The sequence below is a fragment of the Salvia hispanica genome, chromosome 5, assembly GCF_029641045.1.
Source record: "Salvia hispanica isolate PSC_SH4W2 chromosome 5, Shi_PSC_v1, whole genome shotgun sequence".
NCBI classification, from domain to species: domain Eukaryota; kingdom Viridiplantae; phylum Streptophyta; class Magnoliopsida; order Lamiales; family Lamiaceae; genus Salvia; species Salvia hispanica.
In genome coordinates, this window is record NC_142696.1 from 29,579,121 (window position 1) to 29,723,299 (window position 144,179).

Below are 144,179 nucleotides of genomic sequence, written 5' to 3' on the forward strand. Positions count from 1 at the left end.
GCCATGAGCAAGCAACTTAAATCTTATACACAAGCCAAAATTGAGTGGTACTTTACCCTCACGAACTTCATCTCCATAATTGTATCAATCAAATAAATAAGTCATCAGAATATGCATAGGCAAATTACAATAACCATACAACTGAACCAACATATATACCTTAGATATGGACCATATGGTGGAACAGTGAACCTCCTCTTATCCTCAACACGCATACTTAATTTACAAAAATATCTGCCATTAAACGTCACCCTTTGACCTAAACATAGGTTTTAAAAAAATATATTGGAAATTGTTGAAATAGTTAGTGGAACGTGAGGTCCATTACCAAAAGTAGTATTCCCTCCGTCCCACAAGAGTATACACTTTTTGATTTTGGAAAACTTTTTCTTTCTTAGAGCATTCACAATAAGAGCCTATCTTTGGAGAGCCTATCTCTATTTTTTTCATGCCATGTTAGCAGGCCCATCCTAAAGTCTATCTCCCTGCAATGAGTGCCCATCTCAGAGCCTATCTCAGAGCCCATCTCATTTCCACATCATCACTATTTTATATTTTTCACTTTTAATTTAGTGTGAAATAAAATAATATAAAATAACTAGAAATAAAGACAACTCAATAAAAAACAAATTTCAGTAAAAAAATATCCTACATTTAAAAAAATTATGGAAAAAAACAAATAAAAATATTAATAAAAATATTGAAAACATTGTGACTAGAGAGAAGTAAAGTGAGATAAAATGAAATGGGATGAATGTGAATAATTAATGGAGAATAGAGCATATATATGGGATAAAAAATAAATAAAAACATAACAAAAAAAAGGATATCGGCTTAGCCGATCTATTGATCTTTGGGGAGGAGCCCATAAGAGTGGCCATCGGCCCTTGCTCCACAATGGGAGCCTTAGAGAGCCGATGGGGGGCCCAATAGATAGGCCCTTGCTATCGACCCCCATTGTCAATGCCCTAACGACGTGAGATCTATTTTCCACTAACAATATTTTAATTATTTTTTCTTTCTACCTCTCTCTTACTTTACAATTTTTGCATCAAAGTCTCGGGTCGAATGTGGTATGTGCAAAACCTCATTACCATATGCAAAACCTGATAATTATTGATGAATGACCAAACACGGCAAACTGGTTCCACCGCAAACAGTTCCCCACGCGAGGGTGCGCCAGTACCATTTTGTGAGTTCTTACAACAATTCCTTCGCCACACCCAATTACAGAAAGATCTAATCAAATATATTTGGTCGAGATTTGGCAAAGAGTAACCAATCTGCTATAACATTTTATAGCATAACTCTTCAGCAATGATGGTTGTCTTTCCACTTAAAGGAGAAAACTACTCATTTTGGTCACATTATAAGTGAGACGTATTCTTTTTTAGACCATCCCACTATAAATGAGATATATACATCTATGACAAAAAACAACACTCCATCTCCCTTTACTTTATCATCTGTCTTACTTTTTCTCTCTACTACTCTTAAAAACCGTGCCCAAAAAAGAATATTTTACATCTAATGAAATAGAGGGAGTACAAAAGATATTTTCATTGTAAAAAGACCTTCATGCCTACATTAGCTCCACTGTGTCAACTTCACAAATTTTAGTACTGGTACTCTCAAAGTCCGTGAAATAATGTCTTATTTTGCTATTTTGGGATGTCCTTAATTTAAAGTCTCATTTATTTTTTCCATTTTATATAAGAGAACCCACGTTCACCAATCTCATTACACACACATTTTATTACTCCCTCCGTCCTCGATTAAGAGTCACACTTTGACCGGACATAAGTTTTAAGAAATGTAAAGAGAAGTTGGTTGAAAAAGTTAGTGGAATGTGAGACCCATTTTTTTATATTGATTTTATAATGAAATGTGAGTGCATTGAGTTAGTGGAATGTGAGACCTACTTACTATTTACGGTAAAAATGAAGTGTGACTCTTAATTGGGGACGGACCGAAATTAAAAAGTGTGACTCTTAATCAGGGACGGAGGGAGTATAAAACTACTAATATTTAAAAGTGGGGTCCACTTTTCATTAATTTTTTTTTTCATATTTCTTCACAATGTCAAATAATTTCTTAAAACTTATGCGAAGTCAGAATGCGACTATAGTACTATATTTATAGCGAGGAGTTGTCAGATTTTGTGATAATTTTCAGAATAGTTATATACTACTATTAAATATTAGTAAAATAATAAAATTAGAGTAACCACAATAGGTTGCCGCGTGACGCCGCGGCGCAGCTGCGGCGGTCTATTGCAAGGCGGGGGCCGCTGCAGCGGGGAGGAACAGCAGCGAACACGGGTCCCCATGTGGCGGGGGTGGCGGAGAGCACGGCGGCGCCGCGGCAGCCTATTGCAAGCCGCGAGACCGCCGCGGCTGCAATTTCTGATCTTTTTTTTTTTAATTTATTTTTATAAATACAACCTATTCCTCATTTTTTACTTCACACATCCACACTATAATTAAAATATACTAACAATTGATAAAATAAGTGATTTGTAATTGTGGCATACCAAAACAAGTTTTTGTAGCTGTGCTGACTAGACGGATAAGTTTTCTATGGCTGTGACTTGGTTGGGCTGCCTTACTGGACACTCTTAACCAATAAAATTAATGGTGGACGTGAATGAAACATGAACGAATTAAAATATTGGAATGGAGGATTCAAACTATAATTTTTTTACTGAACCATATTGTAATTATATTCTCATAATATAGGTTACCTTCGACCATGCATCTACTTGTTTTATTTTTTTTGGTCTTTTTTTTTTCTCATTAGGTACTCCTGTAGAGTACTCTCTCCCAGAATAGGAGTTGAATTTTAGTGTGTACAAATTTAAGAAATACTACCCCCGTCCCACATTAAGTATTACATTTTGTCATTTCGGTCCGTCTCATAATAAGAGTCACATTTCACTTTTATCATAAATGGTAAATAGACCCCACATTACACCAACCAATTATACTCACATTTTATTATATAACTAATATATATAAGTGAGACTCATAATCCACTAACTTATTCAACCTACTTTCTTTACATTTCTTAAAACTCGCGCCCATACTAAATGTGACATTTAATGTGGGACGGAGGTAGTATAAAGAATAATGGATTGGAAAAGTTAGTGGGACGTGGAGTCCACTTTTTTATACTTCCTCCGTCTCACTTTAGGAGTCCCGGTTTACCATTTTTGGGTGTCTCACTTTAGGAGTCCCGGTTAGAATATTCCATAAATGGTATTAGGCCCCACATTCCACTAACTTTTTCTCACTCACATTTTATTATAAAACTAATATAAAAAAGTAGGACCCACTTTTCACTATCTTTTTTCACCAACTTTCGTTTACATTTCTTTAAAGCCGTGTCGAAATCAACCGGGACTCTAAAAGTGAGACTGAGGGAGTAATTGTTTTATACTCCCTCGGTCCCCGATTAAGAGTCACACTTTTCCATTTCAGCATGTCCCCAATTAAGAGTCACACTTCATTTTTACCATAAATAGTAAATAGGTCTCACATTCCACTAACTCAATTCACTCACATTTTATTATAAAACTAATATAAAAAAATGGGTCCCACATTCCACTGACTTTTTCAAACAACTTTTCTTTACACTTCTTAAAACTCGTGCCCGGTCAAAGTGTGACTCTTAATCGGGGACGGAGGAAGTAATAAAAATGTGAGTGAAGTGAGTTAGTGGGATGTGAGACCTACTTACCATTTATAGTAAAAAAGAAATGTGATTCTTATTGTGGGACAAACCGAAATGACAAGATGTAACTCTTATTATGGAACGGAGTGAGTATTATTTTATTTAGATTTCATTTTTTTCTTATGTGCTTTGGACTCCTCTACCAAATTGAGACTTTTTGGAGTGTGTTTTGGGCTTCTCTAGATAATTGTGACTTTTCTCTTGCTTGCAATTGATTAGAATCTTTACTCTTACAAAATACTCCCTCCGTCCACAAAAAATAGATCACTTTTGCCATTTTGGGACGTCTATAAAAAATAGATCACTTTCTAAAAATGCAAAGTTTATCTCTCATACTTTTCTCACTTTTTCTTCCCTCTCTCAATACTTTACCTACTTTTTCTCCATATCTCTCTTACTTTACCTACTTTTTCTCCTCATCTCTCTTACTTTACCAATTCTACATTAAAACCCGTGTCGAACAACAATAGATCTATTGTTTGTGGACGGATGGAGTAGATTTTTTATTTTTTTTATTTTTATCATTGAGGTTAATTAATTGACCAGTTCGATTTTAATCGAACCAATTTATCTATTAAATGACAAAATTAATACGCTAAACTAAAAACTAGTCCGGGTACCTTTTTAAAATTGGTTTGACAACTAACTAGACATGCCTTATTCTCGCGTAAAAAAACGCGGGAATAGATGTACAAGGTCTTCCAAGAGTGGAGGGCCGCAACTGACCCCACGGAGAAGAGGTTTCTTCACTCGATGCTCGAGAACATACAAGTGGATTTGGATGCCACGAGGGCACTGATGGGGGGGCACAGACGCGGGCTCAGATGCCACCGATGTGGAGGTCCCGGGTGGCAGCGGCGACGGCGATGAGGAGTAGAGAGAGGCGGGGCTCATGTGTGGAAGCCCGATTTTTTTTTATTATGTACTTTTTTTATCTATATATCTTTTTTTTATTTAAATTAAATGAATGCAGTTTTCCGTATATGTCTCGTAAATTTAATTCCGTAGTTTATCGTAAATTTCATTGCGTAAATGTAGTTGTTTTTGAATTATTTTTATTGCGGCCTGCCTGTGGCTGGCCTTAGGCTAGCCTATTTGAGTAAAATGATGATGTGGCAGGTGGAATTTTAGTGCTGATGACGTGGCAGGGAGAGAGAGTGGCTAGCCTGTGGCTGGCTTAAAGCCATTGGAGATGCTCTAAGGTTTACCGAACCAACGCTTAATACCGAAACCGTAACCGCCGGTTACAGTTCTGAACCGAAACCGTGAGAATTTATCCGAACCGAAATCATTGATCTTTGAACCGTGGTTCGGTCCAAGTTCAAATTTTTTTTAACCGAAACCGTGCCGGAACCGCCGGTTCCAAATCGGAATCGCAAAAAACTGCCGATAAACTGTGAAACTAAGCCGGAACCGCAAAAAATCAGCGGTTAGGAACCGAACCGAAACCGGCTATTTTTGAACCAGAACCGTTACCGCGAAACACCCTCGCAGTTCGGTTCCAGTTCAACAATATCCAAAACTGGAACCGACAGTTCCGAACCGTAACCGCCGGTTCCTGAACCGTGAGCACCTCTACAACTAACCAGGTTTATCAAATAACTGTAGTAACTGAATTTAAAAATTTAAAACTGCACTTAATGATTTTCATATGTCATTTCGATAATCCATAGACCTCATAAAATTCATATATTTTTTTTATGAATAAATAAATTAAATATCATCAAAATCAAACGTTTACATCATACACTCGGACATACCCGGAGGAAACAACATCAACTAGACACTACGTAGACTAAGCATACAGAGTAAACACAACAAGTCCATGGAAGAAACTAAGTCATCAAGGTTGATATTGAGTCCCAAAAGAGCAGTGTCTTGAGACACCCATTAAAACCCTAGGTGGGCGGGCCTCCTTAAAATCCTTGGGAATAAAATCCCATGGAAAAAAGCTTTCCAAGGGAAAGAAGAGTATCCTGATGAGTGACTCAAGACGTGCCATACCTCCACAGTCACCCGAAAAATCATACTCCCTCCGTCCCAAGATATTAGACCTTTATTCCTTTTTGGGGTGTCCCAACATATTTGACTAATTTTTATTTATGGTAAAAATTTATTTTACTACCAACTCCACTTACACCACTAAACAACATCTCCTAAATTCCAGTGCCCAAAAGAAAGGGCTCTAATATCTTGGGACGGAGGGAGTAACAAACATCATCTATCAGGGAGGTGAAGAACAACCTGATCATGAGAGAAACGCGAGTATAAGATGTTGTAGGCTGCTTCCTTGATCTGAAAGATCACACCACTTTGCCTTCATCTATTACAAGATTCTTTCTACCACTTACGTTCTAATAAATAGTCGTAGTCATGGACAGAGGCAGACACAAACGCAAAATTTTGACGCTGGGAGTCCAATGCATAGATAATAATTGTAGGGTATTTTTACGGCATAGCCGGAAATTGCGAGGGAGATGAGTAATGAGATAGAAATAATTAAACTAAAGATATGTATTTATTTTATATTATTAATTATGAATAAATTATGTAATAAGTAAATTAATGAAGTATAAAAGTTGAAATTATTTATTTATAAATAGTTGTAGAAAAATAAAAAAATATTTCACAATAAATATTTATATAGGTGAAATTTGAAATTGTTGGGGTTATGTGGGTCCCCAATACTATGTGTTTGTCCACTGATCGTAAATGACATGAATTTTAATATAAAATTAATAAAAATATAGAGAAAATAAATTATTAAAGTATAGTAATTGAAAAATGAGAAAAACTAAATAAATATAGACAAATTTTGGTGGAGGATCTAAAATAATAAATCAACAATATTTTTCGTGGATAGAGGTATTTATTTTCATTCTATCATCGGTGGTGTGAAACAAGATCATGTATTTTTCTTCTTCTACCAAGTCCCTACACATTCTGTTCAATCATTCTTCTTCTATATATTTTTTTCAAAAAAAATATTAGTATATTTAAATTGACGACAACGTTGTACTCGATCGGTATAGTCCCCAAAAATTCGCACGATTCATTTTGCACACAATGAGAAAGTTCTTATTATAATCACAATATATATATATAGGGATATATATATAGGGGTGTATTCAGATTAATGTGTAAAAATCTGTTAAAAGGGAAAACTAATCTCATCCCTTGATTAGGTGTGATCTGATGGTTGATATGGATGCCACTACGTGGAATTTAAAAATTAATAAAATAATCAAAAAGGGTAAAAATGGTAAAGCACAATTGTACATGATTTCGGTACATGATGTTGTTATATTTGTACATTATGTTCTATTAGTACATGATGTTGATGTATGAAAATTGTATTCTAATGTACAATTCTCAAGCTTTAATGTACAACATACCCATGATAATGTACCAGGGTATGAATTCGCGGATGGAAGCTATACTATATAGCATCCACAAATTCACAAATCCATACCCCGTCGGAGAGTGATGTACGAAATACCAGTGATAATGCACGATATAACCATGATAATGTACGATATAAACATGATAATGTACCGGGGTATGAATTCGCGGATGGAAGCTATACTATATAGCATCCACAAATTCACAAATCCATACCCCGTCGGAGAGTGATGTACGAAATACCAGTGATAATGCACGATATAACCATGATAATGTACGATATAAACATGATAATGTACTGGGGTATGAATTCGCGGATGGAAGCTATACTATATAGCATCCACAAATTCACAAATCCATACCCCGTCGGAGAGTGATGTACGAAATACCCGTGATAATGCACGATATACCGATGATAATGTACGATACACTCATGATAATGTACCGGGGTATGAATTCGCGGATGGAAGCTATACTATATAGCATCCACAAATTCACAAATCCATACCCCGTCGGAAAGTGATGTACGAAATACCCGTGATAATGCACGATATACCGATGATAATGTACGATATACTTATGATAATGTACCGGGGTATGAATTCGCGGATGGAAGCTATACTATATAGCATCCACAAATTCACAAATCCATACCCCGTCGGAGAGTGATGTACGAAATACCCGTGATAATGCACGATGTACCTATGATAATGTACGATACACCCATGATAATGTAGCATCGCATTACACATCAGACCCAAAGTTAACATCATTCACCAAGGGTTTAGTAGTCCATGGGGGTAGGGTGTAGTACCATCATATTAACATAAGTTCACTAACCGATGGAAGTTAGATCCAGTCCCCTAGGGTTAACTCATCCATAGGGCTAGGGTATAGTATCTACAAGATTACCTTAATGAACGTTGTGTTACTGAGTCAGTACTACACCCTAACCTCATGGATTACTAAACCCCTGGGGAATGGATATAACTTTCGTCAATTAGTAAAAAAATTATAATCTACATTACGTAGAAGGGGTATATACATTAAAACACATTAATGTACATTATTAACACATTAATGTACACATTAAGTTAATGTACTAATCTATATAAATGATGTAACAGTAATATACCCAAATTGCCCTTAATGTACGAAACTGGTATAATAATGTACGGCGATTCTTTAAATCAAAGCCATTAGATTAATAGATCCAAGGGTTTATATTAGTTTTATGTTTTATACTAGGGGGTGATAAGGAGGGTAATGCACCCCTATATATATATATATATGTAGTGGTGGACGCAGGATTTTGTAGTTGGGGGATCCAATTTTTTTATAATAATTGTAAGGTATTATTTGATGTAGTCGTAGTCGAAAGTTGCGATATTATTATGATGCGATGGAAATTAGTAATGAGATAGATTTAATTAGATGATATAGAAACTAGATATGTGTATATAATACTTAATATTAATTATGAATAAATTTTGAAATAAGTTAAGTAATGAAGTCTATATAGCATGAAAATTTTTATGTATAATAGTTGTAGAAAAATAAAAAAATAAACATCACAAAAAAAATACTAGCTATTTTTTTTTTTTTTTTTGAATGGATTAATTGGTGAAGTACATAAAATATGATTTTTTTGTGTATAATTGATGTAAGAAATATTAAAAAACATCAGAAAAATAGTAAAAATACAAGTAAAAGCCAAGTTGAGCTTGATGGGACTCGAACACAGGCTGAGAAAACGCTAGGCAAGGCACTTACCACCTGTGCTAAGTCACCATATTCTACTTAATGAATATAAAGTATATAGTAATATGTGAAATTGTTGGGGGTTCCATGGGTCCCCAACACCCCATATAGGTCCGCCACTGTATATATGTATGCTTGTGTGTTATTTAAGCTCTAAATCACAAAATCTCATATATTAATCTCACAATTTCTTAATATAAAAAAATCAAAGATGTAAGCGATTAAAAATTTTAAAAGGAAAGAGACATTCATTGATGACGAGTGATGCCTAACTAGTAAAGTAGGTATTCTTGATCTAACATTGACTAATACTTCTTCCGTCTATTAACAAGACCATCTTTAAGGGTACACTAAAATCTAAAATAAGATAGGTATTTAGCTTCAATAGTACTCAAAAATCAATCCTATTTTAGGTTTTTTAGAAAAAAAAATACCTATCTTTAAATTTACAATAAACTAAAACCTAAATTTTTTTCAAATTTTGAGAATAAAAAAGGCATAATATAGAGAATATTCTTTTAAGTTTGATTTTAATATAAATGGTTGAAGTAAAATCAATATTTAGTATGAGATTTACACTAAAATGAGTTTGAGTTTAGTGGAATGATTGGAGATGTTCTAATGTCTCACTTTAAGTTTTAATAGAAAAATAAAGTATAAATGATAAGGAAATACATTAAAATTTAAATGAATAAGTTAATAGAACGTAGATTCCATAATAAAAATAAAATTAGAATGGTGGATCAATATGGAATATTTTGATGGTGGAGTATTTTTTTTAGCGGGCACAAATTTTTGTAACTAGTAAAATAAAATAAAAATGAAAGAAATCATTCGGTGGTATGTCAATTCCGTAATAAATGAAAAGACGATAAAGTAAAGGGTAAAATTAATTGGAGTGTAGAGATGGTGAGCTTATGAGCACCTTAACATAGGAAGTTTTCAATAATAGAGTCAAAGTTTAATGCGTTGGAGCAAGAAAGCATATGATTATCACCATCAATTTTCCACTTTCTTATATGAAAAAAGATGATATTTCTATTTTGCTTGCTCCCTATTTGATTGGCTTACTATTATTACTATTAAGTTCCAACGTCTACATATGGATTATTTCCCTCCTAACATTAACTACTTGATGCAACTAACATACTACCATCTGTAATTTAAGTAATCTAAATAAATGCCATTCACATTAATTGGTGTGAACTCATATTAATACGGAGTGCCAATCTCCTAATTTAAAAGTTATTCAATGAAAACTTAATTTAATTTAATTTTCTTATTTGTTATGTTGTGAAAATCTGCATCATTTATATTAGGATGTGCGCAGTGAGTAATTAAACTTAATTAATAATTATATCTTCATTTCATACTAAGTTAACTTAATATATAAAGGAACAAATTTTGTTGATTTGGTTAATGATAGTTGGTCTTACAACACATTACATATACTAGCCAACTGTGGCATTGTATATACCCATATCACCAAATCTATTGAATTTATGATTCCCAAGATTTGAAATAGATGGAGAAAGTGTTGGTCCCAAATTTCCTTTTATGTATCACCATCAGCAATGCTGTTAATACTTAATATGATAGTATTCAGTTTTAAAAATAATTTCCATTTTAGGATGTCTATTTTAGAATTCAATAACTTTTTTCTTTATATCTCTGATCTTACTTTAACATTTGTATATTAAAACTCATGTCTTTTGAAAAGTTCATATTTTTAATAGACTAAAAAAGTATAATATTACTACTACTTCATAAAATAAGTTCACAAAATAAGAGAAAGTCCATTAATACTATTATAAATTAACAAGCAAGTTCCATGCAAATGTTACATTACATCCCCATCCCATGAATTGTAAACATGGCTCTCAAAATCATCTCCCTCTTCTTTTCTACTTTCCTCAATCATTTCAAAACCCCTACAAAGAAAAATCCCCAAGAATTCATCTCAACATCACAAACCGAGTTTAAAGAATTCCGGTTTCTAGGGCAGAGATCCGACCTCGAAAACCAGGTGTTGATCTTCGACGTCGAAAAAGCCCTACTGAAATCCCCTTCGCACTTCCCTTACTTCATGCTTGTAGCGTTTGAAGCGGGCGGCCCGATTAGGTCACTCCTCCTCCTCCTTCTCTACCCTTTGATTAGGGTTTGTGCCCGCGCTTTCGCCTTCAAGGCCATGGTAATGATCTGCTTTTTCGGGCTTAAGACCGATAGATTTAAAGAGGGGAAGGCCGTCCTCCCCAAGTTCTTCCTAGCAGACGTGGGGGACGAGAGCTTTCGTGCCATACGAAGGGCGAAGACGACGGTTGCAGTGAGCAGTTTGCCTCAAGTCATGGTGGAGAGCTTCTTGATGGATTATCTAGAAGTGGATTTTGTTGTTGGAAGAGATCTCAAACTCTTTCATGGCTATTTTTTGGGATTTATGGAAGAAAGAAAGGTGCCTTTTTTAGATGGTGTGATCACTCCCAATGCCATTGGAGTTTGTAGCTCCAACCAACCTTTCCAAAATAAATTGTTTTCCACTTGCAAGGTGCAAATCTAGCTAGCTACTACTTTTTTTTATACTACCTCCGTTCACTAAATGTAGACTAAGTTGTAAATAACACGGGTTTAATTTAATGCATAATTGGAGAGAAAAGGGAAAAAGTGGTAGAAATAGTTTAAGTGAATTGTGTGGTCCACGTTATTAGTATTTAAATAATTTAAAATTTTTATATTTAGAAATTGGTCTAATTTTGGTAGACGCCCTAAAATTGTAAAACTAGTCTCGTTTTTGTGGACAAGGTAGTAATTCTTTCTTTCATGTTACTCAAATATTATGGATGTTTTTATTTTGTAATTTAATTTGAAGTTGGAATAATTGTAGGAGATTTACTTAGTGAGCGATGAAGATAGGAGAAATTGGCGCCAACTTGCAAGACATTCATACCCTAAACCGCTCATCCTTCACGACGGAAGGCTGGCTTTCCGGCCGACGTTTGTGGCCGCGCTTCTCATGTTCGTGTGGCTCCCGTTTGGTCTCGCCCTCGCCCTCGCTAGAGCAATCATCTTCTTCACAGCGCCGCCCAAAATCGCGCTGACGCTATTTCGCTTCTTCGGAATTCATCTTAGGGTTTGTAAGTCGAAGGCGTTCTCCAAATTGGCCGCCAAAAGAAATCCCCTTGATAAGGGCATATTATATGTTTGCAATCACAAGACCTTGTTTGACCCAGTCTTCATTTACTACGGCCTCGGGACCCCGTTGACCGCGGTCACCTATGGTCTAAGTAGGGTCTCGGAGGCCGTGTCGGTCATTGAGACGGTCCGGCTGACGAGGAACCGGGTCCGGGATGCTGAATTGATGTGTAGGGTGCTAGGCCAGGGTGGCGACCTCGTGGTGTGCCCTGAGGGGACTACGTGTAGGGAGCCGTATCTGTTGAGATTTAGCCCTTTGTTCGCTGAGGTAAGCGAGGAGATATTCCCGGTTGCGGTGGAGTGCTGCGTCAGCATGTTCTATGGGACGACAGCTGGCGGGTCGAAGTGGATGGACCCGGTGTTCTTCCTCATGAACCCGCGGGTGAGGTATGGGGTCCGGTTTCTAGATGTGGTGCGTGGAGGCGTTGGTGGTGATGGAGATTCGAGATTTGTGGTGGCAAATTTGGTGCAAAATGAGATTGCTAAGGCGTTAGGATTTACTTGCACTAAGCTCACAAGGAAAGATAAGTACTTTATGTTGGCAGGAAATGATGGGAACTATTTCTGACTTTATGAATTGAATTTATTAGTACAACTTTGGAATATTGCACGTTTTTTATATATTTTTTTTAATTTATTGTTGTAGATTGTTTATATTAATCGGATCAATGTGCTTTTTAGATGAGATACGTGAGTTTAGGAAAACACTAGTATATTTGGCGTGAATTTAGAGGATGGGTGACGAATTCATCCAATCCAATGAAATCTTGACGATGTAATTTGATTCCAAATATTTACTACCTCATCTTCAAAAAATAGAAACTTTTAAAATGTCACAGATTTTAATGCATAATTTATAAAATAAGAAAAAAGAAATAGGAAAGGAAGAGAGAGAGAAAAAAATGATAAAGTAAGAGATATGAAGAGAAAAAATAGTAGTAGTGTAAGTGAATTTGTAGGGTCTACTACCTAAAATAAAATGTTTAAGCGACGGTCCAAAATGAAAATGGTAGCTTCTAATTTTAAGTATCATTTCAGAATAAGTTAGCTTTTCAACGGTTATAAATTGTGAGAAGTGATAATCAATAAAAATATAGATACCACCACCAGCGATTAGGTTTCAATTATGGGGATGAAAATAATGAATTTTAGCTGAAAATGGGTTTTGTACCTGTAATTTCAGCAACATTTCGGGACATTTTTCCATCAAGCGATTTCGAAAATTGATCAAATGCTGACGTAATAGGTCAAGAATAGTTACAGAAAAATTAGCTACCTTGTTAAAATAATGTACTCTATGTTATATTTGGTCGAAAAGATTGGAGAGATTAAGCATTAATTCACCTTTTTGTTTTAGGTATTCATTTATCTTCTCCCCACGAATTGAATGCATTAACCCTAAAAAGAGCAAGATTCCTAACTCCAGTAGTGAGCATCAGAAGTTCATAAAATACAAGTGCCATAAACACTTGCAATTGAAAAAATTTTGATTAAAGTTGTTTTACCAACCAAAAATATCCTTTGATTAGTTTATGATGATGTTATCTGGTTGAGCTTGAGCTCAAACGAGTGTGCGAAGTGAGAGAGGTGAATTGGTTGGGGGTCGACCGACCTACTGAAGCAGAAGATGCGAAAAAATAAACGAATAAAAGAGGTGGCATCTGATAATTTACAAATACATACCGATCGATAGAGGTGAAACTGGCCGTAATAAAATTCTACAAAACAATCGAACTTTTTCTCGACGGATTCCTAAGAACAAAATTGGATCTACTCAGTCTGCTGCCACAAATTTCTTCTCCTCGTAATATTTCTTCTCACTTGCTTCTTTCTTTGCATTTCGTTTCTGTGGCCAACATAAACCGCACATTACTCATAAACCAAGTCCAGAAATGAATCTCCAACATGGGACAGAAAACGTTACTATGTTAGAGAAAAATACCAAATAAATCTCATGGTTGGCAATGATTCTCTCTGCTATCGAAGTGGTAGTGATGTTTTTCGGGCTCTCTAGCGTTCGGAAAATCCCCATAGATTTTGGAACCGCGTATGGATCATGTTTTCGCTGTATAAAATAATAGCCATATTTAGCACCGTGCTTTCGACATATAGCTGTAGCTCAAATTCACCACAATTGAAGAAATGATTCAACTCACGTTCGAGAAAGGGTTCTTCTCAGCTACTGTCCCGTGTACCACCAAAGATATGTTGAATGTGGTCATCTATAACATGCCATATATTAGGAAATATAACAAGATACAAATATTCATCCAAAACCAGTACAAAATTCATCAATATGCAGAAACAACTTACCACATCTTTTGTGACTTCCCAAGGCGCACCAATAATGACCTCATCGACATAACGGCAGGCCAACACACTAAGGCTGCGTTCGTGGAGAGTCATCAGCGGGTAACGACAGCCACGGAGTTCACTGCAGCAAATGAAATGATGAGCATGAATAACGGCGAGGCTAAAACATGTCAATTTATTCAGAGTAGAGTTGCAAGAGTTACGCAGAGCAAATGATCCATACCTCACAGTCTGGTCGGGATAAACACCAACAAGAAGGAAATCACCAAGTGCCCTGGCACTCTTTAGAATCTGTTAACCGAAAAGCAAAAGCAAACGCAAAAGGAAAATCTGAGTCTAGTGATGAACAGAAGGGAAGTATTTTTTCTATTTTTAACATTGTAATTTCCTACTTGCACTTTCCAAAATTTGCTTTTCCTTACTAAAAATCGAGACCAAAAACACTGTACCCTAAACAGGTAAATATACGAATTGAATGAATCACTTTAGAAGCAAATAATTCTGAATTCTTTCAGTTGTCTTCAGAAGCAAGTATGTAATTTATATTAACACAATGTATACATATAGTTGAAAAAATGATCTGAGAACTAAAGCTTCAAGCTTCAAGAATACCTCCACGTGTCCAGCATGGAAAAGATCAAAAGCACCATCGATGTACACAACGCGGGAATTTGGTCCAGGACCCTGAAATTAAATTTACCAGCAAATCCTTCAGAGCCAAAACAGGGAAGAATCTATGATCAAATTTCCTGTTTGAAGAAAACACCACAGTTTAACCACTCTGTTATCGGCATTTGCTACTAAGTAACTGAATTGTGATTATCTGATAATGCTATAGTACAATTAGAAACTCAGGTTCTTTTAGTGTTACTCTATTTGTAAAAAATCTGGTCTTAAAATAAACAAAAAAGGAGGCCATAAAGAAGGATACTAAATTTCATTCATTGCTATGGTTTTTTAAGAAACAAGTTGGCATCAAATTGCCCTATACTTTGCAGTTCCTTGAGCCACATGCCAAATTGAGAGCAGAGCACACAATATTCTGGAAATTTGGTTGCGAAAACTTATATATTCGATTATAGACAGGATATGGTCTCTATATTCTAGTTACAGTTCCTTGTAGGACTATTAGAGCATTATAAAATTTATAAATATGCAATTTTGCAAATTTAAACAACAACCATGTTTCATAGGTCGCCCATATTATTAGAGAACAGACTTTAAGTTAAAGATCTATATTTGACATTCAGGTTCGGCAAGATAATATAAGCAAAAGAGCGGAAAGATACCTTGCCATTTGAAAACTGCACAATTCTTCTTGAAGTAGGGAGGAAACTTGAAACCTGGACACCCTTTGCTTGAACTTTGTTAGTAGCGCTGCTGTTTATATTTTCACTTTCATCCGATTGAGATGATTCTAAGCATAGTTTGCCGACATTAGCTTCTTTCACCCACGAAAGTATCCTTCCTAAATACATATCACTACCAGAATTAAAATTGTAATATAGTCATCAAATCTTAGAGTGTCGGGGAATAGCTCTTTGTTTAATACAATCCAGGGATAAAAGGCTAATAAGTTGAGACAATTAAACAAATCAGAGTAGATTGTACATATAAATATTAAATCAAATTAATCATAAACTCGTAAAAATATCATGTTGTTCATAGTTGGACGAGTAAATCATTAAAATCATGAAACATTAGAGATGTAAACAATATTTGAGTTCTTTGGAAAATTATAATAATGGACCTATTAAATCAATAAAGGATTTCTTCATACAACAGCAAGTAAGCATTGTTTAACCAAAAAAAATGAACTTTGAACACGAGGAATACAGTACCTACAATATCCGTACTGGATACACCTTCTGTACGTTTGATCTGCTTGTAGCGACCAGCTTTCTTAGCTAGAGCATAGGCATCAGTTCCATCAGGAAGAAGACAAGGATCATCACCATGTATTATATAATCAATTTTATGATCCTTAAAAAGTCGGTGCATAAATTCTTCTGTAATCTCATAGGGAGCATTAGGAATTACTTCATCCACCCACTTTAATCCACTAACAAGTGCAAGTCTGAGATATAAGAAAATCAGGCATTTAATCATATAAAAAATCTATAGATGCATGATAGTATAGGAATTGACAACATGCTGATAGAATCTTTAAAAACCAAACTGGCGAAATAAACTGAACAAACTGAATCGATCAATAATGCAGATTATTGTGTGAGTTGATCTCAGGACATAGATATAAGAGGAAGATTAAATGTAGACTTTGAGCTAGCAGATACATTTGACATTACTTTTGGGCTGAAATTTGATGCTCAAGATCGACACAAGACCAGGAATGAAAATATTGAGTATTTAATAAAGTATTTCAAGTAGAAACTATTCAACTACATAACCCAAAAAACGGATAAACAAGCTTGTCCTATGTGGTAAACAAAGAAACAAAAAGGCCAATCACTAGGCTTAGGAAAGTGGATTTTCCACAGCATATATAATTCAAGACAAAACGTATAAAAAATTAAAGCTAAGCTGTGGTGACAAATAATGGTAGATTCATAATTTAAGTTGAATAATGAACTTAAAGAGTAGAAAGCGTACTCTGTTGTAAAAATCAAGAGTGAAATGAATGTATTGCAAATACAAACCTCTCTTCCATAGACAAAACGGGAGGCCCTTTATTGGCTATGATCTCTTCATCGCTGACAACTCCAACAACTAATTCATCTCCCAGTACCTTAGCTTGTCTCAGTGCGTTGGCATGACCGTAGTGCATAAGATCAAAACATCCATCCATATATACACGAACATGTTTCTTAGCGGATTTTTTCTTGTGGAAAACCCTCAAGTCAGGAAAAAGGTGAGGCATGGGTGGGACACCAATCATACCGAAGTAACTCGTTGAGAAACTGAGCAGCGCACAAGTGATCATAATACCACCAAAGAGATGGGGATAGAAACAAACCCCATCTTTTATCCAACTGCTGCTCTCAAATTCCATCTGCCTTCTCTTGCTTTGGTCCTTTGCAACTCAATACAAGAGGAGACACAAACCTTGAACAAAATTACACCAAATGTGAGTATACATACAAGTATACAAATTGCAAAAATTCCATTTCTTTTAAATCATATCAGAGTTTTGATTAGATGTTCAATCACTCAAACTGAAAATGATTTGTTCTCACAATGACCATATCCAAAATCATATCTTTAAATCAAAATACAACAAAAAAAGAAGACATGCAGTGAAGAAAGCAAAGTAGATCAACAGCAAAATTGCTAAGGAAAACATGGAATCAGAACCTGCCAAAATCAAACAATTCAAAATAATTTGGAACCAACAAATCCAATCAGAACAATTAATACTCCAATTTGAAGAATAAACAAGATCTGCAGCACCAAAGCTGAATCTTCACGAAGATACTTCATTCAAATCAAAGCAGCAGCCACATCCAAATGTAACCCCTCAATGAATACAAACTTAACAACAATGTAATCACAAGCAATGTTAAAAAGATTAGACACTCAAATAAAATCGAACCAGAGAGCAGCAGAGAGAAAGGGTTGGTGAGAACTTCGAGAAATTAGAGAAGTGTGTACGATGACACACATACACAAAAATGTGAGTGTCAAATGGAAAGGAGAAAATGAAATTACTCGTTGTTAGATTGCAATACATGTGGTGGGAAATAATAAAAAATGCATTTCCATAATGTAAATTGCACAAAAAAGTTAAGGACCATGGCAGAAATCAAGATTCAGAAACAAATGGGGGTGTCCTGTCAGTGGAGAATCTTCACCTTTTTCTTGGTTGGTGCCTCCCGTGTCACCAATTTTTCTTGCTTTGGTGGGAGATTTACCAATGACAACCTTTGTACTAAGAAATATGGTAAAAAGATTGGATCTTTGGCTTCGAGAAAGAATACAATAGAAGGTTTACATGTGATTTAATTAAATTTTTTGAATTTCTATGGCCACCACAGAAGAATTTGAAGTTTTGAACTGATTCAGATTCGGTCAAGAGAATAATTTCGTTTCTCATGGAGCATTCACTATGGTGTAATGTGAGCCCTCTCATTCCTAGGGCTGGGAAAAAAATATAGAAATATCGAAATACCGGCCTTATCGTACCGAAAAAATATTGAAAATACTGAATTTTTGGTATACCGTGACTTTTGGTACGGTATGATACCTTACCGAAAGATTCTGGTAAGGTAACAGTATGAATTTTCAAATACCGCGGTATACCGCTGCACACCGAAATTCGGTATATACCGTAAACTAAGGTATATACCACAAAAATATATAAAATATATTTTATATATTTTAAAATTATAAAATTTATTGTGAAATATATATGTAATTATGAATAAATTATATTTAATTTATTTTTAAAATTATAAAATATAAATAATATTTTAAAACTCTAATTTTCTATTTTAATTGATGTTGAAAGTCAGGTATACCGCAAAAGTAAGGTATACCGAACTTCGGTACGGTATATCGAAAATGAGGTACGGTATCGGTATGAAAATTCTTCATGCCGAACATAAGGTATACCGAAGTTCGGCATACCGAAAACTTTGGTAAGGTAAAGGTATGAATTTTTCGCATACTGTATTTACGGTAAGGTATACGGTATGGTGGTTTCGGTAAGGTATACCTTACCTACCCACCCCTAGTCATTACCTCTAATTTAATTCATTGGTGTGTATCAAATATTAAAAAATTAAAATATAATAAGTTGTATATACAAAATAGGGGGAGTAATCAATTGCTAACTAATTAACAATCCCAAACTAAGACTAAATCTTAGCCATTAGATTAGAAGTTCTAGTGGTTGAAATAATGCCACATGTATTATATTTTTTTAATTAAGAAAATTAATAAATAAAATTAGAGGGTATTAATGTCAATTCCTTCTCATTAAAATCATCTTAAAATTTTAAATTTACGTAACTCTCTCTATTTAAATTTTTTTCCGCAAAAAATATATCAAATTAAAGATAATTTTATAAGGATTCCAACGAGATCGCAATTGCATATGTTACGACGACGTTCGGATGATGAAATTTGATATTTTTTATTTTAGTTTTCGTAAATGTTGATAACCAGATTTTCATTAACAAATAAATCAAAAAATCTCAATAAAACCATGTAAAAATCTCAATAAATATGTGTTGAGATTTTCTTGTACTAGTGTTGATATTCCTATGTCATATTGTTGATATTTGTAATACACTATGTTGATATAAAAAATATTCACGAAAATTATCATATGATAACATAATGACGATATTACCCTTTATTGATATTTTGTCTACTATTTATTGAGATTCGTAAGATTTAATCTCATCCACTCATTTAAAATCTAAGGGTGGAGATTTGGTCTTGATTTTGGATTAAGGTGCTATAAGCATTAGAATATGACCCTACAAAATAGAATACAAAAAAAATTAAAATTACAAATCAGGAGGGTTCGGCGGTCGGCGCGCAATAGGCGCCATCCCAACGCCGTCCCTCCGCCGTGCTATCGGCACTTTCTCTCTCCTTAGGAGGGCTCCGCTATTGCAATGGGAGCCTTCCCGACCGCCTTCCCGGAAGGCGATGGAAAGATCTCCCATAGTGAATGCTCTTAGAACAAGTTTCCAGAAGTTCCTTTTTAAAGTCATTGGGAAACAGGAAAAGGGTTCATTATATCAGTAATATTCAATCACAATATTGTCAGACTGAGATGTGGGGGGCCCTTAGAGTTAGGGTTTCAACTTTTTTTTTATGATAAAACAGTTTTAAATTATTAAAAATATACACGTGGCTATCATTGACTTGGTGTATTAATATAATAAAGATATGATGTATTTGATTCATTAATCATTCTTAGTCACTTATATCTATAGTCATTTATCATATAGGCCATGTTTGGTTGCCAGGATTCTGTCTGGAAAAGTAATTTGATTTTTTAAATTTTAAATTCTTGTGTTTGTTTTGATTTTTAATCAAACTGAGAAAGTAATCAGAATTCGAAAACAAGAAAAGTTAGTACAACTACACACCACAACCGCAACAAGAAGCACAAAATAGATCCACAACGGAAGCAACACAACGCCTATAAATTATACTTCTCCCTAAGTTTAGAAATCATTCTCTGAAAACAATCAAAGTAATTCTCAAACTATGGAGGACGAAATTGTTAAGATGACTAGGCGATAGGCGGAGGTTGACCTCAATGACAATCTATGCGATTTTTATTGGAATATATAAGATATATGTTAGAGGAGTAATTTAGTTTGGAGGAAATATTAGAGAGGAGAATAGATGGAATATTTGGGAAATAGTTTAGAAGAGGTAATGTGGAGAAAAAATTCCCTAGTCCATGTATACCATGTGACAATCTTATTTGGTATGCGTCACTAATAATATCTTGCCAAATGGAAATGCATAGCATACATGGTAAAATGATTAAATGGCATAATCAGCGGTGGATCCAGGTGGGGTCGGGCGGGGTCGGCCGATGTTTGGCCCTCCTTCTTCGAGCACGCTCTTCATCCTCTTTAAAGCGTGTGTGTATCGTTGCGAGCTGCTTAAATTGGGCAATCTACCTGATCAGACCAGCCTATTTCTGCTTGTTTACCTGCAAAAATGTGGGTTAGTGGATCTGGTAAAAGCTCAAGCTGATCATGTTGAGTGGCTCCGATTCGAGTGAGAATAAGGGAATAGCTGACTGGAGGGCGATCGAACAAAAACCTTAACCCACTAATACTACTAATTAACTAGTATAGGGAAGTAAGGATCGATCCCACAGAGATGAGGCATTGTGACATTTTGTGTGATACGGCTTGGGGCTTGGCTGCTGCCACGCTTCACTTTGGAGGTGAGTTAAGTTATCTACTGGTTTGGAAAGGAGAAGACTAACTAAACTGAACAACTAAACTACATAACTGATCAACTCAACTAAACATTACTATAAAAAGACAAACAGAATAAACGGGGTTGTCAGGCCCTGCTAAAAGGTACGGAAAGTAAAACAACTTTAATAGAATCGTCTTCCTCAACAGATCAACGTAAAGAAAACAGAGCAGCGACAGATCTGAAAAGCTGAAGAAGACGAAACAAAAGAAAACACATAAAACTTAAAATTACTTCTAAGATCTAAACTATGACAACGTAAAAACACTATCTACGACACTCACATGCAGAAGCGAAAAGAAAACACTTAGATCTAAAAGGAAAGCGACGAATCAAACAACAAATATTAAATCTAATCTAAGACTCAACACAAAACACAAAAGCGAAAACAGATCTAAAACATTAAAACAGAAAACAAGAGCATAACAAAGAAACGAAAATAGAAACTTGGATTAAACTAAAACAGAAACAAGGAAAGAGTCAATTACATGAAAATAAAACAGGAACTACACTAGGAAAGCAGTAAATTATTTCATCACCCCTTCTCGGAGTGGAATTACAGACTGAAAATGGAAATGTTCCAGAAAACAGCAATAGAAATCAGCTAACTACCAGCTATCTAGACAGAACCAAGTGTGTGCGATGAATTGAAAAGCGAGGAATTGAAGAGAACTTTGATTTCAGCCCTAGAAGAAAGCTAGAAATCCTATATACTCTAAAGAGAACCTCCCTAAACTACTAAGCATGACATGAAATGTAGGGGAACTCCCCTCTCTTAGTAGGCTCATTTATATAGGGAGGCGTAGGGCTCTGATCCTTAGGGTACCACCGCCCTGAAATGACGCTTCTGCCCTTCACACTCTAGAGTGGAGTTGTGAAATCTTCTCTTCAGCGCAGGGTCTGGCTGGTTCCAGTTGATGATTGACTTGATCAGCTCGTTTGCCGCTTCTTTTTTCCTCTTTTCCTCAACTTTTGCTTTCGCCTTCTGAAATGGTGTGATCTTCGGTTTCTGGTGAAATCTACACACACCTGGCTCAAAAAGGGTCGTTAGTTCGCTGATTTACGTGCAGTTTTACTATAAAACACATGCATGAAACGGGTCTCATCAGCCGACCCCACCACCTGCATGCCCCGCAGTGCCATCGGAAAGCTACTTTCTTCGGCCTCCGACCCTACGGCGTTCACGTCTCCGCCCCCACCTCACATCCTCACGCCGTGTGAGTGTGAGATGATGAGGAGACTGAGCAGAGAGAAAAGGAAGGAAGTGAGGCAGCCGGATGCCGGCATCGCAGGGGAGACTGTTGTCGAGAACGAAAGAGTTGGAGGGGAAGAGTCCTTCTGCGGTTTTTGTTTTCAAAGAGAAAGAGGAATCGAATTGGAGATGTCATTATTGATTTCTCATCCCTATGTTAACGTGAACTAGAATAAACTGGCATCAATAAATATATATGCCCACGACTAAATTTAAAATATTAAATATCTTAAATATGTTATCTAATTGTAAAATATGCTTTGAAATTTCTTTCTTTATTTGCATTAATTCTTAGAAGTCCATTAAAAATGTATTTTCATCTTAAAATATCAATTAATGTTAAATAGTAGTAGTACAGTATATCAAAATCAACTTATCTTAGTTAAACACGTACTTTTATAAGTAAATATTTCTTAATTTCTTCAAATTTAGTTTTATAATTTAAATTTTCAATCTTATTATTCATATTCAATTTTTTAAATCTTTAAAAATTTGGTATGTTACAAAAAAGTTATGCTATGTCCCACCATAAGCGACTCGTATTATTTTTAGTACGTCCCAACCCAAGGATGTAAACTTTTTTTTGTCAAAATACGTACTCCATAACATAATTGTTCGCTCTTACGTTATTATTTATTTGCACCTTTGTTTTATCTAACCTCCTATTTTATTATTTCTTCACTTAACTCCGTAAACGTCTTTTTCTTAAATTATGTAGCGTCTCACTTATGACGGGCCAAAGAAGGTGGAGTATGTTGTTTTTAGAATATCGATACTCGCATGAATTATTTATATTAAAATATATATTTATAGAAAATAATTAATTTAAATAATTATTTTACATAAACATTTACTATCTTGTTCGACCCCACGATATTTTGTTCCTGGATCCGCCATTGGAGTAAAAATTTGGTGGTCAATCCTCACCAAGGTGTCAATCCTATTTGATATGCCCTACTAATAGAGATTTGACAAGTGGAAAATATATATAGTCATGTTTCCAACTAGATATATAAACAATGGAAACATTAAATTATATGGAAAGTTTCTTCAAATTCTATGTATAATAAATACACTATATATGAAAGAGATATTTTTTATTCTATTTATTTATATAATTATTCATCATCACAATTATTGTCAAATCAATTAATACGTAAATATACAAAAATGGTAACTTTATATTAGAACATTATTTGTTGTATTTTAATATGAAACCATGGTGATATTTCATGTATTAACTATTATCAATTAACTTTGATAAGATTATATTTTTCACTTGGGGATCACTATCACTTTTATTATAGTAGTTTTAGTTTTTTATAATTTTAAATTTAAATGTTATTTATGGAAGTTTTGTTTGTGGAACTTTTTGATGGTATACTGAAAAGGATAAAATATACTAGTATTAGTTTTTTAGATCATCTTATTGTTATTTAACTATTTATACCAGTACATTTTTATCCTTTTCAATATAAAATCAAAAAGTTTCATAAACAAAAATTCCATAAATAACATTTAAATTTAAAATAATAAAAAACTAAATCTACTATAATAAAAGTGATAGTGATCCCCAATTAAAAAATTTAATCTTATCAAGTTAATTGATAATAGTTAATACATGAAATATCACCATGGTTTCATAATAAAACGAATAATGTTATAAACTAAAGTTACCATTTTAGTATATTTACATATAAATTGACTTGACAATAATTGTGATGATGATTAATTATTTAAATAAATAGAATAATGAATATCTCTTTCATATGTAGTGGAGTATTTATTATACATGGAATTTGAAGAAACTTTCCATATAATTTAATGTTTCCGTTGTTTATATATCTAGTTGGAAATATGACCATATGTATTTTCCACTTGTCAAATCTCTATTAGTAGGGCATACCAAATAGGATTGACACCTTGGTGAGGATTGACTATTAAATTTTTACTCCGCCATTGGGCATAATAAGATATTTTAAGGAAATTTTTGTAGTTTCCATAAATAATATATAGTACTAGTTATACACACACAATACACTTCAATTATTAATCGTTCATTTTAATTATAAAAGTCATTGTTTACTGCCATTGAGATATGCTAAGCACTTTTATTTTATTATGCTTTTTTTTTCTTTTTTCTTTTACTTGAGTATATATTTACTCATTTTTTTGGAAGCATAAATATTTGGAAAGAAAAAGACATTCTCATGTAATGTATAATGGAAACTATCCCTAGTAATATTACAATTTTTTTTAACAAGAACACGAATGATTTTCATAATGCACCACCAATTTATTAATCGATACTGCTATTCTTTTATATAGATATATAAAATATAAATTTTATTTATTTATTTCATGAAAATATTTATCTTTTTTATTGATGTATATATAAACTAAAATATGTTAGCATTGCACGCAATAAATTTAATATATGAATGACTATACAACATATTCTATTTTTTCATTTTATCATTACATATAACACATAAAAGGATTATATGTTAAGTTGAAATATTGATTAAGATAGTTAATAATGATAAATTGATCTGATGGATTTTATACAATAGACAACAGGGAAGTGATCAATTGCTAACTTATCCCTTAGTTGCTAACTACAACTAATTTAAGACCATAAGAGTTTAGAAATCTTGTGGTCTACAATTTGCCATGTGTAATTTCATTTTTCATTTCTTAATATTAAAAAGATAATAGCAATTATCAAATTTAGGGTTTAGAAATATAATGTCAATACAGTGTATGAAATACATCAACACGAAGACATAATAATGTCAATACAATTTCATATTGACATTTTACAAGCGTACTATTGACATATTATGTAAGGTGTATTGACATAAATCTGTTCGTCAAAAATACGAAAATTCAAAAAAAAAATTTAAATTTTTTTCAAATTTTGACGTCGGAACATATGCATGTAGTATATCGTTGGAATCCTTATAAAATTATCTTTAATTTGATATATGTTATATGAATTTAAAGTTTTGGGATTTCTTTTAAAAGTTAGTTATAACTAACTTGACATTAATACCCCTATTGATTTTTATTGGAATTAATCCTATAGCCTTATTGACGTTTTTTTTTTATCATATTGACATTTTGTGGTTGATGATCTAGGCCTTTAATTTGAATATCTAATGGCTATTATTGAGTTGTAGTTAGCAATTAAGCATTGAGTTAGCAATATAACACTCCCCATAGACAACATATGAATAAAATTGAATATGAATTTAAAGAAATCAAAATACTACTAAGTATTCAAATTAAGGATTACAATCTTATTTTATGTTAAAATAAGATTATCTTAATAAAGAAAAATCAACTATAAATCTACGAAGATAAAACTTTAGTAGACAAATATGTCGTCTTTAATTTATAGTTACTTAACTGTAAAAATAATTATAAAATAATGAAGATAAAAATTACACATATATAAAGATATAATCAATAAATTATAAATTTAGTCAAGTAAAAAAAAGACCAAATTTGATACAAATGATTATAGAAAATTCTAGAAAATTATGTGATAAAGTATAAAATAAATAAATACTCCCTCCGTCCCCCATTAAGAGTCACACTTTTCCATTTCGGTCCATCCCCAATTAAGAGTCACACTTAATTTATACCATAAATAATAAGTAGGTCTCACATTCCACTAACTCAATTCACTCACATTTTATTATAAAACCAATATAAAAAAATGGGTCCCACATTCCACTAACTTTTTCAACCAACTTTTCTTTACATTTCTTAAAACTCATGCCCGGTCAAAGAGTAACTCCTAATAGGGGACGGAGGGAGTATGTACTTAAGTAAAAAAAACAAAAGAATAAAAAGCATAATAAAAAAAAGAGTGTGCTTAGAATTAAAGGGTGACTTTTATAATTAAAGTGAACGATTAATATTTAATAATTGAAGGGTATTGTGTGTGTATGGTTGTACATATTATATATTGGAACTATAAAAATTTCCTTATATCATCATATTATGTCATTATAATCATTTTTCCATGTATGCTATGCATTTCCATTTGGCAATATATTATTAGAGAGGCATACTAAATAAGATTGTCATGTGGTATACATGGACTAGGGAATTTTTTCTCGGTAATGTGTGGAAACAAAGAAACTCTCTATTTCAAACTTCTTCAACTTATGGAAAATGATACAACTATGCCATATTTATAGACATCCATTTCATATTCTAGAATTCTCTACTAGATTTTTTAATATTTTATATCTAGATTTATCTCCATAAAAATCTAGATATTTTAATATTCTAGAGAATTCTGCTAAACTATCAAGATATTCTCCTATTTAATTCTAGAGATTTCTATAATATCCAGATATTTGCATCATATCTAGATAATTCTATTACAAAAATCAAGTTTATTTATTTTAATTCAACAATTTCTCGTCAATTTCGTCCATCTCTATAAGTTCAGAAGAAGAGGTTGTTAATTACACAAGCATCTCGTGTGCAGTTCTGAAGGCGGCGGCGCCAGCCGTGGATCTAGGCGCTAGCAGTGGTGGATCTAGACGAGGTGATCGTTGCTGGCGCTAGCAGTGGTGGATCTAGACGAGGTGAGGTTGGGGGTTGAGTAAAAAAAAAGGGAGCTACAATGAAGAGTCTGACTCTTCTTGCCCTATGCAGATAAGGAGAATTTGATACGAATACCCCATTGGTCACAGCGAGGGACGTGTTAGGTTTGGTATACTGAAAAGCATGTTTCGAGCAAGTTTCGCTCGAATAGAATCTTGCTTGTATACGTAAAACTCTATAATCCACTTTTAACCCGATTCAGTATTATTCGAGCAGTTTCGCACGAATAGAATCAGTAAATTATTACATTGTGTTTGCTTGTGCATTTATAAGATGTTTTATAAACATTTAAATGTATAAGAAGCAAACAAAGTCTAAGTCTTTTACTTAGTAGACTGGTTGTGGGCGTCGTCCACTTTAAGGTAACACAATCGGTTCTATGCAATGCTTTGCAAAATAAAAAGAAGAATTTCACAACCCAGATAGGCTTAGACTACCTATCGTGAAAGGTTGCAATGTCAGTCCGATTATTTCTAAGCCTTACTGAAATAAGATGACATTGGTGTGGTATAGCACTGAATGGATCTAACAGCAAGACGTGTCTTTATGCTATCTACTGAAAGACTAGGTCTTGATAAATAACTATTTCTTAATCTACATACGTTAGCATTGAGCATACGGCATTGATTATGCACTACTTTGACTTATCAAATGGTGCGGGTTTTTCGCAACCCAATAATCTTGATATATTGGGTGGTGGTGATTAATATCTAGCGATGCTAGGATTTCTATTATGTTTAATCGTGCGCGAGGTAAGTCTCGTTTGATAATGTCCTCAAGAGGAGCTCGAACAAGGTTTTATTATTCGGAAAACTGGCCAGTTGGAGTTTATTACTCTATGAATAATAAATAAGTGTTTCTTGCTAAGTCCACTCTTGGAATAAATAAGATGTTAATTAATTAAGTCCATAGCTGACATTAATTAATTAATGGACATTTATATCTTAAGCGCGGGAAATAAATAATATAAATAATGGAAACCCGGATTACTTGTAATTTCGGATTTGGATTGGGAGTGCAATATTACTTCTGTAGTGGCTGCTCGTAATATTCCAATATAAGCTTGTGTTAAATTGTGGGTTCAATTTAATTAGTAAAAAGCTAATTGGGGGAACCCATATCCAAAACCTTCTATAGATCCCTGACTGGGCCCAATATGAACTTAATATAAATAGGAGAATAAAGGAGAGACAGAATCACAATTAATTAGTAGTAGAAATTTTCGTCCCCCTCTGTTTTAAGAGGAGCTCGAAAATTCTCTCAGCTCTCCTCCGTGAGATTTTTCTGTCTTCTTTATTCGAGTCCTAGTATTTTGTTAAGATCACCCCACCCTGATATCGAGATACAGTCCGGGAACAAGACAAAAGATCTGTGGTCTAGTATTGAAGATAATCGTGGAGAAAGCGCGAGCAATCGTCGATTCTTTGGAGAATCAAATCGGTAACTCTAAACCGTAGAAATCATGTTTAGGATTTATATTTTCTAAGCATGAATTATTTGCGTTCTAGCATGCAATTATCTGTTTAACATGTGAATTGATTAATCGCATAATCGGTCAAATAGATCTGTATCTGATTTATTTGTTTTGTACAAGTCTTCCGTTGTGCAAGGGGAACCAAACCCCATCAGGACGAGGATACACATGGTGAGGAGGTGAGGCAGCCAGAGAGCGTGCCAGAGTCTGCAGAAGAACCAAATGATCGAGGGAACAGGGGAGCGGAGAGGACCAGGTCATTGAGACCAATAGATAAATTGAAGCCACCAAGTAAATTCAAGAAATAAAGCAGCGACAGTTTGTATTTTTATTTTTGTTCTTTTATTTGGTGTTTATTTATTTTGAACCTTTATTTAAATCATTGTTGAGTCGAGCAAACATCTATAAGCCCCGTTCGGATTTTCTTTGTGGTTCTTTCCCGAATGCTTAGGTTAAGTTGAACCACCCTAGGGTCCTTAGTATTATAAATAGGGTATTTCATTTACAATATTTTTATAAATGAAATATTTTCCCTAAATCTACTTGAGCAAGAAGCGTGAATTTACTTTCTCTCTTTGCTGTCCACGGAACACGTACGAAAAACAGCAAGAATTTGTGCACTTTTCTTTGAGCACGTCGAAGGATTGAGCATCATAATCAGCGAGGCGATTGCTCATCAGATACGTTGCGAAGAACAGTCATAACATCTGGTGCTTTCATCCCGTATTCATGACATCAATGAATCATGGTCCGTCAACATCGGAAATGCCGACGAGAGGAGCAACACAATCACTGAATTTGGGTAAAGCGGCAACAAACCCAATTACTTTGGGGTTTGAGAAATTGAATGTTCGTTTTGATCATCTGGATCGTCGAGTGGAAAGTTTGGAGAGACCACCTGCTATCCACAACGAGGGTTTTAATTCGGAGTATGACGACGCCGACCAGGAATGGGAGGATTATTGACGTTCTGATCGTCGAGAAATTTGGCGATAACCGCTCTTCTAATATGAGGGGTCGTGGTAGTGCACAAAATAATCGTGGAGGTTGCGGAAATCACTTCGGCGAGGGTGGTTATCAGATTTATGGAAACCGCTTTGGCGAGAGTGGTTATTTGACTCGTGTAAACCTTCAGCAGCAACGTGACAACAGGGAATTACGGCGGAATCGTCGCCGGAATAACTGGGGATCCCTATCTGTATACGCAGGACACTTGGGAGGACGATGATCAGTACGACCATCGTGCTCCAACATTTTGGGACCCTCCCCAGCGTCGAGGTCGCTACAATCGCTAGCCACACGTTCATCTGACGGGGGTGAAGATGGATGCTCCGCATTTTGACAGATCTGATGCGGCGAATTGGATTTCGCGAGTGCAGTATTATTTTGACCATATGATGATTCCGGAAACAGACCGTTTACATTATGTGGTGATGTTGTTCGACCCGCCGGCCTCGGAATGGATTTTAATTATCGAGCAAACAATGGTTTTGTCACTTGGTAGGAATTTTTGGAAGATGTACGACACCGCTTCGATCCACAGAGCTTCAGAAATTATACGGGATTGATTGCTAAATTGATGCAGACAACCATGGTGGCAGAGTACCACGCTACTTTCGAGAGATACCTCAATCGTGTTGACAATTTGTCGGAATATGCCTTGATTCCGATTTTTATACAACATCCAGCTTCCTTGGCGGATGCAATGGCTTTGGCGCTGCGTTTGGCGGAAACTCGGGAGGATCGCCACCACCAATCATCATCTTTTTCACGTAAACAATGGTCTGGAAGAGACACTCGATTCACAGTAGCAGCGCGCTGCCAGGGCCGACTCCCACCTCGGGATTTCCTGCCTCGACAGGGGAGATGATCAATCGAGATCCGGACCGTGCCCGCATACAACCAATCCGGGTTTCCAATGCTGAAAAGTCGGAGAGGTCCCGTCCTGGGCTGTGTTGGCATTGTCCGGAAAAGTGGGTACCAGGACAGAGCTGCAAATTGAAAGATCACTGCAGGCTATAGATGGTAGGGGGAGTTCAAAACCTTTCATTGTGTAGGGTGTTGTAGGGACGACTGCTGTCCGGGTCTTGATAGACACGGGAGCCACGTTGGATTTTCTTCATCCCCGTATCGCAGAACGATTACAGCTGGAGCACACCCCTATTCGACCGTTCCGGATGTTGGTGGGTAGCGGCGCCTCTCAACTTTGCACTCACATATCCCGTGCAACGAAACTGACAATGCAGGGTACATTATTTTTGGTGGATCTCCACATCCTCGCACACCATGGGCCGGACGTTATTCTTGGAATGAAATGGCAGGAGTCGTTGGGGGAAAATCTCGGCTGATTTTGTGGAGAAAACGTTGGAATTCATAAAGGGAGGACAATCGGTATTTTTACGAGGTATAATTCCAAGCCCCAAACGAATCTCGTTTCATTCTTTATCCCTCTTGACTGCACAGCCAGCCTAACATGAATTTTACGAAATCGTGCGGATTGCTAATGCCGATGACGAGCGACCAGAGGCAGGTGATCCGCAGGCTGAGTTTCCGAGTGATCTGCCGGACGTGATATTGGGGGTTTTGAAGGAAAACAGCTCAGTTTTTGATCAGCCCCGTAGCATGCCATCCAAGAGACCATTTGATCATCGGATTCATCTCTTGCCCAACACGAAACCAGTTAATGTGAGACCTTATCGATATCCATATTTTCAGAAGGCATAAATTGAGAAACAGGTATTCGAAATGTTGGAGCAGGGCATTATTCAACACAGCCATAGCCCATTCTCTTCTCCGGTTTTGTTAATTCATAAAAAGGATGGCACCTTCAGGTTTTGTATTGATTACCGCGCTCTGAATAAAGCAACAGTACCAGATCATTTCCCTATACCCACCGCCGATGAATTAGGCAAGGCCAAATTTTTTACTAAGCTGGATCTTCGCTCGGGATATCACCAAATCCGGATGAACGAGATAGACATATTTAAGACGGCATTCTGAACTCATGACAGCCATTTCGAGTTTCTAGTGATGCCGTTCGGTCTTACGAACGCGTCGTCTACTTTCCAAGCGGCTATGAATACCATTTTCCAACCATTCCTCCGCCGATGCGTGATTGTATTTTTTGATGATATTCTGGCTTAGAGCCCCACGCTCGAGTCGCACGGGGAGCATCTGGCCGCGGTATTGGGTTTACTCCGTTCACACAAATTCTTTGTAAAACTCTCCAAGTGCTCTTTTTGTAGCACATCAGTGGAATATCTGGGTCACCTCATTTCTGAAGGACATCTCAAGGCCGACCCCGCTAAATTGGAGGCGATGACAACTTGGCCCACTCCGAGGAAAGTGAAACAGTTACGGGGTTTCTTGGGTCTGACGGGATATTACCGCCGTTTTGTGCAGCACTACGCTATGATTGTGGTTCCTCTAACAAATTTATTGAAGAAGGATGTTTTCTGTGGTCTCAGGAGGCTGATTCGGCCTTTGCAGAGTTGAAGAAGGCAATGACGTCGGGGCCGGTATTACGCCTGCCAGATTTCAGCTTACCTTTTTGTGTGGAAACGGATGCATCAGATGTAGGAATTGGCGCTGTCCTAATGCAGAAGGATCATCCTATTGCGTTTTTTAGTAAGAAACCGGGTCCCTGTCGGAAAGTCGCTTCAACATACCATAAGGAATTATATGCAATTGTCGAGGTTGTCCAGAAGTGGCGCCAATACCTATTGGATCGTGAATTTATTATTCAGAGTGATCACAAAAGCCTCAAAGAATTATTATAGCAAGTGGTGCAGAAACCGGACCAACAATTGTATGTTCGGAAACTGATGGTTTACAAGTTCTCTATTGAGTACAAGCGAGGAATTGCAAATAAGGCGGCAGATGCGCTGTCTCGCCAGCACGAATTAGACGGCGATCTGGTCATGGGCGCGACGCCTGGTACTGTGACAGAGGAGGACTCGGCTGATGTAGGGGCTGCCGAGGTGGAGCATGCATTTTTCACAGTGGCGAAGTCGGTACCGAAAGTGATGCAGGTTCTGTGAGAAGAAGCAGCAACATTACATGATTTGGTGTAATTGGGGAGTCAGATTCGGGCAGGTTCAGCCCCTTCACGTCTTACGTGGGCTGATGGTCTGATTTATTATAATAGGCGGGTGCTGGTAAGCCCCAATTTCGCTACGAAGCGAGCTTTATTAGAGGAGCGTCACTGCTCTCCATTGGCGGGTCACCCGGGCCACGAGAGAACCTTTCGCTTGCTAGCTGTAGGTTTCTTTTGGCCAACGATGTGCAAGGATGTAAAGGCTTTTGTCGACGAGTGTATTGTGTGCCAATCGACAAAGTATTCCACAAGGAAACCAGATGGGTTGCTGCAACCATTACCGATTCCGTCGCAGGTTTGGGAGGATGTATCCATGGACTTCATCACCGGGTTGCTTCAATCTCGCGGGTACACCACAATTATGGTGGTTGTTGATAGGCTATCTAATTATGCTCATTTTGCGCCCTTACCTACGAATTCAACACTCTCCGCTCAATTATTTGTTAATACGGTAGTCCGCCACCATGGTTTTTCGAAGACATTGGTGTCGGATCGTGATTCGGTGTTCTTGAATGCAACGTGGGAGGAGATGATGCGACTGAGTGGTACCAAATTATAATTCTCGACAGCATACCACCCACAATCGGATGGTCAAACAAAGGTGGGAGGAGATGATGCGACTGAGTGGTACCAAATTACAATTCTCGACAGCATACCACCCACAATCGGATGGTCAAACAGAGGTGGGAGAAGATGATGCGACTGAGTGGTACCAAATTACAATTCTCGACAGCATACCACCCACAATCGGATGGTCAAACAGAGGTGCGCAACAGGGCCTGGAACAATATTTGTGGGCCTTTACCGCTGATAAGCCGTCGAAATGGGTAAATTTTTTACCATGGACAGAGCTCGCCTTAAATTGTTTTCATCATTCCGGCTTAGGGACGTCGCCTTATCGGGCGTTATATGGCAGAGAACCACCATCATTGGTGGCAGCTCCACCATCAGCCATGACACCTGAATGTAGCAGACCTGATCCGCCAGCGAGGAGAGCTGCTCGTCACGCTGCGTCGGAATCTCCAGTCCTCACAGCAGCATATGGTCGCGGGGGCAAACCGCCATAGGCGCCACGTCGAGTTCGAAGTAGGTGATCTGGTGTGGCTGAAACTTCAGCCCTATCGTCAACATTCGGTTGCAAAACCTCTCTCTGTGAAGTTGTCACGACGATATTATGGGCCTTTCGAAGTTCTTGAGAGGGTGGGACCAGTAGCATACAAGCTTCGGTTGCCGGAGGGTAGTAGAATCCACAATGTATTCCATGTGAGCCTCTTGCGTGAGTTTGTGGCAGGTACGGGGGATGTTGATGGTGTTAAGCTTCCAGCAGATTTTGTGGGGGATCGTCCGGTGGTGAGACTAGTGGCAATTCTAAACGAGAAGGTGATTTGGCGCGAAGGCAAGCCTGAGAAACAAGTGCTCGTGAGGTGGAGTGATGAAGAGGATGCACCAACCTGGGAGCCGTTGGATGTAATCGCGGGTCGCTTTCCAGATATTCACCTTGTTAACAGCGGGAGGTTGATACGAATACCCCAGTGGTCACAACGAGGGACGAGGATACACATGATGAGGAGGTGAAGGAGCCAGAGAGCGTGCCAGAGTCTGCAGAAGAACCAAAGGATCGAGGGAACAGGGGAGCGGAGAAGACCAGGTCATTGAGACCAAGAGATAAACTGAAGCCACCAAGTAAATTCTATAAATAAAGCAGCGACGGTTTGTATTTTTATTTTTGTTCTTCTTTTTGGTGTTTATTTATTTTGAACCTTTTATTTAAATTAATGTTGAGTCGGGCAAACATCTATAAGCCCCGTTCGGGTTTTCTTTGTGGTTCTTTCCCAAATGCTTAGGTTAAGTCGGTATTTTACAACATTTTTATGAATGAAATATTTTCCCTAAATCTACTTGAGCAAGAAGCGTGAATTTACTTTCTCTCTTTGCTGTCCACGGAACACGTCCGAAAAACAACAAGAATTTGTGCACTTTTCTTTGAGCACGTCGAAGGATTGAGCATCATAATCAGCGAGGCAATTGCTCATCAGATACGATGCGAAGAACGATCGTAACAGAATTGCGTAGTGATTTTACGATTTCACTATTTTGTTTAGAAATGGTATTAATTATTTGATTTGCATTTGGAATTAAATTCTATGTTTTTCATTAGTGTTGCTTAGAGACAGTTTCATTTGGAACAACAACAGCAAGTTAGCCTTACTACAGATAGAACTTATGGCTCTGGTTCCACTTTGTTGGAATATATAAACTAAGAAACTCTCTATTTCAAACTTCTTCAACTTATGGAAAATGGTACATGCATTCGTTTCATATTCTAGAATTCTCTACTAATTCTTTAATATTTTATATCTAGAAAAGTCTAAATATTTTACTGTATTCAAGGGAATTCTACTAAAATATCTAGATATTTCTATCTAAATGATTCATTACAAAAAGGACCTGACCAACCCAAATATCGTGTTACTGAAATAGAGCCTTTTTTGGAATGAGGAAATGCACCAGTTTGTTCCCTAAGCTTTGATGGGTTTGCAAGAATCTTGATTTTTCTTTGTATTTTAAACCACTTTAATCTTCTGACTTGTCTTCAATTTGAACCATATATCTCATCTCTGACGTCATTCAGGAAATGGTAGATTTTCTCATTTTGAAATGGCACATCTAGCCAACAAAAGTTTATGTAGAAGATGAATTACACTGCTCTACCTGAGCATATTGAATAGGCATTTGCCTTGCCAGCAGCATGGAACTACTTCATTTTGCTTGTGGTTTTCCAATTTGTCTTTACTGCTACTAATCTGCATTTTACTTTGGATTCTTCATACTAATTCAGTACACAATTTTGTTCTCGTGAGATATTTTGAATATGTTCGTGTGAACTACACATTTTGTTGCATAATGCTTGCTTCGCTCCGGTTATTTAACATATTACTGAATGAATAAACGAACACTTGTATACATACGTGCAGCAGGGGATCATCATAACCTCCGAGCGCAAGGATTGGTTCTAGTGATCAAAGACAACAGGAATGCATGAGTAGTTCAGTTATAGTATCATATAATGGAGCACTCTGGTGGAAATCCATTTGGGAAGCGTTTAGAATCGGTGCAATAGTTGTAGATCATGTAGTTCTTTTGCACCCATTTTATTCTTTCTATCCCAGGATTGTCCAGTGATTGTGAAAACCACGAATTGGCAGATGAGTTATTGGAGCAGGAGCCGGAAGGGCTCGTGCAAGCCAGTGCGTTGAAGTGTTTGTAGGAGGCTGTGAAAGGGGCTTGTGTCCAGTCAGTTTTGACGAGCCCCCCTCTCGTTGCCCAGTCTTCCGCGTCCCAGAGGCTTGAGAAGATCCACATTGGCTGGTTTTCGGGGTAAGGTATCCCTTTCGTTTCATGGTTCTTGAATTGTCTGATGGGGGTTCCATCTACTGAGAATCTGCACATTGAAACACCACTTGAGTTTCAGTATGTAATACTACTTCCGTCCAAAAAATTAGACAAAGTTATAAATGGCACGGGTTTTAATGCACAACTGGTAAGTAAGAGAGAGAGTGAAAATATGGTGGAAGTAATGTTAGTGGACTGTGGGGTCCACATTTAGAATGAGGTGTAAGGTTGGTATTGGTTTAAAACTTTCTATTTCTAAAATTAGTCTAATTTTGGTGGAAGCCAAATATAATAAAATTGGTCTATTTTTTTTGGAGGATCGCGAAGAAATTACATGATGCCGAGAGGATTCCACAAGATGGAGTAGGTGTGGAAGTCCGTTGTGGGATCGAACCAGAGGTAGAACTGCTGCTCTCTGTTACCTTCCCCTTGTGCGAATACGTTTGTGTGCAGGATGTAAGGCTCCCCGGTGAGGTTGCCAAGGAATTCGAAGTCAATTTCGTCGTGGTTAGGCCCCAAGGAAGATAACTGAAAGAGAAAGAGAAAGAGATGATGAGTAAGCATCCGGATGGATGTGTATATGTTCACTTGAGAAAGAGTGTATACTAACGTAGTAGGTCGTGACCGTGCCAGCAGAGTTACCGGCAACGAGCTTTATCTGCATGTCTACCTTACCGAACATGTATTGGTTTTTGGATCTAAATCCCGAACCGGAAGCCCTGTCCAAGGAGAGGGTAAGAAGCTTCCCATCATCGAGTATTTTTCCCCGGCCTTCACCCCAGATGATGTCGAAATCCTGGTTGAAATTGCGGCCAGCGAGAGCTGGCCCGGAAAAGGCTGCTACCAACAGCAGAAGCACATGGAACATCTTCATCTCAGGTAAATCAACTTCAAAAACTATCTAATTGTGCTTTGAATTCTATCAAAAAAGTTGGTGGTGTGTGCATGAGATGAGAGTGAAGAATGGGTTTAAATAGGGGTTTTAAGTGAAATAAATAAGCATGAGGATATGAGTTGGTGGGAAAGGGATAGGTATATGACAAGGTAGAGCCAGCTAAGGTAATGACATGAGAGTAATCAATTCAACATGCATGCAACCAGATTTTATAGTTTTTTCTCTTTTTTATCTAAGAAATTGTTATTAGTTTTATCTTTCAAGGAAAGATTGGGGCTTATTCTATTCTCACAACTGTCTGCTGATGACTGATTTGTTTCTGGACTTTAAAAAACAGAGGTTTTAAGCAGGTTGAGGCAACAATGGTTAAGCAGACGCGTCGAAGAAAACGAGATGGACTTGACACGATGACAAAGTACGTGCGAACTCTAACAATTACGAGTTTGAATCATGCGCCTAATATCACGAAACTTTTCAAAAATCTATTTTTTCTCATGAACTTTGAACCTGACATATAATATCACGAATTTAATAGTTGTTGAATTTTTTCCACCAGTGACAAAATCCGGCTACATTTAATTTGTTATTACATCACCTAAGATATGGTTATTACCACTGAAAAATGATACCGACGTGATTAAAATATCCCTGGTGGGAAAAATTCAATAACTATTTAAGTTCGTGATATAGTTAAAAGATTTCGTAATATTAGGCACCAATATCCGTAGTAAAAAACGTGTGAATTTTAATCTTTGCTGATATTATCATGTTTGAGACAATTTCCATTTCTTGATACTTGACGAATTTTTATTTTTTTTGGGGCCATATTTCTAGATTTATTCTTATTTGATTAGGTCTGTTAGTTAATTGTGCTGTTTTTTAGGCTTAATCAGTGTAGATTAGGGGTGACAAATCGTGCGTGTCGGGTCGTTATCGTGTCGACACGATAACGACACGAACACGATAACAACAAACACGAACACGACCCGTTAAGAAAACCTCAAACACGAACACGAATACGACCCGCTACCCTCAGACACGAACACGACACGAACACGACACGAAGTCAATAACGACACGAACCGTTTCCGGTCAACACGACACGAACCCATTAATGACACGAAAATAAGTATTGAAAAATGAAAATAATAAGAATAATAATATTAAAATATTATGTGTTAATAAGAATAATAATATTAAAATATTATGTGTTAACGGATAACACGAACACGACACGAACACGCATTGTTAACGGATAACACGAACCCGACACGAACACGACACGAACATGATACGAAATTTTCGTGTCCTTAATGGGTCGACCCGATAAGGACACGAACACGATAAGCTCTGACCCAAACACATTAATTTCGTGCCGGTTCGTGTCGTGTTATCGTGTCGTGTCAAAAATTGCCAGCCCTAGTGTAGATAGCCGGGATGAACTTAGATGTGACAAAACAAATATACTAGACAAAATTTGATGCTTGTTATATATAGAACAGGTGATACTCCTTATTTTTCTTTCTAATTTTATAATTGGCTAGTTTGAAAATATAATAAAATGGCATTAATTACTTGCCATCAAATAATTGAGTGTCCAACTGGACAGCAATTTATGGGCCATTTTTACTAGTAAGGTGAAGGTCCTCCAAATTTATGTCACTTTCAATTCTTTGGTCAAGTACTTTTTTTCATCAAGTTTTGCTTTTATATACTTCATTTTAATGTTCTTGACACATTGTGTAATATTTTCTCTTGTACTTGGCATATTAATTTTATGGCAGGTGTAGAAATAACATCATTATCTTTAACTAGTTGGCAACAGCTTATAACACACATTTTTTAATTGTTTCCATCATATAAAGTAATAGCTTCATGACGTTAGAATATTCCTTCGTTCTGATTGTGTTTGTTGAGCATTACTAATGCCTAAATTACTAGGAAAAAAGTATGTAAATATGTTTTTATACATATAAGATTATGATCCATCAAATTGCAAGAAATGTGTCCAAACACATTGCATAATATGAATGTGGTAAATATCGAGTGACCGATCATACGCGATCGATTGTCTAGTAAACCTATATATTATTATAACCAGTGTTATCACCCGTGCTATGCACGGGACATAAAATTTTTAAAAAGATAAATTATAAAGTAAGTAGATTAAAAAAAAGATGATAAAGAAAATATAATGATATTTATAATTAAGAATATGGGTTAATTACAATAAGTATTCAAAACATTATAAATAATTAAAAATATTATAAAAAATAACAAAAAGAAAAATGTATATCTCTCAATCCTATAAATGAAACATTTCATATTCGGCAAATAATTTTGTACATTTTTAATTTTTGATGTGAGTGGAGTAAAATAAAATAAAGTAAATGATAAAGAGGAGATGTACTAAGAATCAAAGAGTATGAGTTAGTTAAAATAAAATATACAAACAAAGGAAAATGCACGACTAAGGATCAAATGGGAAAAAATCATACTATAACTTAAATAAATAAATAGTTGAAAGTTTTGATCAACAAAGCATAGAATATCTAGTTATTTAATTAAAAAACATTTCAGTTAATCCATATTTCTTTCTAATTTTTTTTAATTGCCTCTTCTATCCCTCTTTTCAGTCATTGCGGCTGCCAGAGACGTCGCAGGCGACGCTGGCCGGCCGCACACGTCCCCACAATTCCGTGAATTAATTCGAGCTCACAAGAAATTCTTTACTTCATTTCCAGCTCAAAACATTTTTTATTTCTCCATTCTTTTATCCAAGCTGGCTCAAATACTAATTAAAAGAACTTGGCCCAAGACAAGTTAAAGAAAAAGAAAAAAAAAGGAAAAGAATAAAAGTAAAGGGCAAGGGGATTAAAATCTCATTTCCGTCATCTCGTCTGAAATAATTTAACACCACAATTTAAAAACAGAAAAGAAAAAAAAACTTCACCACAATTTCCAGTCCTAGCACCTCCGCCCACCTTCCTCCTTTGACTCCACCTCCCTCGCTGCTTGTGTTCCTGGTCGTCCATGGCGTCGCCAGCCGGCCGTTGCTCCACCATACTCTCTTGAATTTTACCAGCAATCTTTCTCTCTCTTTATATATTTTTCAGTTGAAGAACTCAATTTGAATTCCCTTAAAAATCATACGGCGATTTGGCGCCATCTCCGGCTAAATCCATCAGTATGTTCTTTGTTTATTTCTCGCTCGGCGTCACCTTGCAATACATCTCTCCCTCAATTAGCGGTACTCCCATACTTGTTTCCAAAAAAACACAATAATGCAAAAGACCTTCAGTATGACAAATAAAAGATTTATCCGATAATAATATGACAAAATAAAATTTTAAAAATAGTTGAGAAAGTACTAAATTAATTGTAAATTGAAGGTGACGATTGGAGAAGGATTAATGATGGGTGTTTGGGAAAGTGACCTTCTCCTTTAAAGCGTAATGATGGAGTTTTGGGAATTAGAAGACAAATTAATTGTAAGAAGCACCGCAATGATGAATAAAATTTCAATTTTGATCCAAAAAGAAGACAAATTACTCTTTAGCATAATTCCAATTTTGACTCCACTGAAAAGCAAAACAAAATTATATGAATATAGTTACATAAGTAAAGAGGAATTTAATTTAAAAGATATATATACAAAAGTCCAATAAATTAGTAGTCCAAAAAAACATAATGATAGCCTTACATCCAATTTACAACTCTATATTATAAACTTTTCTAAATTATAAAATCCAACAAAAATAAAGTCTAGTATAATATACATTTGCAATATTTTCTTAATATTCTCAATTCTTTTTTTTTTTGATAAATAATATTCTCAATTCTAACGTCTAGCGTTTAAAAGCAATTGATTTGAATATAATTCAATAATTTTCCCTTTCACAAAATAAATGTTACTAATAATCTCTAATTGTAAAAATTTATACAGAAAAGAATGAATTTTTTTTATTCAATGACATTTTACTATTCCAGCATATTTATGCAAATAAATTATATTTCATCTCCTTCCTTTAATTTTGGTTGTGCAAACGTACATTTTAATCTCTTCTTAAAAAGGACCTAAATGCAATGTCTCGGTTGTAACCCTAAGAGCATCCACTATAGGGGAGCCGTGGCCAGGCCACAGGAGAGCCGCGAGCCGCGGCTCCCTACAGTGACGGGGGTGGGCAGCCGCGGCGGGGGGGTGGACACAGGAGCGCCACGATCGTGGCCCGGCCGCGGCTCTTGGGCGGGAGCCGTGGCTCTCCTATTGCAGCGGCCACGGGCCGCGGCTCTCTCTATTTTCTGATTTTTTTTTATTTTTTTTATTTCTATAAGTATACACATTTTTTTACCTCATTCTTACACAAATTCTATAAATATACCCATTTTTAATTAAAATATACACAAAATGAAAAAAATAAATTATTTGGTGGTTTGGGCATGTCCACTATAGTGTAAAACATGGACATTGGTGGCCCGACCACGATTTTGTGGCCTGGCCACGTTTTGTGGCTTGACCCGGCCAACTATAGTGGACACTCTAAATGTCTCAATAATGTATAGTTTCAATGTCAGGGTAAAATGTGCGCTGCCTCCTCTCACCACTTCTCTCTCACGTGTCTCCCCTCCTCGCATTCGCATGACTCTCTCGTTTCACTGGTTCCAATCACTGGCAGCTCTCTATCATCGTCGTTGCGTACAACTTACCGCCCGAGCTGCCTCTCCCTCTTTCTCTCTCAATCGGCGCAATTGACCCGTGCATCGCTACCACACCGCCACGCCCACCGCCACGCCACCGCCCTTCCTCGCCGTCCTCCAACGACTTTCTGCGTCGGGTTTCCTTTCACCCTTCTTCATCACGCTAGCGCCCTTCCTGCCCAGGAGCAGCACCTCGCCGCTGCCTCCACGAAAGAAGACTTGTATTTCTTCTTCCGCTTTGCCTTGCCCCGCCGGCCACCCCATCTGCCTCGCCGGAGCTCCCGTCCGTCCAGCTTGCCTCGCGGACGGTGGTTCCGCCTGCCTCGCCGTCCACCGCCATGTCTCGCCGGCTCTCCTTCGGGCTTGCTTCGCAGGAGTGTGTTGCTTCTTTGATTTTTTAGATTGGTTTGGTTTTAACTGTAGGTTGTATACTTGTATAGCAATACTGATTTAATAGAGCCTTTTCTCAGTAGCTTATTTGAGAATCTGTATGTCATTGAGCCATCAATTTAACCAATCATCAAGTCTTTTATCAAAATGACAAAAAAGCCAAAGTAATTAGCTTTAGTATTTTCCCATCAAAAAGAATAAAAATGTCTTTTTACCAAACTGTCACTTTAGATTAGGATAGATATTCTTTATGATGATTTAATTAGTTACACCACTCATGTATACTACAGCAAGGTATAAATATTTATAGGCAAATCTAGATAAAGATTTTGGGGACTAAGATTTTTAAGATGATGAATTGGATTTGGAAGAAAATAATCTGGGAAGCCAAATAAACATTAACTGAGTTGCAGTTGTCCAACTATATAAAGTATTTACAACGCTTCATTAAATTTCGATTAAGAAAGTACTCCCTTCGTCCTATTGAAAATGATCCACTTTCCTTTTTGGTTTGTTCCAACTAAGATAACCCATTACTTAAAATGGAAACACCTTTATCTCTACTTTATTCCCTCTCTCTTACTTTATTCTCTCCTCTTAACACACAAAATATAACTGCATAAAATCACGTGCCGCCCAAGAAATGGGTCATCTTTTTTGGGACGGAGGGAGTACTTAATAATTAGGCTTAGCGATTGATAATTATTTGATGATGATAAATTATTTTCGTTTTCCTACTCACTATTGACTCGATACATGAAGATAAGGATTTCAATCTTTTTTAGGGTAGGATAAAGGTTGACGTGACAAATACTAACCATCCACGTCAGTTTATGTGCTAAAGTTTCATGTATAATTAATTAATCCCGCTTGGTGATATTTATTGATCTTTTATAACGATTTTTTATTTGTGCTTAAGATGTTGAAGACGACAAATTACTTATCTATTAGTAGTAATAGCTAGGAAATGCCCTAAATTGCATGGTTATCTTGAAGCGATTGCATTAATCTATGGATATTGATTGAATAAACCAAGAATTTTTGGTAAAATCTGATATTTCTCCCAAATAATTCCTCCGTCCCTATCCTAAAAAGTATGAACTACTACCTCCGTCACTCATTAACTGTCGCATTTACTTTTCTGCACTCGTTTGGTTAAAAATGATACTCCCTTCGTCCCACAAGAATATGCACTATTTCATGTTTAGTTCGTCCCACAAAAGTATGTACTTCTAATTTTGGAAAGTCTTTTCTCTATGAGATGGACTCATTCTCCATTAATAATACTTTAATTACTTTTTCTCTCTACCTCTCTCTTACTTTAACAATTTTACATTCAAACCTGTGCCGAACCTAAAGTGCATATTCTTTTGGGACGGATGGAATAATAAATAGTTAAAGTGGATAAATAGTAAAGTAAGAGAGAAAATAATGTAAAGAAGACTATTCTCTACCTTATTCTCTCTCTTATTTTACTATTTCTCGACTTTAACTATTTATTATCATTTTTATAGATGGAGTGCAGAAAAGTAAATGTAACAGTTAATGCAAGACGGAGGTAGTATTTCTTTATTAGTCAATCCTTAAAAAGTAGTCCCCCTGTCCCATTAAATATGCAACATTTGGGAATCAACATGGATTTTTATGCAGTGATGTTTTATGAGTTGATGTAGAGAGAGTAAAGTAAGAGAGATTAGAAAAGAGATTTCCATTTTAGGAAACATTTCATTTTTAATGGAACAATCCAAAAAGGGAAATGTTTCATTTTTAATGGGACAGAGTGAGAGAAACACACATGCAAGCAAGAGGTTATCAATAAAACACATGCAACTAGTTCCCTAGATCCTTAAAAAAGACTACTTTATGTGCGAAGTATGGAAGACTTGGAGGCTCCGAGATGAATGAATTCAGGTAGGAAATAGGGTATCTATAGGCTTGAAAAATATTGAGATATAGTAGAAATTGAATCCTACTCCCCCTGTCTACGAAAAATAGTCTCGTCTTTTCATTTTATGGTGTGAACAAAAAATATTCACATCTAAAAATGAAAAGTTTCTCTCAAATTATTGATACTATTCTATCCATCTTTTCTCTTTCTCTCTCTCATAATTTATCCGCTTTTTCTTTTTCTTCTTCTTCTCTCTCATATTTTACCCACTTTTTTCTCAGTCTCTCATTTACTTTATTTAAAACCCGTGTCGTCCATTCATGAGATTATTTTTTGGTGGATGATGGGAGTACAAGGTATATCTTCAATAAAGAAAAGATTGGGTTTCAAAAAGGCAATAATCATCTAGAGATCACGAATCTCGTCTGTTCCCCACCCTGCGGCCTGCAGGGTTGTACTCGGTTGTGCAATCTTCGTAAATCGGCTATAACTTTCTCTACGGAACTCCAATTGAAGCGTGCGAGATATCAACGCGAAGCTCTTTCGAAGACAAAGATAGTATTCATTAGAAATTGATGAGAATTTATAAATTTCAGTTCATTTTCTTTTAAAACTCAGAAACACGTGAATAATGGATATAATTCACATAATATGCAATCAAAACTAGCCAAATTTTGATGTTAAAATATGCAAATTCCATGTGTATCAATTGTACTAACAATAATATTTTTTTTATATTGGTCGAAAATAATACTCCTGCATCCAAAAAAAGGACTTTAGGGACGATACGATTTTTAATATCAAATTGGTAATGTAAGATAGGGATATAGAGAAAAAGTGATTGGGGGAATTTTTGGTGGGGAATGGGGTCACCTCATAAGAGAAGATAAACTTACCAAAAATGGAAGATTTGTGGGACGCGCTAAAACGAAAAAAAGAAGACTATTTTATGGCAGATTGAGTATTCTGTTTGACTTAGAATTAAATTGAGGCTCGATTTTAATTGGTGAAAGTACATACATGTGTGGCCTAATTCAACCCCATGGATCCATGATCTGACCATAATACACTAATTATAATTAAAGAAATGAGACACTTATTAGAGAGAAATAAAGATGGGAATTTCGAAAATCCCATATGGGATTGTAGTAGGGTCAAGATGCCAAAATTTTTTGGTCCTGACTATATTGCTTTCAACGCTGGATGAAGAACTAACTTTGATCAAAGTAGCTTTCCTTGGACCAAATGAGTTGCATTTGGAGAAGCTGGTCAACGCAAAATTGATTATATTTTGCAAAATCACACTTTAGTGTTAGTTAATCTACCTGAAGGTTGCAAATTTTTAGGATGCAAATGGATTCTTAAGAAGAAACTTAAGGCATAGGGAACCTTTGACAAATACAAGGCATGATTGGCGGTCGAAGATTTCAAACAAAAGGAAGGGTTATTTTTTTGATGCCTTCTCGCCTGTAACAAGGATCCATTAGAGCGTGAAAAACTTGCCTAATGGTGAGGTTGAGTATGACAAGATACTCGCAAAGAATCACATATTTAAGTAGAAGTGGAGCTGCATCATTAAATACACTAATGAATTCGCGTCCAAGGCCAACAATGGAAACAAAATGTAAAAACGAATGAGATAGAAGTGTTTTAAGTGTTACAATCGTTGTCTCAGTGCACGCCGTTGAGGAATAGTTTAATCATTGTGTTGCTAATCCTCATATAGATCTGATGGTGTTGACTATGGTCGGTTTAAACTTCAAAGTCATGATACTTTTACACCTCCTAAGTAGTGAGCTTGTCATAATGCATATTGATTATTTCCACTCATGTGTGAGATTATTGGAATCTAAAGCCCAGTTTGACTGACTTGTACAAGTAATGAAAGATTTGATTTTATGAAATTGAATGATATAAAATTAATTTACACTCCAGTAGATGATCATGGTATATTTTATTTTCCTAAACCTATTTCATGTGAGCGTGAGATAAATATGAATTAAAGTTTATTACAATAATATGAAGTTATCATACTAACTAATGTATGTTAATTAATCTCACATTGAAAAAGAGTTTTCTTTAAACTTGTATTTTAGAGGCTAAATAATTACATGTAATAAATGAAGTGCACAATAAATGGACGGTAAAGCCAACACGCGCGTCATCGCCTCAACGAGGCCGCGTGCCGCATGCCGAGGTTGTAGGCCTTGGGCTTAGATCTTAGAAATTGGTATTTAGGTGGTTTTTCGTCTGTTACTTAGTCCTGAGTTTTATATGAGCCCAACTTAATATTTTTGGACCACTAAAATGAAGCAAATTAACATAGTCCAATTCTGCATAGGACATGTAGCCCAACACAATACGGACAGTACTCAAAAAATACTCTTATTTGTTTAATTTGGATCATCTACCGAAATTAATTTCATCAATTTTTCCACAAAAAATACCCTTATTAAACTCTGATAAGATGTGTAAATCATCTGATTCAATACAAGTTAATGCTTAACTTGGAGTAGCCAAATGTTTAGACGACGCCGTTGTAACTAACCATCTCCATCGTGCTTTGGTCATGGCGGCCGCCGCCGCTTCTTCTTCGCAGTCTCATCTTTCGGCAGCTCTCGCCGCCAGAGGCTGGTGTTTAAAAGACACTGACCGAATTCGAGAACTCATCACACCATCTGCCGCCCTCGATTCAGTTGAATCAGAGCTTCTCAATATGGACTTGCGATCGTTTGGCGGAAAATGCTTGCCGCAACCTTCTCTTCTCACCAAAACCTCTCATCTTCAAGGTCCAATTGTGCTTCAGGTACATAATATTTCCCCACTAGTGTAGCTTTCTTAATTGTGGAGTTATACAAATTTGAGTCGGATTTTTAATCTATTAATTAATTTATTTCTTTGTAGCAAATTACAATGCCTGACTGATAATGGGAATTGGAATGGGATTGATAGCTTGAGTAAGGAAATGATTCCACACTTTTGGAATAAACCAAAAAATGAGGCGAATGGGACATATCCCTCATTCTTACTATTCTCATCCCTTTCCACAAAGCACTGGACTGTGAATGTTGATATATCATTCGTGCCGTGAATTAATGTTAGATTGTATTTAAATCACCTCAAATTGATTGAAGAGATTCAAGTAGAAACTATTTATTGACTATTATAGTGCATGTAGTTTATTGAACTTCGAAGACTGGATAAGGAGTGTGAACATATGAATGAGAAATTTCCAACATTGAATGTACACAGAGATACAGAGAAGGTAGGAAATTCAATTTTCTCATGTATCCAGCTGAACCAAAATGATTTATAAAGCCTTCACAATAGGTAATCAAGAGTAGTTTGGTAAATTTGCAAACGGGAAGTGCGTGCTGTCATAATTTGTGGTTTACATTTTATACAAATCAATAAATAGCAGTGTCATGTTACTTTACTCTGCCCTCTGAATCTAGTTGGACTCTTACAACTGTAGGCAAAGTATTTGAAAACCAAAGGACAGGTAGGGTTAAAAATGACATGATTGAATGTTTCTGGACTTTGATATATACAAGCATGCCCATTCATAAGTTATCAGTGCCAATAAAGTTTTTTTAGTTGCAAATCAACATGTCTATATATTGCTTGACTGTCTTTGGTTTTAGCTGTACCAGCTTCTAGCATTTGTCCTGATAAGGAGAATACATGAATAGCTGTTTCTCATGTTTCACTCAGCATGCACTAATCTAGCAGGCTAGCAGCATAAGGGCACAAATACATATGGTCATTATTTTCTGTTATATGAGACTAGAACTGAATGTGAAATTTTCTGGTTGAAATGATAAAAAATGATTTTGGACTAAACTGATACATCTGGAATAATACAAGCCCCATTTTATTTTTAAAATATACTATGGATCCAATTTGTCTTCCCTTATATTCACTGAAGCACTTCTCTCAAGCAAACTTGTTCAGTTGTTCTTATGTTTTATGCTGCCTAAAGTCCTGTTTTGATCCTGTGACTTTGTATTTGTTATGTTATGTACTCATGGACTATCTCACCCTTTATAGAATTTTCTCTATGGAACAGGTGTGCTCAAGCAGAGATATATCTCGGAGTAGTCTGGCTGAGGCTGCTTCAGAAAATTCAAACAACAGACGGCTGTTACTATTGAAGCTCACAGATGGACACAATGAAATAACTGCTATAGAGTACTCACATGTGCCGTCATTTCCTGATGATATTAGCCCTGGGACAAAGGTCTTAGCTCTTAAAACTTTTCTTATGCCAGTAGTTAGTCTGAGTCATGTCATACCCAAGCTAACATGATTGAATTGCCATCAGATGAACTAATAAGATGACCTACCTAGCCTTTGGGACGGCTTGTATTTATTATGTCTTTCAGGACAGCAGTTATACCTTTTACACATACTTGCTTAGCCTTTAGATGGGAGCATATCTTTCGAAAATATGCACATTTACTAAGATTGCGTTACATGTTGTCCATGTTCAATATGTTAGTTGGCTTTTTGCTGGATAGCCTGGACTATAATTCACTGATGCACCTTTTTTCGTAATATATTTAGTACTAACGTTTTTGCTTGTGTTCCAGGTCAAGCTGCAGAATAAAGCTGATATGCGCAGTGGTATTTTGTGTTTGAACAAAAATGTAATTACTGTTTTAGGCGGCGTTGTTCAGTCTCTTTACGAAGAATGGCAGTTAAAGCGCAAGTACATGAATGTTTCTCGCTACAAGCTCAGGCCATCACAAGAAAATGCATCTAGCTATCCTCCATCATTCGAAAAGCTCCAAGTTCGAACCGGACGAGGCCCTTCGTCTACTTCATACACTCCGTCTTCTGAAGGTATGCATTTTCCAGTGCCACAGGTTCATGATCAAGTTGAACTTACTTTTCATGCAAAACACTATTTTACCCCATAAATTACATATGCCTTCAATGTAACAGTCAGAAAAAAATGTCTTATTGATAAGAAATGGAACAATTGATTTAATAATAAGTGAAAGTATCATCATGAGTACAAGTTAACAAGTGGAGTATTCGATTTAATAATAAAACTAAAGAACAAGCTCATCTTCAATATTGAAATGAGTCTGAACCAAACTATGTATCAAGCTGGAGGGTTTTGATTCTCTCCATATATCCGATTTTAACAGATTCAGAAATTCAACTCCCTGGATGGAACCAGTTAAATATTCCTTCACTGCGATTTTTCTTGTTGAAGAGGAGGCCATTCAACATGGCTTCCCATTGTTAAAAGCAAACTTATAAGAAGAGGAGGCCATTCAACATGGCTTCCCATTGTTAAAAGCAAACTTATAATATTTTGGGTCGGATGGATTTCAGCGGCATACTCAAATGATCATCGACAAAGTCTCGCTGCAAGAGGCGAGTGCTCCAATTTGCGCCAGAATGTCCAGCTCCAGAAAAATAATGAAACCAAAGATGGTTTAACTGATGGAGCAAAGCTGCTTCACTCAAATGAAGGAAATCCCGAGAAGGCAACTGCCTCAGAAAGACCAAAAGGTAAACTTATTGTAGCCTGTGGATCTTTGGTTGAACTTCTATAGTGGTGCATAATAAATTTCTGTTTTTGATTTCTCGGAGTATACTTATACGCACTCTAGTGTTATAGATCAACCCAACATTACTTTCCGTTAAAGTTTGAAATATGAATTTTCAGATAGTTAATTCTGGTACTTATACCACAGTAACTTGTTTGAATCTATTACAGTTGTGGCATCTGTACCTGTTCAAAATCAAGTAGCGGCTCAGAAACTTCTCCAGAAAACAAGTCAGCCTAGTTTTGGTGATCGCAATTCTAGATTTCAGAGGCGTAGGGGAAAGGATACAGAAGATGACTCATCTTTGCTCACCCTTGATGAGTGGGAAAGGAGGAAAACAGGAGGCAATCTTCAGACAACACATGAGCACCACCACTACACTGAAGATGAGGAGCTTGCAAGACAGCTGCAGGAGCAATTTGATTTGGAGGAAAACCATGTAACTATTTCTTACCCAACAATATTTCATATGGAGTACACCATTTCCAATTATCTCGATCGATGCATCAAACCTTATTTTTTATTTATGTTGTTTATAGTCACCCTCTGCCTAGCAGGAGTGTTCCATGATCCCTACAATATGGTTTTAGATTCTTCTGTTTTTGCATTTTAACTCATATTCTATGTTATACATTTAGGTACAAAATGATCCGCATATGATGGATGCTAAAAGTATAAAGATAAGCATGTTCAGTTTCGAAAGAGATGATGCTGGAGCTTCCAGTCGAACTGAATTCAGGGGAAGAGGGAGAGGAAGAGGTAGAGGACGAGGGAGAGGAAGGGGAAGGAGATACTGAAGCACTGGTAAAGTTCAATCTGAATTCGTTGTTCAATTTCTTTACCTTTCTAGTTAGTAGTTGTCCTTGACTGTGATTGGCAAATACTTTAGGAAAACATTTATTGGAATTATGCATTCCTGTTTGCTTTAGTGATTAGTTAACATTTCAAAGTTTTTTTTTTTTTTTTTGGTTTTTAAACTCATCAGCATACTTAATTTGCAAACCTGTTCAAACAATCTGTGGTTGCACAATTTACTTATAGACATATCTAAATCAAAGGGTCCACTTCAATTCAATTTTACGCTTTTCATGATGAACTCTTTAACCAAACATGCCCATGATGAACTCTTTAACCAAACATGCCCAAGGTTTTACAGTTACTTTTTATTTCTTTCTTTCTTTCTTTTTGACTCGTCTCAACAAATTCCTTAGCGAGTGAAGGACATCTTACCCAGATAGGAATGGAAAACAGCCAATCTATCGTCGCTCGTAAGAGTGTTACACGTGTTAGGGTATTGCTTAAATATAATCAAACACAACGCGATAAATAAAAAAAAAAGAATCGTTGAATATGTTGAAACTATGAACTCAAAGATGATAAAACGAAAGGAACTAAGATTTACGTGGTTCGATCTGAATATTTATGTCTACAAACTAAAAGAGATTTTGGCGTATGTACCGTGCGTGCATGAATTGTTGTGTTGTGTGTGTCTCGTGTGTGTGCTCGGTGTGGTAGAGTAGTATGCGTACAATTTGTGTTGTGGGTGTGTGCTGTGTGTGGTGGAGTATAAATACAATGCGTGTTAACATTTGTTAAAACATATTGTATAAATACAATGTGTGTTGCGTATGTGTGAAGCGTGTGCTACTCATTTTTTCTTAAATATTAGAATCACGATGAAATTTGGGAAGAATGTATCAAAATTTGGGCTCCACAATCACGAGCAATTGACCGCGACTCCAGCGACGAGCAATTGAGCGCAAGACCTAGTTCATATAGCAAAATTGCGCCAAGGCGCAGTGTGATTTGAGATAGAATTGATCAGGGAACATGATTTAGGAAAAATTCAAAAAAATTATTGGGGTAGGATGACGGAATTGAGAATCGCGATTGTTTTCATTGCAGATTAATACACTTTTCCCCCCCAATGTGCACATTCTTCGTGTCATGCAATTGAGATCAGTTTCCATGTAGTTCAGTTTGTGAATGATGGAACAGATGTGGAGAAATAAAAACAAAAGATATTTGTGTAAAAAAATAGATTAATATGAGAGTATTTGGGTAAAAATATAGATTTGTCAGGGTTCAAAATTGATGCAAATAAATAATCAGACTATGGAGATTAGAATACTTATCTATAATATGAGAGTTTATTATATCGGACCCGTTCTTAAACATAGGCTTTAAAGATAAATAAATTAAGCTACCAAATGATCAATAATGTAGGATAAAAAGTGTCAAACGGGTAGCGGGTAACGGGTAATTCACAACGGGTAGCCGCAACCCGCCAGGTATCGGGTACCCGCTACCGACAAAAACGGGAAACGGGGCGGGATTGGGTATTGTGTTTTAAATTTTTGCTGGTATAGGTATACCCGTTACCCGCGCGAGTGTACCCGATAATACCCGGTATTTTTAGGATTAGGGTTTTCAAATAATTTATTTTAGTTAATCAGTTTCAAATATTGAAAAATATATTGCCGGATCTTATTTCCAATTGTGTCTCCTCTGACCTCTCTGATGATTAAAGTTAATTGTTTTTGGTTTCGTATTAAACTTTTGAATGGTGATTTGATTTTCGACATGCTTGATCTATTTGTAGAGATCTAATAGCAAAGGTGTTGCACTAAATGCCATCGAGATTGCTGAGTTGTTGCTGCATAATTGTACTTGTATTTGTTTTACTAAAATTGCGGTGAGAAATTTTGTACGCAGATTAACTTCTCCTTCTTCGGCTTCGTAGCAGAAATTCATTATAGAGTACATACATGTACATGAAATCCCAAAATACATTCTGGAATGACAAATATGTGCATAAAATTATTGTATTAGATGACTAGCATTGATGATAGTTACTATCGAAAACCAAAGGCATAATACCATTGAATAATATAATACACAACTCAAATTATGCCAGCGGGTTTGGGTACCCGCAACTACGGGTTCGGTATACCCGATGCGGGTATTGAGTTTTTAGTATAACATACAAGTCGAGATTGGATAGTATAATATTGAACATTTTGGGTTCGGGTACCCGCAAAATAGGATTTGGGTACCTGCGGGTACCCGTTTCGACACCCCCTAGGTTAAATAAACTAATCTAGAATTATCATAGCTAGCAAATTATGCCTAAATTTCAACACAAATTTGTGTTGATATTTTAACGTGATCGTGTTGATATCTTTAATACACTGCGTTGATGAGCAGCAAGTTAGCAATTTAAGAAAAGTTACCATGATAACGCACTCCTAAACGAATATTATTAAAATCATAAAATTAGTAGTAATAAGCATGAATAATGAGATGTAGAGTGGAAACAGAAGAATTGCAAAAAAGATATACTATAGTTCACTATAGGAGATTTCCATTCTAACATTTGGAGGAATTAAATCTTCCAAGAATTGATCCACTTATATAATTTTTTCCCCATTGTTTAGTATCTTAGAATTGGCCCAAATATTACCCAAAATAAAGATTTTGACCTAATAGAATTATGGATTGACAAATTTATCCCTCCGAGTGGAAAATGTGGAAAGGTGAAAAAGTGGGGCAAATGTGTAGGTGGAAAGATGAAAAAGTGGGCAAATGTATAAAACCAAGTCCATTTTTGGTGAACTTTTCAATGCACTGACAAATCTTACTTATATGACAAAAATTAAATTCTTCCTCAATTGGTATGAACAGTGCGGGCCGACCCCCAATTGTAAGGCCCCCAACAATTAAATAGTGAAAGGTGAACAACCATAATTCCCTCAATTGGGCCTAGAATTGCCAAATTCTTACATAGTGAACACGCCCTTACTTTGTAATGCAATCATGAATAATGAGATGTAGAGTAAAACTTGTTGTAATCAAGCATTAAACTAAAAATGAATGCTTTAAAAATAAATTATCAATATTTTCGAAATAATATTACAAATACGTATTAATTTTGTTATTGTAATGCAATAATTTCAAAAATATCACAAAGATTTGAATAATTCACTTTTAGATAACACTACAAAGATTTAAATAATTTATTTTGAAATAATATACAAAGATTTAATAATACCATAAAAAATTTTAATCCTTAAAAAATCACAACAGACGTACAAAAATATTTAAAAATCACAATTTTGGTGGTCTAACACACTTATCAAATCAAGCTAAATGGTAAAATACATCCCTTAAGAGCTGAAGGATAAAATAGTAAAGATCGGAACTGAATTTGGAAATTACAAAACTTTATAGAAAATGTGATTTGATTTTATAAATGTTGAATACGCAAACCCATTTTGTGTACTAGTTTTATAGTTCACTATACCTACATAAAATGGTTGATCGATTTAAAAAGAGATAAAAAGAAAGATAAATCCAAATTTTGATAGTGGCGTATTAAAAAGGAGTACTAAATAAGAAAATGTATAAAAAAGCAACTCGTTAGTGAGACGTAACGGCGGAATGACGACGTCCAAATTTAAAAAAAGATTGGTCGAATTGCACACGGCGCCATAACAGCTCACACAACTAACATGACTTCTCTAAATCACTCCGCCTTTCTCCGCCACGGCTACGCTAACCCCGCCCCTCTGCCTCCGCCGCACACGGCTGTACTTGCGAAATTCTCATTTCGACCGCGGTGCTCCGCTATTCGATCAGCTGCTGAAATGTCCTGGCACACTCCTGCTCCTACTCTTTCAACACCTACTATTTCCTACCATCAATTGAAGGTAATCCCGATATCGATCACTTGTGCTTGAGATGGTAGCTATGCGGAGTGCATATTTTCTGATACATCGTCTTTGTTTTGACGATAGGATACAAGTGCGGATTTATCGGAGAAAATTGAGCTCGGATTTGGCCCCAACGGCCTCGGAATTCTCTCCATATCGAATGTATGGAGTGATTTTCTGTTTTATTATTTTAAATTACTGAATTTATGGAGTATCAGCTCTCTCTCCCTCTCGCGAGAGCTGACCACAACCTTTTCTTCTTCCACACAAAAAGGCCTCCCACATAAATGAAATCAACGTGTTTTATTTTGATTGTGGAACTGGAATCGAATAGTTGGATTTGTTGTTTATTTGTTTTGTTAGGATCTCTGACTGGGAAATATTTTGGTGTCAAATTATCTGGATATCAGTTATTAATATTTTGGAAAATTCATACAAAAGCATACACACACTGACTATACAGAAGGAAAACAAATTAAAATAACATAAAATCATACAATAGGCCTTCCAACTTTGTTCATGAAAAGTAAGATATACTCCTACTAGCTTAATACTTGCAACATGTAAACAAAATGCAATCAACTTTGTAACTGGATTTGGTTCCATTTGTATAGGTGCCTGGTTATCAATTACTGCGTCAAAATCTTCTATGCCTTGCACCTAGGTATGCATTCTACATGATTTCCGCCAATGTGATGGACCCTTGATTTTCATCACTCATCTGTATATTAGATTTTTCATGTTCTCTGCCTCTCACCTTGTCATAATTTTGAATCAGATTAGCTGGCCTCCCGGAAGATGTTAAGCTGCAACTTGAAGATCCTAACAGTAGGTATGTCAATCCTTCTTCTCATTATCCTTCTATCATTCTATGTCTTCAGCTACTCACCTTGGGATCGCACTCCTGCCTTTAGTTCAGTTTGCTTATGTTTTCCATGTTTGTTTGTGGGGTATAATGGTATTCAGCTTTTTAAAATGTTATTAACTTTGAATCTTGAGGAGTATATGTAGGTACAATTTTGGATGGAGTCATGGAAAAGAAAAACTTGAGTCCGGTAAACCAGGTAATTGGGTCCCTAAAATATAGATTAGTGGGGCATTAGCAGCTTTTTTTCCTTGTATACAACTTCGGTTCTCATTCCGATAGTCATATCATCCGTTTCACTTGCATTATCTAACTTTCTATGTTGCTATTTCGTAACACTTTTTGACTCGGGTGAGTTTGATTATATTTAACAGATACTATGAAAGGCTCCTTCTATGCCAATCCAATACTTGATGTCCCCACAAATGACCAATCACTTGTTAAAAGGTAGTAATAACTTCTGCTACAGTGCTACTACTTTTGTAAGCAGTAACAGAAATATGATATTATCATGAATATTGGATAATGTATAGCTTAATAGACTGTCATTAAATCTCATACGTTGTTCCTATTGTAAATTTTTCATCCCACAGAATATGCCTGCGGTTTTGGGCTGTCCTTGTTTTATTAGTACTAATAACAAATGAATGATTGATTAATTTAACTACCTAGTATTTACCTGTTTTAATATGAAGACTAAAGTATCTGTCACAGTTCATTTGGTTGGCTGGAACCTGTCAATTATGAGTAGTAAATTAAACTCGAAACTATACATGCTATATAAAATTGTGTGTCACCTATGTTAGCATTTGCGAAAAATGAAATTTCTGTACTTGGTTGAGAATTGAATCTGATCTATTTATCATAGAATATAAAGGCCATTTAAAAGGTCCACTTATTTTTTTAATATTGGAGAATACTATACTCTCTGAATTCTGATTGTTTTGATGATCTTTTCCTATTAGGTATCCTTCTTACTGTGGACCAAATATATGGCCTCGTGATGTATTGCCAGAACTTGAACTGGGTATGTGCTGGGATCTAGCTACTCTGGACCTGTCTAATAAATTGTTTTTATATTCTCTACCTTAATTGTCAGTGACATTTAAGGTGCTTCCGCCTATTGCTCCGTAACATTTTTCCTTAAATTTTCATTGGTCTGGATCTGGATACCTGACTTCTTTTCTTTTCTACCTCTACCACGTGTAGCCTTTAAAGCTCTTGGAAAGTTGATACTAGATGTTGGATTGTTGTTGGCACACCATTGCGATCAATATAGTAAGTTCTTCATCTTTTGATTTTGTTTACTTGCTATGTTTTTTCTCCAGTGTCAATTTCGTTCACTTTAGGATGTACTGTGTAATATTGAATGCATGATGTATCTAGTGTGCATTGTGCTGCATGATACATTTAATAAATGCAAACTTTGTCCCATTCCATCTATTGCCTGCTTATAATATAGGGTTAGAAACAAAAATCTGGCTATTGTTTGGCTAAATATTTTCCAAAGCCCCTAGTCTAACTAATATAAAAAGGAGAAAACTGTTGTGTATCCCTAGTTATGGAATGAAGATACAACTGATCATTGACGTATGCCTATAATTTAAAATGGCTTTGAAATTTGATGCAGTTCATTTTTTAGTACTAGCTTTTATAACAAGCCAAACATAATTTGAATGCAGTAAACTGTTAAGCTAACACATTACTACTATAAGAGCCTTTTGTGTCCTTATTTTTCCCAGTAGCGGATCCCTATGCTGCTGAAGGCTGGGATTTTTTGCATTTGCTGTGATACATTAGCTTTCGTATCTAATCTGTTGCTGCTTGATCTGTACTTCTCCAGAGTCAAATAAGTTGAAAATGCATGAAAATGGAAGTCTGCAGCAAATACTTCTTCGGTCTCAGTGCCACAAAGGCCGTCTCCTATATTATTTTCCATCCCATCAGTGGTACATTTCTTTCCTTGCAAAGCTAGCATTCCCAGGATCATTGCATTTTAAAAGAAATGATTATACTGTGCCTCCAAATATATGAATTCCCACTACTGTGACAAAACCTCTCACCTCACTGCAAATATTGGGATTTGGGACATTAGATTTTTTAGTATCTTGTTATATTGTGAAGTAATACTAGTTACAATATAAAAAGAACTAACAAACTGATTCAATAATAACCCTTTTTTATGGTTGAACATTTTCATAATAATTTTTACAGCCACAGTAAAAAAGTTGAATTCTTTTTAATTTGACTACTATTGAACTCCCATTTGCAAGAATCACTGTGATATGCATTGTGCAGGGAGACATTAGTGCAACAATTACTTATAATTATATTGTTATAATGATAAGAGTAATGGAGAGTTATTACAAGGAGAGGTTACAAGATGGTGGAGGTAGTTTGGTGGAGTTACTAATAATTGTATTATGATCATATTCATTTCCCTAGTCTTTTTATTAGTCTTTTATATAGGTCATTTGAGCTTTGAGAGGAATGTTTAGTCATTTGTTTGGTTTAAGGATAGTAATTTATCGTATAACCTCGTTAAAGAATTGGCCTCATGAAAGGATTGTTTGTCAAATTCTGTTTCAGTTCACTGTGCTCCATTCTTAATCTATTTACATACCAGTCTTTCTCACCACTTTATTCTAACACAGTCATTTTTAAAAATAGATATCAAAGACGGTTTTTCTCTTATATTGGTCATTCATGAATGGGTTTATGGCAGCACTTCTGTTGTAGATGATGGTGGTGAATCTATGTCATCATGGTGTGGATGGCATACAGATCATGGTTCCCTTACAGGTATCTAAATTATAGATCTTGTATTACCATCACCGTATAGAAGAGGCTATTACGATAATGATTGTTAATGTATAAAAAGCAGAATTTTATTCTTTGTTTTTGCATCGTTGATTGTACTCTTCTACATGTATGATGCTGATATCCGAATCAGATGTCCGTAAAAGCATATTCGAACTTTATTTCCATGGTTTCTTCAGCTACACTAAATTCAGATGTAATCTTGGTATAGGAACTTGCATCTCTCTCTAGTTTGTCACACATATTATTTCTCTCCTTTAATTTTTTTCCTTCCCTTTGTTTTGTACCCTAATAAGTAATAAGAGTGTATAAAGTCTGATTAGTAGAAAACACATGTTCCCTTGAGAAATTTCTACTAGTTTTGTCTTACTTTATTGTGACTAATGGATGCTGGAATCCCTTATACAGGCCTTACTAGTGCAATTTTCACGAGAGATTCTGTGGAAATATCTTGTCCTGACAGCACTGCTGGCCTCTATGTAAAAACACGTTCAGGTCAAATAGTCAAAGTATATTTCTTTCTGCTCATTGTAACAGTAGTATAAAGGCTTGATTGTGTTTATGTGCTCAAATATTACATTTATTGTATGCTACTTTAAAGATCACAAGATCCATCCATATAGTCTAGGGCCGCTAGACAAGTAGTTAGAAATAAAGATGAAAGACTTGTAAAAGAGTACCATAAGCTCGAATCGAATAAGCTATAGTTGAAGGAGACTTGTTGCACCCCAGTCTTGTTCACGTATATACAACTTACAAGTACGGTAGACAGGAACCGTGCTGTTTATTTAAATATCTATAAATATCCAATAAACTTTATAAATGTTATGCCCCAATTCTTGACCCATATCCCTTCGTACGGTGTTTGTGTTAAGACATGCTTTCGATTTTGTCATCATCTGTGCTTTTACTGATATAGGTGGTGTATGGGGAAGATGAAATTGCCTACCAAATAGGTGAAACGACTGAGATACTGTCGGGAGCTCGACTTTGTGCAACACCACACTGTGTTCGGGTAGTCTTGCCTTTAACCATGTTTTAGTTCGTTGGTTATTATTATTATTATTATTATTATCTTTTAACCATGTTTTGATATATAGGCACCAAAAGGTGAGGTGGCATCTGGTGTTGAACGTTCTACATTTGCATTATTTATGCAGCCTAACTGGTACTTATTTCTTATTCACAAATCTCTCCATCTCTATGTTTTTGGTTCTAAATCAACCATAACAGAATCTGTTTATCAAGCCATTAAACAGTGAATCAGTATGCTGCAAACTTTCTTCGTTATAGAGGGGCTAAGATTTATGAAGCTGGGCATTTTATAGTTTGCTGATAAAATGATGTGAGCAACATAAGCTAGCTTCAAAAACCTGTATCTTTTGGAAGCAGTTGGCGAGTTATAACTGCGCAAAACGAATATTTGCATGTAGGATTCCATCTGTTATAACATAAGTTGAACAGAATTGGATCATTTGTCATCTTACATTGGTAATGTATGGATGAAATGTAGTATTGCGTGCAGAAACATGGCATTAGAACCTTATCAAAGTGTCTAATGCAATTCTTATCCGTGATTTTTTATGTACAGGGATGAAAAGCTTCTTTTTCCGGAGCTGGCGAATACACATGAGGTGAGCCAGTTAGATTTGTATCAGCATGATGAATCTATATATTTTCAAATATTTATGGTGTGGTGTTGGTAATTTGTTACAGTTTATCATGCCAAATGGATCTATTTCTTTTGGAGATTACACTGAAAAAGTGCTGGACAAGTATTACGACCTCAATACATAAAACTGAATGTTCCATTCGATATTGTGAAATAAAAAAGTCACAAGTTTTAATTTATCTTGCATAATTTCAAACTGTTGACGGTCCATTTCTTTTAAATCGATAGTTGAACATTTCCTATAAATACTGATCTTAAATAATTGCTGTGCGGATTGTTAGAATTTAGTTTCCGATTTCCTTTAGGATTTTAAAGTTGGAAAACGAGTATTTGTAAATTTGTATATTTAATTTGGCAAATGTACATTCTAACCATTTCCATCAAGTCCAAATACAGAATGTGTGCAGCTACAAATTTTGTAAATCCGTCATCATTTCTGTATAGTACACATTGAAATTATCACTTGTGTATTTCACATTTGATTAAAGAGTTGGTGTGGAAGTTACAAAAGTGTAATAGAGTTCTTTTATTGTCACAAGGCCTAACCTAATCTAATCTTGAGACACTGCCAAAAAAATTGAATAAATCGACCTCAAATGTATAATTCTAGTTGCAGTCTTGTTGCAACAAAAAATTGTCTACCTCTACAAACAGTTTCCGGCTCAACGTCCCGACAGCGTGGAGAAGGCCATCGAGGGAGCTACGGACAAGGGACTATCGCGCACCACCACAGCTCTTGGCAGCCTACGCTTGTCCTTTCTCGCATTTCCATCATCGTCGTCGTCTTCATCAATCGACAAGAGATCCACGACAAGCATCTGCGTGTCGGGCGCATCCTCCACCGGCATCCGTCCTTCCAGCATCTCAACCACCTCCGCCATGGTCGGCCTCATCCTCGGCTTCTCCTGTATGCACCACAGCGCCACCCCAACCATCCGTCTCAACTCGGCCTCATCAACATCGGCCTTGTCCAACCTATCATCCACAACCTCAATCAACTTACCCTCTTTCAACTTTTCAACCACAATCCTCGGAAAGAACTGAAACTTCTTATTGGAGTGATGCCCCTTGTCAAGCTCAGTGATGCACCTCCTTCCCCCAGTCATCTCCAACACCACCATTCCGTAGCTGTAAACATCGCATTTCTCCGAAACACCGTTTTCCAGCAGCCATTCCGGCGCCATGTAGCCTCTCGTGCCGCGGATCGTCGTCACAACACGGCTCTCATCCCTCCCCTTGAGCTTCGACAGTCCGAAATCGGAAACTAGGGCGCGGAAATCGCCGTCGAGCAATATGTTCTCCGGCTTCACATCCAAATGCAGGACGCATGATCGGCAATCGCGGTGGAGATAATTTAGGGCTTTTGCTACATCTAACGCGATTCTGCATCTCAGATCCCAGGGCAAGCAGCCGCTTCTCTGATTAGGTTTAATTTTGGGGAAAATCCAATTGTCTAGGGATCCGTTGAAGACGAATTCGTAGACGAGGAAGCGAGGGCTGCCGCCGGCGGCAATGCAATAGCCGAGGAGGCGAGCTAGGTTCAGGTGCTGGACGCTGGCGATGGCGGCGACCTCGGCTTTGAACTCCTTCTCTCCGCGCTCCTCGCCGTCGATCCGCTTGACGGCGACGGCGGTGCCATCGGAGAGGATGCCTTTGAAGACGGCGCCGGATCCGCCGCGGCCGAGGAGGGAGCGGAAGCCGTCGGTGGCCTCCTCGAGCTCGCGGTGGCGGAACTTGGTGGGGACGCCGGCGACTTTGCGGAGGAAGCTGTACTCGATCCGCAGCTCGCGGCCTTGGAAGCTGAGCTGGTGCTCGAGCTGCTTGCGGCGGGTGCTGTAGCGGATGCGGAGGACGACGATGGCGGCGACGGCGAGGATGGCGGCGAGGGCGGCGCCGCAGATGAGGTAGAAGGATTCGGAGAGTTTGAGAGAGAGGCGGGCGATGATGATGGAGGTTATGAGGAGTAAAATTATGGCGATGGAGATTAAGATTGATCTTGTGTCCTCCTCCATTTGCGTGTTGGATGGATCAAAATCACAAAAATCAAAATCAAAATCAAAATCAGTTGGAAGAAGAAGTAGCTGTTGCTTTGATGATCATCATCGCGGCTTTGACTGCCATTTATTTCTTCTTTTTAAAGTTATGCCAAGACTTATTCTCATTTACCCAATACTAACTCAGTCATTTTCATGTTGCTAACTACCCAGTCTTTTTAGATAAATAACGAGTGAATTACTCCACAAAAATAGTCCTTAGATTTTCTGAGGTTTGATCTTTTGTGATCTTTCAACTGCCAAAATATTATAGATAATTATTGCATTATGATGTTTACTCATTTTTTTTACTTTGCTTTTTTTGTGTGTATTTTTTGGATTGAAATGCCTGAATTCACATTTTTTACTTTTTTTTCATCCACTCGACTACACAGTATTCTGCCTATTCTGACACAACTTAATTTACATTTACCTTCTCTCATTATTTAACACTGAAAGAGATATGGAAGAAACAACTTGCAGAGTAATCAAAAATGTTTTGTGGAATACAGTTTTGAATGATCTGAAGAATGTGGACTATCGGAGTGTTTGTAACGCAATTGTTTTTACTGTAGAAGGAAATCATTAGACGTTTAGTGGAGATTGGTGCGCGGATTTCTGCTTCGGTATAATATACTCCTTCCGTCCGCGAATAGGTAGGAGTCTCATTCCTATCTGACAAGGGTTTCAAAAAATGAGAAAAATGTTAAGAAAACTAGGTGGAAGAAAGTTAATGGAATATGGGCTCCACATATAGTACTCCCTCCGCCCCATAAGAATATGCACTTTCTAATTTTGAAGTCTTTTCTCTCTAATGAGGTGGAACTCATTCTCCGCTAACAATACTTTACTTACTTTTTCTCTTACATCTCTCTTACTTTATTAATTTTATATTAAAACCCATGTCGTCCCAAAGTGCATATTCTTTGGGGATGATATGTGACTGAAGTAAGTTAGTGGAATGTGTGGCTTCTTTACCATTTATAGTAATTATGAATCGGAATTCCTATTCACGGACGGACCAAAATGGAAAAATGGTACTCCTATTTGTGACAGCGACAGAGGGACTACTATTGAGCTTTTCGATCTGGAAGCTCTTTTGTTTAACAGCTAAATTTGTGAGAGACGCATAGGTGCGTCTCCAACCTAAATGTGTAGCGCATTCCCCACGCGAAAAACACTTCTTTATATTCAAAAAGCAGCGAGTGACTTCTTTCATGATTTTGAAAATTTTGGAGTTGATTTAGTAGCAGAAATTAGACGTACCCACGGTTCATGAACCGTCGGTTTCGGTTCGGAACCGCCGGTTCCGGTTTTAGAAAATATGGAACCGGAACCGGAACCGAACCGTGGGGCTGTTTCACGGTTTCGGTTTCGGTTCGAAAACAGGCGGTTTCGGTTTCGGTTTCGGTTCCGAACCGCCGATTTTGAACGGTTCATAGCGGTTTAGGTTCGGTTTCGCGGTTTCACAGTTTTTTTGCTTAATTTTTTTTTGCCATATAATTTGAAATTATAAAATAAATTGGAACAAGGAAATGGATAGTTTAAATTGAAGAGAGAAATTCTTGTTAACACGAAAATGAGGTGAGTGTAAGTGAGGATAGAGAGGAGTATTTATAGATAAAAATAGAGAGAAATGAGATCCAATTTGAATTTAAAATCAACATTTAAGAACAAAATAAATAAATAAATAAAAATAAAAGAAATGGTGTTTTGTGCAATCAATTTTGAATAGTGCAGCCATCGCCCACCGCCAACCAATCAATTTTGAAGACTCAGCTAATCAATTTTGAAGACTACAAATTCATTAACCAATGTTAATTTGAGTATTATGCTTTATTTAAAGTAATCAATTTTTCTAAGTTTTATTTAAAAATGTTCGATAGATATTTATTAATAATGATCCATACTCCATACGTAAAAAACTATGTTAATTAATAAAATCAGAAATAGTATTATAAAGTTATTACCATAACCATACTCCATAGACTCCATCTTGTAATTTAGTTATTTTTATTTTATTATCTTTTCTCTTATGTTTTCCAAATTACCATCCAATATTAACAAATAGTATTATAAAGTTATTTTTGCTACAAAATTTTGTCCAACATTATTGTTTCTACGGATATTACCAAATCTAAAAATGAAAGTTACTTATGTAAGTATAAAACTCATAAACCGGATCATTCAACAATGTTTTATTCAATGGAGTATAGTTTTAATATAAGGATTAACTATGTTTAAATTTATCATTGCATTGGCGGTTCGGAACCGTGAAACCGCCGGTTTGGAACAGTCCAGAACCGGCGGTTCGGTCGCGGTTTCGGTTCGAAAAATTTGGAACCTGAACCGAACCAAGGTTCTAAAATTCACAGTTTCGGTTTGGGATATTTTTTGCGGTTTCGGTTCAGAACCATAACCGCCGGTTCGGTAAACCTTGGGCAGCTCTAGCAGAAATTAGATTCATGTCGGATGAGTAGAATTTAGGGTTCATGTTGAATTAACAGAATTAAGTAGATTAGGATTTATGAATTTGTGTAATATATTGGGTAGTTAGTAATTGCTTTTTATAAAGAATAATTAATCGACCAAGGGATTTATGAATTTGTGTAATATATTGGGTAGTTAGTAATTGCTTTTAATAAAGTTCGATTTTGGAGTATGTTTACATGGTTTCATTAAAACTGCTCGTGATTCCAACCTGTTACTTCTATTCTTTTGTGTTGAAACTCTCGTTTATAACTGAATGAAGTTTGTATTGGAGATGACTAATTAAGGTTGCTTCACATTATTCAGTAGTATCATTTCTTGGTTAAGGTTAGGGATAATATTGTAATGTTGCAGCATGTAGATTTCATTATTTGCCAAAATACTCATGTAGATTGTGCATTTTCCCGTTGTGAAATATTTTTGTCTGTTCTAAACTTTTAATTAGTTCGAGTTTTTGTCATAAAAGATTTCTTTTTTGTGGTGATTATTGAAATCCCACATCCCTTGGTCGTGGATGCTATACTATTGTACATTTGTACTCTTTAAAATGTGAATAATGGGAAGGCAGAAGAGATGCATCGAGCAAGAGCTTCTCTATTTTACATTTAAAAAGGGATGGAAAAGTGTGAGACGTATTTTACAATGCAAAAGAGAGAAGAAAAGAAGAGAAAACGTGTGTAGTTATAGATGAGTGGGAATAGAAAGGTACAGAAATGTCCTCAATGACTTGGGACATTTCACTCCAAAAAAATTGCAAAAGTAAACAAAAATGAGCAAACATCAAAATCTAGGATCACCCATTATATTTTTAGTCAAAAGACCAAAAAGATGCAAACCTCAAGTCCATGACTATTTAGCTAATTTACTCATAAATAAATTTATTGAACTAGTATATCTTTGTTTTGAAAAGTTTAATTGTTTTGGACGGTTTAAAAGAAAGTAAAATACGAGGACTCAATATAGATCTAGATTTTATAACGGCAACAAAGAAGATTTATTTTATTTTATATTTTATTTGTTGATTTATTTTTTTCAATATACCCAACGGGCGAAAGAAGATTTTTTTTGGTATGCAAAAGATGTTTAGTAATCAAATATTCAAATCTCCCACTCTCCTTTCCCAAGTTCTTTTTAAAAATAAATAATAAAAAAAAAAAAAAAAAAAAAAAAAAAAAAAAAAAAAACAATCAAGCAAGCCATGCATGCTTAAACGTTTCTTTCAAGTTAAATTGTGATTTAAAGACTTAAAACCCAAATAATCTCAAGTTCTCAACTTGGGATGAAAAAGCTACTGAAGTTAATGTCTGTGTCATCAATTAAGCTTGTTATTATTGACTATTCCACGCCTATTGCAATCACCAAAATAAGTTCCATAACCACAAAATAGAATTGATCTTTCACCTCTAATTTCAGTCAAACAATGTTCATCTAATCCAGCAATAACATTATGGCCAAATCACACAAGAAAGACTCCATAGATTGGAACAAATAATATGAAAATTCACGGACGAGTCTCGAGTAATGGTGCATCATTTACCATCCAGTCCCAATTTGGATGATAGCCAAGCACAAAGCTCATCCATTTCCTCTGGAATAGTATAGTGACCAAGCCTGTAAAATACATTTTGTAACTATCAAATGAACCAATGGGACAAAAGGCTAAGTCATATAGCAGAAGATGGCTTACGTAGTATAGGATTTAAAAGTGACATCTCGAAATCCAGTAGAAGTTAGCTTCTGCGCGGACTTCTCACCAAATTTATGAGCAACTACATCATCCCCTGCAATCATATTTTCCGGTATGAATAAAAAATGCACCATGTAAATTCAGTGGTGTGTACAGAAATCAAATCTGAGTAGTTCACACCAGTAAATCTGATATATCTTCATGGTCCATCAAATTCCATGTATTACCATAGGACATACACGCACACGCACACAAAAAAAAAAAAGAAAAAAGAACCCCTTATCTTTCCAACCTAATCAGACTCACATTCGATTAATTGATTATTCCTAAACCGTCCTGCTGGATGTCTCATTTAACTTTTTCACCTCATTTTAAAGTAAGCCATAAGATATAATTTTATCATAATATGGCACCGAAAGAAACATAAATTGACAAGACAGTTTCATCCATCTCATGAAAATCTATTATTCCTCTGGGTTCATACCTTTGCCATGACAAAGCAGAATGGGTAAGGATGCAGCACGTCCAGAAGCCTCAGCCACACCTTCTAATTTGGAACTTAGAGTCCTGGAAAAGTGCATGGTAAGATATCATTTTATAATAATATTTCACCATTTTGACAATGAAGAGGATATTGTTTGGAACAAACTTTGCGCATGGAAGCCAACCGCTCAATCCAACAACAGCACTTATATTTTGGGAAAACTGGTTGCCATTCTCAAATTTCCCTCGAGCAAAACAAGTAGCACAGTATAGGGAGGTTGCCGCACCCATACTGAAGCCTCCAACACCAAGTTTTACTGTAAAAACCAATTTTGAACTAGGTGAGTTGGTTGAAAATATTTTTCAAAGAAAGAGGCGCACATCCCCCAACTTCTAACGAGAAAAACTGAATATATAAGCACACTGTGCATAAAGATACTTCCATATAATGTCTTGCAAGGAAAACAATCTCTTTCTACACAAGGGACATTTGAAATTATCATTCCTAATGCGTGGAATGAGTAAATGAAAATTCAAAGACTGCAACAGTCTAGTAACGCGCCCTCACAATTCCATTTATGAAGATAAGGAAGCGAAATTGGAATTTACATTTTTCCTACAATACAAGGAGTCCAATTGGACTTTAAATGCTGTAAAATCGTAACCAACATAATATATTCTAAAGTTGAGGTTATAACTGGGCACTGTGTTAGTACTGCTCGTAGAGGCAATTCTTAGATGCTAAGTCAGGTAAGGGACTTTAAATAATTATATCAATAAAATAACAAATTATTAAACTTATACTTTGATAGAGGACGTTCCACCCACATGTTCTGCAGATTTCTTTCAAGTATCTTTGAGTTATTAATTAATTGTTTAGTAATTTATTGTTGTTAGGAGTTTTAGAGACATGTTTATCTTTCAGAGTTTAGTTCAAGTTAGTAGTCTTTATTACTTATTAAAAATTACGAACCATTCAGAATTATGAGTTTTAGAGACATGTTTATCTTTCAGAGTTTAGTTCAAGTTAGTAGTCTTTATTACTTATTAAAAATTACGAACCATTCAGAATTATATTGACATTTCATCTTATTGTTGGGCCTTTCGAAGGACTGGTTTCTTAGTATTAGGAGGCAGCTGCCCCCCCGTAGGCTGTTCCCCTTCCAACATCAGATCCTTCCAACACCCCTCTCCAATATCGCCCCCTTCCCCAACAAGAGATCTCTCAAGCGGTGCTTGTCACCATTGGTAGTAATTTCATCCACTGATGGAAGGAGTTCTTGTCTGTCATAATATTTCGCAGCCAACCTCCAGCTTCTCCTGGGATCATCGCGCGGCTCAGCACAGATGGATTTATTGATCCATGTTGCTTGAAATGATTTCAGTACTTTGATCTTTTATGCGTTCTTCCACATGGCAAATTTCTCATGTGGGCAAGCTAAAATACTACCCCAACCGGTCAGAACAACATTTTTTTGCCGGATTAGAAGACTATCCAAGGTTGGTTTCATCTCCAGCTTTGAGGACATGGCTGTTTTGACAACGGAGTACTTGATAAAGGACATTCCATCCATATATTCTGCAGATTCCTTTCAAGTTTATCTTTTAGTTATTAATTAATTGTTTAATTATTTATTGTTGTTAGGAGTCTCAGAGATAGGTTTATCTTTCAGAGTTGAATTCAAGTTGGTAGTCTTTATTAGTTCTTATAAATAGGGCCTTGTGTTCTTCAACTGAACCGTTCAGAATTAGTATTGAGATCTCAGCTTATTGTTTTGTCCTTTTCGAAGGAGTGGCCTCTTAGTATTAGGAGGAGGGTTATATTTAGTTTTATTTGTTTTTCTCTTTGTTCTTTTTGTTTCTATCTTTCATCCCTTTCTCTCCTTTCCCCATACTTCTGTTATTTTTAAGTAGCAACCTTTATGGTTTAGCATACTTCAAGGAAAGGCATAAAGATGAGTTACTTTTTTGTTCAGGAACTGAGAGATGCATAATATATACCATAGTTAAATGACTACATGCATAACTCTATTACGTGCAACAATAAAAAAGTGGAGGAGATCAAGACATCAAGTAAATTTGCAGTTGCTGTGGGTCAAGCTTAAACATACCCTAATCAGAAGCAAAAACAACACATCAACCTAAGTAGAAAACTCACTATCAGCAGGTTCATTAGCCAATAAGCTTGCAACATATGTAGCTGAAGCTTCCAAACCGTGTACATCATCATTAGCATTTTCTGAAAGGTCATTCACATCAAACCCTGTAAGATGGGAACCATATATCGTATCTTTCAGCATTTTGAATGAGGAAAACTCTTAAATACACTAGACTGCAAATAGAAAACAGGTAGGTAGGCACATCAAAGGAATGCATGAAATATTCACAAAAATATGTTTTTGAAGTCATGAGTTAGAGTAACTAGGATGTATCTGCTTGTACTAATCGTCAACAATCCACAAGCTCCAATCCATAACTGAAAGGAGAAAGAAAGGAAACCAACAGTCGCAAGGAGACTTAAGCTTTAAAAGCCTAAAATCATGTGATGGCAGTCATGTTGCTCACAAGCCCACATATACATTCATTTTAAGGTATCATTCAACAACTGAATTATTAGTAGTTTTCTACTTTATAGTGTCCGCCATCCCTATAGATAATGGTTCTCTACTTTAATAGTCTCTGGCATCCCTATAGAAGATAACTCCAAGCCAAATGCAAAATTCTAATGCAGGGAAATGGCAGTATGCGAAAAATAGCAACAGGGACAAACAAAGACACCTTTTAAGGTTTCTAGAAGGGTGGATAATAAGTCAACCCTTTTGTTTGGATTGACAACTTCGCATGGAGGATAGGCACCTTCCAAAGAGTCCTGGATTCTTACCAGGACTGCCAACCACTACCTATGAACTAGAGAGGCTAGTATAAAGCCCAGAAATGATGACCATAAACAAGTAACATGCCTTTAGCAGAGAGCCTATGGCTAAAGCTTCTTACCTTGCATACGATCTTTAGAATTATAATTTATAATGTCTTGACCTTTGATCTTCCAGTTGCCATATTTATGTTAAGCCTAATAACTAACTAAATGTTTGATGAGATATATAAACTTGTACCTCTCAACTTAAGTTGTTGTGTCTTTCTTATCAAAGACTACTTCCTATTGGACAGTGAGAATATTTTTTAGCACATTAGATATATGTAATCTAAATATGTACAACAGTTCTCCGCGTATTGCTGGAAGTTTCTTATAATATTTTTAACACATGTGTGGCTTGTGGAGTTCATTGTTTTATTTTCTGAGCCTAGAGTTTAGTAGTAGTCCTTGGTATTCAAGATCAGGCAATATAGCAATAACAACCATTTTCCCTTCAAGTAAAAATTAGAGAGGTTATCTGACTTATCTGATCTCTATCATTTCTAGAAACAGCCCAAGCCAGTAACCTGTCTGCAGAATGGTTATGGCATCTAAAATATCTTGTTAAGAAACTGCATTTGGTGCTATAACTTTATCATAAGACATGTATCATCCTGTGCTATAACTTTATTGCAATTGGTGCCCGATCTCTCATACTTAATCATGAATCAAAACTATACTCGTACTAAATTCGGTCCACAAAATCATAACGAGCCCATTTAAAATTTTAGATATTTACAAAAACTCAAGCTCAAAGCGCTTTTGACAATTTGTGAAGGGGTGAAGCAGCCTATGACAGTTTATCACAAACTTACAAGCAGTTGATGGAAAGCCTCCAAATAAAGTTACTGGTCGTTGAGGAGCAGTTGGGCAGATCCACTTTATCTGCATATTATTGCCAACTTTGTTAGATAAAAATAACTCACCAACGATCATTAGAAGTGAACACATTATATCTGATTGACTTGAAAACACAAAAGTTTTTAAGAACTTTTTTATATGTAATACGCATCCTTACATTCGGAAGTGGAAGGGTTTCCAAGAGAGTAGACCAGCTGCAAGAGACATCAAAACAAGGGGATTATATCAAACACATATATCAAACTAAGACAATCCTAAAACCAAATTCAGTTAAGCTGAGAGAAGCAGCCACAGATTACCTATTGCCGTTGTCACCAAGGCCATGTAGCCACACTATGGTCGCTTGGTGTTTACCTTTGGGCCTGACCACATACGTCCGTCCAAAGTCAAAAGTTCTCCCAGCAGCTGCAATAGATGTATGTCATAGTACAAAAGATAGTTGAACTGTTGAGATCAATTTAAATTTTAATAACAGCATCATATCCTTTGTAAAGAAGAGACAAAAAAATCAAAGATCAAAGCTGGAGGAAAATGTGGAGCTTGATTAAATAAAATTTGGCAATGAAAATTAGGATAAGGCAAGTAACAAAAATGTTGTTTGTTTATCCTTTTTCCTTTTCAGCCAATGACTGGAAGAAATAAACCAAGACTAACCAGAAGCGGCAGCGGAAGGGCCAGTGAAACTCATGTTCCTCCCGAAAAATGAATAAAGCAGCTTACTGCTGCGAGAGAGAATCGCACCTGCAAACAAAATGCGGCAGCTTTTACACATACATTTCCTGGCTAAAATAGCAAATTACTCGAAAATGTATTACTCAAAATTTTCCTCTGTAACCAACCAATTGGTGACTGAAATAGGGGATATGAGCCCTACATTTCACAATCACAGATGCTAAAATTCTTGCGCGGAGAATAGTTACAGAAACTCGCAGAATATGTGATAGACCGATACGAGAATTGCAGAAGACAAACAGTGGAGAGAGATTGGGATTTGTAGAGAAGAAGATAGATTGGGGATAAATTGATCGAATACCTGAAGAGCTCGTGATGCTGAGAGCAGTTGTTGCTCTGTAAATTGTCAACAACAAAGCACGTTACACAACACAGATTTATAAGGGACTAATTAATGGTGCAATACTCCCTCGCTTAAAAAAAATAGACTAATTTAAATATAACTTTTTTTACTATTTACATATTATTTTCTCTAAAATAAATTTTTAACTCTCTCTAAGGAGTATTTTTTATTTTTATTTTTTCAAATCTGATTCATAGAATCTCTTGTTTTTCTAATGACGAGGTATTAAGAAAATCATTGACAATTTATGGATAAAATATTTTCGTTTTATTAATAAGTCGGGAATTATTTTGTAACGAAAATTGGACAACTTAACTCAATATTGGGTACTTCTGCTCTATCTGTCCTAAAAAGTAATTCTTAGAAATTTTTGAAATCGCAATAGTTTTCATTTAAAATTGGTAAAATAAGAGAAAATAGAAAGAAAAATGTGTGAGTAGTGAACGGATCCCACCTCATTAGAGAGAAAACAATATCCTTAAATAGAAAGTTTCTATTTTTAGGGATCGGGCCTAAAAGGAAAGTTTTTATTTTTATGAGACAGAGAGTAGAGCACAATATGGGACTACAATCCTGCTCTATAAATCCGCACATCCTCATTTTTCACGTCAGCACTTTTTATTTTTTATTTTTTATATTAATCAATTAAAGTAAACTATCCAAATAAAATAAATTAAAGGCAAAGATAAAACATACTCCATCCGTCCCAAGAAAGATGACCATCTTTGGGCAGCACGGGATATTATCAACTTTATTTTATGTGTTAAGTGAATAGAGTAAAGTAATAGAGAGAATAAAGTAGATATAAAAGGTGTTTCTATTTTTAGTAATTGGTCATCTTAGTTTGGGACAAACTAAAAAGGAAAGAGGGTCATCTTCAATGGAACGGAGGGAGTAGTACTTAATTTTAAACATACTTCTCTAGATATCCCCGGTACTTGAAGGGTTACTCTAAGGCGAATCAGATATCCAACAACAAAGATTCACTTTCGACAAGTTGTTATGTTTTTGTTATTGGGGGTGGAGTTGTCTTGTGGAGATCCATAAAATAGACATGTATAGCCGGATCAACCAAGGAATCGTAATTCATAGCTTTAGATAAAGCAGATTTAGAAGCCGAGTAACTTAAAAATCTTTTTAGAAGATATTCGATGTTACTAAGTTTTTTAATACTCCCTTTGTCCCTAAAAAGTAGACAACATTTGAAACGATATAGGTTTTAATACATAATTGATAAAGTAAGAGAGATAGAAAGAAAAAAGTGTTTTGAGTATTGTTAGTAGAGAGAATGGAATTCAGCTTATTATAAAGAAAAAAGTTTCCTTAAATAGAATTGGGCTATTTTCAAGGGACATCCCAAAATGACAAATGTGATCTATTTTTAAGGAACGGAGAGACTATGATAATTGATACTACTAATAAATCCGATACTTCAAATTCACTAATTTTTTTTTTAAATATGCTTTAAAATTTCTCAAAATATATTTATATTTTACTCCCTCCGTCTCAGTTTAAAAGTAAGATTTAGTTATGGTACGAGTTTTAAGAAATTGTTGGAATGTGTAATAATTGAAGTGAGGTAGTGGTTGTTGGAGTGTGTAATAATTGAAGTGAGGTAGTGGAAAGTGAGACCCTTTTGACTTTTTGTATGTTTAGAATTTTGTTTTGTTTTATTTTAATGTAAATAATGGCATTTGAGTATAAATTTGTTGGATAATGGAGATAAATTTTATGTCCAAATATGATAGATTCTAAATATGACTTTTAAACTGGGACGGACTTAAATGATAAAATGTGACTCTTAAACTGAGATGGAGGGAGTATTTTATTTATACAAATCATAAAATTAGTATTTAATCATGTTTTAATTTAAGTATTATGTTAAATTTATCATAATTAAATCTTTACGTCATATGAATATAATTAATTTTCATCATTATGTGTTGAATTGATTGTGTGCTAATTTTATTAGTAGTAACCTGATTAGGCCGCTGGACTAGCTCGAAATCAAAACCTTTAGAGTCAGGATTGAATTTTTATAACCCGAAAAAGATCAGAACCGATTAGCTGAGTTGCAGATCAATCAAGTGCGATTTATTTTATAGTAATTACAAAATGTTCTTTATTGCAGATCACGTTTTGTTGAGTAATTATTGTGTGAATGTAAAAGACTATTCACATCACTGTTGAGTGTTGAACGAGCTTCAACAACATTCTAGAGTAACCACTTTTTTGTAAAATACTCCATCCGTCCATGAAAATTTGTCCCAATTTTCCATTTTCGTCCGTCCCCCAAAATTTGTCCCATTTCACTTTTACCATTTTTGGTAGTGGACCCCATATTCCACCTACTCATTCATACTCACATTTTATTATAAAACTAATACTTTAAAAGTAGGATCCACAACCCACTAACTTTTTCAATTCACTTTCCATTACATTTCTTAAAACCCGTGCCCAGTCAAACCGGGACGAATTTTCGTGGACGGAGGGAGTATATCACAACAGTTATCATTTCTGGAACGATTCCTTCGTTGAACGCTTGTTTAACCAAACCCAAAAAAGAAAAAATAATGGAAGTTTATATATAGCGACAGAGCGGATTTATGTGTATTTATTTTGATCACTACTCATTCCTTTCGTAGATATCACAATTTAATTTTTATTTTATTTCAAAAAAAATTCATTCTAATTTTAATATAAATATATTATTGTTTTTCTCCATTGAACGCACAGGAATAACATCTCATAAAATAAAATCATACAATATGTTCTACCCAAACGTGACATCTACTATGAATCGGAGAATATTATTTGTAAACATGATTAATTAATACTCCATATAAAATGAGGTTATTAAAATCTTAATACTCCCTCAGTTTCAAAGAGTATGAACATTTGCTTTGACACGAGTTTTAATGTGTAATTGGAAAAGTAAAAGAGAGATAGAAAGAAAAAGTTTTTAAAATATTGTTAGTGAAGAATGAGTCTCAACTTATTAGAGAGAAAATGAGTTTCTAAAATTAGAAAATTCATACATTTCAAGAACGGACTAAAAAGAAAATAACACATACTTTTCAGGGACGTTGGAAATATCAAATTTATAAATAAATAATTTTTGAGATACTTATTAAGAGAGTACTATATATATATTGGTTTTTTTCATAATAGTAACTGCAAGCCAAATTCTACCCCGAGAAATAGTGAAAGAAACAAAAAATAAAGCAAAAAGAAGCGAAAACTTAGATGTCACATTTTTTTTTTAGTTTATCCAAAAATATGTCATATTTTATTTTTTATTTTTTTTCTCAATGTATCAATTATAAAAATATATTAACAATTTCTATTTAATAAACAAAACAAAAGTCTCCTAAATTTCATGCCATGACCGTAGTGTCATATCTCCCTTCAAATAGAAGGAGTAGTTAGGGTGGAGAGTATCTTCTTGTTTTCTTTACCGTCGTATCTAGAAGTCGAAAGTTTGAATTAAATAACTGATTTAGAAAAATAAAGTTAATATGCGTGTGAAATTAATGAAAAAGAATAAAGTAATAATGGTATTTTCAATTGAATAGTATTTTCAATTAATATAAAATTAATATATAAAAGTAGAAGTTATATTTTACTAATTTTTTTTCCTATTTTTTTAACAAAGTCAAATACTCCCTCCATATTCCAAAAAAAAAAATATATTTGAAACAACACGGGTTTTTATACACAATTGATAAAGTAAGTGAAAAGAATTGGTAAAGTAAGAGAGAAGAAAAGAAGAATGAGTAAAGTAAGAAAGATGAAGAGAAAAAAGTAGTGAAAGTAGAGTTAGTAGATTGTGAAGTCCATGTCTTAAAATAAAAAAATTCTAAAGTTTGTATTTTTAAGGAACGACTCAAAATGAAAATAGTTGTTATTTTTAAAAATAGAGGGAGTAATTTTTTAACAATTAAATTACTAATAAATGGGATAATTAATAGGACCGTAGCAAGTAAAACTATAGTAAGAATAATTGATTTTTATAAAAAGGTATCCTGCAACAATTCTTGCAATTTTTTATTAACTCAACAAAAACCAATAAAAAATAAAACAACGAAAATAGTGACAAAGAAAAAGAAGAAGTTGGAGGTGGTATGACTTATGATATACTCCCTCCATCCATCATATTTAAAGACAGATTTTGACCTAATACGAATTTTAAAAAATTATTTAACTATATAAAAAAATCTGAGTGAAAAATTAATGGAATAATAATTTTATAATAGAATATGAGCATAATGAATAAATGGAGTATGAGATCCACTTACTACAAATAATAAAAAAAAAAAAAGTAAATACGACTCTAAATTAATGGTGGAACCCAACGTGATAAAAATAAGTCAGTTTTGGCAGATAGAAAGAGTAGATTAATGTTTGGAACCTTGTACCTTCCTCAATACAATGAAGACAATCCAATTTAATTTCACCAAAACAACAACCTAAATGGCTCACTAAACTCGCACCACGGCATACAATACCATTTATCTTAGCTCGGCAAAAAAACAAATACAGCCACAAGTAGATTTGATAGTTCTTCAATATAGAAGAAAGGAATTACGCAAAATGAGTTTTTAAATTGTTCATAAATGTCTTAAATTTGATATGGATGAAACCCTGGTGTGATATTTATACTACGGTAGAAAAAAGGTAACAAAATAAGCCAAAAATCATCCAAAACTACATGGCTGTTCAAGTCAACGAGTCGTTGGTTCAACAAGGGCTGAAGTCGGTGACTCGTGAACAGCTCTCTAGAATGCTTCACGCATCTCAATGAGTCACGGTATTATATATGGAGAAGTCGGCGACTTGCTCGGGACTCTGAAATGGCTCACCAATGTCAATGGGTCGCTAGGTTCGACATGTCGTCAAAGTCAAAATTGTGAGTATTCTACTTGTTTTGTTTATGCAAAATCGCCGAGTTACTACCGGCTCGCTCGGAATGTACAAGAGTAGTTGGGACAATCAAAAAAGAAAGTGTATCCACTTTTAATTGGATGTGAAATATAAAATTTACTATAAATTACCAAACTATTAATTTGTTACTCCCTCCGTCCGCGAATAGGAGTCCCGGTTGACCATTTTCATCCGTCTGCCATTAGGAGTCCCGGTTAGACATTTTATCTTGGGAGTATAAAAAATGACCCCATTTTTTCCTTAATTTAGAAGCTGCAATTAATTTTAATCCACTTTGATTGCAAATAATAATATAAATGGGTCTCACATTCCACTATCATACACTTAAATTATTACACTCAAATTTTTCTTAAAACCCGCACCCAACTCAACTGGGACTCCTATTCGCGGACGGAGGGAGTATAATTTTGCGATCTAAGTTTTGGTCATGAACATACGAGTTATAACTACTATGCAACCAGAATAATAAAAATAACTCAGAAATTGACATATAAATTTACTATTTTTGTGTAGAAAAATCTTTAGGACTAATTCTCTTATTTGGTCTCAAGTCTAATCTAACAACTCTACATAAATGAATTGTAGCTTGATGCAAATCTTAAAAACTCAATTAAATAACTTTAAGAATCAGTATTAAGACTCAAATAGTTAGCACTCCATCTATGAATGATGAAATATGAAACCGCGTTTCCAAGAAATTGTGGTCAATAAACAAAATTCCAGAATCAAGAAAAGTAGACACTTTCTTTAATTTCCCCAAAGCAATATTCTTTCCTTGTACATATATATTGGCTTATTTTATAGGTCACAACACGCTTTTACACACATATATATAGTCTTTCCTATGCATGAAAATTACATACAATTTAGAGAAAAGAAATCAAAGGTAGTAATTTTAGAGAGGCAGGGGCAACCTTGGAACACAATTATAAAATGGCTAACACTAAGAGTTTGGTATTGTTTGGATGATTAGCCGCCGCCGTATTGAGCGGTTATGCCGCCGATACGTACAATGTGGGAGACGACCTCGGGTGGACGAGACCGCCTCTTGGAGAAGTAGCCTACCAGACATGGGCTAGGGTTAAAGATTTTGACGTCGGAGATACCATAAGTGAGTAGTAGGGTAAATAATTTTGCATTTCTTCAACTAATTTAGTTGCTACACAATCTTTCTTTGCAACACTATATGTCACGAAATTTGTTTAACAAATTAAAATTATCCTCCTACAATTTCTAAAAATATAAACAAAGCAGTTTCTATATCAGCACATACTGATATGATAAGGGCACGTAATTATTGGATTAGAGTTAAGTTATATTATGTTCACGTTCTTATCTCATGGATAAGATAATTTGTGTCGTGTCTGTGTAACCCGTTATCATTACTATTAATATTTTTTATTATTATTGCTTTATTTTTTAATTTACTATTTACTGTTTATTTGAGTATTAGGTTTCTAAATGGAGAATTAGACTTTATTTAGCTATTGTATAGTGTGAAATTGAATTTTTCTCATGTTGTATCGTTATCAGGTCACACATTAGTACCAATTATAACATTTTACTAATATATTTGTGTCGAGGTTTTCTTGTATTGTATCAGGTCACATTAGTACGAATTATAATCCCTTAAAAGTGAACAGTAGATCATCACACATTAATCATCCATTACATCATAACCCAAAGTAAATTAATTACTCTGATCTTGTATTCATATAACCCAATTTATTTTCAAAAATTACAGCATTCAGCTGGAGTGGAACACACAATGTAGCCCAAGTGACAAAAGATGGTTATGACAGTTGCAATGCGACAGGCAACTTGTTGATAGGCCAAGTCCAGACAGTAAGCCCATACAACTTCCTCATCAACTCAACGGACCCTTACTATTTCATTTGCACCGTCCCCGAACACTGCGCCAACGGCCAGAAGGTTACAGTCCAAGTCCGCTCCTGGAACGCCGCCGCTCCCTCAGCCGCCTTCTCGTCTGTCTTCTTCGCCATCGCCGCCTCCACTTTCATCTTTGCATCTCTTTTCTATTAAGATATTTAATTTTATGTATTTTTCATACAATATTTTGTAAATTGATTCATGTTTAATATCTATGTGTTGTTTAAAATCTAATCTTTAATAAAATTGCATTTTTAGTCAAATTAGTAATTAAACAAATAAAGTTACATGATTCCACACGACTAAGAAATTAGACAAAGCTCATGCTAGATAACACAACAACTGAGAATTTGTGAATGGCGTTATTAATATTACAACTATAACTAATCGATAATGTATGGTGTAATTAATTTTTGTCCAACGATTCCAAATATTTCTCAACATATTACATCAACACACTGCCTAAGAAATGCAAGAAATGTAAAGAGCAGCCGGTTTTCAAATATTCTCGACATTCTTAAATTCTCGGATGAGTTTGGAGAAGGTCGAGTGTGTAGAATGAAAAAAACACTTTATAGTCCGAAACAACGACTAATCGATATAATTGGTGATGTAATGAAGAAATATGGATTCTAGAGTAATTCATGAAGAAATATGGATTCTAGAGTAATTCCGCTAATACAATATTTCTAAAAAAGCAAAGTGATCTCGTAACATGTTTAATCATTTACATGGATGATATATTATTATGGAAAACAATGTTGGTGAGATTGAGAGCTTGAAAAGGAATCTATTTGTCCAATTTGAAATGAAGGATTTGTAACTCTGAAGTTCTTTTTTGGTATTTAGATACTTAGATCGAGTCCATGTATGAATTTTTCTAAAACAAAGGATGTATGTCTAGAATGTTGGAGTGCAAGCAAACACATACACCCATGGATTGAGAATTGAAAAGGGAGCAAAATGGCTTATCGAGAAAGATATCAATGCCTTGTTGGAAAGTTAATCTCTATCTTTCCCACACCAATCCAAAAATAGCATATGCAGTCGCAATAGTGAGTCAATTTATATATCGACCACAAGCTAATCATCTTGATGTTACGCTCACAATTGTGATATACTCCCTCTATCCCACTCTAAGTAACGCTTTCCTTCCTTTTTGGAATGCCCCACTCTAAATGATATATTTCTAAAAATAGAAACTCCACTCACTTTCTCTTACTTTATTCTCTCTACTTAACCCACAAATTAACATTACATAAAATTTTGTGCCGAAAAAGAAATACTCCACTTAGAGTTGAACGGAGGGAATAGTATTTAACATGAACCATTGGACATCAAGTTTTATTTGAGAAACATAGACATTTAGAGATACGCAACTTTTACCGATGTAGATTAGGTTGACAACCCAGTGGATAGAAGATCTAAAGTTAGTTATTTTACCTTTGTTGGAGGTAATCTAGTCATTAGGAGGACCAAGAAGCAGAAGGTGTTTTGCCTCTCAAGCTCATAAGCAGAGTTTAAAAGAGTGATGGTTTACTGGAAGTATTATGGTTGTGCAACATGTTGTTTGGTTTTCCACCTTTAGAGACATGTTAATTCTGTGACAATAATGCTACAATAAATATCTAAGAACACAGTTCAGCAGGATCCAGAAAAAGATTGATGCTAGAATCATAAAATTGTCCTATGTTCGGTTTGAAGACTAGTTAGCAAATAATTTGACAAAGATTACAAATTTGAAGAACTTTGCAATGCATTAGGCAAGTTGAGCATTATCGAATTTGTTGCTCAACTTGGGGGCGTTCGTTAGAAAGGAAAGAATCATCAAACATAAACATTTAACAAGTATGCCACATATTTTTAGATACTGTTCCACTAATATAAAACATTTGCACCTTGTTAAAAAATCTATACCCAATCTGCTCAAAACAAAATAGGAACCTTCCCTTTTCTATCTGGCTCATAAAAATAACATATTTCCATTAATGAAAAGTTATTCCTACTTCATTACTCATATACATAACTTTATTTACAACTTATACCGCTAGGACCTACCATTAAACACTAATAATAATATTAGACTCACTATCTACTGACACTATTTTAACTAATATTTTCTTCCTCTCTTTTATTTTACTAATTATGCATTAATTCACTTGTCATTCCAAATATCTCTTATATCTCTTAGAAATACTCCCTCCGTCCCAAAGAAGATGACCATTTCTTTGGACTGCACGAAAATTTATGCAACTTTGTTTATATGTGAAGTGGAGAGAGTAAAGTAAGAGAGACTGAATAAAGTAGAGATAAAGAGGTTTCTATTTATAATAATGAGTCATTCTGGTTGGGATAAACCAAAAAGGAAAGTGAGTCATCTTCGGTGGAAGGCAAGAAGTATTAATCATTAGCTAAAGAGATTAATGAGCACAGTGGATGAAATGTATTGGACATCACGTTAAAAATGAAAATTAAATAAAAACTCGCGACTTTTTTCACAGTTATACCGAGTGGTAATGTTCCTCGAAACTTGGATTTTCATTAAATTTCTAAATTACATGGAGTAACATTCTTTTGGAAATACACAACATCCACTTTACCAACCCAGATTTACAGTCTTGGACTCAAACATGGAAAAAGAAAAAATCATAATGACTAGTAACTTTTGTGGCTAATAAATTTCACAAATAAAGGCCTCAAATATAATACTCCAATTCAGAATAATAAATGGAGGAAACATGCAAAGAATAATTGAGGTGAGGTGTGATTGATTAAAGTGAAAAACCACCTCTTCTGCCAAATGTAATGTTGGGTTGCATTTGGGAACATGAGGTGACATCTAACACACACACACACACATGCCAACCTATCCCTTACCTTTCAAGGACCACTCCCCACTTTTATGACACAACACTACTCCTCAATAATTCATCCTTTTCAAACCTACAACACATCCAAAATATGCAATATATTTAGTTTTACACTAATCAAACTCCCCCTTACCTTTGCCTTCTGTACTACAAATTTCTACTGTTTTACTCAATCCCATTAAATTTTGAAGATAAATTAACAAATATCTTTGCTCATGTACTCAAAGTTTTCTGCTTTTCTTCTCAACCAGAAAAATACAGCAGGGGACCAAGCTCAAATAAATGTACTAATTTAATAAGTACAAGGGGCACAATATTGAATATTCATTGCTGGTCCAAGCAAACAGAAAAAAAGATTAATAGACTGACCCAATATAGGACTTTATTGATCTGTAACACCATTTTTAAGAATTAAAAATGCATAATCATGATGAGATAAGGAGTTTAGTTTTCTTAATTTAACAAAATTCGAAGGTCAAAAGGTTGGTTGCTTTCACTTTCTCCTTTGCCAAAAACATCATGGCCTGAAAAGCTTCAGCTACACATGACATATAAAAGCAAGAAATCCACCAAGTTCCAAATTATTACTGTGACAAATAAGAGTTTCCCTCCTTTTTCAGATGGAAAGAGCAGTTATAAGCCACCTTTTAAGATGATGAAAACACACAAAAGAAGAAGCCAGCAATAAATTTACCTCTGTAGTTACTAATCTGACAAACTATATCAATTGAACTCTTCAGCCATCCAAGAATTCAACCGGGCCAAGCCGTGTACCTAACAATGCTTCGACGAGGCATCATCAGAGGAATGCGCAGACGCAACCCCTTTTCATTGCTTCGTTGCATTGGAGTTCCTAGACACAGTAATATAATTCGTGAGTATACAACAATGTAGACGATTTTTACACTTTCCCGAGGCTGCTGAGGTACTCTTCTGCTTTCTCTAGAGCAAATCTTCGAGGACGTTCTTACCCAAAGAGCATAAAGTCTCTCCACATAGTTACAGAAACCAGCAATTGAAACACAAACCCTGGTTAATAATGCTAAAGTTTACAGTGTAACAAGTTATTCAATGGACTGCTTCTAGACACAACTAAAAGCTTAGCAGCTATTTATTCTTCAATCATGAATTGACTAGCAAACTTCATAGCCTTTTCTCAAATAGCACTATCAATGAGAATAACTTTTGCTAGATAAGTATAATTGAATATGCAGTTATGCTAACAATTTGCTGCTGTCATAATATAAATGCTTATAAATGGAATATGAAACCTAGAATTAGGACTGCTTCATAATGATAAAAACAGTAACTTTACTATTTCTCTTAAATGATGTGATTCATCGTTACTGTAGGACCTCCAACACAGGACAGGTCACTTAACTTTTACGAACTGCTTCTGAAACTTTCCTAGCAAGAACTTGGACAGAGAAGTCACATAAAGGACTGCAACTGCATACAAAATTATAGATGCAATCTACGATTTTTTTTCCATTTTCTTTTGAAAGCATATAATTTCACGATACAGACAATGAGAAATGCAAATTTCTACATACCAGGTCTTCTCATTTGACCAACAAAATGGTTAGTTGAATCCTGTGACCAGAAAAATTGATCATTTCCTAAATCTCCACTAACCGATAGCCTACGCTTCCTAGAAACTAAATCCGCATTCTGACTCTCACTCTCTTCATTCCGCTTACTTCTATTCAACCACGTTGTGTTATGAGCAGGCTCCATAGGAAAGAAAGGGAACTCCTTCTCCACGGGAAGGCCTTCGTATGAAGATAACCTACGACCAAGGCTATCAGTAACAAAACCAGAGGCCTTTTCCCTGCTCGAATTCGAATCAGAAAATAGTCCCAACCTTAGGGACAAGTCAAAGCCCGCATGAGTTCCCTTCCCTTTGCTATCCTTGGAAGCAACGTCACATGTCCGCTTCCCAAAAAACTTATCCTCGCCATATGGGAATAGATTCTGTAAGCAACCAACTTCGGCAGCAGGTTCAGCAGGTGATGAAAACACCGGCACACCAATGATTACAGAATCCGACTTTTGAGCTTCGTGAAAGCCCAACTGACGAACCTCGGGTTTGAACGTCATCCCATAGTACAAGGGGTACACCGAGCTTCTACTAAGTGAAGCATTACCATTGCCAATACAATGAAGCTTCTTCGTCTCAAATGAAGAAGCAATGTGGTGCTGGTTAGTACTGTTGGGTATGACTCGCTTGCTAGAATCCCAAACTGAACGGGACGAATCCACATGTTGGGGCATCTTGAGCATCGAGCTACTGGTGGCTTGGGTGGCCGGAAAATCAAGATTCCGTTCATTCACATTGTCACTTAGGAACCTCGGAGACAAGCTATTGTTGCATTCTTCATACGACGGTCTGAGGTAAGTCCTCGGATTGTTGTGCCTTTGGCTCCTCGATGCCCTTACCGGTACACACCCTAGGTTAAGTGCAGCTGAAAAACACAATTCCATTCCAAATAGCAAGATTAAAATCATAGCAAAGTAGCATTTTCAAACAAACTAGAAGATCATAATGATGAAATAAAACCAAATAATGAGATAAAAGATGCACCTTCAACACAGGGAGGCAGAAGCTCCCCAGTCTCCGTGCTCTCGTCTTTCCTAATAATTGTGTCGACGGCATCATTCACTCGGTCCCATAGTGTCTCAACATTCGAGTATTCAGCCTATAAACACAATCAGTAGACACCAATTATAGCAAAATTGAGCTCAAGCAACAGCAAATTAAAAATGGGAAAAGGGCAAAACCTCGGAGTTGGCTTTGGAGTAGATGATTTCCTCCGCTTTTAACACCACAATAGGGAGCTTCTCTTGCCATTCTTTGTTCTTTTTAGTAGCGGCGGAGTGATTATCGTGTACGAGTCTAATCAAGAAGACAGTTTTAGCAAGAGCTTAGAACAAAATTCAGCTAAATTAAGGAAATCGAGTACCTGAAAATCTGTTGGATAACGAGACCTCTGATGGGCTGGTGCCTTTCACTGTGCCAAGCTCTGCGCACGCACTCGTACGGTCTGGGACCTGGGCGGGGCATCTTGTTCAGCTAGACCAAATATCAAACAGTTGGCGCAATCAACGAAGCAGAAGAAGAAAAGTAAAATTGGCGAAGAGGGGCAGAAGGAAGGGAGAGATACAACACAATACAATGTTGGCGGAGTAGTATGAGCTGAGAAAGAGGAGAGATGCTGCGCTTTTTAGCATTTGGTTTTTCCTCAGAAGCAATAAATGGTTTTAGCGATGGGAGAGTGGGGCTGTTTGATATTGCTATTAGAGCATCCGCAATGGTGCTTAGACCAGCAATAGGCCAGCCATTCTCTCCTCTGCCACGTTAGCAATACTAAAAAATCCACCTGCTACATTAGATTTAGGCCAGCCATAGGCCAGCCGCAATAAAAATAATTCAAAATATACTACATTTACGGAATTAAAATTACGATTAAATTACCGAATTAAATTTACGAGACATATACGGGAAAATTCATTAATTTTATATAAAAAAAAGTACATTACCTAAAAATCAAAAAAATTACATAATAAAAAAAAATCCGGGCTTCCACACACGAGCCACCGCCCCACTCTACTCCTCACTAATTTATTAAAAAAATACATTAAAAAATGTTAGTATGCCTTGAATCCGTTATAGTTTGCCGCTAGCCGAACGGGGGTCTCGCTGTTGTTGTCCATCGCTAGATGTTGGGCTAGTTGTTGTTGTCCATCGCTAGATGTTGCTCTTGTACAGAAATTTAGAGATAGAGAAAATCGCGTTTATATAGTTTTTCAAAAATTAAAAAAAAAGAATTAAAAAAAATTTAAAAAAAAATTAAAAAATAGCGCTGGCCGATCGGGCCGCCACAATGGCGGCCAGCGCATCGGCTAGCCCACGCCGGTTTTTTCGCCGAAATTCGGCTGGCCTACTCCAATGGTTCGGCTAGCCGATCGGCTAGCCACGTCAATCGGCTAGCCGGTGGCTAGCCTACTATTGCGGATGCTCTTACCACCACCCCCCCCCCCCCCCCCCGCCTTCCCATTTTTCATACTCTTTTCATCTTTTATTATACTCTCTCGTCCCATAAATTTTACTCCCCCCGTCCCAGTTTTATAGTCACATTTTGCCATAAAAGTCCGTCCCACATTTATAGTCACATTTAGAATTTTCCATATTTGGACATAAAATTTTACCCCATTATTCACTAAAATTACACCCAAATGCCATTATCAACACAAAAATAAACCAAAACAAAAATAAAAAACCAAAAAGTCAACAAGGGACCCACCTTCAACCAACTCACTTAATTTATTACACACTCTTTCATCTCACTTCATTTATTACACACTCCACCATCTCACTCTTCCATCTCACTTCATTTATTACACACTCTATCATCTCACTTCATTAATTACACACTCCATCAATTCCTTAAAACCCGTGCCCTAACTAAAGGTAACTATAAATGTGGGACGGAGGGAGTATCACACTTTGTTTGGACACGAGTTTATGATTGTCCCATAAATTTTATCACACTTTGTTTGGACACGAGTTTATGAAATATAATCAAAAGTAAATTAAAAAAGTTAGTAGAATACGAATCATACTTTAATATATTTGTTTCATTGTAAAATGTGAGTGAGAAAAGTGAAATATAACAATTTTTTTTGGAGTGGGGGGACAAAGGGAGTATATCTCTACTTTTTATTTTGATTGGTCCTTATTAATTATGTCACTTAACTTTTTGTTTGGCAATTGATCATATATTCAAGATTCAATTAACTCAATTCCACTCATCTTTTATTACTCCATCCGTTCACCATTTAAAGAGCATTTTTTACTTGCACAAGTTTTAAGAGATTGTTCGACTTTGTGGAGAAAAAAAAATAAAGAGAGAAAGTGGTGAAATGTGGGGTCCATTTTAAGTATTAATTTTACACTGGGTTGTAAGTGTAAAAAGTTGGTAGAATATGGATCCACATGCTAAAAGTAGAATGAAGTAAATGGTTTCATAAATCGTGGACAACCAAAAATGGCAAAACAATTCTTTAAAATTGTGCACAGAGGTAGTACAATATATAAAAGTGTGACTCATATATCACTAACTTTTTCAACCCACTTTCTGTTACATTTTTAAAAATCTGTGTCGGGTCAAAGTGGAACACATATTAAGGGATAGAGAGATTATGTAATACCCCATCCGTCCCTGAAAAGTATGAACTATTTCCTTATTTTTCCGTCCCTGAAAAGTTATGATCTTTCTAATTATGGAATACTTAAACAATGCATTACCCTTACACATCATTTTATTTACAACTTATACAATTACACTACACTACCAATGATGCGTGCTCAATTGGAGAAGATGGTGCATTTTTTTCTATGCTGTTAAGAGTGCTTTCTCCAACTTATCCATCTGCACCTCAAGTTTATCCTCTTTCTCGGCCACTGAGATACTTGCAACCCCTCTCCTTGTGTGGGATTCATGGAGATACTAGTCAAGTGTGTCTGCATCCGTTCCATAGGCAACTTGTCGTAGTGCCATCGTGCATTTCTGCAACTGGGTGAGCATTCGAGTTTTGGTTCGGTTTTTTGTCCAAACCGAACTGAACCCAAAAAATCGAAGTTATTGAAAATTTGAAACCGAATCGAACCGAATAACCGAAAAATAAAAAATTGAAAAACCAAAAACCAAACTAAAAAAACTGAATTAAACCGAAAAACCGCAATTATAGGAATTTCAACCAAAAACCGAAATTGTATGACAAAACCGAAAAACCGAATAACCAAAATTTAAAAAAAATCACAAAACTATAACATGATTAACATCACAAGACCGAAATAAGCAGAATCACAAAAAAAAATCACAAAACTATAACCAGAATTAAATAAATCACAAAACTTTGGAGGTGGATCTGGAGAGGAGGCGACGGGGTGGAGAAGAGATGGGCGACGGAGTGGAGAAGAGATGGGTGGAAGGCAGAGGCGATGGGACGGAGGTGACGGAGTGGAGAAGAGATGGGTGGAGGGCGGAGGCGACGGAGTGGAGGACGGATGGCGACGGAGTGAACTTTGGAGGTAGATCTGGAGAGGAGGTGTGAAACTCTCGATATTTTTAGCTGTGTGCACAATATGGAATATCAAGCTTCTTGGGTCCAGAGAATCCACTAGATCACAAGGTCTAGGAACTCGCGGAACGCTGAAAGATCTCGGTCGTCGGACACACAGTATATCACTTCAAAACCCTCAACCCGCGTATACTAGAACTAGTATAGGGAAGTAGGGATCGATCCCACGAGGACAGATGCGAAATCATGCATTTAAAGGGCTTTTGGGTGGTATGGCTGCTGCCACGCAAATTGGGGTTGAGGAACTTATACTAGACAGAGGAAAAGAAATATAACTATCTCTAGATCTAAGAACAGGAAAACAACCACGTAACAAAGATTGGCATTATATCATCACTCTCTTCAAACCAACTTCCTAGATCTAGTAATGTCACTACCTAATCTAGCTAGACAGACTCGATGCATGCAGTGGGGACCATTTTTCCAAAAATAGAAGTGTACGACCAAAAAGCTGCAAAATAACCAATTCTAAACCTAACTACCTACAAAACGCAAAGCACAATCAGAATTTAACTGAAACATGATGAAAATAGAACAATGGTAGTAACTCAACGACGACCAACAAATCAGACGTCAGAAAACGCCTAGAAACCCAACAAAAACTCAGATCTCTATCTCCTAGATGAAGTAAAACAAAAACGAAAGCAAAAATTCAAAATCCATGCACAATTCAATTCCCCTGTTCAGATCCACACTTCGGATGCTAAATCCACTCCGGATCCAAGCATCCGAGACAAACTCCGGTCGAAATCCTCTCCATAACTACAGATTCACCAAATTCTCCACAGATCAACAACAACAACAACCACAGATCAACTCATATTCCCCAGATCAAGTACGCAAAACATCCAACACAGAGAATAACAATCAACCTCCGGAACAAAACTCCTCAAAACATAGAATCAACATAAATCAACACAGAATCAACACCATCATAACATGAAATAAAATTCATAGATAAACAACAAGTAGCAAAACGGACAAATCGACTTCGAAACGGCGAAGTTCGACAGAAATCAAAACATAAACGCTGGAAAGTAAATGATTGTATCTTCGCCCTCCTTGAGGACGGTGCTGCACAAATTTCCCGAAGATTAGACCACTATTCTACCCCAAAATTCCCATTTCCCAAGTGTGTGTGTGTGAGCTGAGAGCTATCGTCTATGTCATATGTGTTGCATGCTCCTCCTTATATAGACGTGAAAGTGGGTCCAGCAAAGGCCTTTTTTTTGTGTGAATTGTCTTCTTTGCCCTCAGCTTCGGACTCCCCTCGTCGAGCCATTTTCTTCCTCAATTCTGCTCATTTTTCGCCTTCTTCCTTCGCTAGTCTGCTTTCTTCAATTCTTCCTGGACCTAGCGAATTTCCTTCACACACCTGGCTTAAACAATGTGTTAGACCTAGTAAATGGTGACTTTTCATCATATAACTGATGCATGAAATTAGCCTTATCAAGGTGGAACACGCTGAAGAAGGAGAGAATTAGGGTTTGGAGTATTTTAAGTACTCCCTTCGTTCCTGAAAATTTGTCACCTATTTCCTTTTTCGTCCGTCCCTAAAAATTTGTCACCTTTCACTTTTACCATTTTTGGTAATGGACCCCACATTCCACTAACTCATTCTCGCTCACATTTTATTTTAAAACTAATATATAAAAGTAGGACCCACGTGCCACTAACTTTTTCAACCCATTTTCTATTACATTTCTTAAAACCCGTGCCGGGTCAAATGGTGACGAATTTTGGGGGACGGAGGGAGTAGTATTTATATATCTATATATATATATATATATATATATATATATATATATATATATATATTAAAATATAATTCGGTTTTTCGGTTTTTCAATTTTTTTTTCCTCCAAACCGAATCGAACCGAAAAACTAAAATTTTCATAATCTTAAAACCGAACCGAATTTCAAATTTTTGGTTTGGATCGGTTCGGATATTTGGTTTCCGATTTTTTTACTCACTCCTACTGCAACATAAAGAGGTCGGCACGACAAAATCCATCAGGTTGTCGTAGGAGGTATTCGTCACGAGCAGGGAGTGCATCAATGATGTGCAGAAATGCCAGCCGCCACATCCGGATCGCCTCAAAAAGTATACTCAGGCCATCGAAGTTTCACGAAAAAATATTTTTGAAATAGCCGGAGAGCAACATTCTCATGATCTTGGTGAATATACGTGCGTGTTCGTGGTATGCATGGAGCTTGGGCCCGCCAAGTATTGATTGTATCGAGCGACCTCTTTCCCAATGTCTTCAGAGATTGCAGGCATAACATCTACTATCGTTTTTATGGTCTGGCCACGAAGAGCATTTTCATCCAGGACCAGATTCATATTTTTTAAATGTGTTGAATGAAGAATGAAGTGAATTTATAGAATTTGAAATTTTGAAAAAATAAAATAAAATTTCTACCCACCACCCACTTCCAGCTGTGTGACCAGCCACAACAAACGTTGTGAGCGACCACGCCTCTCCTGACGATGGGGTGGATAAAAAATGACATGTTTAATATATATAATGTTCACAATATTTCATCAAGATCTTGTGGTGAAGTGGTCAATGTGTTAGTGATTTGTGGAGAGATCAATGTGTTAGTACTTTGTGGAGAGTTCTCGATATAATCCGTACAAATATAAAATTTGAGAAAATAAACATATAGGAAAGTAAAAACTCGGTTTTCGATTCCTGACCGAACCAATCCGACCGGTTGGTTTCAAGGTCTAAAATATTGGCAATTTTAAGGGGTGAATTGGACCGGACTATTTGTTGATTCACAATTGAACAGACTGGTCAAATTTTTTAAACATTATGGACTAGTGATGTCATATTCTAGTTACTAAATAATGAGGGGTTGTCACTAAATTTATTAATTAATTTTGCATTATGTACTTTATCAATCATAATATATATACACACTGAGAATAATAAGAGTATGAATGAATGGATAATTTAATTGTTGAAACCTTTATTCTTGTTCACATATACTTGGTAATGATCATGTCTCATCCATGTATTGTTGAATATTCCTCTCCTCTTATAAGGTATTTAAAAAAGGGTGAGTAGTAGTAGTTCATTTTTATATTATTTCATAACAGATTCAAGATAATGTAAATCTCTTTATCTATCACTTTGTTGCACATGTGAAATCCGATGTGCATTCTAATTCATAGGTGTGGGGGAAGGTTGAAATCCTCATTCTTGTGTATCATCAACTTGGTAATCATCATACAATCTGTACATTCTTGTATAACTCTTACTCTTATTAGTTCTTTATAGGAGGTAAGTCATCTATTTCTATATTAATAGAATATGAGATCGTATTTATTTGAATTGATAGTATGAGAAAGATCTTATTATCATCATTTAATTATTGCAATTTATTTTGATTGAGTTAGAAGCTACTACTAGAACTTATTTTCTCTACACGATATAGTGCTTAAATAAAATGAGTAGTATTCTTTAAGTGATAGTTATAAAAAAATGTATTCAATTTTCATTTTGTTTTAATAATTACTCCCTCCGTCCGCAAAATAATGTTCATATTCGACTAGCACGGATTTTAAAAAATGTGAAGAAAAGTGAATAGAAAAAGTTAGTGGAATATGGATCTCACATTAATATATTAGTTTAATAATAGAATGTGAGTAGAATGAGTTGGTAAAAAGTGAGATTCATTCACTAAAAATGGAAAAAAAAAGCAAAGTCAACAACATTTCACGACATACCAAAATATCAAAAGTGGACAATATTTCATTGACGGAAGGAGTAATATGAATTCATCAACATCGAGTATACGACGAGTATTAGGGTATAGACCAAAATATTATGGTTTGATATGTTGTAGTTGCAATTAGGGGAGGGGAAAAATACCGAAATACCACACTTGCCGTACTGAAAATATCGGTTTTTCGGTATACCGTAATTTTTGGTACGGTATGGTACCGTAACGGTATCAATTTTCCTATACCGCGGTATACTTTGGTATACCGAATATTCGGTATATACCATAGGTTCGGTATACCGAATTAAAACGAGTGCAGAAAAGTCAACGGGACTCCTAATGTGGGACGGATGGAGTACATTATATTTAATATATTTATATATAATATAGAATTAAAAAGAAAAAATCTTCGAAAATCCTACTTATAAATGTTTTGTGCATAAAATAGATTTTTTTTATAACGGTATTACGGTATACCATACCATAGTTCGATTTACCGTAAAAGTGCAGTATACCGCGATAACGATATCAAAAGTTAACCATACTGACCCACACTAGTTGCAATATATGATATCAAAATCCTAAAATGGAACTCAATTTTCAATAACTAAATTCCACGTATTAGGTTGACCACGGATTTTTATCGTTATTGAGTTTGAATTATTTTGTGAAATTTGATTTGCAATTATATACTTGATCCTTTAGGCCATCCATAATGGGGCGGACGATGGCTTGTCCATCATCCGCGCCCGATCTATCGTCTGCGAACGAAGTGCGGTCGATGCCCATCGTCCGTCGCATCGTCCGCCACTGTGACATAGCGGACGATGCGACGAACGAAGGCGACGCGTTTTTCGTTTTTTTTTTTAATTTTTATTCAATTTTCAAAACCTATATATACCTCACTTTTCACCTCATTTTTCACTCCTTTCACTCTCAATTTCACACTCCATTTTCCACATTTCAAACAAAATGAATCCCGGAGATTATCCAAGTCCGAATAGTCCAATGTTCGGTGGTGCACGGTGGCCGGGTACAGAACCAGATGAATACCGGCCCTTCGACATTAACACCCAGTACGATCCCGATTTCAGCACAGACTCGTACGGGCTATCAGACATGGAGCCTTCTCCCACCCGCACACCCGCCCCATCTCGCGGCCGTTCGGCCGCCGCCGCCGCCGACGCCTCGGGCTCCGCGACCAAGAAGAGGCGGCCTAAGGCAAAAAAGTTGTCGCTTACCACGGTGAATGAAGAGTTCGCCCCGAGGAGGACGAACTACCAGCCGGAAGAATCCATCGTCTTGACGAGGTGTTGGATTGATATTTCAGAGGATCCGGTGTTCGCCAACAACCAGAAGGTTACTGCGTATTGGGAGCGCATCGCCGAGAAATACAACGCGTCCAAGCCGCCGACCGCCTACAAGCGCCAACGGGAACTGCTCCGCAGGCACTGGAACCAAATAAAGAACCAGGTCAATTTGTTCGCGGGGAGTACGAGAAGTGCGAGGTGAGCAGGCCAGCGGCGAGAGTCTCGCAGATGTGCGCGACAAAGCAATCCAGTCGTACACGTCATTGTACGGCGATTTCAAGCACTACCAGTCCTGGGCGCTCTTGAAGGAGAAGCAGAAGTTCGTTGGAGGTGTGCTGCCCGAATCGACGGCGGCGAAGAAGAGGGCAACGAAGTGCACCTTCGGTGCTTATACAAGCAGCGAAAACGGCGCATCTCCAATGGACCTCAACCATCCGGTGTTCAAGGATGAGAGTTCCGGCACACCGATGTTCTCCCGGTGTCCCCCTGGCATCAAGGCTGTCAAGGGCAAGGGCAAGGCGACATCATCGTCCGCCGCGCCGCCTAACCAGGCCCCGAGCCCGACCTCGAGCGCGATGCCGACCCCGACTTCAGCTGCGGCACATGCCTACACGGATTTGGTGGCCTCCTCTGACTATAGGACGTTGTTGGACACGCACAACGCCCTCATGCAGGCGACCAACCCGGCTCAAATCGCGTCCCTCCAACGGATGATCGATGGCCTCAGCCGCAAGTTGGGATTACTTTAGACTAGTCTCTTTTTTATATGCAGTGCACTTTTTTTTTCTCCTAATTTTATAACTTTTTTTATAAAATTAAGTAAATGTAGGATTTCCCTTTTAATTGTGTTGCTTTATTTATTTATTTATTTAGCTTGATATATTTACAAACATAAATTAAATACAAAATAGAAGAAAAAACTATAGGGCGGGTTATAGTCCGCCCCATTGCAGGTGGAAGAGGCGGATGATAAAATGCTGATGTGGTGATGCGTAGGGCGGGGCTTAGGGCTTCGTATAGTCCGCCCCATTGTGGTGCCCTTAAAAAAAGTCTTTTTTTTTTTGGTTAGGTAATAGCATCATATATTATTATAACAGATCCTCTGCATAAATTAATGCACAGAGTCTGAAAGATGAATTATGTCATATCATATAATTAATCGGTACATGACAAAATACCCACATATCCGTCTCTCATTATAAAAACAATTTAAATTGGATATTGTTGTTTTCAAATTTGAATCAAGATTAACTGAAATAAAAGAAAGTGATTCAGAGTATCTGCAATGCGGTGGAGTTTTCGTTCCGTTCCGACTCCGAGGGGACGATATACTATCGGGGCGCATTCGACCAATTTTATTAAAAAATTTGAGCAAAATAATTTTTAGTTTCAAAATTAAATTACTATTCAAAATATATCAATTACTCAATGGACTTCTATCTAATTTTTTATCATTCAATAATGTTTATACTTGTCTAAAAATATGTCATTCTGACCCATAAAAAATTCTCCTACCCACATTTAAATCATTATAAAACAAAAATTTCCCAATAGGAGTATGAATCTCAACAACATTTCATCCAACGAGGCTAACAAGCTCATTGCGCATCTTTATCGAGTTCATCAGTACAATGCGAACCCTCCCCCAATTCATGCACTAAGATCTCGCCGATAAGTGCATCGTGACTGAGAGCCTGCAGTAGAAAGGCCCTTAGGATTACTTTTTAAAAAAAAGCCTAATAAAAGACCATGGTATCATGAATGATGTCATTGTTGGAGATTACCAAAATCAAGTTGTCATTTCTAAACTTTGCATCTCGTTTTACATTATTTTAATTTGGAATGCTAGAACTTACATTATTTTAATTTGGAATGCTAGAACTAAAGAGTGTCATGGAACTCATCCATCCTTAATCAAATAGTTAGAGAATCGATCGTTACTTTTAAATATGGAGCAACCTTAAATCCTTGAACTAGTTGTCCCACCCATCGAAGAGCCTACAAATTAGCGCGAAGAATAATCAATGAGCCGCATTTACTCTTGGTAATTAAGATAAAAAAAGGTAAATTGAAATTCATGTTGAGAGCATCATTCCTTTGTTAATCATGTCATGTCGTGATAGGTATGATATAGTAGTAGGTACCACATGTTCTATTCCATCATACACATAGCTGCGTTATTTGACACATGCATCATACTCCTATATATTGTTATCAACAGTTTGAAGGTGGGACACACAAAAAATTAATATAGCAAAATCTGCTCCCTAAATTAACAGTGAGAGGAGATATCAGTAGACATTATATGGCAGTGTTAGAATAATTCAAAAACAAGATAGTCCTTCAAATATAAACATAGGACATCTGCTTTTCTCACTACCACAACCATAAATATCTCGATATTTTGTCTCCATTTTAAGTAAGAAATCACAATCATTATCCATTGGGGGTGACAAATCCATTTTCTACACTTCAATGGTATCTCAGGTCGACTCTGATATCATCTGTTACTCTTCAAACGAAAAAAGCGACCATGATTTTCTCTTCGACGTGAACATGGAAGAGGACCGCCATGAAAAGTGAGTTGACTGATACACAACCTCTGCTGGCAGCTATATTTGTAGTCACAGAATTAACAACCTTCTCCTGATGCCTCGACTCAGTGTAGAGTATGTATTTCGTAGCCCACTAAATATCGAGAAATCCCAACCGTTTCAAGGAAGCACATCTTTAGACTTCATCAACATTAACAAACCTGGACTTTATACAGCAGTTGTCCGACTTTATATGGTAGTTGACCGGTTGTGCCAGGGAGTTGATAGAGTGCTACAATGAATTGAATGGTATTGAGCATTGTACGATTTCATTAGTAATTCCGTGGTGACGTCTCCTCCATGGATTTCATTTTGTACACCTCCATAGCCTACAAAGTAGGATATGATTTAAGGGTAAGAGGATACAAGAACCATGGTTTAAACTTTGGAGTAGAGTGACCAAACATACAAACCAGACATTAGTTCATACATCTATGTCTTGTCTCTTGTGTTTTGCATACATGTGTACATAGCCAAGAGAATGGAAGAAAATGTGTTCAATCGAATCCTAATTGCATTGGGGAGTGGGGACAAGTTTCAGTTTGGTACAGCTCATTTGAATTTTCCAAATCGGACTTCTCTTGAAGCAACAAACCTTAGTGAGCAGTTTGAAGTTTTATCTGATCATTGGTGTCTTTCCTATGAATAAAACATGCTAAGACAGGTCAATGCAATTGGAAGGTGATTGAAAACTGAGGTTGGATAGATAAATGCTCTGGTTAGTTCTAAATCATTAAACATACAAATTAGATATTTGAAGGTAAATGAAACATAAATGTTCATCCCTAATGTAGACTTAGAAATTTAATAGAGCCACATTTTTTGCATATCCAATCTATTTCCATTACTTAGATACTATTACTAATAAAACATGTCTAATGAGTCAAGTAAGGGCATTTTTCATTTCATTATTGGTAAAATAACATTCAGTTCATACTTATATAACAGTGAAAGTTCACTTATTTAGTCAACCAAGAGAAGGAGAGTTGCAAAGAAAAAGACTGTAGGGATAACCTTAATCATCTTTAAGCTAGTGAAAGAATCTCCTGTGACACCTAGCGGATCCCAGCTCCTCGTACTCAGCCTTGGTGACACACATTGATTCAAAATCAGGACTAGATGCTAAGAGTGACCCCCCTCTCCAAACACCTAATATTGGACTGTGGAAGAAAAGTAACATAGTATTATTAACAGTAAAACATACAAAATATATGAATAGTTCTTCGAAAAAAAAAAGACTTCACTCTTCTTGAGTAGCGATCTTCACTTCATATTCGTTTGGGACTAAAGGCCGAAGCTCCTTCTCTCTGGTAACATAACAAGCTATTAGAGTAAGTGATCATGGAGAACCATTTTTAGTCTGAGAACAGAAATGATGCTTACAGTCTTTGGGCAAATCGAGGGAATAATGTGGTTCCACCAGTCAAAATGATACTACACATCATAGACAAAGAAGCATTTGGTAAAATCAGAACAATAGTTTAGGTCAAACTCAAAGTATAATTATTGATCACATAACAGGTGACAATCCAGTGGCAATCCAGAATCATTACCTCTCATATAACACAGGGTGAAGATGAGGATGACACGAATTAACTGCTCGAACAATGCATTCCGCAAGTCCTGCCTGGTTCATTCCTGAGAAACATAGTTAACAACTGAACTTCATTAATAACGTTATATCATGGTGCAGTTTGTGAAATAGAATGATAACGGACAAAAGAAAACAACAAAATTATGGGTTTTTGCCACAAAACAGAGCGATTAAAACAAAACATGCTTATGTAACGACCTAAATCTTAAGTATTAACGTGTAAAGACAAAATATGGACTGGAAGCGCTACCCAAATCAGCTGGTCGAAATATCATCTCTGGGACGAGGAACCGCTCATTCGTCAAGGAAAATTCCTGCGGAAAGGGATAATTACTAAAAGTTTGAATATGGATAGATTTCAAACATTATGAAGAGAGAAATCTCTACAGTATTTGTTAGGTCAGTGCTTCTTTTGTGCTGGGGGTTGTCACTACCATCCTGTAGGTCGGCATAATCCTTTCCTCCTTCAGGGGAAGAAGGGGCTTCATTTTCATCCAAGCTTAAGTATCGCTTTGTTTCATCAACATCTTTCACAAATCCCTTCGTATGAGTAATGCCATCTGGAAGCACGTAACTACACCTAAACAAATTGTTTTTTCCAGGTCTCCTGAAAATTGATTCCAAGCAAGTAAATAAGGAAACGGTTCTCAAGTCGTACACAAAAAAAACTACTGCACAACCCCATCACAGAACGTCGTTCAATACCACAATATTCCTGATCACAGAAAACTTTAAAGGGGAAGATCGCATCACATGATTGTACAAGGCAATTACCTAATATGGTAATAAATGTATTAGTGTTAAACCATCAAATGGATATTATAGAAGTCCCAGTCCCAGTCCCAGTCCCAGTCCCAGTCCCAGTCCCAGACACAGATAGATATCAAATATCCTTCCGGCTATTGCCCACATTGTCAAATAATGGCCAGCTTGTAATCATATTGAGTTGTTAATCTGTAGCAAAACATAAACATGAACCGTACACGTAATAGATACTACACCCTCAGTCCCTGAAAAGTATGAACTACTCCCCCCGTCCCATAAAAATATGTGCATTTTTCATTTCCATCTGTCCCATAAAAATATGGATGTTTCCATTTACAGAAAGTTATCCCCAATTCATTATCAGTCTACAAATAGCTCCAACCATCACTTCAGATTTCAATCAAGTAATAAAATACCAGCATTATATATCAAATCCGAATCTCCTGGAAACTAAAATCTCATGAATGCGTAGAGCAAAAGAGAGAGAAAAAAGAATAGCAGACCTTGCAATGTTGAGGTCCCTATGGACATCAAGGGAGACAAAACAGAGCTTCTCCTTGACATCATCCATGATGAAGCTCTCATCCATCACATTCACGCTCCTGTAGCTGACGAGCTCCTTCAGGTAATTAGTGAGCGCCTTCCCGCCGAGATCCAGCCTCTTGACCCCGTAATTGAGCGTGAAATTCTGCAGCACGGGCGCGGCGTGCGTGAAGCTGAAGCCGCAGTCGACGACGAGGCTGCACTGCGCCTTCGACAGCAGGCCGGAGGGGCGGCGCGAGGCCTCGTAGAGGTGGACGAGCGAGGGCGAGTCGGCGACGAAGAGCGCGCGGAAATTGAAGTCCTCGAAGATGATCTCGTCGACGGCGCGGCGGATGGAGGGGAGGGTGAAGAGAGGCTCGGTGAGGAGGAGGGAGGAGGCGGAGGGGGTGATTTTGAGGAGATTGGTGAAGAGGTGGGACCAGAGGGAGGACTGGAGGTCGGGATTGATGAGGTGGCCGCGGTCCATGGGGCGGCGGAGGGTGGCGGAGGTTAGGTCTTCGGAGGGGGAGAGGAGCTGGTCGGCGAGGAGCCATTTTTTGGAGGAGGAGGGGCGGGCGGTGCAGTTGGGGACCACGCAGGCGGGGTCACGCTCGCCGCCGATGCCGGCTTTAATCAGGCCGCCGCCGTTGTCGACAACCACCACGTTAGACATTCTTGAGACCTAAATCCCTATAAATTTTTACTAGGGTTTAACAATATCAATGAAATCTCTCTCCGTTGATTATTGATACGTGATTTGAGTAAAGTTGATACTCCATAAAATTGTGATGAATTGTTTGACATCTAAGGGTATATCCACCGGCGCCCCTTCCGGTCGCCTGTCGGCGACGTTCGACCAGACGTCCGCAGTAGGGAGCGGGAAGGGCGCCCACGCCCGTTCTGAGTGCCCCTGCGAAGGGCTCGCCCTTTGCGTCGACGTCCGACCGGACGTCCGCCACTGTGGCGAAGGTCGGACGTCCCGGTCGGACGTCCGGAATTTTTTTTTTTATTTATTTAAAAACTCTATAAATAGGGCTCCTCCAACATCATTTCATTCACACCACTTGTGTTGACAAGTTTCTCTCTCTAACCTCTTTTTCAATTATCTATAATGGCGAGTAGTCGTGCGGGTGGTAGTGGCGGAGGCGCTAGTGATAGTGATGATGAATTGGATCTCGCTGTACAAGAGGCGATTGATCGACGGATCCGGCAGAGGCAGCAGGCGGCGGCGGCCGTGCCTCGGCCGATCCATGGCCGACGGCATGCACCCCGGGACCACATTGCTACACATATTCGGTTGTATGAGGACTACTTTGCTCCGCAGCCGCGTTTTGGGGATGCCTTATTCCGCCGACGTTTTAGGATGCATCGTCCTCTGTTTATGCATATCGTTGGTGCATTAGAGAGAAGGTACGAGTTTTTCAGGATCAGGGAGGATGCGGCTGGCAAACCCGAACACACGCCAATACAGAAGTGTACGGCCGCAATCAGGCAACTGGCGTACGGAGGCCCGGCCGACATGTTCGACGAGTACCTCCACATTGGGGAGTCTTCAGCCGTCGAGTGTCTGTTGGAGTTTTGCGCGGGCGTTAGAGCGATATTCGGGGATCAGTATCTTCGGCGTCCGAGCCCCGAAGACTGCCAGCGGCTGATTAATATGCACGGGTCGGTGCACGGGTTCCCTGGGATGTTGGGCAGCATCGATTGTATGCATTGGGAGTGGAGAAACTGCCCCGCCGCCTGGAAGGGGATACACACTTCCGGCTTCAAAGCCAAGCATCCCACGATGATCCTTGAAGCTGTAGCTGACTACCGGCTATGGATATGGCATGCTTATTTTGGAGTGGCCGGGTCGAACAACGACATCAACGTCCTCCAGTTGTCGCCCCTGTTCAACGATCAGTGCAATGGCGTTGGTCCCGCCATCAGTTTCGTCGCCAACGACAACCAGCACAACATGGAATACTTATTGGCGGATGGGATATACCCAAACTGGCCCGTCTTTGTGAAGAAGATCAAGCATGCGATCGGGTCAAAGAAGTCCTACTTTGCGACCCGGCAGGAGGCAGCGCGCAAGGATGTTGAGCGCGCATTTGGTGCGCTCCAGAGTCGATGGGCGATGGTGAGGGGTCCGGCACGGCAGTGGTATATTCCCAACATCGGCGACATCATGTACGCGTGTATCATTTTGCACAACATGATTGTCGAAAGTGAAGGGGACGAACTGACTCAGTGGACCAGCGAAGATGACACGGGTGCCGGTCCAAGCCACGGCGTGGCCACCGCGAATGTGAACATGGGGGTACCTCATGGAGAGGTTGAGCGGTTGCGCGCATTTGCCGACATGCGGCAAAGAAATGCTCATATTCGACTTCAGGAGTATATCATCGAAGAGGTTTGGACGCGGAGGGGTGGACACTGATGTGGTTGTTTTTTTTTTCTATCTACTATGTGATTTTTTTTTTCCGAATGATGTATGTTTTTTTTAGTGAAATATTCGTATTTCCCGTTCGTATTTGTGTCGAATTTTAATTCCGTGAATTTTAATTTAATTGTGAATTAATTTAATTGTGGGAAGGGCTAGTGGAAGGGCTAGTGGGAAGGGCTAGTGATGTGGTAGTGGAATGGGAAGGGCTAGTGCTGACGTGGCATGCAGTTTTTGTGGGAAGGGCGAGTGGGAGGGGCGCCACCGGAGACACCCTAATTAAAACATTTCATTTAGGATTTTCATAAATATTAATATCTATATCTGGGGTGAAGTTTTCAAAAAAAGGTTACTTCATCATCTAAGTTAAAGCATTTCCAACACCGGACATCCCGACGAGCGTCGGACCGGCGTGCCGGACGTCCGTCGGCGACGTCCGCCATTAGGCGTGAAGGAGACGGAGACGGACGTCTGATGCGGACGCGGGAGATCCGCGGCATTTCCGGGACGTCCGTCGCGACGCCGGGCGGACGTCTGCCATTGTGGCAGACCGACGGACGTGGCCGGCTGACGTCCCAATGCGATTTTTTAATTTTTTTTTACAAACTCTATATATACGGCTCGTTGAACCTCATTTCATTCACACCACTTGTTTTAACAAGTTTCTCTCTCTCCACATTCATTTCTTTTCAAGATAAATGGAGCACCACGATAGTGATTCCCCCGCTACGAACAAGTCACAAACGCCGACTTTTCCTTCTCGAGTTGGGGGAAATGCCTGCGAAAGTGCACCAATGTCCGGGATGATGCCCAGAATGACGACGATGATGCAGCAACCCCAAATGGCGGGGATGATGCTCGGGTACTACAATATGCTCCGGATGATGATGTCCCAGATGCAACAAATGTTGGGGATGCCTGCCGCGATGCCGGGGACGATTCCCCAGATGCAACAAATGCCGGGGATGATGCCCCAGATGCAACAGGGATCCCCTGCCGCTGGCCGGGGGGGGGGGGGGGGAAGGGGGGGCAGGCAGGGGGTCCCCCAATCACCTAGGGACAATGTATATCGCCCCTATATGGATTTATTGTCTAGTGATTCTCCCCAGCGTACTCCCCCGGAGACTCAGTTCTCTGGCATCGAGATGTTCTCTTTTGAGGAGTTGGGGATATCTCCGAGGACGGAGCCAGCCACGTAGCCAGCAGCGCCAGTGGTGAGGACGCGGAGGCCGGGGAAGAGCAAGGCCACTAGCTCGTGTGCGGCGACCAATGGTGGGGCGGGGGAGGAGGAAGGCGGCGGGAGAAAGAGGACCGTCTTGAGCATTCAGGAGTGCGTCGCGCACTCGCGCTAGCAAAGGCATGGATCAGTGTAGTCGAGGATCCATACGTCTCGTCCAACCAGCATATCGACAGAATGTGGTGGCCTATAGCCAAAGCTACCTCGAATTCATATCGGCCGACGGAAAGCCTCACGATGGAGAGCAATGCCAGAAACAGTGGGAGCGGCTGAGTAGGCATCTCAACCAATTTGCCGGCATCTACCAAAACAACATCCGCTCGGTAACCAACGGCATGACCTCCGAGGATGTGAAGCTTATGTCTCACTAGCAGTTCCCCGACCGTGAAGAGGGGTTCGGGGAGTTCAAATATTGGCAGGTTTTTCTTGTGGTGGAGTTTTTCCCCAAGTTTACTGTGGGTGTTGAAGCTGGCTGGCTGAAGCGGACGAAGATCAATGCCTTCGGCGAGTACAACAACAATGCTGGTTCCCACGAACTCCCTGAAGCCGAGGCAGAGATCCCGACACCTCAATCATCCTCCCGCCGCCGTCGCCCGATTGGGCAGAAGGCCGCGCTGCGTATGGCTAGGGGAAGTGCCAGCAGGTCCCAAGAGGTACAATCGGAAGCTCCTTCACTGGTCACTCCTGAGCTCAGCAATCTCACTGAACTGCAAATGACGCAGGTCATTGATACGCTTGCATTTTGCACTATTTTAAGGTCATTTTGTGGTCCGTTTTTAATATCAAAGTTGCATTACATGTCCATTATTTGCATATTTTATCTATTTTGGTATTTTGACATGTTTTGTGAGAAATGTGCATATTTGAGCCAAAAAAGTGAGTTAAAACGCGAAAGTAGGAAATCTGGAGAGCTTCAGGTGGCGTCCGGCGACCGCCGGCGCTTAGCGGAGACAAAGACATGCCCGGCGACCGCCAGAAAGTGCGTGGCGACCGCCACAAGGAGTCAGAAGCTTCTAGACTACGCGCGGCGACCGCCGGCCAAGGTGCGGCGGCCTGCCACAAAAACGCGGCACACGACAGCTGTCTTTATACTCAATTTTCCGGCGATCCTGAAGTCCGATCTGAGCGTTCTACACACCATTCTCTTCGTCTTGAAAAGAGCTTCAAGATGGTACAATAATCACTTCAATTGGAGTTCTGTGGAGAGAGTTATGGCCGTTTTACCAAAGTCGCGCATAGTTGTCAGCTACAGTGTAGGCGGAAATTTGAAGAAGGAAAGAAGATATTACCTTGTGAAGCTAAATCTTTTCATTCTACTATGAGGAACGAAAATTACATCTTTCCTAATGCTTGGAGGAAACTTATTACCAAATTTAAATCCTTCTCAAGCCTATATATACCTCATAACCTCATTCATAGAATTCAACCCTTCCATAGCCCCAAAAAGGGGAGCTTTCATAGCTCCTCCTCCAACCCTAATCTTTCATCTTCTTTAGCCAATTACTTCTGATGCACTTTTTATTAGCACTAAATAAACCTGCAAGTATACAGAGTTTATATAGTATAGCTAAAGGTTAGTACCGGATATCGAACACGGGGAAGGCAAACACAAAGTGTCTATCCTCTACTAAGACTCAATTACTATATGGAAAAACAAGTAGGTTTTGAAAACTTTTGAAAAACTAAAAACAATAAAAAGCATAGGCCAACTAAAAGCAAATAAAATAAGGAGAAAGATGATAGAGATAAGGGAATCCCAGGGATGTGTGTTCATAGTTATGGTTATACAAAATTCCAACTACAATACCCTAGCACAGTTTTTACTTTGAAAGAACGAGTCACCTAGTTTATGCTCATGCGATACAAACGTTGATTACAAAGTTAGGGTTGTCAAGCCTAACACGTAACTCCAAAAAGCGCCTAAGACCCTTGAAAAGTCCCCACTCTCAATTAACAGTGCCGGTTTAAGGGAAGCTAACTGTAGTGTCTACTAAGTGAATCTAACTCGCTAGAACTCTGTCACAGTTATGAAGCAAGTTATATTAAATCATACAAGATTGTGTCACTCAATCATGCAGTATCAAGAATACTTAGGGAAGAAACAAAGTAAAAACAAAACGGATATTAAATAGAAAAAGGAATTTGTATAACCAAAGTCGTTACTAACACATCCCTAAAATCCTATGAGTTTAGTTGCACATAATTGAATAAGCTAAAAACATAGATTGAAGGGAAGACAATTTGAACACAAAACTAAAGCAAATAAAACCCGTAGGTTGAATCCTTGTTGTTCTTAATGTTCTTGAAATCCTTCTCCAACTCCTTGCACAATTGAAGTACTCTAGGTCTTGATCTCTGTGAAGTATTTTTGCAAGTAGAAGTTCTCTCTTTTTGATGAAGCTTGAGGTCTTATTTATAGGGAAAAACCAACCCTTGTTGTAGAAGGAAAAGATCTCCAAATTATGGTAAATCTGGGCGCAAATCTAGGGCTTCTCGGATTCACCGCCTTTCTCTGGCGGGCCACCGCACTTTGGCCGGCGGTCGCCGCGTTGGAGTCCAGAGAGTCTGTTCCTTCGGAGGCAGACCGCTGCATTGATCTGCCCGCAGGGCGCCGGCGGTCGCCGCACACATCCGCGGCGGTCGCCGGTCGCCGTCTGACTCTGGATTTCCAGATTCTGAGTTTTGGCTCCCTTTTTCGGCTCAATTAAGCACGTTTCTCACAAAACACGTCAAAATACCAAAATAGACAAAATATGCAAATAATGGACGTGTAGAGTGACTTTGACATAAAAAAACGGACCAAATAATGGTCTTAAAACAGTGCAAAATCCGATTGTATCAACTTCCATAGCATAAATTTGAGAGTTCTTCATTGTGCAAAGGGTTGGAGAAAGAAGCAAGAACATCAAGAACGACAAGGATTCAACCTACGAGTTTTATTTGCTTTTGTTTTATGTGCCAATTGTTTTCACTCCAATCTATGTTTTTAGCTTATTCAATTATGTTAGGAATTGAACTTCCTCAATCAAACAACAAGAAGCGATGAATGTAAAGCACAAGAAACACTTACGTGGTTCGATCAATGTGATCTACTTAAGTGTTGGGGATAATCGCAGCGGAAATTGCAAATTAAATAAATCCACAAAAGAATCTATTTAGGTGATTATGTGGGTCGATTCAATTTCATGCTTGAACATGTAGAAACATATAATTGCGCAATTAATCACATAATTTAAATTAAATTATGTTGTTGAATACTTACAACAATGATTCTCCAAAGAATCGAAGTGGCTTGCTACTTCTCCACGTGTAGATCTTGAAGCTTGATTGTGAATGCAAGACCAAAGATCTTCTAACCTATGACCCTTAACTCTATAGATCTAAATTCCTTGTGGGAGGAATCTCTTAGAAATTATAAGAATCTTGAAGGAGAAGACAAGAAAGCCAAGTGTGGAGGCTAGGGTTTGTGATAACATTTGTCTCATCTCCTTATATTCTTATTTATAGAGTTTATGATGGGCTAGGTTAGGGATCTATGGGGCTTGGATTGGGCCTCCCCCATTGGACCTTCTTTACTAATTAAATTATAACTCATAATTTAATATAAGGCCAATGGAATATTTCTTGTGCTACTATAGAAGAAATATTGACCGCCCATCCAATCCGTGATTACAAGCAATCCGGGTTAACCTCTTTAATATATTATTTCCCGTGTCTAAGACTTTCTATATCCATTAATTAATTTTGAAGTCTGCTATAGACTTTAAATTAATTAATATCTTTTTATTTCCAAGAGTTTGTCTAGTACGAGATGTATATTAAAATATACTTTTCCTTTTCTATTTATTCTTGGATTAAATCCAAACCGGTCGGGTTTCCGAATAATAGAACTTCTCTCGAACACCTCTTGGGGATATAGTCAAACCACGCGGGCACACGATTCAATGTAATAATAAAACGGACACCATTCTAGTTATTAATTACTACTACCCAAGATATCACGAATATTGGGTTACGAAAAACCCGCACCTATTGATAAGTCAAAGCAGCGTATGATTAAATAACGTGTGTCCTATATTATTACAAAGATTAGGAAATATTAAATCTCCAAGACATCGTCTTACAGTAGATAGCAACAAAGACGTGTCTATACTTTAGATCCATTCAATGCTATACCATACCAGTGTCACTAGTCATTCTCAAGGTAAAGACGACTTTCGGATGGACACTGCAACCTTTCACGATAGGTAGCCAAAGCCTATCTAGGTTGTGAAAAAGTTTTACTTCTACAAGGTACCGGTTGGGCCACCTACTGTGATGACCTGTTCCACGACCCAACCTTCAATGTAGAAGACTTAGACTGATTTTACTTTCCGACGTTTTAATTATATAATTTAATATATAATTAAATACTGTCAATACCCATTAAAGTAAAATACACAGTGTGAAGAAAACATTTATTATTCTCATTAAATGAAGAGTGTTTACAATATACAAGCAATTTATCAAATTCAAAAACTCGAAAAATGCTTTTTAGTATATATGTTCCAACAATCTCCCACTTATACTCAAAACATGCTTTCGAGTATACTACTGTCAATGTTTCTTCAATTTCTCCCACTTATAGAGAAAGCAGGTCTGAGTCTTTAATGCATCTAACACCTATCCCTTCCATATGACGATTGAACGTCCCACCCGAGAGGGCTTTCGTGAAAGGATCAGCAAGGTTGTTTTCTGTTGCAATCTTGACTACTTGTATGTCACCTCTCTGTACAATCTCCCGAATGATATGATACTTCCTCTCAATGTGTTTGCTTGCCTTATGGGATCGTGGTTCCTTTGAGTTTGCAACAGCTCCAGAGTTATCACAATATACCGTGATGCTCTTGGGCAAACTCTGAATCACACCCAACTCCTTTAGGAAGTTCTTGAGCCATACAACCTATTTTGCAGCTTCAGAAGCAGCTACATACTCGGCTTCCATGGTCGAGTCCGCAATGCATTTCTGCTTTGCACTCTTCCATATAACGGCTCCACATCCCAAGGTGAACACATAACCAGAAGTAGACTTCCTCGAATCACGATCAGATTGAAAATCTGAATCCGTGTACCCCATCGGACATAGATCAGATGCCTTGTAAACTAGAACATACTCTTTAGTCCTCTTCAGGTACTTGAGTATATTCTTTACTGCAGTCTAATGTCCTTGGCCAGGGTTCGATTGATACCTAGCCACCATGCCTACGGCAAAGCATATATCAGGTCGTGTACACAACATAGCATACATGAGACTTCCAACTGCCGAGGCATATGGAACCTTTTTCATGTCTTCTATCTCTGTATGTGTCGTAGGACACATCTCCTTTGATAGATGAATTTCATGTCTGAAAGGAACGAAACCCTTCTTGGAATTCTCCATGCTAAAACGTTGTAGTACAGTATCGATGTAGGATTCTTGAGACAAGCACAACATTCTTTTCTTGCGATCTCTGATCACTTTGATTCCTAGAATGTGTCCCGCATCTCCCAAGTCCTTCATCTCAAACTGGGTAGACAACCAGTTTCTTACGGACGACAACATCTTATTATTATTTCCAATTAGTAAGATGTCATCCACGTAAAGTACCAAGAACACCACATTTGCACCTTCAACTTTCTTATATACGCAACTCTCTTCTGGGCACTGATCAAAACCAAATGATTTAACAGTTTTATCGAAGCACATGTTCCATGCTCTGGATGCTTGCTTGAGTCCATAAATGGATCTTTTAAGCTTCCACACCATGTGCTCCTTGCCCTTAACTTCATAGCCCTCGGGTTGTTTCATGTAAATGGTTTCCTCAAGACTGCCATGCAAGAAGGCGGTCTTGACATCCATTTGCCAAACTTCCCAGTCCATGTAGGCTGCGATGGATAGGAGAATCCGAATTGATTTAAGCATAGCGACGGGTGAGAAGGTCTCATCATAATCGATGCCTTCTCTCTGGGTATAACCCTTTGCCACTAATCTAGCTTTGAACAATTTAACCTTCCCATCCGGACCCCTTTTACGCTTGAATACCCACTTACTTCCAATGGCAATGTAGCCTTCGGGTAGATTTTCAAGGTCGTAAACGTCCTTATCCTCCATTGATTGTAACTCGGAATCCATTGCCTCAATCCAGTTGAGACTATCCAAATCATTTATTGCTTCTTTGTAGTTCCAGGGGTCAGGTTCCAGATGTCCGGAAACTGAGTCTGAAGACTCTCCCAGACCAATCCACCTTTCCGGTTCTTTTGAAACCCTCCCACTATGACGAGGCTCTACAATCGTAGGAGTAGAAGTTGTATTACGTGGTGCAATATTTTCTTGTGGAGTTTTCTCTTGTGTAATTGGAACGTCATCATCTCTCATTTCTTCAAGAGTGATTACACTTCTGGGTTTTTGATTCTTAATATACTCCTCTTCCAAGAACTTTGCATTTGTGCTTGCAAATACTTTGTTGTCTTGAGGACTATAGAATTCATAGCCTTTTGTTCCTTTGGCATATCCCACAAACAAACATACCTCTGTGCGAGAGTCCAATTTACTTGGATCTTTAAGTAGCACATGCGCCGGACAACCCCATATCTTGAGATGTTCTAGGTTGGGCTTGCGCCCAGTCCACAACTCATGAGGTGTTTTAGGCGCTGACTTTGTAGGTAAGTTATTGTGGGTATAACACGCTGTTTCTAGCGCAAACCCCCAAAGGAATTTTGGCAACTGAGCATAACACATCATTGATCGAACCATTTCAAGAAATGTTCGATTTCTCCTTTCCGCAACTCCATTTTGTTGAGGAGTGCCAGGTGCAGTCAGTTGGGATTCAATCCCAGCTTCCGCTAAGTAGCCCAAAAATTCATCACTAAGGTACTCGCCTCCTCGATCAGATCGTAAGGCTTTTATAGTCTTACTATGACGCGTTTCTGCAAATGCCTTGAATAGTTTGAAATTTTCAAAGGATTCTGATTTGCGCTGCATCAAATAGACTTGGGCTAGTCTTGAATAATCATCAATAAAGGTGATGAAATATACATAGCCTCCCCTAGTTTGAATTTGGAATGGACCACACACATCCGAGTGAATGAGATCTAGTACTTTCTTGGCTCTATTTCCTTTGATCTTAAAGGATCTTTTGGTCATCTTGCCTTCCAAGCAGGATTCGCAAGTTGGAAAAGGGTCTAAGCTTAGTCCCTCAATTGAGCCAAGGCTCGCCAACTTTTGGATCCTTCTCGGATTGGCATGCCCAAGCCTTAGATGCCATAAGTACATATCATTCATATCATGTGGTGAAGTCTTTCTCTTGCGAGAAACAGATATGTTATTCGACTCAACAACTTGATGCGTAGAGCGTATAGTATACAAGTTATTATCCATGATACCTTGACAGATAAAATAATCATCTCTCCTTATAATGCAAGCATTATTGAAATAAATAGAATATCCGTCAAAAACCAGTTTAGAAACAGAAATCAAGTTCCTTCTAAACGAAGGTATCAATAAAACATTGTTTAATACCAAAACTCTACTACTAGAAAAGCGAATATAAACAGCTCCCACTGCAATCGCTCCCACTCTAGTAGCATCCCCCAGATGGACAATGATCTCCCCTTCACTTAGTTTCCTTGAATCCTGCAATAAAGCGGGATCGAAACATACATGATCAGTTGCTCCCGTATCTACTACCCATTGATGGGTAGAAACAGTTGCTAAGTAAGTTTCAAGAACATGAGCTTGGTGTTTACCTTGACCATTTGGACCTTTACCCTTCTTGGGGCAATCAGGCTTCCAATGTCCCTTTTCCACCACACTTGAAACACTTTCCAGTTTTTCTTGCTTTAACCTTCTTCTTGCCCTTCCTTGCCTTCAATCCCTTGGCAGCCTGCTCCGCCTTGCCATCCTTCCTAGGTCTAGTGACTTTGGAACTGGAGGCGCGGTCAACCAACATAGCTTGTTTGGCTTGGGCATAAATGCCTTCAGCGTTTTGAAGCTCAGTTAGAAGCTCAGCCAAGTTAAGGTCTTGCTTAGTCATCTCATAGTTGACTTTAAACCGTTGAAAGCTTGCTGGAAGACTTTGGAGTATTATGTCTACCTGAGAATCTAGATCAATTGATCCTCCCAAGACCTCAATTTGATTGAGATGGCGCATCATTTCAAGGACATGGTCCCTGACTGGCGTGCCCTCTTTCATCGTCTTATTCATGAGACTCCTAATCGCTAGAGATCTAGCAGATCGACTTTGAGTCCGTAAAAGAGATCTAAGGTTCTCCATGATCTCATAAGCGGATTCGTAGGAATGATGCTGATGTTGAAGTACATTTGACATAGAAGCCAAAATATAGCACTTCGCCATCTCATTGGCCTTAATCCACTTATTGTACACGGGCTTATCTTCCGCAGAAGCATTATCAGCAGGTTTTGCAGGGCAATCGGTTTCAAGCACAAACTTATAATCATCAGCGATAAGGACAATGTCCAAATTACATTTCCAGTCTACATAGTTTGGCCCTTCGAGTTTGTTTTCTTTCAAGATTACAGATAATGGATTGAGCGACATAATTGATATTGACTGAGAAAAATAAAAGGTATCCATCACACAACCATACATGATAAAGGAATGTAAAAACCATAAAACATTCGAAAATCACATATGCTATTAAAACGCTAAATAAACAAGCACCAAAAGATGTCATGGATTATTTAGATTTAAAAAAAAAAAACTTGGTCACAATACCGACAGATAATCCAGAGACCATAAGAATGGCATGGCTGCCTAATATTGCCTAAGCTAGTACCATAATTCTGGTCCTCAAGAATCTTATCTTGCTTTGAATACTCCTCTAAAGAAAGGTCGCACGCCACTCAACAAGATTCTAAGACCATGGTTAACATCTTTTAAACAATGCTCACTTCGTGATAATATCGCTCCCACTGGACACAATATTCCTTCAGAAATATGCCTTTCATTTAAAAGAACCATTTTAGTTATTCAAATCTGTAAATATTACTAATAACATAACTCCTCTAAAGAAAGGTCGAAATGTTATATAATTTACTTCACATTTGAATACCATTTATGGAGACCATATACAACATGACTGTTCGTAATTATCGCTTAGTCATTTTTAGTTAAAATGGTTTTCATTTGATTATCATGCAAGCAAATAATTATTTAACTCACATAAGATGTAAATCACATAGGCAAATAAATTTGCACACTTTGTCACATCACATATAACCAAATAAATCATTTGATTTTAAACCACTAAGTGTCTAAAACTAAATAATTAAAATAAATCACAATTTATCCTTTCCATGAACCATGGTACTCCTGATAAAAAGGATTAAATAAAAAAAAATATATACCCCATTTGAATAAATCAAATATCTAGGGTATAAAAATTTGGTCAAGACCACACATTGGGCCTTGCCTATTAATCGGGCCATCTAAAATCCTAATTAGGGTTTTGCCCTAAAATAAAAGCAACTAGCCGCCGCCGCCTTCTAGGGATCCGCGCCGCCGTCGTCTTCATCGGGCTGCCCACCCGCCGCCGAGCACCGGGAGCCGCCGCCGCACCGTCAGCCACTAGCCGCCGCTGCCTCGATCTGCGTGCGGTTGAACCCTAGGGGTCTCGACCGCCGCCAAGGCTGCGCACCCAGCCGCCGCCGCCCAGCCTCCGCCAGCCGTCAGCCACTGCTCCGCCGCCGTCTCGATCTGCGTGCAGCTATAAGCCGTCGCCAAGACTGCCGCCAGCTGCTGCTCGCCGCCTGCCCAGCCGCCAGCCGCCGCTGCCGCCTAGATCTGCGTGCGGCCGAGCCCGCTAGGGTTTCGGCCGCCGCCTAGGCCTTCTCCTCGTCGGCTTCGTCTTCGTCTTGTTTTTCTCCATCGTATTACATTTCTTTGTATTCTAACTATTACATTTGTTTACAAAAGAAATATACAAGGGAAAAAACAAAACCTAATCTACCACGGTCAACCCCCGTGGGTTTACAATAAAACGAAGAACAACAAGATTCAACAATCACGCAATATTGCAAGCATGAAAACAATCATCCATCACATTTTTCAAACATGTAGATCTACACAAGTAGAACACAATAAACATAGATCAAGAATAAACTATCATAGATCTACAATATTCTTAAGAATATTCTTATAGATCTAGAATATTCCATTTAAACAACTATATAAAATAGATCTAGAATATGTTCTATAGATCTTGGAGTACTCTATTGTAAATCAAGACATTCTTCATCAATCTTGAATAAAATTCATAGATCTAGAATGTTCTTTAGCCGATCTAGAGTATTCACTTATAGATCTAAAATATTCTTCATTGATCCATGTTAGTTTGAAAAAAAAACAAGATTAAACCCACATAATGAGAGCCTAAAAGCATGGCTCTGATACCAGTTGTTGGGGATAATCGCAGCGGAAATTGCAAATTAAATAAATCCACAAAAGAATCTATTTAGGTGATTGTGTGGGTCGATTCAATTTCATGCTTGAACATGTAGAAACATATAATTGCGCAATTAATCACATAATTTAATTAAATTATGTTGTTGAATACTTACAACAATGATTCTCCAAAGAATCGAAGTGGCTTGCTACTTCTCCACGTGTAGATCTTGAAGCTTGATTGTGAATGCAAGACCAAAGATCTTCTAACCTATGACCCTTAACTCTATAGATCTAAATTCCTTGTGGGAGTAATCTCTTAGAAATTATAAGAATCTTGAAGGAGAAGACAAGAAAGCAAAGTGTGGAGGCTAGGGTTTGTGATAACATTTGTCTCATCTCCTTACATTCTTATTTATAGAGTTTATGATAGGCTAGGTTAGGGATCTATGGGGCTTGGATTGGGCCTCCCCCATTGGACCTTCTTTACTAATTAAATTATAACCCATAATTTAATATAAGGCCAATGGAATATTTCTTGTGCCACTATAGAAGAAATATTGACCGCCCATCCAATCCGTGATTACAAGCAATCCGGGTTAACCTCTTTAATATATTATTTCCCGTGTCTAAGACTTTCTATATCCATTAATTAATTTGTAGTCTGCTATAGACTTTAAATTAATTAATATCTTTTTATTTCCAAGAGTTTGTCTAGTACGAGATGTATAATAAAATATACTTTTCCTTTTCTATTTATTCTTGGATTAAATCCAAACCGGCCGGGTTTCCGAATAATAGAACTTCTCTCGAACACCTCTTGGGGATATAGTCAAACCACGCGGGCACACGATTCAATGTAATCATAAAACTGACACCATTCTAGTTATTAATTACTACTACCCAAGATATCAGGAATATTGGGTTACGAAAAACCCGCACCTATTGATAAGTCAAAGCAGCGTATGATTAAATAACGTGTGTCCTATATTATTACAAAGATTAGGAAATATTAAATCTCCAAGACATCGTCTTACAGTAGATAGCAACAAATACGTGTCTATACTTTAGATCCATTCAATGCTATACCACACCAGTGTCACTAGTCATTCTCAAGGTAAAGACGACTTTCGGATGGACACTGCAACCTTTCACGATAGGTAGCCAAAGCCTATCTAGGTTGTGAAAAAGTTTTACTTCTACAAGGTACCGGTTGGGCCACCTACTGTGATGACCTGTTCCACGACCCAACCTTCAATGTAGAAGACTTAGACTGGTTTTACTTTCCGGCGTTTTAATTATATAATTTAATATATAATTAAATACGGTCAATACCCATTAAAGTAAAATACACAGTGTGAAGAAAACATTTATTATTCTCATTAAATGAAGAGTGTTTACAATATACAAGCAATTTATCAAATTCAAAAACTCGAAAAATGCTTTTTAGTATATATGTTCCAACATCAAGATCATACAACAACTCTCAATCGAACCCTATCTCTCTCAATTGATGATAGCAATAACCGCAAGATGCTATTCAAGAACCAAAAACGAGCTAACTGAGATGAGAGATCTAACTGAATTGCTATGTGTATGTGTGTGTTGATTCTTATATGTGAATCGATACAATAGAAACTGAAAAGGGTATCTCAAGAGTGTAACAAACTTCCAGCTGTACCTTCTTGATCTTCACAGCCTTCCAACGGCTAGCTTAGGCTAACCGACTCCAACGGTCATGAACCATTCGGTGCAAGTGTGCAGCTGATCTGCTACTCCTTAGCTCCACCTCTTCCCATGTTCCCTCAGCTCCTTAATCACATTCACACTTCACAAATCTCCACCACATTAACCAACTGATTCTTATAGGACTGCTTAGTTGTCAACACCTGATTCTTATAGGACTGCTTAGTTGTCAACACCTGCCCTTGCTCATTTCTCCACCACATTAACCAACTCCAAACAATACTTGAACTTGGCAGTTGGTAATGGCTTTGTTACATCTGCGGGATTGTGGTCTGTGCCGATCTTTACTACTTTGATCTCTTCCTTGTCAACCTCATCTCTAATAAAATGCATCCGTACATCTAGTGCTTACTTCGTTCGTGGAATACTTGTTGCTTCGCAAGACATAAAGCACCACTGCTGTCACAGTTTATTTCCACACTCCTCTGCATTATTCCAAAATATGCTATAATCCCCTTCAGCCACTTGCTTTCCTTCACAGCCTCTGTAAGTGAAATATACTCGGCTTCCGTAGTAGAGAATGCTACTACCGATTGTAAGCCTGACTTCCATGAGATAGCAGACCCAAAAAGAGTGAATATGTACCTTGTCTGAGACTTTCTGTTGTCAAGGTTGGAGGCGTAGTCAGAATCACAATATCCTACCAAAACATTTGTTCCTGTATCCTCAACTCCCCCATACATAATCCCAACACCTTGAGAAGCTTTTTCATACCTCAATATCCATTTGACTGCCTGCCAGTGACTCTTTCCCGGGTCACTCATGTACCTGCTCACAACACTCATGGCTTGAGCAAGGTCTGGTCTGGTACACACCATAGTGTATATCAGGCTGCCTACAATATTTGAGTATGGAATCTGGTCCATCTCACTCCTTTCAAAATCAGTCTTCGGACTCTGACCGGCTGAGAGCTTGAATTGCTGGCTCAATGGTATTGAAACTCCTTTGGAGTTTGCCATCTGGTATTTCTTCAGCATTCTCCCAATGTAGTCACTTTGCACGAGCCACAATCTTCTCTTTTGCCTATCCCTTATGATATCAATGCCCAAGATCCTCTTTGCACAGCCCAAACCCTTCATTTCAAAGACCGAACTGAGCTACCGCTTTATGCTCTGAATTTCCTCAATCTGTGGTCCAGCTATTAGCATGTCATCTACATACAACAACAACCATGCTACAACTGTTCCATTTATGTACTTGATATACACACATACACATCCATCCAACTCAGATTTCTTGAAACCCAACTTGTGCATTTCTTGATCAAAGGTCAGATACCACTACCTACTAGATTGCTTGAGGCCATACAAACTTCTCTTGAGGAGGCATACTTTATCCTCATCACCAGGTGCAATAAATCCCTCTGGTTGCATCATATAAATTGTCTCTTCAAGACCTCCATGAAGAAAAGCTGTCTTCACGTCCATTTGGTGCAATTTCCAGCCCTTTTGTGCAGTGATAGCCATGAGAATCCTTATAGAACTATGCTTCACGACCGGGGAAAATACTTCATTGAAATCAACCCCTTCCTTCTGTGAATACCCCTTCGCTACTAACCTTGCTTTGTATCTAAGCTTCTCAGTTCAAGCAACCTCAACTTTTCTCTTGAATATCCATTTACAACCTATAGGCTTCTGCAAATCAGATCTTTTTACTAAGATCCATGTCCCATTTTTGAGCAAAGACTTGATTTCATCTATCATAGCTTTCTTCCACTTTTTCCTTTCCTTGCTCTTCATAGCCTCTGAGAAAGTTGAAGGCTCTGAGTATTCTATATGTTCAGCAACACATAGAGCATAATATATGATATCAGCTTGGCTATATCTTGCATGTACTCTTATTTCTTTCCTCCTTGTTCTATCTCTGGCTAGCAAGTAATTATCCAGATTTTGTGGCTGAGATGGACTTTCTCATTGAGATGAACTTTCTGCAGCATTCTGTTCTGGCTCATCCATTGAAGTTTGCTGACTTTCTTCAGCCTGATCATCACCATCATCTAATACTCTTGTGAGCTCCACCTCTGTTCCAGTACTATCTTCATCAGATTTTGGATCCTTATTCTGTTTTTGCTCAGTGAAAGGCATTTTATCCTCAAGGAATTTCACATCTCTACTGATCACCAATTTGTGATTTCCAGGTTCTACTGACCACAATCTGTAGCCTTTCACTCCAGGCTGATATCCCAACATGATGCACTTTAAGGCCCTTGGCTCTAAATTGTTCTGCCTAACGTGGGCAAAGGCTGTACAACCAAAGCTTCTCAAATGAGTGTAGCTTCCATTTCTTCCAAACCATCTGAAATCTGGAGTGTCAAATTCAATAGCTGAGGATGGACATTTGTTAATCAAAACTGCAGCTGTAGTTACTGCCTCCCCCCAAAATCTTTTAGGAAATCCTGAGTTGAGCATCATACACCTAACTCTTTCCATCAGAGTTCTATTCATTCTTTCCGCGGTGCCATTTTGCTGGGGATTATTGGGCACGGTTCTATGCCTTTTAATACCCTTATCAGCACAATACTTCTGAAACTCTGAGGATAAAAACTCCAAACCATTGTCCGTTCTCAAACATTTCAGAGATTTCCCCTTCTCCAGTTCTACTTCAGTACACCAGATTTTGAATTTCTCAAAAGCCTGAGCCTTATCTTTCAATTTATACACCCATACTCTTCTTGAAAAATCATCAATTATGGACAAGAAATATCTACCCCCTCCCTCAGATACAACAGGTGAAGGCTCCCACAAGTCTGAATGTGCATAATCAAGTGGTGAGGTTGAAGTATTCATACCTTTAGGAAATGGGATTTTCTTGCTTTTGCCAAGTATGCAACCTTCACATGCAGGTACAGTCTGGAGTGCTGCACTCTTTATTAGTCCCTTCTTTCTGAGCTCATTCAATCCCTTCTCAGATACATGGCCCAATTTCCTATGCCATTGCACAAGAACATACTTTGGCTTCTCCAAGTAGATAATAGAGACTATGTATTCTGGTTGCCTCCATTAATTTCTTGCCATCTTTGGATACAACCATGTTGCCATTTTCTGACTTGAAAATGCAGCCCTTCATTTCTAAAACTCTAAGAGACACCAAATTTCTTTTCACATCAGGTATATACCTGACTTCAGTCAGAATGAGGGAAGAGCCATCTTCATTGATTATCTTGACTTCTCCAATTCCCTTCACTGGATAAATCTAATTATTGCCAAGAAGCACACTTCCTTCACTTTTACTCAAGTTCATAAACCATTCTTTGTGAGGGATCATGTGAAAACTACAACCGGAGTCCATTATCCATGAATTCCCAATATCCCTATCAGCAACATTCATGATCTGAGGCATATCCATATCCTCTGCTACATCGGCCTCATTAGTTCCACCTTGCTCCTCGGCTAACTTCTTTTTCCACGAGTAACAATTCTTCTTTAGGTGACCAGGCTTCTTGCAGTAGAAACACTCCCTAGTTTCCTTCTTCTGAGGATCCTTAGCTTTCTGATTCTTAGGGTTAGGTTGCTTCTTCTTTTGAGCCACCTTCTTGCCTTTGAATTTGCTTATGTTGAGAGCTTCTGTTGAAGAATCAGCAGCTTTGTTACTTGACTTTTGCAGCTGCTTGGCCCTCAAAACTGATTGAACTTCTTCAAGAGTAATCGTCTTTTCCCGGCCATATAACATCGCATCTCTGAGATGATCGAATGACTTTAGTAGAGCATTGAGGAGCAGAATGGCCTTGTCTTCAACATCAAGACTAACATCTATATTCTCGAGGTCATCCACCGCCTTGTTGAATTCCTCGAGTTGATCCTCGATTCCCTTGTCGTCAAGAAACTTGTAGGAATAGAGCCTTTGTTTCATGAACAACCTATTGGCTAGGGATTTAGTAATGTATAGGTTCTCTAGCTTGGACCATACATTAGCTGCCGATTTCTCCTTGGCTACTTCCCTCAGAACTTTATCCCCCAAAGAGAGAATAATCACGCTATGGGCGCGCTCAAGCATCTCCTGCTTCTTAATTGCAGATTTTTCATCTGCAGCTTCTGCCTGGGCTTCATCCTTCGTTTCTGATTTGAGCGCATCTGCCAAACCGTGTTGCACGAGGATTGCCCTCATCTTGATTCGCCACAACCTAAAATCGTTGCGGCCGGTGAATTTATCTGTCTCTAGCTTCGTCGTCGCCATTAGGGGTGGGTAGGTACGGTATACCTTACCGAAACCACCATACTGTATACCTTACCGTAAATACGGTATGCGAAAAATTCATACCTTTACCTTACCAAAGTTTTCGGTATACCGAACTTCGGTATACCTTATTTTTGGTATAACGAATTTCCATACCGATACCGTACCTCATTTACGGTATACCGTACCGAAGTTCGGTATACCTTACTTTTGCGATATACCTAACTTTCAACATCAATTAATAGAAAATTAGAGTTTTTAGACTATTATTTATATTTAATAATTTTAAAAATAAACTAAATATAATTTATTTATAATTATATTTATATTTCACAATAGATTTTATAATTAAAAATATATAAAATATATTTTATATATAATTGTGTTTATATTTTTGTGGTATATACCTTAGTTTACGGTATATACCTTAATTTACGGTATATACCGAATTTCGGTATGTAGTAGTATACCGCGGTATTTGAAAATTCATACCGTTACCTTACCGGAATCTTTCGGTAAGGTATCATACCGTACCGAAAGTCACGGTATACCGGAAATTTGGTATTTTCAGTATTTTTTCGGTATGATAAGACCTATATTTTGGTATTTCGGTATTTTTCCCCAGCCCTAGTCGCCATCGCCTCGATTCCCATGGACGGCGCCAGTTGTTAGGAATTGAACTTCCTCAATCAAACAACAAGAAGCGATGAATGTAAAGCACAAGAAACAATTACGTGGTTCGATCAATGTGATCTACATCCACGGACAACAAAACGAATCCTTTATTCACCTCACTATCAAGATCATACAACAACTCTCAATCGAACCCTATCTCTCTCAATTGATGATAGCAATAACCGCAAGATGCTATTCAAGAACCAAAAACGAGCTAACTGAGATAAGAGATCTAACTGAATTGTTATGTGTATGTGTGTGTTGATTCTTATATGTGAATCGATACAATAGAAACTGAAAAGGGGATCTCAAGAGTATAACAAACTTCCAGCTGTACCTTCTTGATCTTCACAGCCTTCCAACGGCTAGCTTAGGCTAACCGACTCCAATGGTCATGAACCATCCGGTGCAAGTGTGCAGCTGATCCGCTGCTCCTTAGCCTCCACCTCTTCCCCTGTTCCCTCAGCTCCTTAATCACATTCAGACCTCACAAATTATGTCTAACTAAATTCATAGGATTCTTTGGATGTGTTAGTAACTTTTATTGGTTTATACAATTCATTTTTCTATTTAATATCCGTTTTGTTTTTACTTTGTTTCTTCCCTAAGTAATTCTGATGCTGCATGATTGAGTGACACAATCGTGTATGATTTAATATAGCTTGCTTCATAACTGTGAGAGAGTTCTAGCGAGTTAGATCCACTTAGTAGACGCTACAGTTAGCTTCTCTTAAAACGACACTGTTAATTGAGAGTGAGGACTTTTCAAGGGTCTTAGGAGCTTTTTGGAGTTACGTGTTAGGATTGACAACCCTAATGTTGTAATCAACGTTTGTATCGCATGAGCATGAGCTAGGTGACTCGTCCTTTCAAAGTATAAACTGTGCTAGGGTATTGTAGTTGGAATTTGTATAACCATAATTGTGAACGCACATCCCTAGAATTCTCTTATCTCTCATATTTTATCTTTGTGATTTAATTGCATTTAGTTGTTTGATTGCTTTTAATTGTTTTCAGTTTCCAAAGTTTTCATAATTCTCTTGTTTCTCTAGATATTATTTGACGCTTAGTACATAATAGCCAGTTGCAATTATATTCCCCGTGTTCGATACCCGGTACTGACCTTTAGCTATACTAGATCTACCCTGTATACTTGCAGGTATTTTTAGTGCTAATAAAAAGTGCATCAGTCATGCTCGAAACAACAGACAAGTGGCATGCAGCGACGGATCCCTTGTACAAGCTGATGTTGAAGGATGGGATCGACACTTTGAGGAGACAGTTGGGGTTGCCACCCCTGCCCGCTGATGGCGCCGCCACCGGCGACGGGGCGCATTTGTCGAAGCTTGGGGTTGTTTTTTTTGTTGGTTAAGTTTGTTTTTTTTAAAATAATTATGTACTTTTTTTAAAATAAAGTGGTTGCATTTTCTCCATATTCTTATTGAAATTTTAATTCCGTAAATTGTTTAATTTGGTGAATTTGTGAATTTTTTTTATTGCGGGAAGTCCGAGCAGGAAGTCCTTTGGATGTCTGCCACTGTGCAGTGGGATGTCCTTATGACGTGGCAGTGCTGTGGGAGGTCCTTATGACGTGACAGGAGGTGTTTTTGGGAAGTCCGCCGGAAAGGGTGACGGGACATCCGCACCACTGTGGATGCTCTTACATTGTTTATTTTTGGATGTCCCAAGTTGATTTACTTTAACCTCACTCTAATTGTATTTATTTCCTTCTATTTTTTTTTTAAAAAAAAACATAATATTCAATAACTCTTACTTTATTCTATTATATACTTTAATTTCTTTTTATCATTCCTACTTTTTTCTTATCTCCTACTTTTAAATATAATTTTTTAATTTCTATGCCCAAAAATTTTGCCTCAACTTAATTGGGATGGAAGGAATAGTAAAACTTTGCATTTTTTTTTGATTTCCTGTGATATGAGTTATGTTTAGAAGAATTATTTAGAACGTACCTATAGCCGTTTGAACATAAAGTTGATACCTAAAATTTTTATTTCCTTCTTCTCACTCAAGATGTTTACTATTTTTTTAATTTGTCTCACTTAATATCTTCATTTTTCATATTTGTAAACAAATTCACCTATTCTCTTCTCATTAAAACACTAAATTACTTTTTTTCTCTACTTTATTACACTAAATAATTTTTCTTAAAACTCCATATCATTTAAAATTGTGGACATATTGAGTAGGACTAAGATAGTATTACTTTCATAAGTACCTTCTATAAAGAGGTTCTCCAACAAGTTATTACTTTATTATTTGCTGAAGTTGTTTGCATAGTAAATTGGTTTCCAGATAAATTTATGGGTTTAAAAGTAGTACTACTACTTAGAAATATTTTAAAGAGGTTTAATTTAGGGATAATTAACATTACCTTTGGTCCGAATTTCAATTGCAACACCCCTTCTAGTAATGACAATGTTTTTTAACTGAGGCTGCCATTTTAATCATTTTAGTTCAATAGTAAACGATAAAAGGTGAAAGTTCAATATAAGCTATTCAAGTAAAAAGAATATAAGACTGTATGAACACGTAATTATAATTATAATCAAATAACAAGTGCAATCGCGCCAAATATATAGGAAATATTCACAACGTTGAAAAATAGTAATAAACAACAATCATGAATCGTCTACAAGATGTCATCGTCAAGCTGTGGATATACTGAGCCATCTTCGACTGGTAGTGAAGGTGGGGTTCCAGGCGGGATACAAGCAGCGCCATTCTCACCGGCACATATACACAGGGCTTCAGCTTCTCTTAGGGTCGAATCGAGGTCGATCTGACCACTCAATTCATTGATGAATTTTAGGAGAGTGTCAAAATCCATCTGCTCCACCATAATCTTCGTACGATATCTCCTGAGAATGGCAACACAGACATATAGGTGTAGGTGTTCGCTCAGATGATGAGTCCACAGAACTTCCCATATGCGCATTGTCTTATCGTATTCAAACTCCCTGCATGAAAACCACGGGGATCGTCATTCACACATCAAAATACACATATGAGACGAGGAGGCAGTTACACTTGCCTCTTGAACTGTATCAGCAGCCAGCGGAAACAGAAGAAATAGTTCAGGCAATCATTCTGTTCGAAATAGTTGTGCAATGGGCTGTCTAGCAGCTGAACCAGCTGCATCAAACGAAATGATAGTGATTAGAGAGTTAACAATCTCTGCAAAGATGTAATCAAACTCCAAACTATGATCTGGAGCAGAAAATGTCAACGGATGACAAAATAACATCATTAGAAAATATCAACAGTGTCAACAGTTGAATCCATGTTGACATTGTGTCGACATCAAAATCTTGAAAATTTACATTGTGTTGGCATTATATTGACGTTGTGTTGATCCTGTGTTAAAAAGTTTGGAGTTTGTACAATATATAGATTTTGCATTTTATCACTACCCATCTGCAAAGTAAGCTTCTATTAGGTAGACTAAGAAACCATGTAAAACAAAGTGCAACAAGTACGAAGAATAAGGCACTATTCACACTCGGATTATTGGTAGTGCCATTGCATAACATATCTACACTATTCTGAAAACTACAAAGAAAAGTAACTTGGGACGGAGGTAGTACAATTTAAAAACCATTAACCGAGTTTCTATCATAATGGAAATAAGCTACATATATCTCCCATAGGACCCTCAGGAGGCAAATGAGATGATCCATGGCAAAACTGAATTATAATTTCAATAGGTGAGTTCATGGGAAATGGAATTTCAGCAAAATAAAAAAAAAACAACAATAACATTTTTTATAGAAACGTTTCTGGCACAAACAGATGTATCATATTCAAAGCGGGTAAACAGGTGGAGGAAGAGAACCTTTGATAAAGCAAAAAGTTGAGAGTGCATCCCACTTTGATCACGATTAAAATTAGGACCAAGACGTTCCATAAGGTGAACAAAGCACCAAAAAGATTCAGATTCGTTTCTCATCACATACAAGATTGGCGAGAGAAGATCACTCATACCCTGAAGGCAAATAACAAATCATTCCATAAAAGCATAAGATTGCGCATATGGTCAAAATAGTTCAACAAAAGTTGCAAAAGTAATGGCACGAAAAGGAAACTACCTGACAGTACCCAAGATCGAAGTTGTAAAACGAGTACGTCAACAGTATATCTCGCATAATATACACATTAGGATTGTCATCCCCGTCGTAAAATAACAGCGATCTGTCAGTCCTCACCTGAAACGAATGAGAGAGTACACCATCACTAAGGATACATCATCAATCATCTTGAGAAAACATACTTTTAATTAAAAATGTGAAAGTCCACTCTACCACATCCTTGTCAATAAGGCCTTTCCTCTCTCGAAATTTTGTAAATCGCTTTGCCTGGTCTGGAGAGATGCTCTGACCAAAACAAAAGACACAAAATTGTGATTTAGGTGAGCTAAATCAATAAATATGTATTCTTCATTGATAATAGTAAAACAACCATATGTACCAGGAAAAAGATATAACATCAAAAGTATATGCCTCTATCCATATTAGGATCCTGTATCATGGAACATTTTCTATAAAATAGATCTCTATTTTATGTCTTCTAATTAGCCAGGTCATAAATATGTCTACCATGAAATGATTCGCTTCAGAGGCACCACCATATAAGTAGTATGGTCAGATTGTTACTCCCTCCGTCCCACATAAGAGATTCATATTTCTTTTGGGACGTCCCACCGAAACTGAGTCATTTCCTTTTTAGAAAAAAGTAATATATATACTTTCTTACTTTATTCTCTCTTTACTTCTCTACTTTATTCTCTCTCCACTTAACTCTCTAAACATCATTTTCTTAAATCTCGTGCCCAAAAGAAATGCCTCGGTTATGGCTGGACGAAGGCAGTATTCTATATCACATAGAAAGGATTAGAGAGAAATTTTATAGTATAACTTTAAAAACTTGAGTGAGTGAAGTCTAGATAAGTGATCGATCAAGTAACATTTCAAAAAGATATTAGTGTACCCAAACCCAGTGTAAGATTCAATGGCTTTAAGAAAGAAGCTATACAGATTATGTTAAACCTATGCTTTAGCGGTAACATAGAAGTATTTATTAGTTTAATGTAGTAACCCAGAAAATGGGCAACTAGATCCTCTTCATAAAAGGCAAGAAAGAGAGAATGTACTGGGTCTAGGAAAAAGGCATAAACCCCTCTTCTAGAACCTCATACACCTATGACCTATCCAAGGGCTTAGTCCTGATTCTTAACTTTAAATATCATCTTTATTCTTTAACAGCTGAGTACACCTCAAATAGCATTTAGCAGATATTTAGGTGAAACTAAAAAAGGCATCAAGAATCAAGAATCACATAAACTGAAATTCACCAAATGGAGAAATCAAAACCAGAGCATTTATAGGATACCTTAATTTAAATGGATGAAGAACCTCAAACTTAAAGTACTCGTTAGAAGATATACAATTGAACCAATTCCAACAAAGTTACCAGTAGCACATGCAGATCAGCAATGGAGGAGAGAAAACTAATAAAATCTTAAAAACATATCATAACTCAACTGATATAGAGGACGAACCTGCCATTGCCTTTTTATTGTTTCATACTCTGACTGCTTAACTGATACGAGGTACTCTCTCTCTGCAAATGTTGAATCATAGGTGTGGTATCCTAATAAAAATCTCCAAACCTGTTAAAAGAATTTTTTGAACAATGATGGGGGAGAAGAAAAACAAGTTAATCTACAAACTGTCAAGCTAAAAATCAAGTATCAGAACAATAATTTCTTCCAATTGCAGACCTCTTTTCGTAAATTGTGTTCAACACCACCATAGAAGATTCTCTTTTTCAATGATTTTGGATCCATTACTCGCCCTTCTGCATCCAAGAAGGTAGTCCACTGCAAGAGTTTTGACTCAGAAGCCACATAAAAACTACCAATCACTAAAAGCAAGATAACTAACTCAGATTGTAAATCATAACAACACTCAACTCCCTTGCTCAAATAAAGTGAAAAGTATCGCACAAACACAAACACCAAAAGCATATGAATGATTGAATAAATTACATCTAATATAAGAGCCCCAGAACAAAGAATCTTGTGCAAGCCTCTGAATGACATCATCATCCATTCTTTACTGAAGTACGCCACGTTTAGAAGTAGAAGTCAAATAAGGAAATTATTTTAAGGAGCTAAGTATTAGAGTTGAATGGAGCCTGACTTGGCAAACAGGTTTACCTCTCCTTGCCCCAAAGGTGCCTGACGTGGCTTTCCCCACACCAGGGATAATTTGTCAATCTGCCAACATAAGAAGAAATGTAAACAATAACTTGATTGTACTGAAATAATAAAATGTCTGTAGGCTTTTTCATGATTCCTCTATCAAAACACCTGAACATGCAAACATATTTTGATTCGCATTCAAAGGGTATTTCAATAAGCAGGGTCAAGGTTATCAATTCTACGTTGGAATAGGCTTGCCTCTATTTCCTCCATCTATATTCCATACTAAGACTAACCCCATTTTTTTCATTCAACTTAATTAAATATTGCTTCCTTCCCATAAAAACATAAACTCTTTCCATTTTGGTCCGTCGCATAAAAATAGCACACATTTTTGGTAACTTCTTTCTCTCTAATGAGGTGGGCCCAATTTTCCACTAATAATACTCCAGTTACTTTTCTTTCTATCTCTCTCTTACATTACTAATTGTGCATTAAAACTCGTGCTGTCCCAAAAGTTTCTATTTTTATGGAACGGAGGGAGTATAATTTAGAAAAACAATGAATTATTTTTTTTATATTAGGAAATGTAACATGTTTGCTTTTCTAAAAGATCTTGTGCAAACTACTACTAATATATGTTACTCCCTCTGTCCGCCATTACTTGTCACTAGTTTCCTTTTTGGTCCGTCCGCGACAATACATGTCACACTTACCTTTTATTACTTTTGGTAATGGTCCCCACATTTCACTAACTCATTCTCACTCACATTTTATTATAAAACTATATAAAAGTAGGAACCACATTCCACTAACTTTTTCAACCCCGTCTCCATTACATTTCTTAAAACCCCGCGTCGGGTCAAAGTGTGCCAACTAATGGCAGACGGAGGGAGTATAATTAATACCCCCCCTACTTGATGTGGCAAAATTGTAGAAAGGGATCGATCCAGCTATTAGCTTCTGAAAATGGGTCACCTTTTTTTTGCTTTTGAAATTGGGTGTTGCACATGTTGAGAATGTGTAGCTAATTACACTCTTTAAATGCGTAACACACCTCCGAACAGAACACAAAACACACTTCATTTATAATTAAAAAATACATTACAATTATATTAAAGTTTGTTGGAATATAGTTTGGAGGAAATATTTTGTATGATAAAGTAATAGTAGTATATATGAAAAGATATAGGAGATTTGGTTAGATAGAATAGTGAATAAAAATGGAAGGAAAATATTACTCCCTCCATCCCAATCTAAGTGACACATTTTCCATGCCCTACTCTAAACGACACATTTCTTAAAATAGAAACATCACTCTCCTCTATTTTATTCTATCTCTACTGAACACATAAAACAACCCAGCATAACATAAAATCTCATGCCAAATAAGAAATGCTTCACTTAGAGTGGGACCGAGGGATTATTAGTTTGTTTTAAAAACAAAGTAATGGTATATATGAAAAATATTTAGGAGATTTGGTTAGATTGGACACTGAGTTTCACGATTCTATTTCTTTATTCAGAAGCAAAAAAGAGACCCATATTCGGAAACTAATAAGTGGATTGATCCTTTGAAGAGTTTTGCCATTACTTGAGCCAGAGAATGCTCTGTTTAGCAATGGCCAATGGGTGACATTAAAAAACATAAAATGAGTTAGGATCCTGAAAAAACCATAGGCTACTTCTAAATTTCCTTAAAAATGATTAACTAAAAAAGAAGTCATGACTTTGGTGGCAGCTTCTTCTCCAGGAAGTAATTCTACTAGGTGTAGAAGGTACGAAGCGTTAAAAGTGATGATCCTTAAATAGATGCTTACGCAAAAATATAACATATTATGTGGAAAACAAACTTGCAACAAGATTTTTAAATCAATTTTCATGGAGGTTCTAACACGTTAAAGTCTCATTTCCAACAAAATCAAGGTATCATTATTTAGGAGAGAATAAAAAAGCTAGTCTATAATTATGACAACCAATAGAAGGTAATATTGAGACTACCCCAGATTTAACTGTCAAAAGATAACGGATAAGGCCACTCAAGACATGTTATTAGAAACATGAACAAAAAGTAACATGATAAATTATTACCTCCACTGAATCTGCTGCTACAGGAACCTCATCAAGAACTTGTGGAGAATCATCTGATGACGTGATATGATTAGATGCAGGTGACGACGGACCATCCTTCCACCCCTCATTAGAAGTGAAACTATCAGGATGGCGGTCCCGAAAAAGTTGAGAAGTTGTTTCACGAGCAAATCGGGTAACAAGAGAAAATTTCTCCAATACTTGAACAGAAATGTCGTGGGCAGGATCACGGTACTTTTGTCTCCTGCCATTCTTCTTAATAATATTGGAACTTTTATCTAACACGCCCTTATGTGGATCCAGTGTGGTGGGGGATTGACACACAGGAGTAACAGCTCTAGGAAGCTCCAAGGAAGACAGAGTCCTCTGTACAAAGTCAAAAAATTGCTGTAATTTGAAGCAAAGCAACTACACATGTTATAGAATTTAAGTATCCCACATCGGTTGTGTGACATAGTCTAGCTTAGTCCCTTGTACTATATATGTGGCCTATGTTGAGTAATAAAATACACCTACTACTCTTCTCTACTATGTCTTTATACTTCTCCACATATATCTATATTTTATTGTTCTACACATGCAAGCAGCTAGCATAAGAGGGGGGATGCAACAGGAGCAAATTAACAGTCTAATTTACACCAGATTTACCTGGAGAGGATTTTGAAAATCATTCACAAGAAATACATTGGCATCATCTGCTGATCTGGATATAAGAAAACATGTAAGCATAACTGCTATCACAATAAATGGATGTTACTGCTGCCATGGTGTAAGAAATAAGTGTCAGTTTTTCTTAAGAAATATACTTCAACATTTCTTAAACAACTGGATAATAAACTGGTCAGAACATTTCTAATTGCCATCTTCTGGACAACCCAGTGAATGAAAGTACAAGTTCGGATCCCACCGGCGACCACTGCCTTTAAGTTCAGCCCATTGCCCAGGGCTTTCTTAGTGCAATTTAGTCTGCAGTTTGGAGCCTATTATACAACTCAAGAGTGGGATTTACCATAGCGCAACTTCGAGTAGAGATTGCAATTTTCTCTTAGTCATGCAAAAATATATAAGCATACTTGAAAAAGTAGTCTATATGCTTACATTAGTTTTTTCGGATCAACATCTAGATTACAATTGAACAGAAAAAGACAGTTTGTCTAAAATACAGCATTCCTTTGTGCAATGTTCTTAGAAGCAAGAAGGGCTACCAGCGGTAGCCTACGTATGGCACATATAAAATGTAAAAACAATAAATTAGATTATTTCTTGAACAAGTCAAAAACATAAAAGAGTACCAGTATGTATTAAATTTGAAAGTTAGTTGTCCCATAACAACTAATGTTGCCTTACTATTTCAATATTTGTCTCGGTAGGCTACAAAGGGGAAAAGCAAAAGTAAATATAAAGGAGAGTTCATAGATGTTAAAAGAAAGAGAAAAACTCAGTGTCCCTACAAGTTAGAGATGATAAACTACTGTAGTCGGTACCCTAGTTATGGTTAACAACTTTGAATGTGTTAGTAAAAAACTATAAACAATTCTTCGGTTTACTGCACAAAGAAGTTAGACAAGTATTAGGTAGGAGGTAAATGGTAACCCATACCTGACAAGAACAACATGTTGCTTGATGGTTGTGAGAAACTCACGAACCCCTCCATTATAGAAATAAAGTGGAGGAAAAGCCAAACCTGAAAATCATACAGGGTATTAATGACAATGAAGACTTGATCACTAGCCACAAGATGTACCTATATTATCTATCATAAGTAAAGATTTAATGCTAAATGGACAGATGTAAAATCCGAGAGTTATATAATTCATGAGTGTAACTGGATAGGACCAATGAAACCAAATTAGAGCTGCAGAAAATATTTCAGCCAAAAACATCCCAAATGCAACACAAGCATAGGAAACATGATTTCAAAGTTTAAGACTGTATCTAACCACTTGTGAAAGGTTTTTAAAATGTTTTAGGTTTTTCTTTGAATAATAAAATATTGTTGGCATTATAAAATATACTTTGGAACTAATATACTAATAAGTATTAGACGAGAAACAACCCAAATGCCACACAAGCATAATGAAACATGATTTTCAAAGTTAAAGACTATCTAACCACTTGTAAAAGGTTTAAAAACGTGTTAGGTTTTTCTTTGAGATAATATACTGTTGGCTTTATAAAATATATAAAAGTACGTAATTCCAGTTTCTGACTAAGACAAAAATATACTTGGAACTACAGAGCATACCAAATTTAATTTAAGTTCTTTATTGTTCAAAAATGGAATTCTATATCAGCTTGGCAGCTATCAGTTGAGTTTTGTCTTAGTAATTTGAATTGCTTCAATAGCATGAGTATGACAAACCTCCACAATACTAGAAATAGAGATAGATACATGCAACAATAGATTGGTTCTCCATATTATGCATGTTACATCTCCTAATAATAATAAAAAATTTGTCCTCTTTAGTTGAGTGACTTGAATCTATACTTTACAAAAGGGCTTATATCATTAACAATCAAAAGAGTACAATAATAGAAAAATATTGAAATTGGAAAAATGATTCATTACTATCCCATACTATGAATACCTGATGACATAACTACAATAATATACTGCCAACCCAGGGCTGGAGTGTGTCTACGTATTGATCGAATATCTGAAAACGGCATAGCCCTGATAGTATAAAGATTCTTATCTGCACCCATGTAGTGCAAAAGTAAGCAATATATTTTTGTAATGGAAGCCCTTCAAATAAATAGTGTATGTTTTGGAACACAAAACTTTGCATCAGATAAAGGAGTTACAACATCCAAGGCTCTACCTTTCTCAGGCAATCTTGCCTTTGAACTTTGCCCTTTGTAAGGAAGCCATGTCTACATCAAGAAAAGGGAAGACTAATTGAAATCATGACTCAGAATAGGCTATTCATAGAACATGATGCACTTGTACAACAAATATAACTGACAAATCGAATACTTTTGAAGCCAAAATTCAATCCTCAAACTTTCAAGACTAAGTAGTTGAAATCAGTAAATTGACTTTGTTGCAAACAAAATGAACAGTGTACAAAACCCATTTAAACAATAAGAAGCTGATTCATAGATTAAACTTGGCAATTACAAACTCTTGTGCCTCCCTAATCTATGACAATCTTACTATATCTAAAGTGAAAAAATCTTACTATCCAATTTCTCAAAAGTGAAAAACAATGTTAACTACCATGTGGTATACTGGATTGCACTGTATTGAACACACTTATCTTAAAACTTATAACAGACGAGATTGTAATTCTTAACCATAAGCCAATTTTGTGATGATCAGCAATGGAATAAAGCATTCATAACTTTTTTACTTCAAATAAGATAAAAAAAAATGGTCCAAGAATTATACTGGTGTCACTATATTATATGAGCTACTCTTCCATCCACAAATTTAGCAATCCAATAGCAGAAACTTATACACCCTCTGTCCCATTACTCACACTTTTCTATTTCAGCTCAGCCCAAATTACTTACACTATTAAGTAAAATTAGGGTATTTAATTAATATATAAGAGTTAATTAAGTATTCATTTATTAAGTGATCTACAACCTAAAATGAAAAGTGCTAGATATCTAAAATTTCGTCAAAATAAAGTGCAAAAGGTAGTACCATGAAAAGAGCATTTCCTTGCTTAATCAACTTCAGTCGACCACTAATTCTCTCGGAAGCGAACTGAGTAGGATGTATTGTGACATTATCTTTAGTATATACGACCTCAGCACCTTCCGGGTCGATCGGAGAGCTTCGTCCCAGGCTGTCATTCCGATTTGTGATTAAAGTGCCCTAAACGTAATGAATTTAAGAAATTAATTGCCGTAGATAAACAATAATTTAGCTCCAGTTACGAATGATTAAGATAAAAATAAATAAATAAAAGATTACGTGTTGAATCGATGCGGCATAATCGGCATCGTCCGATAAATCAGGTTCGTGCATCGTTACACTGTATTTACGAATGAGCGAGAGAGGGGGATCTGTGATCTGTGGAGGATCGCGTCTACGAAGGAGACGGAAGAGGGATTCTTATTTCATCTTATATGTTTGGTAAAAGGCTAAATATAGCAGAGCAAAGGAGAGAAGGTTCATCTAATTTGGGAGTGCCGCGTTAAGAGTAAGAGCATCGGTAATACGGTATGGCAAGGAGACGGGAGGTTCGAATTATCATTTTCATACACAATGTTTGTTAAATTTACGTACTCGCACGATCCCCAAAGAATATGCAAGTTTTTATGTAAAATTGCTAAACGAAGGGAAAGGTAAAAAGAAAAAGTAATTAATATTATTAGTAAAAGACTTTTCAAAATTAGAGAGCTTATATTCTTGTAAGAGTTTTAATGTAAAATTGATAGTAAAAGACTTTGCAAGATTAGAGAGTTTATATTTTTGTACGACGAACTAAAAAAGAAAAAGTACTTATTTTTATAGGACGGAGAGGGTATAAAATGTTTACTTAGTGTTTCAAACAAATACATTCCATCAAATTCCTATTACTACCGTTACTTCTCTCCTCCTTTCATCTTGTTCACTCCCAAACTATGTAGCAAATTAGAACTTTTTTAGCAAGAACACAACTATATCGCTCATAATCAATGTTCGTCTTTCATCTCTAACTTCTTCATCTTTGTCAACCTACACCAACGGCTTTTATGTAAACTACCATAATAAAGCGTGCCATTTTTCGTTTCATGCATATACATCAGGTGTTATATTAGAAAGAAAAACAATAGCTATTATAACTGAACACATAATATATAGAGATAAAACCATGTAACTGAATAAATAATTTGTCATAAAACACATCAAAATATCAAAATATATAAAATGTGTATAAAACTTTGACATTTAAAACGAATCAAATACTCCCTCCGTCCCACAATAGAAGTCACTCTTATTGTGGGCACAAGTTTTAAAAAATCTAAAGAATAGTGAGCTGGAAAACTTATTGGAATATGAGACCCACTTTTTTATATTAGTTTTATAATAAAATGTGAGTGAAATGAGTTAGTAGAATGTGGGACCGATTAATATCTTATATGTTGAGACCCACTTTTTTATATTAGTTTTATAATAAAATGTGAGTGAAATGAGTTAGTAGAATGTGGGACCGATTAATATCTTATATGTATTCTGCCTCACATAGGTGTGATGTAACATAGTCTAGCTCAGTTCTGGTACTATATATTTGTTACCTATGTTGAATATAAAATACAACTACTACTTTCTATACTATGTCTCTATATTTTACTGTTCTACATGGTACCAGAGCGGATTCGAATCTGTCACTAGGTTAGTCTGAATTTTTTTTTGAAAATTAGGGCTTTTTTCTCCGCTGTTCTTCCTGATCCCTTGCCAGCGCTATTATCTTCTTGTTGTTCTACTCCTGCTTCTGTTGTTCTACTCCTGTTCCGTTGTTTTGCGCTCTTGCCCGCTGCTTATTTGGCTGTTCTCTTGCCTGCGCTTTTGCCAGCTACTTATTTGTCTACGCTCTTGCCGGCTACTTATTTGTCTGCTCTCTTGCCTGTTGCTCTGCATAGGATTTACTCTTGTTTTATCATGTCTGATTTTAGACCGCCTATCAGAACCACCATTAAGCTGAATGGTTCCAACTATATACTTTGGTCCCGTGCTTTTCTCCTATTTTTGTGATCACAGAAGAAGAAAAGTCATGTTCAAACTGCCCCGTCTGCTACTACAGATGCCAATTACGACACTTGGTGTGCTGATGACTGCTCCGTCATGATTTAGCTTCTCAATAGCCTGGAACCAGCTATCAGTCAAAATATCTTGTGCCTGGATAGTGCCAAAGCCATGTGGGATGCTCTACGGGAGATGTTCTTCAATGACAAAATCGTCTCTCGGGTATTTGAATTGTATGAGAAACTTTTCTCTCATACTCAGGATACTCAGTCAGTCAATGATTACTTCTCTACCCTGAAAGACCTTGCTGATGATATTTTAGTTTATCATCCATTTTCCTATGATGCCACAACAAGAGCAAAACAATGGGAGGAATTCATAGTAGCAAATTTTTTGTCAGGTCTTAATGCTGATCTCCAGCCACTTCGAGATAGCCTGATAGCTAGTGATAATATTCCAACATTGTCTAATGAGTTGTCTCGTGTTCTTCGTGTCTCCACTGGGCGTACGGAATCCACCTCTTTTGATAATTCAGCTATGTTTGCTCGTGGTCGAGGTTCGTATGGTGGACGTGGCCGTGGACAAGGAAGGGATGTGGTCGAGGTCGAGGATGAGGATGAGGGTTTCATGATCGACTATGTGATCATTTTGGTCGTTCAAATCATGAGTCTGATAAATGTTGGAAGAAGTTTGGCAAACTAGATTGGGCTAACAACACTGAGTTTATTGCGTCTAAGTTCTTCATCTACTACTGATGCTTCTACCTCTGTAGCTGCGTTTGTTGTGTCTCCTGGTAAGTCTTGGATGTTGGATTCGGGTGCCACTACCCATATTATGGGCGAAATCCCTTTTGACATCTTTTTCTCCATCATCTCTTCCATCTGTTCGTTTTGCTGATGGCAACTATTCCCACTAGTGTTGTCAAACTCACTAATATCACTCTTGATAATGTTTTGTTTGTCCCAAATTTTTCAGTCAGTTAATATTTATTGGTCAGCTAACAAAAACTCACAATTGTACTGTCACTTTTAATCCTTCATATTGTATCTTTCAGGACCTGCAGGAGAAGAGAACGATTGGTGGAGGACATGAGCATGGCGTTCTGTACTATTTGGATCCTGTTTCATCTTGAGAGTGCTCTCTCTGTTCTCCATATCAGTGGCATTGTCGTCTTGGTCATCTGTCTTCTTCTAGTCTTTGTAGTTTTGTTCCAGTTGCGTCTGCTAATTTTAATTGTGAGTCATGTGAGTTGGGAAAGCATCATCGCACTTCCTTTCCTTCTCAAGTCGATACTGAGATGCTCGGATTTTGCACTGTTTTAAGGCCATTATTTGGTCTGTTTTTTATGTCAAAATCACTTTACATGTCCATTATTTGCATATTTTATCTATTTTGGTATTTTGACGTGTTTTGTGAGAAATGTGCATAATTGAGCCAAAAAAATGAGTCAAAACGCAAAGTCTGGAAATATGGAGTCAGACGGCGACCGGCGCGAAGTTGTACGGCGACCGCCGGCGCCTGGCGGTCAGAGCAATGCATCGGTCCGCCTCGGAAAATTACACTTGGAAGAGAGTCTCGCCCGGCGACCGCCGGCCAAGGTGCGGCGGCCCGCCGGAGAAAGGCAGCGAATCCGAATTGCCCTAGATCTGCTCCAAGATTTACCATATTTTGAAGATCTTTTCCTTCTACAACGAGGATTGACTTTCCCCTATAAATAAGACCTCAAGCTTCATCAAATTAGAGAGCTTCTACTTGCAAAATAATTCACAGAGATCAAAAGCTAGAGTACTTCAATTGTACAAGGAGTTGGAGAAGGATTTCAAGAACATCAAGAACGACAAGGATTCAACCTACGGGTTTGATTTGCTTTAGTTTTATGTTCAAATTGTTTTCCCTTCAATCTATGTGTTTAGCTTATTCCATTATGTGTAACTAAACTCATAGGATTTTAGGGATGTGTTAGTAACGACTTTGGTTTTACAATTCCAATTTTCTATTTAATATCCGTTTTTGTTTTTACTTTGTTTCTTTCCTAAGTTAATCTTGATGCTTCATGATTGAGTGACACAATCGTGCATGATTTAATATAACTTGCTTCATAACTGTGAGAGAGTTCTAGCGAGTTAGGTCCACTTAGTAGACGCTACAATTAGCTTCCCTTAAAATGACACTGTTAATTGAGAGTGAGGACTTTTCAAGGGTCTAGGAGCTTTTTGGAGTTACGTATTAGGATTGACAACCCTAATCTTGTAATCAACGTTTGCATCGCATGAGCATAAGCTAGGCGACTCGTCTTATCAAAGTAATAATTGTGCTAGGGTATTGTAGTTTGGAATTTTTATAACCATAACTGTGAACGCACATCCCTGGAATTCCCTTAACTCTATATTTTATCTCGTGAATTATTTGCAATTAGTTGTTAATTGTTTTTCATCTTTTCAGTTTTCAAAAGTTTCCAAAATTCTCTTGTTCTTCCATATAGTAATTGAGTCTTAGTAGAAGATAGACACTTTGTGTTTGCCTTCCCCGTGTTCGATATCCGGTACTGACCTTTGGCTATACTATTTCTATTCGGTATACTTGCAGGTATTAATAGTGCTAAAAAATAGTGCATCAGATACTCGTAGCTCTTCTATTTTCGATCTAGTTCATTGTGATGTTTGGGGTCCAAGTAGGATTGAGTCTAGAGGGGTTTCAAGTCTTTTCTAATCCTTGTTGATGATTATTCTCATATGACATGGTTGTATTTGCTTAAACAAAGAAGTGAAGTCCCTACTGTTCTCAAATCTTTTTTATCATGAAATAAAGACACAATATTCTATTGATTTGTGTATTCTCCGTACTAATAATGCTCTTGAGTTCACACAATATTCTATCTCATCTTTTGTGAATATCATGGTATAATTCATCAAACCTCTTGCTCTCACACTTCTCAACAAAGTGGGGTAGCCGAGCGCAAGCGTCGTTTTAGATGTTGCGCGTACTCTTATATCTCACAGGCATGTGCCTAAGTATCTATGGTCTGATGATGTTCTTACTGCATGCTTCCTTATTAACAGGATGCCATCTAGCGTATTACATGGGGATATTCCTTTTCGTGTCTTCATCCTGATAAACCTCTTTATCATATTCCTTCTCGCATTTTTGGGTGTGTTTGTTTTGTTCATGATCTTACTCCCGGGTTGGATAATTTGTCCCCTCGCTCTATTAAGTGTGTTTTTCTTGGTTACTCTAGAACCAAAAAGGGATACCGTTGTTTTGACCCTATTACCAAACGTCATTATATCTTTGCAGATGTCACCTTCTTTGAGTTTAGGGTTTAGACTTATTTTACTCATCCTCAAACTAAACCAACCATCTATGCAGATGTCACCTTCTTTGAGTTTAGGGTTTAGCCTTATTTTACTCATCCTCAAACTAAACAACCAGCTAGTTAAATCCTACTCCTTTGCCTGCCCAAACTTTTGTTTCTCCTATGTCTTCTGCTCTTCCTTTACAGGTCTATACACGACGTCATCAACCTGCAACAACCCCTGAAACAGTACCAAATACGGTCTCATATCCACTGTCACAGTTCTTCGCCTCCACTTTCTGAAGATCCAACTCCTCCTAATGAGTTACCCATAGCTATTCCCAAAAGGTAAACATACTTGTACCACCAAACACCATGTGTCTTCTCATGTTTCTTTTACTCGCTTGAGTGCTCCTTTTTGTGCCTTTGCTCTTTGTCTTTTGTCTACAGTGATTCCAACTTCTTACCAAGTCAAACACCCTTTATGGCAAGGCGCTATGGAAGAGGAGATGCGAGCTCTCTTAAGTCGTGGTACTTGGATATTGGTACATGCCCCTAATTCGGTAGATATTGTATCTTGTCGTTGGGTGTTTACCATAAAATTTCTTGTTGATGGTAGTATTGATCGATACAAAGCTTGGCTTGTGGCCAAAGGGTACACACAAACTTCTGGTTTTGACTACTTTGAGACGTTCTTGCCCACTGCTCTTATGACTCAGTCCGAATTCTGTTCACTTTGGCTGTTAATCTTTCGTGGCCCATGTATTAACTTGATGTAAAGAATGCTTTCTTTTATGGTGATTTTTTACTCCAACTGTCTTTATGGAGCAACCTCCGGGTTATGTTGCTCAGGGGGATGATGCTACTAAGGTTTGTTGTCTCAAAAAGGCAATTTATGGCCTTAAACAAAGTCCCAAGGCATGGTTTGATAAGTTCAGCAGTGTTCTTGGAACTATTGGTTTTAAGCAATTCAAGTCTGATCATTCGGTCTTTGTGCGACATCAAGCATCGGGCATTGTCATTCTCATTATGTATGTTGACGGTATACTCATGTCTGGAAGTGATGTTCGTGGAATTGAGGAACCTAAGAAATATTTGCAGCAACATTTTGTTATCAAGGATTTGGGGCGTCCTAAGTATTTCTTGGGAATTGAAATTGCACACGGAAATTCTGGAGTGTCTCTATCTCAGCAAAAGTATGCTACAGATTTACTGAAAGAAACTTGACTACTTGGAACAAAGCCTGTGGATACTCCTATGGAGGTTGATCCAAGTGTTTGGGATGACAGTGGAGAATTCTTGGAGGATAAAGCTAAGTATAGATGTCTTGTTGGAAAGCTTATCTACTTGACAGTAACAAGGCCTGATATTTACTTTGTTGTTGGCTTGGTCAGTCGGTTTCTAGATAAGCCTAAGCAAGTTCACTAGGATGCAGCTATTCGAATTCTTTAATATGTCAAGAAATCTCCTGGTAAAGGATTGTTATTTAAAAAAATTGGTCATCTAAATATTGAAGGATATTCCGATGCTGATTATGTCAGTTCTAAGTCTGATAGAAAGTCTACTTCTAGATATTGTACCTACTTGGGAGGAAACCTGGTAACTTGGCGAAGTAAGAAACAACAACTGTTGCAAGATCGTCTGTTGAGGCCAAGTATAGAGCTATGGCTCATACTGCTACTAAGATGATCGGAGTCAAGAATCTACTTTGAGAACTGGGGTTCAATAACCTTTACATATGCATTGTGATAACCAAGTTGCAATCTATATTGCTAATAATCTGATTTTTCATGAGAGGACTAAACATATTGAAGTTGATTGTCATTTCATTCGAGAGTGTGTTTGAATCAGACAATTGCTACTCCTTTCACTTCATCGGCCAACCAGATTGTTGATATCTTCACAAAACTATTGCCTGTGAAACGCTTTTCAGAACTTTGTACCAAGCTGGACATGATCAATATATATATGATCCAGCTTGAGGGGGAGTGTTAATATCGTATATGTATTCTGTCCCACATCGGTGATGTAACATAGCCTAGCTTAGTTTCTTGTACTATATAGTATGTGTTACCTATGTTGAATAATAAAATACAACTACTACCAGTGGCGGATCCAGGATTTGTCATTCAGGGGTACGAGTCGTATGATAAATAATTACATAACACTAAAAAAAATAGAAAACAACGGTAAAATAATATTTGAAATATTATTCAATTTTGAACTCGTATATTTTAAAATAAAATAAACCAAAAAAACTATACATAACATCTAATTTATTTTTCTACGAGTCTTCATATCCTCGAAGCGATGGGCTATATCATCATCAGAGACTTGTAGAAACATTTCTTTCTCTTTGAAAGTCACCAAACAATCATTCAAAGGTTGATCACCAATTCTATTTCGCAACTTATTCTTCACAAACGTCATTCCAGAAAATACTCTCTCTACACTTGTAGTAGCAACCGGAAGAATCAAAATCAACTTGATAAGCAAAAGGACAAAAGGATAAGTCACATCTCTCTTTGTTTCAACAAGCTTCATTGAAAGAGAACTAAGATCTTGCAAATTCTGAAAGTCATTATCTCTTCTCATATCCTCCATGAATATATCAAGTTGACAATCAAGAGACCTCAAATCAATGCTTGAAAAATCGGAAGGATAAAAAATTACAAGTTTGAGTACACTTTCTTTGTCAAAAGAAGAGAAACCATCTCTAGGACTGAAGCAAACCATGCATCTGATCAACTTCATATTGACTTCATCAAATCGATTATCAAATTCTTGAAGTAATAAATCAATTACCTTTAAAACACATCAATGCGAAAATGATGACGATATGAAACTTGTTGAACAAAACGCTTTGATCTTCCATGAGGCACATAACAAGCTTCCAAATCTGGAACAATAATGTCATGATTATTGCAAAATGAGATTACCTTGTTCAAGTGAATCTCCCATCCATCCTCCCTCATTTTCTGTAGTTGACTTTTGGTTTAAGAGACAAGCCTCATAGCATTAATAATGTGAATCCTCTAAATTGAAGACTCATGAATTTGCCCCGGACTTATTCTTGTAAATAAACCCAACAAATAAACAAGATAAACCAAGAAATGGAACAAGAAAAATGGATAAAAGGATAGAGGATGGATTAGTGTTATGATTTAGGTGAAGAATAAGAAAGAAATCCCAAAGGCACTTTCACATACAAACACCTAATGGCTCCACAAACTAGCAACACAAGAACTAGCAAGCATACCTTTACAATCAACCTTAGCCCGGCAAAAGATCGAATGCAACCGAAGGAATTTGATAAGTCTTCAAAAGATGAAGAAGGTGAGCTCTCAAATATGGAGAAATTGTCTCTTACAAATATTCAAAAGCTGAGAATGAAAACCCTACAAAAGAGTATTTATACTAAAACAAAAGTAATAGGGAAAATAGTCTTTGAAATCTTAAAAAATGGCATTTTCGGGCAAAACGCCCGGCCCGGGCGTTTTGGGGCCTTGCCCGGGCGTTTTCTCTGTGGCCGGGCATTTTTTTGGCAGCTCTGCGCGACTTTCGTCAAAAGGCCATAACTTCCTCATCCGAGCTCCGATTGAGGCGTGTAAGGTACTCACGCGAAGCTCTTTTGATGATGAAGATAATGGTGGTCTTAGAACAGCATTTGGACATCATTTTTCTAGGCAAATTCTGGTTTGAGTCAAACCTTCGAATCCGGCTTGGCTCCTTGCCATATCTCCACCTTCTTTTCGGACCACAATCAACCCATGGCCCTCGATGTAGTTGCATCCTATGATTGTGAATACCCGGATTCACATCATCCTCTCCTTCTTTGTGAAAGGATTTGTCCTCAAATCCGGTTCTTAGATTCATCTTTCGGACACCCGGATTCACATCATTCCCTCCTTCTTTTGAAGGATTTGTCCTCAAATCCGGATCAAGCATACTTATAAGACCAAGTAAGTCCAAATCAAGTATCATAGGTCTAGAAGATGTACTTGGCTTACCAAGGGTGTAGAGAGGTATATAGTCAAGATTGCAAATCTCCATGTGGAGTATATCTAATGCATATATGGTCTCATCAATCATACCATCATTGTGATCATAAAGTAATAACAATATTGGAAAAATTCGACCACTAGGGATTAGGAGGCTATGATCAAACAATGAAACTTGCATCAAGTAAGGAGCATAAGATCTACACCCTAACCATAATGCACATGTAAACTCAATATCACAAGTAATGGTACTATCAACAAGTTTTCTCCTAACACATTTGTGCGTGTCATCAAGATATTTTCCATACTCTAACAAGTCCAAAATATAAGCACATGGTATGGAGACACACAACTCTAACAATCCTTTTATAAGGTAATCCAAAACAAACTCATTTGTTGTAAGACCTTTGATAAAGGATCCATAAAACATGCCAACTCCATGGAAAAGTTTGATTTTTATGCAATAAAAGAACTTATCATGCCAAGACACACATGCGTCAAACACTTTGTATCTCTTGGTCCCAAATCCATCCACTCTACCAATCCACATACCTAACATTGTCTTCATAAAAGAATTGACATTTTTAGAAGGGCTAGGGATACACAAGAAAGGATCCTCATAGCTTGTAAGACTAAACTTAGCAAGTAATGATTCTAGATTTTCATGCCACATATCAAACAAACCACAAGTGATAAGAGTATCAATACAAATGGGCATTTGAAAACAAATCACATTCACTTGTTTCATTAAATCATTATCACAAGTTAAGGTGAGAATACTTGAACCTTGGGAAAGAGGTGATTCAACTTGACCTTGCGTCCATGAGTTCATCACCAGTAAGAAGTTACTCGGTGCATCCACGACTCGGGGTTCACATTCCAATCCTTCCAATTCCTGTCTCAAAATGTCATCCAAGAGAAAAGACAAGTAATAAGAGTTAGTGAAATAAAGGTCATTCTCCTCACCAAGGGAAAAAATGATAGGGTGGTTTAGAGCCCTCCCGTGGGTGATCTTAGAATCTAACAAGCAACCTTTTTTTCTCACATGCTTGTGGTTTTTCTCTCTTGAAAGTGTTGATTCACACTCACCCCCACCACTCTCTCTTGGCTTTTGCATCTCACATTTTCGCCTTTTCTCACGCTCTATTTGCTTTTGAAGCATGCTCTCATTTTCTAGCTTTTGCTCTTTCTCTCGATTCCCTCTCAAGTACTTATTCCCATTATCAACCTCATGTGGCTTTGGTTCGTTGTTCATGATTTGAAGGGCATTTAATGGCTCACTCCCGTCCTCGGCTTCCCTTATGCTAGACATGCCATCATTGAAAGTTGGGTGTGCATCTTGTTCATGTGTGACCATGGACTCCGTTTCATCCTCACATTACTCTTCATCATCATCATCATCAATAAAATCCACCATATTCTTGACACGCTCTTTATTGTCACACCTATTTTGAATCAAGCCATTTGAAGTAGTGAAGTTGGATGACAACCACGACGAAACCTTCGTATGATAGCTAGGATGAGATAGGTCCATCTTCTTTGGTGGGATGCTTCTTCGTCTTGTGTCACCACCATAATGTCGAGGGTTTGAGCTCTCCCTTGATTTACTTGAGACTTCCTCCCCTATTAACCGCTCATGCACCTTAAGATGACCATGATCATTCATCCTCTTAGAGTTAGACTCTCCATAGAACTTTGGTACTTGTTCCCTTCTACTCCCTCTATCAAGTCCATCATCGTGATACCTTGACTTGTAGTCACTCCTATCATGTCTCTCTCGGTCACTAGGTGCTATGGAATGGTTATGCCTAACTCGATCTCTTATGAGAGATATATTCTCATGGTATGCCGTAAATCCCTCTTGCATAGAATTCATGATTCCCCGCGCATCGCGCATCTCCTTCATGATTGAGGAAAACATCTCTTTGAGGGTGTCGTCGGATATGGACGCGATGTCGTCCCCATCCTCCCTTCTAGGCGAATTGTGCTTAGAAATCCTCGTACGTGGTGGCATTTTCGGTACCTATAAAGAAGATAAAGAGGACTAGGGACACATCCCTTTTGTTAATAACACAAACAACGCACACACCCAAGAATGGAGACTTTAGTGAGGAGCTCACTTCCCAACCCACAAAGTATGTCCCCAATTCCCCAAACTCACACCCAATGTCTCTCGGAAGGTTTAGAGATTTAGTGGCTAGATACTCTCCCTCACTTGCTCTCGATGATGTAATCCCAAGGGTTGCACAAATAGCACAAACAAGATACACAACTAGACAAGTGAAAACTAGTCCAAGAAGCCACAAGATTAGTGAAAGTGGGGTGCAAGGCCAAAGGGACAAAACAACAAACAATTTGTGTTCACAATTTCACTAAACAACAATAGACCCAACAATTGATGGAATTTCGGCCTATAACTTTGTAACATTCACATAAACATACCCAATAACACATATGCAAGTTTATAGCTAATGCCCATGGATAGATTTGGAGATATCTCTTTTTTTTTTGACAATTTTCTAACAATTTCACTCTTTTTTTTTTTTGTTTTTTTTTTTCTTACAAGAACAAGAACCAATGGCTCTTGATACCAAATAATGTGAATCTTCTAGATTGAAGACTCATGAATTTGCCCCGTACTTATTCTTGTAAATAAACCCAACAAATAAACAAGATAAACCAAGAAATGGAACAAGAAAAATGGATAAAAGGATAGAGGATGGATTAGTGTTATGATTTAGGTGAAGAACAAGAAAGAAATCCCAAAGGCACTTTCACATACAAACACCTAATGGCTCCACAAACTAGCAACACAAGAACTAGCAAGCATACCTTTACAATCAACCTTAGCCCGGCAAAAGATCGAATGCAACCGAAGGAATTTGATAAGTCTTCAAAAGATGAAGAAGGTGAGCTCTCAAATATGGAGAAATGGTCTCTTACAAATATTCAAAAGCTGAGAATGAAAACCCTACAAAAGAGTATTTATACTAAAACAAAAGTAATAGGGAAAATAGTCTTTAAAATCTTAAAAAATGGCATTTTCGGGCAAAACGCCAGGCCCGGGCGTTTTGGGGCTTGCCCGGGCATTTTTGGCAGCTCTGCGCGACTTTCGTCAAACGGCCATAACTTCCTCATTCGAGCTCCGATTGAGGCGTGTAAGGTACTCACGCGAAGCTCTTTTGACGATGAAGATAATGGTGGTCTTAGAACAGCATTTGGACATCATTTTTCTAGGCAAATTCTGGTTTGAGTCAAACCTTCGAATCCGGCTTGGCTCCTTGCCATATCTCCACCTTCTTTTCGGACCACAATCAACCCATGGCCCTCGATGTAGTTGCATCCTATGATTGTGAATACCCGGATTCACATCATCCTCTCCTTCTTTGTGAAAGGATTTGTCCTCAAATCCGGTTCTTAGATTCATCTTTCGGACACCCGGATTCACATCAATTAATTATATCTTGATCCCTTCTTTGCAAAACAAGACACAAATTGTTAGTATACGCAAATATAGTAGTCATTAGTTGTGCCATAAAAACAAAGTCAAATGACTCCATTGAGTACAAAATGCCTTGAGCTCTGCACTTATCATCCGATTTAGAGCCATTCTTTCCAATAATCATAAGAACCTTAACAATTGTAGAAAATAGGTCCATGACATTTAAAAGAGTCTTGTAGTGAGAACTCCAACGAGTGTCCCCAGGCCTCTTCAAACCAAGTTCTTGATTTAATTGTTTCAAGTTCGTCAATTTCCAAGGCTCGAGCAAGTTTTTGTGCTTGAATTTCACGAATCAATTCTCATCTCTTGCAAGAAACTCGTACAACATTTAATAAATTTGCAATCGTATAAAAAAGCCAAGCACATTCATCGTTCTTTTTTGCAATGGCTACAAGAGTCAGTTGAAGTTGGTGGGCGAAGTAGTGGACGTAGTAAGCATTTGGAGTATCTTCAACAATCAAAGTCTTCAGTCCATGTATCTCACCCTTCATGTTACTAGCCCCATCATATCCTTGTCCTCGAATCTTAGATGGACTCAATGAATGTTCAATAAGCAATGATATGATTGCACTTGTAAGAGATAAAGTTGTGGTATCACCAACATGAGCAAGACCAATGAATCTTTCCACTACTTGTCCCGTTTTTCTTTGAACATAGTGTAGGCAAAGAGATAATTGTTCCTTTTGGGACACATCACTTGATTCGTTGGCTAATATAGCAAAATAGTCAACACCAAGTTCTTCCACAATTCGCTTAGTTGTTACTTTAGCACAACAATTGATAATATCCTTTTGAATAGTAGGAGATGTAAATTGACAATTTCCAAGAGCATTTTTGATAAGGATAATTTCATGCATCAGTAATGTGGTGAAAAACACTATATTTTACTGGGTCTAACACAGTTTTTAAGCCAGGTGTGTGACAGAATCGCTAGATCCAGAAAAAGCCGGAGGAAACGGACTAGCAAAAGAAATGAAGGAAAGTGAGCAGAAGTGAAGGGAAAAGAATGGCTAGAAGAAGGGAGTCAATAGCTGAGGGCAACAAAGACTATCTATACCTCGCTGGGCCCCACTTCAACGCCTATAAATAAAGGAGCATGCACCACACGAAAAGAGACGGATTTTGCTCTTAGCTCACACACAAAAACACAC

At 37.2% G+C, this 144,179-nt stretch overlaps 10 protein-coding genes and 2 pseudogenes across 22 annotated transcripts; 5 read left to right on the forward strand and 7 right to left on the reverse strand.

Moving 5' to 3' along the window:
* Window positions 1-10,705: 10,705 nt before the first annotated feature.
* On the forward strand, window positions 10,706-12,698 carry LOC125186500 (putative glycerol-3-phosphate acyltransferase 2). Its single transcript, XM_048082869.2, has 2 exons — window positions 10,706-11,437; window positions 11,774-12,698. The coding sequence occupies exons 1-2, from the start codon at window positions 10,769-10,771 to the stop codon at window positions 12,647-12,649; spliced, it is 1,545 nt and encodes a 514-aa protein (XP_047938826.1). The 5' UTR covers window positions 10,706-10,768; the 3' UTR covers window positions 12,650-12,698.
* A 1,011-nt stretch (window positions 12,699-13,709) lies between these two features.
* Window positions 13,710-18,371, reverse strand: LOC125186501 (ethanolamine-phosphate cytidylyltransferase-like). Of its 2 annotated transcripts, none has more exons than XM_048082870.2 (10): window positions 18,204-18,371; window positions 17,052-17,457; window positions 16,236-16,471; window positions 15,684-15,862; window positions 15,007-15,078; window positions 14,618-14,685; window positions 14,395-14,515; window positions 14,238-14,303; window positions 14,024-14,146; window positions 13,710-13,927 (listed from the first exon to the last, which is right to left on the reverse strand). In XM_048082870.2, exons 2-10 carry the CDS (start codon window positions 17,402-17,404, stop codon window positions 13,856-13,858), a joined length of 1,290 nt encoding a protein of 429 aa, XP_047938827.1. In that variant the 5' UTR covers window positions 17,405-17,457; window positions 18,204-18,371; the 3' UTR covers window positions 13,710-13,855. The 2 variants fall into 2 exon arrangements, with proteins under 2 accessions (XP_047938827.1, XP_047938828.1); XM_048082871.2 differs by lacking the exon at window positions 18,204-18,371 and adding an exon at window positions 17,945-18,165.
* A 17,013-nt stretch (window positions 18,372-35,384) lies between these two features.
* Window positions 35,385-37,101, reverse strand: LOC125186658 (xyloglucan endotransglucosylase protein 1-like). Its single transcript, XM_048083072.2, has 3 exons — window positions 36,761-37,101; window positions 36,485-36,678; window positions 35,385-36,199 (listed from the first exon to the last, which is right to left on the reverse strand). Exons 1-3 carry the CDS (start codon window positions 37,022-37,024, stop codon window positions 35,818-35,820), a joined length of 840 nt encoding a protein of 279 aa, XP_047939029.1. The 5' UTR covers window positions 37,025-37,101; the 3' UTR covers window positions 35,385-35,817.
* Window positions 37,102-46,497: 9,396 nt separating this feature from the next.
* LOC125186962 (tudor domain protein (DUF1767)) lies at window positions 46,498-50,513 on the forward strand. The gene is made up of 6 exons (XM_048083453.2): window positions 46,498-46,827; window positions 48,091-48,261; window positions 48,614-48,866; window positions 49,368-49,547; window positions 49,756-50,024; window positions 50,224-50,513. Exons 1-6 carry the CDS (start codon window positions 46,591-46,593, stop codon window positions 50,380-50,382), a joined length of 1,269 nt encoding a protein of 422 aa, XP_047939410.1. The 5' UTR covers window positions 46,498-46,590; the 3' UTR covers window positions 50,383-50,513.
* A 3,581-nt stretch (window positions 50,514-54,094) lies between these two features.
* On the forward strand, window positions 54,095-59,833 carry LOC125186890 (2-oxoglutarate-dependent dioxygenase htyE-like). The gene is made up of 15 exons (XM_048083374.2): window positions 54,095-54,294; window positions 54,382-54,459; window positions 54,912-54,961; window positions 55,076-55,129; window positions 55,309-55,361; window positions 55,537-55,609; window positions 56,128-56,189; window positions 56,372-56,440; window positions 57,006-57,111; window positions 57,888-57,964; window positions 58,391-58,491; window positions 58,902-58,997; window positions 59,083-59,150; window positions 59,574-59,616; window positions 59,699-59,833. The coding sequence occupies exons 1-15, from the start codon at window positions 54,097-54,099 to the stop codon at window positions 59,777-59,779; spliced, it is 1,209 nt and encodes a 402-aa protein (XP_047939331.2). The 5' UTR covers window positions 54,095-54,096; the 3' UTR covers window positions 59,780-59,833.
* A 271-nt stretch (window positions 59,834-60,104) lies between these two features.
* On the reverse strand, window positions 60,105-61,666 carry LOC125186889 (putative receptor-like protein kinase At5g20050). The gene has a single exon (XM_048083373.2). It carries the CDS (start codon window positions 61,664-61,666, stop codon window positions 60,317-60,319), a length of 1,350 nt encoding a protein of 449 aa, XP_047939330.1. The 3' UTR covers window positions 60,105-60,316.
* Window positions 61,667-65,526: 3,860 nt separating this feature from the next.
* LOC125186880 (uncharacterized) lies at window positions 65,527-71,268 on the reverse strand. Of its 4 annotated transcripts, none has more exons than XM_048083359.2 (10): window positions 71,156-71,268; window positions 70,777-70,863; window positions 70,422-70,527; window positions 70,280-70,316; window positions 70,077-70,146; window positions 68,506-68,610; window positions 66,514-66,664; window positions 66,349-66,431; window positions 65,865-65,958; window positions 65,527-65,788 (listed from the first exon to the last, which is right to left on the reverse strand). In XM_048083359.2, exons 2-10 carry the CDS (start codon window positions 70,808-70,810, stop codon window positions 65,707-65,709), a joined length of 762 nt encoding a protein of 253 aa, XP_047939316.1. In that variant the 5' UTR covers window positions 70,811-70,863; window positions 71,156-71,268; the 3' UTR covers window positions 65,527-65,706. The 4 variants fall into 4 exon arrangements, with proteins under 4 accessions (XP_047939316.1, XP_047939319.1, XP_047939318.1 ...); XM_048083362.2 differs by lacking the exon at window positions 71,156-71,268 and adding an exon at window positions 70,997-71,130; XM_048083361.2 differs by lacking the exon at window positions 71,156-71,268 and adding an exon at window positions 70,962-71,103.
* Window positions 71,269-77,074: 5,806 nt separating this feature from the next.
* LOC125191211 (umecyanin-like) lies at window positions 77,075-78,260 on the forward strand (annotated as a pseudogene). Its single transcript, XR_007171065.2, has 2 exons — window positions 77,075-77,252; window positions 77,886-78,260. The product of XR_007171065.2 is annotated as an umecyanin-like (transcript).
* Window positions 78,261-80,770: 2,510 nt separating this feature from the next.
* On the reverse strand, window positions 80,771-84,149 carry LOC125191326 (uncharacterized). 4 transcript variants are annotated; one of them, XR_016130866.1, is made up of 6 exons: window positions 83,865-84,149; window positions 83,683-83,797; window positions 83,486-83,600; window positions 82,455-83,366; window positions 81,596-81,754; window positions 80,771-80,974 (listed from the first exon to the last, which is right to left on the reverse strand). XR_016130866.1 is itself a non-coding variant. In XM_089059570.1 (5 exons), exons 1-5 carry the CDS (start codon window positions 83,963-83,965, stop codon window positions 81,654-81,656), a joined length of 1,344 nt encoding a protein of 447 aa, XP_088915696.1. In that variant the 5' UTR covers window positions 83,966-84,149; the 3' UTR covers window positions 80,771-81,653. The 4 variants fall into 4 exon arrangements, 3 of the variants coding, with proteins under 3 accessions (XP_088915696.1, XP_088915698.1, XP_088915697.1); XM_089059570.1 differs by having other exon boundaries at window positions 80,771-81,754; XM_089059572.1 differs by having other exon boundaries at window positions 80,771-82,375.
* Window positions 84,150-94,316: 10,167 nt separating this feature from the next.
* On the reverse strand, window positions 94,317-98,341 carry ARP6 (actin-related protein 6). 2 transcript variants are annotated; one of them, XR_016130156.1, is made up of 9 exons: window positions 97,544-98,341; window positions 96,663-96,882; window positions 96,526-96,589; window positions 96,235-96,319; window positions 96,065-96,115; window positions 95,926-95,988; window positions 95,696-95,841; window positions 95,112-95,320; window positions 94,317-95,010 (listed from the first exon to the last, which is right to left on the reverse strand). XR_016130156.1 is itself a non-coding variant. In XM_048088647.2 (8 exons), the coding sequence occupies exons 1-7, from the start codon at window positions 98,233-98,235 to the stop codon at window positions 95,712-95,714; spliced, it is 1,305 nt and encodes a 434-aa protein (XP_047944604.1). In that variant the 5' UTR covers window positions 98,236-98,340; the 3' UTR covers window positions 94,317-95,010; window positions 95,696-95,711. The 2 variants fall into 2 exon arrangements, 1 of the variants encoding a protein (XP_047944604.1); XM_048088647.2 differs by lacking the exon at window positions 95,112-95,320 and having other exon boundaries at window positions 97,544-98,340.
* Window positions 98,342-120,751: 22,410 nt separating this feature from the next.
* LOC125189133 (uncharacterized) lies at window positions 120,752-130,744 on the reverse strand. 4 transcript variants are annotated; one of them, XM_048086367.2, is made up of 16 exons: window positions 130,479-130,744; window positions 130,206-130,379; window positions 129,376-129,427; window positions 129,142-129,249; window positions 128,153-128,237; window positions 127,202-127,256; window positions 126,554-126,919; window positions 124,461-124,537; window positions 124,307-124,376; window positions 124,040-124,138; window positions 123,818-123,928; window positions 122,562-122,633; window positions 122,349-122,465; window positions 122,096-122,245; window positions 121,295-121,395; window positions 120,752-121,220 (listed from the first exon to the last, which is right to left on the reverse strand). In XM_048086367.2, the coding sequence occupies exons 1-16, from the start codon at window positions 130,530-130,532 to the stop codon at window positions 120,893-120,895; spliced, it is 2,019 nt and encodes a 672-aa protein (XP_047942324.1). In that variant the 5' UTR covers window positions 130,533-130,744; the 3' UTR covers window positions 120,752-120,892. The 4 variants fall into 4 exon arrangements, with proteins under 4 accessions (XP_047942324.1, XP_047942325.1, XP_088915070.1 ...); XM_048086368.2 differs by lacking the exon at window positions 124,307-124,376 and having other exon boundaries at window positions 124,478-124,537; window positions 130,479-130,742; XM_089058944.1 differs by lacking the exons at window positions 129,376-129,427; window positions 130,206-130,379; window positions 130,479-130,744 and adding an exon at window positions 127,360-127,533 and having other exon boundaries at window positions 129,142-129,192.
* Window positions 130,745-132,149: 1,405 nt separating this feature from the next.
* Window positions 132,150-136,084, forward strand: LOC148926613 (uncharacterized; annotated as a pseudogene).
* Window positions 136,085-144,179: the final 8,095 nt, after the last annotated feature.

Coding starts and splice junctions, on each gene's coding strand:
- LOC125189133 (XM_048086367.2), bottom strand. CDS start 130,532: ATGCACGAACCTGATTTATCGGACGATGCCGATTATGCCGCATCGATT. Junction 126,920..127,201: donor ATTTTCAAAATCCTCTCCAG/GTAAATCTGGTG, acceptor GACTTTGTACAG/AGGACTCTGTCTTCCTTGGA. Junction 124,377..124,460: donor GAGGTAAACCTGTTTGCCAA/GTCAGGCTCCAT, acceptor GGCGTACTTCAG/TAAAGAATGGATGATGATGT.
- LOC125186500 (XM_048082869.2), top strand. CDS start 10,769: ATGGCTCTCAAAATCATCTCCCTCTTCTTTTCTACTTTCCTCAATCAT. Junction 11,438..11,773: donor AATTGTTTTCCACTTGCAAG/GTGCAAATCTAG, acceptor GAATAATTGTAG/GAGATTTACTTAGTGAGCGA.
- LOC125186501 (XM_048082870.2), bottom strand. CDS start 17,404: ATGGAATTTGAGAGCAGCAGTTGGATAAAAGATGGGGTTTGTTTCTAT. Junction 14,686..15,006: donor TCCATGCTGGACACGTGGAG/GTATTCTTGAAG, acceptor TTCGGTTAACAG/ATTCTAAAGAGTGCCAGGGC. Junction 13,928..14,023: donor CCAACCATGAGATTTATTTG/GTATTTTTCTCT, acceptor TGTTGGCCACAG/AAACGAAATGCAAAGAAAGA.
- LOC125191326 (XM_089059570.1), bottom strand. CDS start 83,965: ATGCCCCGCCCAGGTCCCAGACCGTACGAGTGCGTGCGCAGAGCTTGG. Junction 83,798..83,864: donor GTTATCCAACAGATTTTCAG/GTACTCGATTTC, acceptor CTTCTTGATTAG/ACTCGTACACGATAATCACT. Junction 83,367..83,485: donor TCTGCCTCCCTGTGTTGAAG/GTGCATCTTTTA, acceptor TGTGTTTTTCAG/CTGCACTTAACCTAGGGTGT.
- LOC125186889 (XM_048083373.2), bottom strand. CDS start 61,666: ATGGAGGAGGACACAAGATCAATCTTAATCTCCATCGCCATAATTTTA.
- LOC125186880 (XM_048083359.2), bottom strand. CDS start 70,810: ATGAGTTTCACTGGCCCTTCCGCTGCCGCTTCTG. Junction 70,147..70,279: donor AAACCCTTCCACTTCCGAAT/GTAAGGATGCGT, acceptor AATAATATGCAG/ATAAAGTGGATCTGCCCAAC. Junction 65,959..66,348: donor TCTGCTTTGTCATGGCAAAG/GTATGAACCCAG, acceptor ATATGATTGCAG/GGGATGATGTAGTTGCTCAT.
- LOC125186658 (XM_048083072.2), bottom strand. CDS start 37,024: ATGAAGATGTTCCATGTGCTTCTGCTGTTGGTAGCAGCCTTTTCCGGG. Junction 36,679..36,760: donor GCACGGTCACGACCTACTAC/GTTAGTATACAC, acceptor TTTCTCTTTCAG/TTATCTTCCTTGGGGCCTAA. Junction 36,200..36,484: donor TGGAATCCTCTCGGCATCAT/GTAATTTCTTCG, acceptor TTCAATGTGCAG/ATTCTCAGTAGATGGAACCC.
- LOC125186962 (XM_048083453.2), top strand. CDS start 46,591: ATGGCGGCCGCCGCCGCTTCTTCTTCGCAGTCTCATCTTTCGGCAGCT. Junction 48,262..48,613: donor ATATTAGCCCTGGGACAAAG/GTCTTAGCTCTT, acceptor CTTGTGTTCCAG/GTCAAGCTGCAGAATAAAGC. Junction 49,548..49,755: donor TGCCTCAGAAAGACCAAAAG/GTAAACTTATTG, acceptor AATCTATTACAG/TTGTGGCATCTGTACCTGTT.
- LOC125186890 (XM_048083374.2), top strand. CDS start 54,097: ATGACTTCTCTAAATCACTCCGCCTTTCTCCGCCACGGCTACGCTAAC. Junction 54,962..55,075: donor CTTCTATGCCTTGCACCTAG/GTATGCATTCTA, acceptor ATTTTGAATCAG/ATTAGCTGGCCTCCCGGAAG. Junction 57,112..57,887: donor TATTTTCCATCCCATCAGTG/GTACATTTCTTT, acceptor GGTTTATGGCAG/CACTTCTGTTGTAGATGATG.
- ARP6 (XM_048088647.2), bottom strand. CDS start 98,235: ATGTCTAACGTGGTGGTTGTCGACAACGGCGGCGGCCTGATTAAAGCC. Junction 96,883..97,543: donor AGGGACCTCAACATTGCAAG/GTCTGCTATTCT, acceptor ATCAATTTTCAG/GAGACCTGGAAAAAACAATT. Junction 96,320..96,525: donor ATTTCGACCAGCTGATTTGG/GTAGCGCTTCCA, acceptor TATGTTTCTCAG/GAATGAACCAGGCAGGACTT.